Source organism: Ischnura elegans, chromosome 1 (assembly GCF_921293095.1).
Source record: "Ischnura elegans chromosome 1, ioIscEleg1.1, whole genome shotgun sequence".
Lineage (NCBI taxonomy): Eukaryota > Metazoa > Arthropoda > Insecta > Odonata > Coenagrionidae > Ischnura > Ischnura elegans.
This window is the reverse complement of record NC_060246.1, coordinates 71,563,989-71,708,167: the sequence shown is the minus strand read 5'-3', so window position 1 is coordinate 71,708,167 and position 144,179 is coordinate 71,563,989. Positions and strand designations below refer to the sequence as shown.

At 38.3% G+C, this 144,179-nt stretch overlaps 1 protein-coding gene across 1 annotated transcript; it reads left to right on the top strand.

Moving 5' to 3' along the window:
• Positions 1 to 85,437: 85,437 nt before the first annotated feature.
• Positions 85,438 to 143,894, top strand: LOC124163103 (leucine-rich repeat-containing G-protein coupled receptor 4-like). Its single transcript, XM_046539906.1, has 8 exons — positions 85,438 to 88,374; positions 135,770 to 135,938; positions 137,180 to 137,313; positions 140,460 to 140,721; positions 140,832 to 141,062; positions 141,631 to 141,858; positions 141,940 to 142,138; positions 142,246 to 143,894. The coding sequence occupies exons 1-8, from the start codon at positions 87,905 to 87,907 to the stop codon at positions 142,359 to 142,361; spliced, it is 1,809 nt and encodes a 602-aa protein (XP_046395862.1). The 5' UTR covers positions 85,438 to 87,904; the 3' UTR covers positions 142,362 to 143,894.
• The last annotated feature ends 285 nt before the right edge of the window (positions 143,895 to 144,179 follow it).

Here is a 144,179-nt window from a genome sequence, read left to right as displayed (position 1 = left end):
CACTATTGGCGAAGGATCAAAGTGGAGATTATCTCCAATACCATCTCTTTCCATCCAAAATACTTCATTTCATGCTCATATTTAGTAAATGTAGGCAATGAAAAAAATATTATATAAAAATTATACTCGCTAGGAGGCTATTATACTCGGAGATATTCGCTTAAATTCTCTTTCTCTCGCACGACCAACAACTGACGAACTTTTAAAGACAACATCCCTTGTAAAAATCAGATGTATTAGAAGGCAATACGTGCAGGTTTGAGTCGCCTACGCAATTAATTCGCTTTACAAAGAAAAATTTGTAACGAAGGAAAATTTGGATGATGCGTACAGATAATCCCAAAGCATTTATACCGAAATATCAAATCCCATTTTATACTCGGGTTCCAGAAATAAAAACGTTCGGAGCTGACGTAAGCCCAAGAGATTTGGAATGCCTTCTTTTCAGTTCGATAACCCCTATAAAAGGTGGCAATTTACGACATTGATTTACCTTAAAATGTAAAACAGTGAACTATTGCTATGTGCAAATCATTTCTCAATCAATATTACATTAATACTTGATATTGACACAAATTTAACATATTAGGCGTTTTATATCATCGATATATTTTAGTAAAATCCAGAACCTATAGCAAAAATCGAAAAAAAAATCGTGATCATTGGCATTATTCACGACAGTAGAAGTATGTTATAAGTTGAGCAAACGACTATACTTTCGTAATAATTAAAAACAAAATCCATGAAAAATTATATCTTATTGCAAAAGTATTTATTTTGACGAAATATTTCAGGTGAGTACGGCAGAAACAACTCAATATCACTCTGTTCCATGAAGACTACGGTTGTCAGCTTGATTTTCTCCGACCACCTTATGCTTTCTTTCCTTTCTGCTGCCTCGCGAGAAGCGAAGAGCATTCCCTCAGAGTGTTAAGCGTTTCCCATCCATCCTATTCAGAGATCCATTTTCATTTCTCGTTGCAGCGCCATATTAGATCAGAACACCAGCATGCACGGGATTCCTCGTAACGGAAAGACAAAATAAAAAAAAGTCAGTAGGAATGCATGTTGAGTTCGATTTCAGAAGCGAAGTCTCAGTGAGAGCAGCGGAAGATATCAAAACACGTACCCCTGCAGAGCTCTGCCAGTAATTAAAAGCATGAAAACGTGTTTTTTTTCCTCCTCCTATCGTCGAAAGTGCAACGCCCTACTCTTCCGCACATGGGAGTTCTAGATTTTAATTCCACATGTTCACGAGGAGGAAATGAAAGAATCATTTTCTACAATTCACGATATTGTAAAGAGCACGAGGCGACGAATGGACTTAGGAAAAGCTTAATATAGTCATATAACAGCCTAAAGCTCTCATGCTATTTTCCATTTTTAATATTTATTATTTCACGATACTCTCGATGAAGAAATAGGGCATGTAATTGGGATTAATGAATCGAAATAAACATGGGTGCAATTGATTTTTATGATTGATTTTAAAACGTTATCTAAACTCACTTGGTTGATTCTGCGATGAGAAATAGAGGCCGTCAATGCCAGAAAAACTGGAAACACAAACGCGGGTAGAGAAAACAGCGAGTAGACGTGCTTGTAACGAAAATCGACTTGAATTTTGGGAGGTTCTCATGAAAGAAATGCGATTTAGTACACAGAATACACAAACTGATCTAATGTAACCGAGTAAAATATTTTGAACCATCTGACGACAGTTCATAAATGATATATTAGCCATTATAATTTTCCGAAGCATTACTTCGTCAAAGCTATGAGTGACGGCGAAAAGAAAATTATGGTGAAGTAATAAATCAGATATGCACTTTAAAAGTTGAATAAATCGATACTATTGACTGTTATCAGTTCAATTTTCGTGAAAAAATTGTAGTCGGGGAAAAGAACAAATTCCTCTAAAATTACATGGTTTGCCGGATGATATTTAAGCGACAATCGTGCATATCTTTTAAATATAGGATGATTTCCATTTTTTTCCTAACTATCATAAGAGTTTTTAATCGTTATTCCTCCCTTCCTTCCTTAATTACGAGAATAACTGTGGATGCGTCAATTCAAAACAATTAGTCACGATATAGTGTACAGAATTCCTCGCCCAATGAACGTCATTAAAATAGCAATCACGAAGATGGATTATTGCCACTTACATTGCCGTAAGCCCTACGATTATGGAATATACCCTCGATATAATTGCAAAATCAATTAAATCCATCATTAAAAGCGTGAAAGCAACCCATAACCCCTTGTTTTTTATTTATTTGAACTTAAGTGCTTGAAAAAAGAAAATGAATAACCTCACATGAACTCATACCAATCATAACTCATACCATTCCAAGAGGCCAATGATCCATTGGAATGATAATACAACGGAGGAAAAAGTGTATGGGTAGCCAACAACAAACTTAGTCTCACTTATTTTTGTAGAACTATTTTTTCTATAGGGCATGTCCGAAAATCGAAAGCGTGCGTTAAAATAAAAAAATAAAACTTTCAGTAAATTTGAACAAGATGCCTTTCATGTAGTACTAAAAAATCTGAAACCTACGTTACTATGCCCTCCGATAACAAAAAAATAGAGGAGAGAATATGTCTTGGCGGAATTCCGCGAGAAGGAAAAATAAGATTTACTGATTCACCGAAGCCACGCTCAAACTTTGGACTTATGGACGATACAACACGTCTGCGTTCCCTCGCATATTTGATCAGCCCACTCCCTTACGCGTTAGTATGAATCATGCCAACCTAAGCCATGAATACGAAAGTCATTTCCTCGAGCTATAAATAAAGCCAAAAATAAACCTCCAGGCTCGGCTACTACGTGAGATTGTGAGCCAAGGCTAGTGATAAGCCACCTTCATGTTCACATAGCGCCTTATTCTCCATTATTTTTTTGCGGCAAGAAAGTTACATGTACTCCGGCCTTTTCATAGATAAAGCCAAAAATAAACCTCCAGGCCTTTCTTCTTTTCTCCATGTGCAATAAGTGCGGAGAAAGTTAACATTTTTAACACACCGTATTCTGACGGTGTCCACATGCATATGAGACCGGAAATGTCAGAATGCAAACTATGAGAAAAATGGAATTCACGGAGGATTAAGGTAAGGAAGACAATAAAATGCTGGAAAATAACTGCCTGGACTATGCTTGATTATCTCCTATTGCATTTTTCCACCACATTAAATCTGCTCACAACATAAAGTCAAAAATAAGGTTGTGGCAATCAACACCCTTTGGTCTCCCACGGGGAACATCAAAATGAAAGACTGACTAATGACTGGCAAATGATGACTACCTCAAAGAATCCCCTCTTTTAATTGCTTGCTTGACCGAGTTAGATATTGGTATGAAAAAATGCTACAAATAAAATCGTCCTTGCTCGGCTGCGAAACGATACTACGGGAGTGGGCGAAAGATAAGCCATCTTTGTATTCACATTATGGGCACTAAGCAGCGAACATTAAGTGGGACGGGATGGATAAAACCAGTTCCCACAATTTTAGGGCCCAATAATACTGGTTAACGGTCTATATAGCTGCATTTGAAATGAAATCGTAACGACCAGAACAATTGCGAGAATAAGCAGGAACTAGAACTACCAAATCTCGTAGATAGTACGTAGCTCTGAGAAGTTCAATTCATAAATATAACTCGGAACGATTTCACTGAAACGTTATTTAATACGGCAGTACTGGATGGTGAACTGCCGCCGTGACCAAAGTACCTTAAAGTTCTTCTCAACCGGGGTGAGTTCGGGCAAATGACTTGGCATTGAGAAGCAACGGCACGCGATATACGGCTATTTCCATATCTCTCCACTGTCGTCATCCTCGTTTCTCGTCCCATCTGCATACGCATTCCGTTCCTAGAGAGCAGCTCCCTTAGCGACCATTGAGTAAGACTCCGTGGGAATGGTGGGGTGGCAAATATTTCGACGGTTCCCACAGTACATAGAGGAGATATAGAGCGGTTGCAATCTTGGTAATGAGGGTCTATTTGTCATTTAAATTTTGATTATGTACGAATCTAAAACCTAAAAAAGCAGCCTTAATTTTAATCCAACTTCGAATGATGAATAATTCCGACACCTAGGTTATTAATTAAAGGCCTTAATGAGTTATTTTGATAGCTATTGCGACACTACTAGAGAAATTATGGACAATGCATAGATAATTAAAGCGAACATAAACAGCCGCATGCAGCTATTAAGCTGTTTCCGACAGGTAGAAACTTAACCTTAGAATTAGAACTTTGTCAAATTATTAGCATGGCACTGCTTTGTTGATCTCGTCCGAAGTCACTTTGATGATTACTCCTTAATCAAGAAATACATAATACACGCATATTCTCATTAGGACCAAAAATGACAGTAAGGTCCTTCTCAAACCAATGCAGCGACTTGATGGGGGTCAAGTACGCTGGCAAATTTTAGAGTGAATTGTGCAGTTTCTAAGCGCCATTAACTTTTATTTCATTACAACTTGCCTACCTTGTTGTGACTTTTATTCCCAAAGTTTGACCAGCCATTAGAGTTTAATCGTGATATATGTGGTTAAAATTGAAGGTGCTATTCAGAGGAATATTATGCGTAGAAAACATTGAAAAAATCTACATACCTTACATTTATTTTCCGGTGAAAAAATATTTTCCTTCCCTTTAAAAATTAAAGGTAACATTTCGTAGAAATTGAATCTAACAATAAGTATTTCTCTTATAACCCATCACATTCATTTTTTCATAGCTGCCGAGATAAACTCAGTATCTTCGAACTTTCGTTGTAGCTTGCATTTTAAACAATTAAAAAATTCGATCTTTTTCTATCAGTTGCTACTGGTATGCAGCCGTTTCTACAAATCAGCATAAGATTACCGCTTGGGTTCGCAGATTCCGCTTGAGTTCCAGAAATTTGTGTTTTAATTTTTCAACTTAACAAGAATGAATCACGATTCCGAACACGACCGTCTTTCCATGAAATCTTTATTTTTCAGAGGGAAGCGATCGCAACTGCGTTCTTTCCTCCAAACTCCTTCGCCACTTCTTCGCCTGCGACCACTTTCACTGACATCACCTCGGAGTAGGCGTCCTTCGACCCACGCGCCCGGATCTCCCCAATGGAGAGGCTGTGAGGGCAAGTTTGCACGCCCACACGTCTGCAGAGGTCCATTCAAGATGAGCCCGCATTCCTTCTCCCGCACACTTCCCTAATTGTTTCGGCTACGACCTCTCCTCTCTTCCGCAACATCCCTAAGAGAGCGACTCGCTTCGTTATTGCAGCCTACCCAAATGTCGCACCGGTGGCGCGCAACAGCGGAAACTCATAAACGATATCCACCTCAGAAATTAGCACACGTCGCAACAGATGGTAACGTTCTGAAGCTAAGATGCGAGCGTACTACAGAGCCCAAGTTCGGAAATATCTGTACCATGGCTTCTTGGAATAAAATGGATTTTTCATGAAAATTAAGAAAGATTCTTTGAAACAAAAGTAAGTACACTTTTGCTTCTAAGGATACGACTCTAATACTAAAGAAGAATAGTAAAAAATAATGGTTATGCTACTTATTAAAAGATTAACTCCAATTGATTGAACAATGTACTGACTAATTAATGAACAAAGTTCTATAATTAAATATAAAAGGAATGGAATTATTTTCGACAAGAGACATTTTGAATTGTCCTTAATCATGGACTTATATGTATAATCAAGTGAGGAGAACATATAAAGTCAAAAATGTCTCCGTATAGTTTGCGTGGTGTTCGAAGAGTGAGAATCATTCCAGACCAACCTCATAGGACAACTGATAATTTCTTACGATTACTATTGCAAGGCACTGCTGATGTCAAATACGCCTTTGGCAAACTATCCTTGGAAGATATTATCACATCTTCCAAAAATAAAACAAGAGTGAAAGGCGGAAATTTTTTTCCGAGTTTCACCTTCGACCTGAAGACGCTGACTGCAATGTCAGCGAAACCGTTGTCACTAAAACACAACAAACGCGGTGAAAACCCGAATAGAATGGAGAGATCATAAAACAAGAGTTTCCGGAAGCACATCTAGTCGGGAGAGACACGGAAACAATGGCAACAATAGAAGCTAGCGCACAGAAATTAAGACGCTTGTGTCGGATATAGAAACGGAAACTTACGCTGCAGAAATCAACGCCATTGCCGTTAGGTAATATTTTGAAGTGCGACGCGAAGTTGAATGACACAAAGTTTCTTTCTGAGACGACGCATGGAAGCTAAATAGCTAGATCAAACCATTAACATGCTGTTATTTTGCCATCTTAAAATGTAACAGAACAAATAAGTGCAGAAAAATACATGCACTACCAATGGATTAATTAAAATTTTCCCATTTTATGAATTAAATTTCCCTCAATGTTTTAGCTATCCTGGAGAGAAAATATTTTTTGAGGAATAAAGAAGAAAACAAATATAAATTCTTAAAAATATTCATAAACTTGGAATAACGAGGGAAAATTTTACCATAACGAAGAGAATAGAGGAGTTAAATAAAGGATAGAAGTAAAACAAAGCAAGGTATCACGGGAAAGTTAATAATTATTTTCTCAACTTATGAATACGCATCATATTTGTGCATGATTAATGTTCCGGTATCGTGGCACAGGATTGCTAGTAAAAATACATGTTATAAATGGTCAATATACTTTTGGATCAAACTGCATACGTGTACAAGGACAGCAGAAAGAACACAAGTACTTTTTTTATTGATCGGTATTATTGTAGGGTAGTATTTTTAGTGATTAAATTTAATAGTGAAAATTCAGAGCCAGCATCCATTCTAAGGTATTTTCAGCAAACATACTCCTTTTTAAATTGGAGTAAATGGAAATTTGAAATCAAAGAAGACGAAGAGAAGCTCCCGTAATTGACCCCACGGGCATGCAAAAGAAAAGTGCTTCATCATCTATACTATTGATTTTTCATTGACCCTGAAAGTACCAAAGCGAGGCTCGCAAGGCATTTGAATCGCATCTACCTTCATAAAATCCAGTTATACAAACCTGTACGGGTGATTTCATTCACCAACAATTCGTGACGTTGATGTGGACGAGGAGTGACGTGATTACTTGGAAACATTCACTATTCTATGAGACTTTACTGTTACGAAAGAATAGGCAATGAAATCATCATCAAAAGTGATCAGCAAGCTTCAAAAACCAGTATTTATAAATATTTATTATTAGCTGCTTCTCGCAACAAGGGCTGGGAGCAATAATCATCATAGTAGTAGTGGAGATTTAAAGAAAATTTATAAGAGCTCGAGACACAGACAATATGGAGAAAATACAACGAATAATTCACGATACTGAGATGAAGTAATTATTTAAAAAAAATTGGGATCACTAAAGACTGCAACTGAAGAGCATCAGCTTTTAGATGTAAGAATAAGAAACATTCTTTGGTATATCGCAAGATATTACTTTTAAAAGACTTATAAAAGAAGAAAAAACTTTGGTGGTTAGTAACTCTCTTGTTTATAATTTGAATTAATCAATTCATAACATTAACTCCCGACAATAATCAAAGAAAATAAACTAACCGTCAACGATATCACTGCCGAAAAATTTCCCCCTTCAAAAGTAACAAGGTAGCATACATATCGATAAAGCCTTAGCAACTAGTTCATAAATTGAAATATCATCACCTCCATCACACTTTTGGTTGCGCTAGAAATGGCTCCAAAAAGAAAGATAGGTCATGAAAATAAGCACTTATTCTCTAATCGGATACATCGACGTTTCGAAAAGTATTTAGTTTTGCACCGCGTTGAAGAATGTCAATCTAATTGGAACCTCAATAAACTACCACCAGGAATTCGTACACAGGAGATAACTGATCATAGTGCTCACGATGAAAATTTCCTCACTACAGTCGATCACAGATAATCTCCGCTTCCACGGACGTCAAATGATAGATTTCATTCGGAAAGCGAGACCCATTCAGGGAGACGGAGAGGGGAAGGCGACACGGACGCAAAACAGAACAATTTCCACGGAAGAGGGTTGCGATTACGAGTTTGGAGTCTCCATGCGAAGCCGGGATGACATCAGTGTTTTATGACGCAATGAAGGCATTCCGTGATAATGAGCATGAGGATGATGAGATGCGTGGATATTGGTAGGAATGCAATCGTAGTAGTTTAATAAAATCAAAGTTAGACTCGTCGGCAAGTCCTTCATGACTGTCGCCATTCACAGCTATTTTACTGTACTATTTTAATATATCACAAATATAAGACTAGCTTTGAATACGGGTTGACAGAATTAATCTCCAACCATTTTTGCTCTTACGAGGGAAAGGCTGATTCTTTTATATGGGCACTCTTTTTAAGATAAAGAGTGAAATACTTTTATCCTGAAAGTATCGAATATTAACGCCAGATGGAAAAGGGAAGGAGAGTAAAACTCTTAAAGGTCTACTAACTAGGCCGATTACGCACGCATTACCAGGATACCTCGCGGTAAGTCGGGAATGTATCGGCTCAAACGTAAGCACTAATACAATGAATTTTTTTAAATAAAAAAACTTTTAAAATTATTAGTGGTATTGCCGCCAGAACCGATTATTTATCTATTTATGAGGATTACATTATCGCCTTGTCATGGTTAAAAAAAGGGGAATCTAACAGTCGCAGCGGTATATACTGGAGGAGCATTGGCCAGTTGTGGCAGACAAGTGAGAAAAGAAGGTGTGCGAATTCGGAGTCTCTGGCGGATAGATAACGTCTTCAGGCGCTTTCCAATCCTTAATTAAGGCTCACAAGTTATCCATATAATTTTTATTTTCCATTCATTGTTCTTAGTCAAAATGGAAGGGGAAGTTCAGACACCCCCATCTTGGTAACGATGAGAATTTGTCATGCAACCGCAAAAAAACATGGAATTAGATGAGATAAATGTTTCATAACTATGACGTAGAAGACTTCATGAGAAGTTGACTACCAAAACGCTGTGCTTCCTTGGAGCTTTACAAAAACTTTCGAGTCCTCAATCAGGACCAAAACGTGCATTCATGCTCGAAGGAAAGAGAGGATGGGAATGAAAGAGGCAAAAAGGTGAGGCTGGTCGGTGCGTCACGTAGAAATGAGGTTGGTTGGTTGAATCACCCTTTCCGGGAGATCCGAGCCCGAGGGAAAGAGGAAGAACGGCTAAAAACGTGGAGAGTGAAAGCGAGTGAATACTCGCGGGCCTTACGGCCGACTGTAGGCAGTACCGCCGCCTCTCGATGCATCGGCCGGCGAAAAAACCCGATGAGCGAGTTGAAGCGTACGCGCGAGTGTCGCAATCTGCGGTGGTCTCGCTAATGCGGTTCGCGTTGGAGTTTCCAAGGTTTCGTTCGCGGCGAAGCGGAGAAGTAGGAAGGCGAGGAAACTCCAGAGGCGAGGATTCGTACACGCGAAAATAGAGAGAACATTCTGGGAGTGGTCAAAATCTTCAAACATGTACACAATGGATACGCCCTGATGGAATGATGTCTTCACAACAGCAAATGTGGTAAATAAAGGAGTAAAACTTTGTCAGGTTCACTATTATGTCAATATGGGCACGACCCGGGTTTCGTAACGTAGTTACATCTTCAGGTGACTGATCTTACATGCTAGCATGTAAGTCATTTAAGATTAGTCACCTAAAGATGTAACTACGTTACGAAACCCGGGTCGTGTCCATATTAATATAATAGTGAACCTGACAAATTTTACTCTTTCATTTCCAATATGGAGAGGTTTCGCAAAGTCAAGCCTGAAGGTCTCAGTTATAGCTAATGTGGGAATATTCATTGAGGGAATACTCATTTTTTTAAATTTAATTCTAACTTCCACGCATCGCACCACGCATGGATAGCAGCAAAGTCGTTCGTTAGTTCAAATCTATCTTTAATGGGACGGATTTCCCGATAAAATACAGCGCCGTTTGCAAATAATCGTTGCTTATTGTGTACTAATTCACCAATCTCGGTTATATAAAAAAAGGAATTAAGGGGATGCATCACACCTTCTCGTCCGATCTTATTTTGTCTTCTTTCCTGACACATTTCTTGTTTGAAATTTAAGTTTTCATCTTGAAATCTTGGTATCCAGAAAATACATTTTTTAAACATTTAATTGCATCTCAAGCATAAAACTTTTGCCCAGGGAAAATATTGAGTTGAAATTTTAGCATTGGAGGTCCAAGCAACGGTTGAAAAAAGTGTGATAAATAAACCCAGCATCTTTCAACGTGATAGAAAGGATTTGAAGTTTAAAAAAAGTGGTAGGTAAGGAAAAAAGACCGGTTACAGGGAAGTGACAAGTCCTCTTGAAACCTAGTAAGACCTGAAAAGTCCATTGAAATAAGTAAGTTCGCCGAGTGCAGTGAAAAGTTAGTAGAATTTTATATAATTTTTTCAAATAAGAGTACAATGAACCTTTACGGAGCAAAAGAGGTTGCTGTCAGTTGTGGCCTTTAAAAAATCAAGTATGGTGAGTTGGGGATCGGGTTGGTGTGGTGGCTAGTGTTGGCTTCCCACCCGGCGGGCTAGGGTTCAAATCCCGACGGTGGCAGAGAATTTTCAGAGATTGCCCGACCCCTACTTGAATGTTGTGTGGAGGACATTTCAAGGACAACACTCTGTCCGTCGGTTAAGCCGTGGTCTCTTGGCGCCTTTCGTTAAGAGAAAGCTAATGCCGACGCCGGGTTTCACTCCACCCTTCCTTACCTACCCTTCCCTCATGGCGCAAATGACCTAAGCTGTCGGTCGCCTCCTTCAAATACCATACCAATATGGTTGAGTAATAAAATTATTTGAGCATTGAAATTTCACGAGAGAATATAACTTTTAGAAATATCCAAAGCAACGGATATCATGAAAAAATGCAATCATAGTCTCTCGATGGAGAAAAAAGTGAAATAGATTACACCAACGCATCTGCTCCATGATAGGGCAACTACAAGGCCAAGAAACATGAAGCTTGTAATAAATTTCACCATAATAATGTTGCTCGCTTCATCGGACGGAATATCCCGTCTCTCTCTCCTCCTCGTTGGTTTGGGATTTTGGAGAGGCGACTGACCCGCAGCTGATGTCATTTGCGACGCCGAAAGTGGGCGTGCCGGACACTAAGAAAAATATTGCTCGTGAGAATAAGGGAGTGAAGCGGACGAGGAAAAAAAATACTTCGGCATCTGCTTGCCCATGGAGAAAAATACTATGGAGCATAATTTAGAGTCTTGTTCGATGGAAAAAGACCGGAAACCAAACCCAAAAGTGTAGATTCCTCTGAAATATCTAGGCCTCCATCGAGAGTTTATCCTCCACAACAAGCCTTTACAAGGTTATTTTATAATTAAACGAATTATGCTGGTTAAAGTAGGTTTAAAAGGAGAATATTTGCGAATAATATTGCCTGTATCCCATCCCCAAATTGAACTAACCTCTCCAAGCCAAAGGCGGTTCATTCCTTTTGCATTCTAGCTATATATCCTATTATCGTTCTTCCCCTCTCCGCTTATCCGAAATTCTTCCTTCTGACGCCACTGTATACAACAAAAAATAAGCTTAATCACTGACCGCACCAGGTATTTCTCTTCGACTAAATTCTGAATTACAGGGATGGGGATTATGGTGGGGTCAAGGCAAAATTCCTGGTAAACTATAAAATTGAAGTAATAAAAGTAGTTTTCCCGTGCGATTCTTTGATTCACCAAAATTCATATGGGCTTAACCCAATTCAATTCGTTTTTTTCAAGTCTAGCAATTTTTTAAAATTTATAAATTTCCTATTTGATCAGAGGAATTGCATACCCTTCGGTAGTACAGTGGGCTGATGTTGAAAAAAGGGGAACAATTACAAAATTACGTTTTCCGTGGTAGGTGCCTGAAACTTTGCATCAATATTAAAAATGATAGGAAATCAATAAAGGGATGTCAATTTTTATGTAAATTCGCCGTTGTCTAATTACAGACATGCAAACATGACAAAACTTTCAAAGGAACGGCTTTTTTTCAGTTTTATGGGAAAATTTTTCAGAATTAGCAGTATCTGAAATTACTGAAATAATCGAAGGGGGAGAAAAATAGTACCTATCATATATTGATGTGTTATATGTTTTCTTTAATTTGAATAAGTTTCAGATTTTTTTGAACAGAATTTGAGTACCCTTACGTTATGACATGAATGGCGCTAATTTTACGTGATTTTGACATAAATTGGTGAAAATCTAACAAACAAAAACTTACGTCAAAACTTCATTCCAGGCCAGGGGTGGGCTATGCGCACCGAGCGTTGGAAAACCGAGACTTCCTTAACTTTTACGATTGATGATGACGTTATTTTTTAAATAAAACGTTCGAAAGCGCTGCAATGATCTGGATATTGAGCCGAACCGATGGAAAATTATGCAATTTATGTTGTTTCTTTGCACATTTCCCTAAAAGACTTCACATTGACAAACTTTAACCCAGCATAAACTGCGTTATTTTAATAAGAGTATCTCGTGATAGAAGCTTAATGAGAATTATTCTGCATTATTTTAATACTTTTTTCGCACTCGGCGGTACAAGAGTCTCGCTGAACAGAGCATAGGGCATTTTAGAGTAGAGGTATTGACGATTTCAATTAACACTATTTTTCTTTCCAGTATTCCACTTCTACGCCCACACATAATTTTCTGCATAAAAATCATAAGGAGAATCATAACTGCAGCATCATTAGTATGTGATGCGTGTGAGGAATGAAGAAAAAACTATAAAAAAATGAAACATCCTCCTTTCCTCTAAATATTGTCAAAACCAATGAAATTAAATAAAGGTGATGGTGGTGAAATGCTATGATCATGGTTTTGACGCATTTTTCATTAATTTATATTTAAATAGATGATACATTTTTTTATCCCATTTAATTACTTCAACAGGCTCACCAGGTAGTAATTTGAAAGATTTTCCCTTAAAGCTGAAAAAAGCCGTTCCTGTGAAAATTTTGTCATGTTTGAATGACTGTAACTAGACTACGGACAATTTAAATGAAAATTAACATCCCGTTCATTGATTTCCGACCATTTTTGCATGTGTTGAAAAGTTTCAGGTGAGAAACCTACCGAGAAAAACGTCATATTCTATTTTTTCTCTTTTTTCGATTTAAGGCCAGATGTGGAGACCCACGAAAAGTAATGAAGTGTGCCCTCCCGAAAGAACGACTTGAATATATCCCTGAAATTACGAACGCCATTACGCATCCTTGCCAGCTTAATCTCAAACAAGAAAAGGTGAACCTTGATTTATTAACAACCTACAAAGAAGTTTCCAGAAGCGAAAAATCTACGAATCTACGTACGCCCTATAGAAATACAATAGATTTGCCGACCTCCCACCAAAGGGCAAGGAACCCCGTCCATTCATACGGATGGGGTTTTTCCCGTCTCGTCTCCGAGAGGCCTAGGCTGTTGACGTATTTCATGTGTTGCTTATTTTGGGTTTCCTCTTAAAAGTTTGAAAGAAACATGCCCCCTATCTCGTTTCCTTTGCGCATTTACGGGCAGAAAGATGAAGCATAAATTCTTATGGCGAATTACTTCGGGTTATAGTATCATTCCGAAGTTTCCGCGTTTCAAAGTGTTGCTATATATTATAACTAAATGCAGAGCAATTTTCCCATCAATCCGATGCTCCATAAGGATCAGGTAAAATCGGAAATACAGTAAGACTAACAGAAAACAAAAGAGCGATTCGCCGGGGCGTGAGACTCCGCCGTAGACGAAATATAGCTCGCATCGCATCGCTGGCCGCTCACCGGGCGGCTGGGTCGAGCCCGCCGAGGAGTGGGCCAATTGCCGGCATGCCTTCCCCCTGACGGGCGGCGAATTGACGAATCGGGCATCTTTGATCGCTGATATCTCGACTCACAGGTCACGAGGGCACGGGAAATTTCACACATTTCATTTTTTTGCATTAATCTACAAATGTGCAAAGTTTGAAGCAAAAGTGGGCGTTACACTCCGTTAATGTTCCTTGCTAGATGCGATGATAAAATGCCTCTAAATGCGTGATCAGCGTAGGTGGACATCTATATAGAGAAATATTGAATGAAAACGAAAATAATGGACATATTATCTCATTGCTGCAGCTAGTTTCCATCACATTATCTTCATTTACGATCGTTTCTGAATAGCTCAGGCTCGATATACCTCCATCGCGGTTATTTATACACCGAAATATTCAGCCCCGAACGATGAAATCAGATCAAAAGATTGATTTTCGAGTTTGGAAAAAGATAGAGACCGTACTTCGCCAAGAAACTAGGAATATCGTCCACAGATTATAGACTCCCACGTAAACGCCTCCGTAGTTCGTTACGACATGGCTCCGTCGCGTCGTTATGAAATCTAGGGATTGTTTGCGTTGCGGCCTCGACAACACGCCATCGTCCTTGACTTGCGCTCCGAGAATTTCGCCGTTCACAACAGAACGTTAGAGTTGCAGTTTCCTTTTGTACGTACAGAAATATGTGAGCTAAAAATTGTGTCACCCTTCACTTCCTACGGTTTTATGCTCCATTGCATTGCCGAGACTCGGCTCAAATTAAGCGCAAATCCGCACGCATACGAGGAATCGCTAGGCAAGCGCAGCTCGCATAGGTTCGCGACTATACTATCCAAAAAAATGATTTTTGAGTATCTTATGAAGGGAGGTGAAACTGCCAGGATACTTCCTAAATAATCCTTGGAAACCTGCCTTAATCAGGAGAATATTTTAATGAAAGATTAAAAATAATTTTTGCATAATAGACAATAACTGACGAGGTGAACAATCAAAATCAGGGAACAGAGAATGTGTATAATAAATTCCATGTATTTTTAAGGGCATAATCCCACAACTATTTCAGCCAACCAGATGGAGATTGATTAGATAAAAGGAGAAGAAGGAAAAGAAAATAATAAATTTTAAAGAGCGGAAGGGAGTGGTTACGAAAAAGCGGCACCATATTGTAGGCGATCAGGGAGTTTTAGTAAAGGTAAATCTGAAAAGTAATCGTTGGGTAATCGTTCCTCCTCAAAGACAAATGATGACTGGTTGACCTCTAACTTGATGATGTCCTTGGTCTTTTTGAATTCTCACCAAGGTCATGCAATAGGTGCGATAGCAGCATCTGGCACTGAGCTTCCACCTAGCGTCACCAAATCGAAAGTGGACCCTGCGAGAGATTTGCGACTAAAGGTGGCTTATCCACAGCTAAACATCTTCTTTAAGCAAACAAGCCAAAATGATGGAAACAGGGATCAACTGGTTTCAACAGGATTTTAAAGTGGAAGAAATATTAATCCGAAATGGCATTTGAAGATGTAATGGCCCGAACAGGGGTACCAATTCTAGAGAGATCCCAAACCAGCCGAATATTTCATTTTGATAATAATCTAAGGACCTCTTCGAGATCGTTTAATGAGAACAAATGTGAACGATATTTACAAAGAATTTTACGATAGAAAATTTGATTTTTCCCATACGATCCATGATTGTCACACAATTTTGGAAGAATAGGGATATTGGAGGGCAGGTTATATTTTCAAGAAGTGAGCAGCAACATGAAGTACTTGGAGGGGAAAATCATGAAGTCGTGGAGGGAAATGCAGAATATTAGCGTCGACAGAGAGAAATAGGGATCATAAGTTTAAACATCGATAATAAGTTGAATTAAAGAAAATGTGTGTCATATGTTGATAGCACCAATTATTTTGGAAAATTGTGTAATGGTAGCCACTGAAAAGGTTCATACGGATTATCTATGTATTCCAATGCTTTTGCAAAGGGCATGCTGTAATTGTGTATGAGTGGAGAAAAGTTATATTATTATTTTTACATTAAAATTATTATCAAGCAAACATACAAATGCAATAAGACAGACAAAATCAAAGTAGAACTAGTTTCTCTATTGAAGAAAAATTATGATAAACTTTAGTTTTTATTTCCTTGGAAGTGGATCCAAACATAACCTTGGCCTTGTACAGCAACCGCACTACAATTTTGACCCTGGAGTCGGTTGAAAGAAGCCTTATTTGGCGAGATGGAAGCTACAGGCAAAGAAGAAAGGACCAGCCGCTCCTGTTGCTCAAACTAGCTTCCGTTCGCTCCCACGTGGAGGAGGAAGAAGACAACGATCGATCGAGAAAGGGCTTGCCCACTCATCGGCGCGGTCCCGCATTCACACGCCCCGTCGACTCCTCACCAATTCCTAGATTGAGATTCGGGAGTCTGGGCGGGACGGCAGACACGAAGTGGCGGAAACTCTAAATCAACCTACCATCACAGCGATATCCCCGAAATTACTCGGCAAGATTTGTCCATATTAGAATTTCTTTAGAATCATGGTTAGCTAAGCAAAGGCAAAAAGTTAAGCCCCATCTATCACAGGCATCGCAGATGGAAGGGTTATATCATGAAAACATTTGAATTTATCGGTAATATCAATACACATTTTTATGTAAATTGGATAGCTATGTCCAATTAATTCGCGACTCGTACCAGAGGAAATGAACAAAAACTTTCATATCATACGTAAAAGTTTCGCTGCAACCTATACTTTCTTTGGCGAAAGGTAAGCTTAATCTCATTAACGATACTCTGGAAATAATATTAGTGTTAATTGGATTTTATTCTAGGTTAGACTGTACCGATTGTGAGTGGAATGAGGTGGGTAAAATGGTTGGCTGCTGATTCAAGGGTATCGGGTTCGTATCTCCTATGAAACCTTAGGAACTCCCTAAATAAATTCCTCGAAGTGCGAGGTGACTTCGAGGAGAGAGAGAGAGGAACTTCACTTCACTCTTCTCTGACTGCGAGAAATTCAAGCACCTGATGTTTAGTCTGGGTTGAACTCTGCTCTTATCTGTTAAAGCCAACTTTCGGGTTGAAGCACTGAGTCTGATGCTAACAACGACATCACTTTGCCTCCACTACGATACCCAGGCAATATTTGCATGCATTGAAATTTCTGTAGCTTTCGCCGTACCATTTCTTGTCAGTTAAGCATATTCAAAAAGGAAAGGATGCCTATCCAGTACAGAAATCGCTCTTGGAAGTAGTACGGCATCAGAAAATTTGACGACAATTCTTACACGTCAACTCTAACATGATTTGGTTAGAAGGAAGATTTGACACAAGAAAAATTAACCCCCTAGAAATCCTAGGAATAAATTATTTTTTCTAAATTTTCACTATGCCAACTACGGTCAACTAAATATGGAAGGGAAAAGGTTAGCGTACAACCAATATGGATATCACAAATGGAAGATCCCGTCTGACACGTGGGGGTGGGGATGAGACACCATCCATCACCCTGCCTCCATCACCCTGGCAATCACCGAGCACCACTCTGGGGGATGAAAGGAAAGGCACCAATCATCCCGATCCTACTGCCGAATCCCACGAAAAATAAAAACGCCCCTTCCGAGACGGGGAGGAGTTGTCTTCTCACGTGTCGGTGACCGAAGAACGCCCAATTCTCCCGACCACTTTCCCATCATTCTCCCTTTTCTCGCTCTCTTTCCATACACACGCACATCGCTCCTTCTCTCAATTCTTCTCTAGCACACACGTCCTCTCTCAGGCAGAAATGTTAAGTTTCCGTCGATAAAACCGCGCCGCCGCAGGCAGACCGACCTCTTTGAGTTTTTCAAACGCCTGCCGCCGTGGCAGGACGATACCGCAAGCCACTTTCACGAGGATTGGAGCCTTTTTCGGCCACTTAAAATAGGAATAGTGAGGAGAACCGTTTCCGGTGCACGCCGTCGTCTCACGAGATCAATATTGAAAACCAACAGCGGCGATGCGGACAGTATTATGGAAACTTGATCATATTCCTTTGAATTATTTTCGCATTTAGGCCTTTTGCAAGTTATTAACTCCGTTACCATCATTATCTGAAGTGAAATCCCATTTAAGAAAGGCTAATATATACATGTAATACTAGAATGTCACAGGTTTATATTTGATGACTTCCTTTTTCCTACTGCATTTTGATTATTTTGCGCTAATTTTTATAGTTTTCAATTTCAAGGCCATTTTCACATAAACATCCGTTAAAAATAATAAGTTTCCCAGAAAGGTATATACCTTTTCTATCTGTTATGCACCAGCGTATCATTATGTTACCAGTGCGGAGAATGCCACTTTTACGTTGCAATGACATTCTAAAAGTAAATTAAGCACTCAAAGAGATGTAAGACCATCGGAGCGATCATAATTTGTTTTAAGCGTCTATAAGTGTTTACACCGAAGAAAAGGTGACGAGAGTTTACATAGCCGCATGAAATTTCTTTGGCCACTCAAGGTTTTCACCGCGTAAAATATTTCACGCAACAACGATGAGAATACTGTGAAGTACTCCGATGAAATAAGTCGATGTTGAAAGGAAAAATTTGTCATGAAATTTGATATTATGGGCCAAGTGTATGACTAATGGCCCGGAAGGTGTTAATACGGCACTGGGAGTACGGAGTAGAGGGTTGATCATAATAAAAATATGAGATAATAATAATTCGATGATTCCGTTATCGTTATACCATATTGAACAGCATCATGTTAACGGCTAAATATCACTGGACGCAACCGGAAGTACACGCTAAATTGTGCCTCTGTTGAGGGCTTTTTAAGATGAGCCCTTGAAAAGGTACGATTTTGCAGAGGCCAGCGGAGGGTCTCAATTTTGAGCCCACAATCTTCCCCTGAGTAGCAAAATGCGACACGTAACAAGTTGAACATATGACAATTAAAATTGCCAAAGGAGTGCAATATTTACGTTGTTCTGTATCGAAAATTTCATGCTCACCCATTTTTTTTAATTTTGTAAGAATTGCCGTCGATAATACTTCCCGACCTGTAAGCTCATTGACACAATTATTCCTTTGCTGACCTAACAAGGAGTTGCGGGCCAATACGATAAAAATTACTTCCCAAAACAATCCAATAGAAATAATTAATTGATATCTGGCTACATTTTATCTCCCTCCAAATCAAGCCTTCCTCACTTAGACATAGGATATGCCGAGTTTAAAAAATGTTGTCGCCTGTAGTTGACTTCATTTCCTGACGGCATCGATTTACGCTGGTCCATTGCGCCACAACTGAGGACGATAGAGAGAAAACAGTCGAAAGTTGAATCAGTGGATTCACATGATTATAGCGATGCAAGAAATCAAAACTTTCCCTGTGTAGTTCGGAAATAAAAACCTCCGTAATTCACAACTGTATAGCTACATTAGAAGAGACTAATAAGCTGTTTACCGGGATATTCAGCCTTTGAAGTCAACCATGAACAATTTTCACCATTATTATATGAATTATAATACCGCTCTTGAAATAAACGATTTGCGCCACAAACATGAGAAATTATCGAAAAAAATAATGTAAGATGACATTATTTCACTTAAAGAAAATACCTGTAATAAAAAAGACGTATCCACATTCACCGATCAATCGCTCATGGAGGCGTTGGTTAGTAAAACAATAATCGAATGAAATCCATTAAATTCAGGTGTACATTTGCCATTACAAATGTGCATTTATATCATGTTAGAAAGGTTTTTCCTCAATTATTTTTATTTTTCATTTTTTTAGTAGTACTTTTAACTGACACGATTTATACAGATTTAGGGGCCAAAATTAAAAATAATAGTTCCAACTCTTGGCTTTGACAGCAATTTTGTGGCGTATTAACAAACGTGCAGAAGAGGCGATTGTATCGCGGAAAATCAGATTGTGAGAGGATTACCAACTGCACACACAGTATTAACATAAAAGGATATTTCATTTTAATTTTATATCAAAAATAAACTACCAAAGAAAACGGCAAAAATAACTACTCGTCACAGATCTAAATGACATAGCATTGAAAATTAAAAGAGAAAATACCCTTAGACAAAGGTACAATTCTCAGCATCAAGTCATGACAACGAGAGGTATGTCACGCAGACATAACTGAGAAAATTTTCCACGGAACATTTATGGGAATAAAATTGACTTCCAATTCCTAAATGAAAACCGTGAGAAATGTTCTTTAGGCATCGTTAAGTTTCTCCTCATTTGTTTTTTAGGAGGATGTTCCCGACTCTCGGGTGCGAACGTGCGTTTCATCTGTGCACGCCCAATGAATTATCACGGCCGATTTATAGCCGGCTTCTTTCCCAGCAGATGGGATGGCCGTGTCATCAATTTATTACTTTCAAATTACCGAAAATTAAGGGCTAGTGACACGGCACGATCGATCTTTCTCGTTGTTAAAAAATACCTTTTCAACGCTGGGCGACCTATCATGCCCTCTTGATCTTAGCTTTTCACTCATGGTGAGCATTCGTTTCCGCTATTTGCGAAGAAGATTCGACTGACCCCAGGAAAAGAAAGACTGCCTGAGAATCTCGTCCTAATATTCAACAGTGGAGGACACGTATAGGTTCGACGTCATGGGAATCAATGAAACCAATTTAGGAGACGATGTGGAGATAAGGCTGGAAGCTATCCGTATTCCAGCACAAATGCATATAAAATCAGGAAGATCAAAGTAATTGAAGATTTTTGATCCACAAGGAAAAGAGCGTGATGTGAAAAAAGTCGATAGCTTAACATAAATAATTCCATGGATTTCTTGAATTCCGTCAAAACCAAAAATGAAAAAGAAAATAAAAAACGTAATTTCCACGGCAGAATCATGAATATTTCCAATTAAATTAAGTTGAAATTCGTGGACTTCATATGCGACACGCTCACGAAAATTTCGAAGCTAAGCCACATCAAGGACTTACCGACTATGTTTCCGAATCAAATCGATTAAATGTCTAACCATACGCACAACCATAGATGATTCACCGTCTTCGCGGTGAGCTCCTCCGATTATCGCGGTCGCACTTCGCTCCTACCAATTACGTCGACGCGGTCAACTGAACCGCGACATCACTCGGCCGTCTCTCGTGGCTTTACTTTCACTCGGGGGGACTCGAGACGACGGACGAAGGGCAAACGATGGTGAATCAATCGACGGCAACAACTATCCTCTTCCTCCCTTTAAAAGGAAATCGTTCCGATTCTCAGACTTCGCGTCGAAGGAAGGAGTTTACAATAAAAAAAAACGGAGGAGGAAATCACCTTCTTCCATCCGTCCTCTGGGGGGCAGGAAACCATCATTCTCTTCCTTTTCACGCAAGACCACTCCAGCACGAATCCGACGCTTGAAGTTTCCATGACACTAAGCATTCTCTACGCGTAATCTAGGCCAAAATCTCCTTAAATGGCGAAAATCTTCATTTCCCTTTGCCTTGAACCTTTCACGCTTCCTCACTCGCAGACAATTAAGGAGGTATTGATTCATGCTTCCTCTTTCAATTACGGGGAATCCGCTAAAGGAAAAAAGGAGGGGAGGGCTCTTGAGTTGTGTACACTTTTATTTTCATATCCAAAATATTTTATTTAATTGGTATTACGTTCCAAGTCGCATGATTTCCTTGGATTTAAAGGCCCATCTTTATACTAAGCGTTTAATAGAACTTAATACAGGCGAAACAAGGAATATCTGAGGTTAAAAAAAGCGAAATAAGGATGAACAAGTAAAATACTGCCAAAGATTAAATGAACATAAATGCCAACATAGAGAAAAGATGAATACGTAAATTAACACTCATATTTAATTTTGTTCATTAGCCTGTGTGACATGAGAAATGCACACTATAGTCTCAGTGGTTAACCGCCACAGTTATGCCACTAAAATATTCCTTACCAGTTCGAATGATGTTATTCTACCCGCAATCTCTAAGAGAAATATCAAGCTATTGAAACAAAATGGAGAGACTGTTAAGTAGATTGATATTTTCGTGCATAATTCACATCTATGACCGAATAACTGCCGGCACCTACAATTTTGGATTTCATATATTTTATTGATTTAATATTAATTTATTAATAATTGTTCTGGATAACTTACTTGATAAAGTATCACACTTTTGTGATGTCTCGCCGCGAATGATGCGAATTTGACCGTACATAGCAACACAAATTGTTCCATCTGACAAGTTATTCTGACCTCCATATTTGTTCTGGAGTAAACTTGCAATACTTCATAATTCCTTCAAAGACAAATGCTTCATTATTCTCGAACATCGTATCATGGCAAAGATTGTGGCTATCTTATTCAACAATATAAAATTTAAAGATTTCATAAAGAACTGCCGCATTCGCTTGATATCAACTGCTCTATTTAGATTATAAGACAGCCTCCTGGTCTTTAGGAATATTTATCCGTTTTTGTTGCAAATTATCATTGAAATAAGCAGAAAAAATATGGATGTAACACACATATGTTTAATTGAAGAGGGAGCATAGCCTCTCGCATGCATTAATGCCGTGAAAGATTTTGAAACCTCAGCAGTGCGACGTACATGGAATTATATGCATCCTGGATTCAAAAGCAGTATTGCCCTAGGAATAAACGAAGCAGCATACCGCTGCTATTCGTATATTGGCTGTGGTAGGAGCTGAAGAAGCTGGATTTAGCCAGGAAAATTCAAATGAACTTCCCTTTCTAAGGCTGCGGTTTTATTGATTCATTAGGATATGTGGAAATTCAGAAATAGAGGATTTGATAATTTTAGGATTGATCTTAGACATTAGCAAGGCAATGCGTTTGAAAATAAAAATTATTTACTCCCAAACTGTGTTAATTTCATAAAAGTCTTATGCATGTTGACACATTGCAACGATAATATCAGTTTCCTGGCATAGAATATTATTAATTCAGGAATTACAATACTCACGGGGAAAATTTTGGATTTGCAATAGAAAGTAATAATATGCCGCAAAATACTTCCAGCGGACACGCCGAACCAGGTTTTTTTTTATGTCAACAGGTTTTATAAAAATACTGACCTCTAGAGAAACACGAATAGAGATACAAATGAGAGCCTAGATCGACCGTGAAAATATAATTAATGTACAGCGATAACTAATCAATTTATGCAAACTTTTCACGAAAACTTCACGAAATGACACGATAGATGTAACGGCTAACGGAAAAATTCAAATGTATTCCTTTCTCAGTGACGCTATCCACACTAATCACCATTCAACAGGTTGGACGGAAGAAGGTAAATGAAAAATGATGCTGTCAAGAGATACATCTTGGAAGGATTGACAGATTTCCTTCACCATTTTTAACAAATGGAAGCGAAATGAAAAATTGCTCCGTGTAAAAGTATGACGGCATGCCATCGAACTAAATACATACAGTTTATGACGCCGAACAATCAATTATATTCGTTACATTCTAAGAGCATTACCATAAAAATAAAAATCTTTAACGATTCCATTGTTTGAAAAAATTGAGTACTCTTGTCTAGTGCGACTGGGAGTAACGATAACCTCGAACCTAAAGTGGGGCACACATGGCACACATATAATAAATATTTGCGGTAATAAATATTTGCAGCCCTGAAGAAATTAGGACTCGTCAAGCGTATTGTGGGAAGACTTTCGGATATGAAGGTAAGTGCTATTATGTAAGGTGCTATTTCAGTGAAATAATTTCACACTCGTCCAACCGCACCTTGAATATGTAGCGAGCATATGGGATCCGGTGCAGAAAGACAATCCGCGAACTGAACAAAATACTAAGGAAGGCTGGGCATGGTTCGTAAAAAACCGCTACGGGCGTACTGACAGCGTTACCCAGATGTTAAGTGAATTAGGCTGGGAGCCGCTAGAGACCCGGAGGCTGCGCGCTAGGCTTAGATTGCTTGAGCAATTGAAAATGAATATCTTTAAGAGTGACACGGAGAACATAATATTTTAGCCGCACTATATTTCCAGGTCCAACAGAAGCGATAAATTAAGAGAGATATTTTGTCGAATGGATAGGTATGGGAATTCGTTTTCCCCATAAACCACAAAGGACTTTAATGCCGGTCATAATTTCGTTGGAGCGTTTCCTTTTTATATGCAAATGGCTGGTGTCCTAACTACCCCTGCCACACGCATTTTAGGCGGCTTGCGTGATATTATGTACATGGAGATGTAGACATCGAAAAGATGAGTGACGAAAATTCCATATTATTTGGAACATTTGTAGAAAAGACAGCATTTTTAAGGGTCATTAACCATGAAAATTAAGAGTAACAGGACCCAATTTGGGCAGAGACCGAAAGCAAAAAAATACTAAAACCAAGGATGAATGAAATTGTTGGCTGAAAACATTGGTGAGCTACATGAAACCAGGACTATGGTGAAGTGCTGGACATGGTGGATGACAAGGAGAAACTCCTAGATGGGATAAGAAAGATACAGAGGGTTCAGGTAAACCGAGTACTTAGCGGGGAGGGGTGGTTAAAATCCGTGTTAGAGGTAAGATTGCTGATGAGCGAAGTAGGGGAAGAATGGAAATAGAGTTTATGAATAGAATGAAAAGGAGTAGGGCTTGTTTTGAATTTTAGAGGTAACTCTAATTTGGGAGGGGAGGCAGGCCGAGGTAATTCCCAAAATTCTCCATGTAACTTCCACTTACCTTAACCGGTGGAATGATTTTAAAAACATGAGAGATCTTCTGATTTTTAGAAACAATTTTCTAATATTGGGTATGTTCTCATTTCTACTTTTTGGTACAAGCTTACTCTGTGAGTTGAATTTTGTGCACGACGTTTTCGTGCGGCGCGTACCAACATTTCCTCGTAAAAGTAATTTCGGCCAATGGACATCCGTCTTTCTCGAGCAAAGTTATGTCCGGCCACTTCAGTCACGAGAGGAGTGGCCGTGAAGGTATAGGAAGCCGCCCTTCGGGTGACGCATCGGAAAATAACGCACCCTGCAATGCGGGGGCAGAGAGACGGGCGAACCAATTCATCGATCCTCGTGAAAACGCCAACCCCCAAATTCTGCCCAGAACGAAGCGTGTTACGCACGACAGGAACAGACTTATAACCAGGGATGGCAAGTGAAACGAAACGAAAAGGTTTCGTTTCGACCCGGAGGGAAACGAAAATACGAGGCCTAGCGTAGCAAGGTTTTCCTGTTGACCTCCGCGTCGATTCATCTCCTCATGTCATGAAGATGAATCCACGCGGAAGTCAACCCGAAAAACCTTGCTACGCATGCTGCACCACTCCGCGAAAGTCTCCATCAACACACGGTGCCTCGGTTTAGTTTCGTTTTCAACCAGGGACGAAACTTTACTCCCAGGAACGAAAGTATATTAATCGAGACGCCGCTGCCTATTTTTTAGCTTCGATCCCAAAAGTTGAGTGAAGGGGGAAAGAGGGAATAGTTTCGACCCATTTCATGACAGAATATAGAGAGGTTGAAGTATCCACTTTCGTCATATTACGACTGAATACTGTGTAACACATTCTGATCGGAAAAGTGCCCCTTGCATCTTGAGGCGGTAGGGCGAACTTCCACTCCATTCATCCATGCTTCGCACTCGGTGTGAGGGTCTAAACTAAACTGTTCGAAGGTAGAACACGTGGTCCCTCCGGTGCGAAACAATCTGTGTTTCGTTTCGTCCCAGAGGTGTAGTTTAGTATCGATCCGAAGCAGTTTTGACTCCGATTTCGTTTCGACCCTGATGTTAGCTCCCCGGTTTTTATTCTTTTTCGTTTCTACATTACGCTCCCGTCGACGAAACTATTGAAATTTTTACTTGTTTTGACTTTCGTTTAGTTTCGATTGCCATCCCTGCTCATAGCAGCTCTTTCTGTATAAAAATCTCCGAGGAGGTTTCAACGCAGAAGAGGATTCTACGATATAAAGGAACATAATCAATGGAAAAGACCTGCACCAGATTCAAAAGAGCGTATTTGAAGGAAGTCATTCATTTTTTTGGAAATTCATTGAAAAAACGGAGCGTTAAAAAAAATCTCGCCTTGCACATTAGAGGGCTTCACCACAAATCACCGAGATTTATGCTTAGTCTCGTATTTACATTTCTCATAAGAAATGAGGAATATTTATTAGATTCCTCGTCCTAATATTTACAGTTAAAATAATCAGTAGAACCTAGCGACAGAGAGTATTGCAAAAAGGGGTGAATACATGCAGCTGCATTTGAACAGAAATACCATAAGGCGGTAAAATTATTACACCTTGGGTTAAAAATTGTCGTCGGACACTCATGGGTTGAAACTTAGTCGAATGCCTGGATATTTTGCTGGCGCAGTAGCTTCTGAAGCTACACTTTTTCTAGAGTAGGGCATGAGTGGGGAATAAACAGGTAAAACATCGTGTAAGTGGCTAACAAGATGCTACACCGACGAGGAATAGTTGTAACAAGGGGGTTATTGAAAGTATCTAGATATTTTTACTACCATTCATTTAAAAAAGTTGTATGAAGGGGAAATAGTGAATAGGATAGAATAATTGTTTAATAACTGATAATCTGGCGTCATTGAAGTACCAGATCATCATTTGGGTTAGATGAACTCGGGCAGTTCCCATTAAAAATAATCATAGATAATTTCCGTAAGAAACTATTTTTGGAAACTAATAACATAAATGGTGTTCCCGTAAAGGATTGTTCCCAGTAAAAAAAATCCTGAGGTGGCTAAGGCTTAAGGTTGACGGCATCTCATGTTAGCATGTCTAAATCCTAGCATGTTGATCGACCCTTCTGAATAGCCACTAATCCATCATTTTTCCGGGTAAAATATTCCACCCTGCTACGATGAGAAAGGAAATTGACGTTTTTGAACTTTCTCCGTTCAAGAATAAACGCCTTAAATTGGCGTGTTGAAGATTTCAGTAGGAACGATGGGGAGGAATCTAAACCTGAATCATCTTGCTCCAATACAAGTTTCTCATAAGTACCTAATTCATTCCATTCCATCAATTTCACTTGATGGAAGAGGTGGAGAATTTTTATATTTTCTCACCAAGCGATTTCCTTCACTAAAAATAATCCTCAGTTCTGAGTGTGGAAATTAGGTATTCCTTCCACTGCAAGAAAGTGATCCCATATCGCTCATAGACATGAAGTATCTCACGTGTACCTTTGAATTGATGAGTCTCATCAAATATTCCCGGGAGAGAATTTTGATGGACGCAAATCGGCAGAGATCTACAGCGCAAGAATTACTGATTTCGTCATTAAAAAAATGCGACTTCGTCGCAGAGGTAAGTTAAAAAAAAAGAAAACTCTCATAAATACTGAAATTTAATCACTGCTACTTATCGAAAGTAGGTAGTAGGTAGTAAAATCGAATATTAAACCTAGAAGAAAATTGACACGGAACTCGAAGGGATATAAAATTATTTTTAGAAGATAGCAAAGTCATTAGCGGAGAGTAGGGTGTGGGCTAAATTAAAGTTCTTAGGAAGATCTAGATCAAAGGAAACCCCAAGCGAGGTCTAAAAACTCCATTAAGGGGTTGAATCATTACGGAATGTTCCATTCACGATAAAAACATAAAAGAGATGCGGGCCTTGATGCTTAGTTACAGGTTCAAAATTACGAAAAGGAGGATTAAAAAATTAATACTGGGAAAAGGCTAATGAAGTTCACACTCAGGGAATACACATACCTAAAGTGTTAAGAGCAAAAATCGAGAATATAATGCACTTTGAAAAATAATTGTCGCCATAGTTAGCTAGAGGCTGGTACCTCAGCGGCATCACAAATCAGAACATCATGAAAGAATATATTAATAAATGTAAAAATTACATATCTCGGAGCAATATCCATATTTAACCTAATATGGGTAAAATACAGCTAAAAATATCAATAAACATTAAATAAGGAAATAGGGTCTTCATTTAAAATGGCCAACAAACTTAATTATATAAATTCATGTACATGGGTTATATCGAATTGGAAGGGGTTCACTCACGTTTTTGTAAGTTAGAAATCATGTTAGTAGCACAGAAGTTTAATACTTACACCTCCTAGTAGTCAATCTTGATAGTTTTCTTAACATTATATGGCAATACCGTCTTTCCTTCTCAAGTATTTATTATGGAAAATCTGTTAGGAAAACAAAATTAATATTTTAGGAGCTTCCATGGAGAAGTTTCAATTCATTTCTCATGAAACGTATCCGTGGGAAATAATTTTTACGGTTACCAGCAACCCATTTATTGAAATTCCAGCACCATTACGAGGTGGAAACTGGTTTGCAAAAATAGTTTATCTTAGTTCAGGAATATTTCACATTTTCACTGGGGAATCCAAATAATCAAGAAAAATATTCTACAACAACACTTTGATTATAAATAGATTCCTTAGGAAGTAAAATCAATAGATTATATTATCCTTTTTCACGTCTTCAATGATGTCTCTCATTTGGCGGTGAAACTTGAGATTGAGACATCAAAGCGTGCATGGGGTAAACTTTCAAACATCAATAATCTACACCAAAAGATGAGTGGATTTAGGGCACAGTCAAAATGGTTCCTACGTGAAATGCATTTACAGACAAAAACTGCAAGCACGCCGTTCATTTCTTGGTATTATAATCAATCGACAAAACCATTACTTGCCACGCGGGATGAAAATATCCTAAAATCGTAAAACGGGTTTAGAAAGATAGTTGCTCAACTAATTGCTAAAAAAATCCTGAATCTTATTTCGGAGCGTCAATTTTTTACTCCAAATGGCTTGAAAATTAGCTACAGTTAGCAGACAAACGAAGCTATTAGCGATTGCCTTCCGCTACGAGTGCTAATCGGGGTCTTCCAGGGCTTTCAGGTGTTATTTAGAGGGAGCGCTTTCGCTCGGATAATCACCTCGAATCTCAAGGAAGATGGGATGAAAATAAAAAGGGCAGAATTTCGAAACCTAGGTTTCTCACAGCCCAATTCGCTCGCTGTTATTCGCAGTGGTTCCCTCAGAGGTAATATAACTAAGAGTGCTCAAGTTGGCCGCTCAGTAACAAAAAACCCTGATGTATTTGATATTACTATGAGAAGTATAAAGAGTAAATGAAGTGCTAATAAATATATTTCATTGATATACTGATAACCTTCACTCTTACTGGAAGTTTAATGGAAATAAATTTCCAAATCTTTACAAACAACGTATCGACAAACGCTATCGTTGGAACCAGACCAATCACGTGATCCGTGGTCGTGGCTCGGCGCGGATAACTGACAACCGCTCGATTTCCTACTGATGGATCTGAAAAAGCATAGTTAATTCTTGGTACTGCGTGGTCACGCATTGCTTTCATCAAAGTCAGTGCACGGCTTCAAGTCCGTATGATGTACTATTTATCTTACATCACATTGCAAGAGTCGTAGTAAAAAGGAATGCAATCCGACGAACTTTATCTTTAAATGAATAAGTTCAAGAAATTCTGAAACAAAAAAATTGAGTATTGGATAATGAAAGCAATGAACTATACCGAACTATACCTAAGAAAATTCAGCTAAATTTTACCGGATTATGAAAAAGAGCGTGAAACATGATAAGCTGATTTCTTTATCCTCGACTGATTGCAATTGGAGCGATCAGAAATTGGTGTCGTCAATTAGGATAATAAGTATATATCGGCACACTGAAAAAAGAAGATTAGTTTAAAACAATATGTTTCGTCATTTACGATATAATTGCACGTACGCTTATTTATAAATCGATATATTTTTGTTCATAGTACCGCCCTAGTTTTTGATTTTGCCAAATCTGATCAAATCTTCAGCGGAGAAAATGTAACAAAAAAGCGTCCATAAAAGGCAAACTGCATGACTGAAATTAGTATGATTAAAAAAATGCATAGTTTCAGACCCTGAAAAAATTTATTTTCCAATTGATGAACAAACGAACGCTAACGCTATAGCGGATGTATGACCAAATCCATTCGCTGGGATATTGGTATGAACAGTTTTTATTACCATTTTTGAGGCTCTTGGATGTGTTACTTTGATTCTTTTCGGTGAATACTTATCTATTATTGGGGAAAAGTCGATGTGATGGCATTGATAGGTTTGAAGATGCACAAAGAAGACATTTACGTAGACGGAGAGGAATTTGAAAACGCAGACTCAAACAAATTCAATGAGGAAATGCAGGGGACAGGACCAAACTAAGCCTCTTTTGATTTAGTGTAGAGTTTAGCTACGGTATTGCATAATAGAAAGTAGATAAATGAAAAAAAACGAGGTATGAGGTCTATTTTTCATCATTATCATCACCGAACTGAACAACGCCTCGTGATGGCCACACAGCCATATCCTTCCCCAATAATGTGGTGAATACCATGAGTCCCCCGGCACCAACGTCAAGCAAGTAATTTGGAGACGGCGACGATCTACCGGGAAGCTTCTCGCCGAAGTAGTGAACCCCCTTAAGGGATGGAAGTGCAAGAAAAGAAGCGGAAATAAAAAGAGAGCTCGGCTCATTTTCTTCACCCGTGTCTATTTCTATCGTGCTGAAGCCGCGTGTTTTCAGTCGGGGCATATGTGAGAAGGGGGAAAGCGAAGCGACCAGCCCGAGAGCAACAGCAGTCGATAGCATTTGGAAGTCATCCAGCAGGGAAATAAAAAGAAACAGCGATCGGAGGGGGAAGCTTGAAGTTTTCCCGTAAGTCATAAATAAAGCGGGGGTGGTGTAAATCAATGGCCTCGGTGTAAACCATCGCCTGCGCCGCTTTCCGTGCGATTGCGAAGACCAGCCGGGGGATACCGAAACGACTGATGTCTGTAGTCTGGCGAGATCAGTAAAAGGGAAGATATGATTATTATTTTTTTAAGGATTCCGGCGCTTTGAGGGATGTCTAACAAAGGGATGAAACGCGCCGCTGGAATCCCGCCAAGGCATGTTTACACGAGGCAAACTACTGCGCATTCGAATGCACGAACAACCAAAACTAAACGGCAGGAACACAAAAAAATATGCGACGCAGAAAGAAAGGCAAGAAAAATGTTTTTATTCTTTTCGTATGAATGAATGATGTTTTCACCATCTCTGCATCAGTATTCAAAGTGGAGTAGCATTCTAAGTCATGCATCTCTCTCGTGAATCTGAATGTGTAATTTCTCGCCCTTAGGGTAGATGGTAGCTTGTTATACCTACGCACTCGCAGATAATTTCTTAGCTTCTAAGGATGTTGCTGGTGCTTCAACGTAAAAATCAGTAAAATTTCCACTCCTCCGTGATGTAAATATGTGAATAGAGCACAAGTCGTGTCTACAGATTGCCTCGAAGAATGTGGCAAAGCTTATCCACTCATCATAAATTCCCACCAACCTCTTAATGTGGAATCACCATAAGATTTGATTTTTCCAGTCGCGCACAAAAGAGTAGGAATTTCCTACTGCATTTTGAATAGTTTTTTGCTACTTCGAAGTAACAAATCATGAGAGTATTATGCGATGAATTTTATACGGAAAATTTGGGATAAATATAGTCGCTAATCACTCACAAGTCAATAAGTGAAATGCATTCCACCTTCAGGTACGAAAGCGATTCCTTACAAAACAATTGGCTTTTATTTGACAGGTGAAAGAATCAAGATTTATTCACACTAGAAATGGAGGACAGTATCCTGTTACATCATTGGGTGCACGCATATTTTCTGAATCGAGCTATTGCCCGACTGAGAGCTAAAGATACCTACGTCGTCCCCCGGAAGATATGAAGGAGCGAACCACGAAGACGAATAAGGCAAGAGTTATCTGCATTTTAGCACTACACAGAGAGTTGCCGCGAGAGGATGATTAACTTTAAAATGCTAACGCCATGAAAAAGGAGAGGTAGAAAAAAAGGGGTCGAGAAAAGCAAAATGTCATTTGGCAATTACCCATTCCATATTATTAGTAAATATGAATTTGCGAGAAGGTTTCCGAAAAGTAATTGAAATAAAAAGTTCCCGTGTTTTGCTCCGAACAATAATTTTTTTTGAAAGAGTCAAGGTTGTGCGCTCAAAGCCGATTTACACCCTCAATTCCAAAATTTGTAACTACACTCGGTCTTTCTGAAAAGCCACAGACCGAGTAATAATTCTTAACGAAACATTTCTTTAATAAATAAAGCAAAAGGACGGAATGAATTCTCTTTCTTAACCCCAAAAACAAACTAAATATCGACACGTCACTGCCTTTAAACGCCACTACCAGGAGAAAACCCAAGACGCTACAACTAGACAGATGATTAATTTAGTTCCTAACCGTGCGAAGGGTAGAATTTTATGATAGCTACATCTCTGTGGGTGCAGAGAAGATGATTCTGAATGGTGCATGCTTTTTTAACATCCAAACGCTTCTCTTAAACCCTTGAGGCATTTGAGATGGTCAACTCGTCAAAACTTTGACATTCCGCTTCATTAAAAGTTTCATCTTTGAGCGGATGAATGCGGCAGACTCGTCGACATGCGATCCAAACGACACGGCTCGGCGTCCCTTTCGCGGGTCGCTGGAGAAACACCAAGTGATATTAGTCGGAGACCAAGGCAGTCTGCCCTTTCTCTTCACCACTCGCTACCTCCGTCACGTCTCATTTTCGGCCCCGCATCACTGATTCCAATACTACTCATGAATCCCAGCGATAGTTTAAGCGCGCACGACGTGCAAAGGCATGCGAGGTAGCGAGATACGAGATGGAAATATTGCGCGTCTGCTGGGACGTCCACTTGCCCATCGCCTACTTCTGGGGAATGCTTACTCTATATGTACAATTACCTTGACTATAATTACCCCAGAGACTATAATTGACAAGAAATATCACTCTGGAGGTCCCGGATGACTTCCGATTTGGAATTATTCAAATCATTAGAAGGGAATATTTTCATATTCTAGGCTTGAGCAGCTTCAAGTAGAGAGAATGTCATTCATTCATGGGAAAGATGGACTGGATTGCAACTGTGTCAGGAGAAATGAGGTGGAATACCTTTTCAGTGATTTTAAATAAAATGACTTCGACCTACTGCTCATAGGTTACTTTTTAGAAAGCTTCTCTCTTATTCACCGTAAAAGTGTTCATAATGGAATCCATGCGCGACGAATGGACCTAATGGAGTAGTTGACAAGAGATATTACATCGTACAACAGTACCTGCAGCCAGTAAATACTAATTTTGGGATTAACAGAGGAATTTCTAACGGTTCAACTTTATGGAGTCACCCCCAAGCACAAAGTAAAAATTTAACGCAGGAAAATAATCCAGCTAAACCTTATTTATATCTTCAGCAAAATACAGGAACGCTTCAAAGGATTGCGTTACAAATATTAAAGAAACATCCTAAATTTGGAATGCTTTCGAAGACTTTAAATATAATTTTTTAGGTTCATATTAGGCATATTTGTCTAGACTGAATCAAAATTTTACAGGCACACGAAGTAGTGCAATAAAGGCTATGCAGGAGATTGAAAACCAATTCCTTACATGAAATTAAGAATTCAGCGGCTTATTTGACTTTGTTGCATATAATTAAGAAGGGATTTGTGACTCTTGCTACCATCAATCGCCATCTTAATCACATCACTTATTCTTTCTTTCTAAATTAAGCGTAATCAAAAACACTCGAACAAAGCTACGCATATAGAAAGACACAGGACAACCTATTTCCTACATAAAATGGGTACTAATGCGAGATATATCCAAACAAAATGTAAGTGGGAGAAGTGATTATATATTATCTATGCGCTAGTTCTCGAATCATTATAAGGCGCATCCGTGAACAGAAAAAAGTTGATCAATGCCAGCAATGTAAAAAGCAGGGACATACCTATCTCCAGCAGAAAATGGGAAATAATCTCATAGTCTCATTCAGACACAAAATATGGAGATAGATGATATTTACGACAGTTGATGCGCCAGCTCTATATAAATTCCCCAAATTCACGCGAAAGTGGACGATTCACGACACGACTCATTAACTGACAATTCCTCGGTGGAAGTGGAGCGCGGGACGGGGGATGTAGAGCAAGAAAAAAACACGCGTATCCACGCGAGCGCCGCCCGGCGAGGGAGGAGAGGAGGAGAACAGGGAGTGTTCGCACCCAACCCATCGCCACGGCCGCTCGCAAGTAGGTTACCTTCGCTATTCTCGTGCACCGATCTCGTCAACAAAGAGAGAAAGGGAGTTAATTCTATTATGGGGAGTCCGAGTGTGGGTACTCACGGCTGTAAAACTGCAGGAAGGAGTGCATGTCCACGTATCCCAGTTGCCCGCTGAGGATGAGGAGCGCGTCCCTACCCTGCGTCTCTCGACTGGCCATCTCCGCCGGGGTCCGGCCGCTTCTCCCCGCCGAGGAGGCCCCACACGAGTGCGGTCTAAAAGTAAGCGCGGCGATAGTTGTGGGCGCGGCCGAGTACTGGCGCCGGGGGAACCACGAAACTTGGGCCGGACTCCACGCCGTGCACGAAGCTCTCTTTCCCCCTTTGGCGTCGAGTGATTCCCTTATCGTCGCCACGGAGGATGTTTACTTTACGCACTTTGACCCACGCGCCGAGGGTAAAGAAAGAAACAAATCGGAAATAAAACACGACACGCCGTGCCATGGGCGAATCACTCGGTAATTAGATAGGAGAGGAGCTACCGCTTGTTGTAAATGTTCAAGGTATTACTTCAAAAGACAATGCATAGATGTCTTTCATTTATTTTTTGCCATTAGTTAAAATTTTTACTGCTAATTTGATAATGTAATTTGTTGCTAATAATGAGAATTATTTCTGTTAAATAAAAATTACGATGAGATATCATACAGGTGGCATTTTTTACTCTTGTACGCTTCAAATCAAGTTATCAAGACTTGACACATACTCATAGAGGCTTCCCATAGTTTTCTAGAAATAAAATTAATTTCATATCTTGAGTGAAACGATTAAAATTTGGTCTCTATATCTATGAGAGCAAAAAGAGCTCTAAATATGGTATAAGAGTTGAATGAAGGAAATTTTCTTACAAGTAATTCAGAATGGACGCAGAAAATAAAAAAGTATCTTTTTTAACGTATAGATAAATATATTGATGAGAAAAACCTCATCTGACAATGAGAGATACCCTTATATAATTCAATGTGTAATTTTAATAAAATCGAAACATTACCCTGCTTGGTCACAACATCCATAAGGCATTCCTAATTGGAATCTTCCACATGATTCTTGCAGTTATACAAATGGGATATAATCCATAAAGTCTGAATGTTTAATCGGTACAGTCACCAATACAACTTTAATATCGTCTCCCTTCCTTTTCTCTTCTCTCCTGATCCTGCTTTGGAGGTTGGGGGACGTAGCCTCGTGCGGGAAAGAAGTATTGCCTCGAAACATATCGATTGAAAATCAAAGAGTGAAATTTTTATAAAAGCGTTTCAATTGCAGGACTTAATTCCAGACGCTGAAATAAACATAATGAGCGGTATGGAGATCAGATCTCCCCACCTCCCGTATCCTTACCTGCACAATGTATTATTTTCTCCGTCTTCGGACAACGAGAATAAGGTAAAGAAGATTCAGGGCCCTGAAGAAATTTCCTGCCGCCCTCACTTACAGCTCTGCATTATCTACTTGCTTGCCCCATAAGTGAAAACACGTATTCGAGTAAGTGGCAATAAAATGAGGCAGTTCCATCTCAGCACAGCGCAAAAGTTGAGAAGAAAAAAGATAGGCGCTACACGAATTTCTCTAATTTTACGATGGAGTCAGATTAATAAATGGAAAAAAAATGATTACTGTAATTCCCAGTGTTGTCATAACTGCAAGAAATAAAGTGCTTCAATTTAAAATAAGATATGTTTTCAAATCAACTCAATAAAAATTAAAACACCGATAACATAAAAATACGAATTTTTCAAAAGGTAGGACACTAATGAGGTGCATTATTTTACTTCATGGTTTTACATCAATGCATCATAAACCTCTCCGCACCGCCAATATCACCATCAAAACACTAAGACTGGCAAATTATCACCGATTAAATACATCCACCTCCATCAAAACCTTTAAAGAAGGACTTAATTCAACTAAAAGTAAACCAACATATCATTAGACTCCGATACAGATAGAATTATGGAATTATTTCCAAACAAATTATAAAATGGCATCGAGTACGCTTATGCAACAAAATTATATACAACAAATCAATCACAACGTTATCTCACTTTTAGTGTTATTTGAAAGTGTTAATGATACCAACCCCTTGAATAATGGATAAATAAGAATTCATTTAACCTTTACAATCGTGGTAACAAAAAAATTTATTCCGAAAAACTTAACAGATGATTTTGACCATTTTTAAGCAAACGAACATGTGTGCTTCCGTATGCCCAGTCCTTCGAAACGAATCCTATCGAGAGCACAAATTCTGAGCCCCTATATTGGTTCCAAACTCATGGTCATTGAGGTGCCCCATTAGAATGTAATACATATCCATTTTTAAATTTCAGGAAATATAGGATGATCTCAAGATGTTACCACTCTCATATTTATCTATTTATTCCTATACCAACGAGAACAGCATCATTGGCCTTTTACATCGGAGTTATTAACTTAAATATCAAATGTACGAGAATATCCATTCCATGAAAAGAACCAACCTACCCAGGCGAGACTAGAACCCGCAGCCTATTGTGTGGCAGACCATAAGGATTTTACCCCGCCGACACAGAGGCCCGGAATATGAAAATGGTCTCTTAGGATCAAGCTGAAACTCTCATATAAAAATTGCAAATATTTATGACACATCCGTTTTAGCATTGAATTCAGCAGAATGTTACTTTGGCCTTTCCGAGAATTGTCTCCCAGGAGACCAGGCTCCAGCGCAGCGGTGGTAAGCGGCGTATTGGCATGGTCGCTTGCCGCCCATGGCCAGACGAGCGTGACATCCATTAAATCAATGGACTCGGCCTTGGTGGCAGCAAGATGCCAGGAGCGGAGGATACGCGGGTTTTAGAGCAGAGCATTTCCCGTCATTCGTAGCCACAGTTAGGAGAGACTGTAAAGGAAGCGGCAGGCGCGTTACTGAAAATGTCTCTCGCTCGCTGTAAATAGAAAAATTGCCATAAGGAAGTTTTCATACGCTGTTGGCATAGAGCCGTACCGCCTTGGCGGGTCGATTCACTCACGCTCGAGCGATCTTTTTTTTTCGCGACGGGTTGGGGTTTTAAGACTTGTGTTACCATCTTCAAATTTTCAGGGTACAGAGGGAGGAGAATATTCAACATTTTCTGTATCTTAAATTTGAAAAATTTAGCTCAGTGCTGTTTTAGATATGAAATGTTCATAAAAACAAGATACATATGCAATTAATTACAAGAATGTAGGATTTGTGGTCGTAACTAACGGCACACCACTTTCACTTCATCAAAATAATTGATTTAGAAACCTCTCCGATGCATGAGAATTTATTACTTATCATTTGCTATGGTTAGATAATGGTTTTCAAATTTTAACATATTTAGGGATAAAAATGATTGCGAACCAAGAGAATATTTTCTTTGGATGATGCCTAAATGGATTAATTTTTTTCCCAAACGTTTTGTATTACTTCAACGCATACTACTTTGATATTATATGGACATTTTAAGATGATGGCACAAATGATAAACAAGTAATTCGCAGCGAAAAAGACAAAATACGGCAAGTCGAGGGGGTGTGATGCGACCCGTTATGAGGAACGGCTCTATGCCAACAGAGTATGAAAACTTCCTCCCATGGCGAGAGGAAATGATCCGTCCTCTAAAAAGTAGGGTGAAGAAATTCAAGGGTTTGACCACTGAGTGCCGGAAAATTTTCAGTCAGAGAAATAAAGAATTTTATTTTCATCGGCGGACGTGAGTAAAACATTTCTCGGGGTTTATCTTTGATACATTCAGTGAATTCACGATTCATTAAAGAGGAAAAAAGTCTTAGATGGTCAATTTAAGATTTTAGAGCATATAATTTTAGTACGAATTAGTTATCTAGTTCAAAAATCTCCGTGGGTGGCGCAATTGCAGAGAGTGTACAAGGCAAAATTTCAGCTTTGATATGGGTATGATACATTTGGATCTGGGGTTCGCGAATAATAAGAAAAAGGAAAAGAACACAACATTGGATCTGACTGGGGCTTACAGAATGGGTAAATGAGTGCTACAAAGACGTTGCTGATATCTTTTACTATGTGAATTTATTTGAAGAAAAATACATTATTAAAAGCAATAAAGGAGTTATTTAGCTCATAAAATAAGATCGATGGATAGAAATTAAAAATAACATTATTGACTGAGAGAAAATGATAAACTTTTCTCGTGATACAATAAATAACATTAAAACTCTCAGGGAAATTATATGGAGGTTATCAAGGGCTGTAAACTAATTACTGCTCAACGTTTCTCTTTATTACGCTGGAACTTCGAACCATTTCATGCATTATTTTATTTTATATTTTAATACCACTATGTTGATTATATAGGAGAGGATTGATTACATGTATTCATTAATTACCAACGTTTATCAAGGCGGAAAATTAAAAAAAGCAAATTCTATTCAATATTAACCAAGTAAAAATTGATTAGATTAACTATATCTCCCATTAATCGTTATTTTATTTGCATTACACCTAGATTACCAAAGTTCAGATAATGAGGAAATTAGGACGATTAATAAAAACGAATACATTCGAATCTTACGTGCAATCATGATACTCCATCGTATGCGTTGAAGTAACGCAAAACGTTAGGGAAAAAGATAAATCCATTTCGACAATACCCAAAGAAAATATTCTCTTTGTTCACAATCATTTTAGCCCTGAAAATATTCAAATTCGGAAAGCATTTTCTAGCCAAAGCAAATAATAAAGAATACATTTTCATGAATTGCAGAGGTTTCTAAATCAATTATTGTAGTGTAGTAAAAGTGATGCGACGTTAGTTACGACCACAAATCTTACGTTCTTATAACTAGTAGTTTCTTTTAGGAGACAGACTTCCATCTCTCTCTACGACACAAAAATGATATAGAATCCGATCCCTTCCTTTGTTGTCAAAATCATCTTCTCATTTAAGAAAGAATTAAGCTTTTCTCTGCTTTTTATCATCCCTGACACAATGGCTCACGCCTGATTCTTCCATCTGAATCTAATTTCAGGAAGAATTGATATTTCGTCGGAAGACCATTTCGAAAAGAATTGAGAATTGTGGAGATTCACACATGAAACGAGAGAAAGAAATGATGGGTGTTGTGGGGCGATACATGTTACGGAAGCCCCTCTGTACCGAAGAGGTCATAAATCAGAGCAGCAGGTGAATGAAGGCGTAGGTATGCGGGGGATGGGACGTTGGTGGGTGGGCGACGGACCACCCAAGGCGAAGGGCCCGAGGCTGAGAACGGGAAAGAATAGAGAGGAAAAACCGAGCTAATATTTTAGGAAGCCATAGTCCCCTTCCATAAAACGACTTCATCTTTTACACGGAAATACTTATATATAGTTACACCGTATCATGGTCAACTTGATCGGATTCCTCCCGTGATGATACCGAGCAAGCAGTATGAATTACTCGTAACTACTTACGAACTATTCCTTCTACACTATTTTAAGAGTAATCATTACTCTACATCGACCGGCCATACTCTGACTTTTTCCACTCGTATTACTCATTTAAAGTTTAAGCAATAATCTTTTCTATTTGAGCTATTTCCTTCTACGTTATTTTATGAGTTGCCACCCGCCAAAAAATTTGTGTTGCTCAATGCAATTTAATTCTTCCTCTACTCGCACGCTGATACTTTCTAGAAATAAAAAAAGAATGCACCTAAAGGGAAATGCTGTTTTAATTACGAATAGTCGTACAGAAATAATAGTGCCAGTATCATTCGGGAAGAAAAAGACATCAAAGCGAACGAAGGGATTTACGTTCTGGCGATGTTCCCCTACCTTCCGCTCGACACTTGTCGGGCTTTTTGCGGCAAGGATCGTGTATTCATACCCTATGACCACCATCCCTCACTCCTATCCGATGAGCCTTCACGCCTCACCCTCTCTCTCTCACTACTATATTAAAGTTCCCTCGCAGACTTCCCGCATTGTTTTTGTCCAGCCATGCAGATCGATACCTCCAGACGTGGATCCACAAACGACTCGAGCATACGTACAAATACATTCCCTGCCACCATGATACGCGCCTCGGAATTACACTCAGTGCATTCCACCATCACGCCGGTCCCCACCCCCGAATGAGGGCTCTTTTCAAAACGATCGAGCCCGGACGTCCGTTGAGCGTGACATTCGGCGCTCAAAAGAAGGGGAGAAAAAAAGAAATTAAGAAAAACCCTCGCGTGGTTATAATGACGTCGGGAATATGGCTCGCGCGCGTGCTGCTCCCCCACGTTTTACGAGAGAGCGAATGCGAGGCACGGGTTCCTTTCCTCTTTACACGCGTTCCGCTGGCAGGGGTTGGGATATTTGCCGGCAAACAAACTGGCCCAACGAGTGGAAACTCGTGCCGATGCTGAATGATGCGACGACAGGCCAATGAAAAGGCATCGCAGTCAAGGAATAAACATTTTACACTACTGTAAAATAAATGGAATTTTATTTACTAAAATGCGGTACGAGCAAGAAACAAACTAACAACAGTCAGCAGGAAGAAGAGTGAACATTAAGGGAAGTTTATCCAGTGTTTTGTGGTGGATTACTAGCGGCAGAGACCGGTTTGAAGTGCCGGTGGCCTGATTGGAGAGAAATCATGGGCGTCGATAATTTGGAGATTTTAATTCCAATGGCAAGGACTACATGCACTATTTGCCGAAATTCTATAATTTAATTTAAACCATACCCACTTGCATTTTATAACCATAATAAAATTTTATAGCCACAGTAATATTTTTTATTATTACAGATGAGCACTGTATAAAATGATTACGCGGTACAATCGAGCAGAAGGAAATATTTACGCAAAATCTCAAGGAAAATTGGGGGCAAGGCCTAGTAATATAATGTTACCTCTATCCTATGTCAACTGAACTCGAAATTGAAGTTTATCTTTTTAATACGTATCGTGATTTCCACGAAAGAGAAATATGTCCACGCCCAACAATATACATTTTATTGTGAACGCAAAAAGCGACCTCAGAAAACAATAATTAATGTGTACATTTAAAAATTAAATAGCGAAGAAGGTAAAACGTATTTTTCAAGTCGAATTAATGTCTTCGGGCGTCATACGTAGGTACGGAAGATAAGTTAAGATTAGAGAAATACATTGGTAATGCGACGACTAAGAGATATGGACGAGCTACGGAGATTCACGCATGTAGTGGAAGGGGGCAATAAGGCCTCCAACACCCCCATTTTTAGTTGTTGACAATTACAATGAACTTAAACTCTTTGGTCATACTTTTGCCAATTAATGAGATATAATACATTGCAGGAAAAATATTTTTTTAAACATTTTGCTAAAACGCGGTACGAGCAAGAAACAAACTAGGAACGGTCAGGAGAAACTAGAAAGAATAGTCAACATGCAGGGAAGATAGTTCTGAATTTTGGTGCTGGATTTACAGCGTCAGCGACCAGTTTGAAAGGCCGGTGGCCCGAGTGGCGGGCTCTCAGGTCGTGATGGCTGTGGGCGGATAGGACCCTGGAATAAATATTCTACGATATATGTGCTAGTATCCACATGGATTTTCGAGGAGACATCGACAGTAGTGGTCGGCGCTCTGCTTCAGCGCAAAAAGCATACCTTTTCTTGAATTACGTGCCGAATTTCAACCTCCTTTCCACTTGAGCAACCTTAACAGCCCATTTCCCTCGAAAAGAACCTCCATCGCTAAGGTGCCCCTCAGTCGGAGAGTACAGCTCCCATAATTTTGCCTTTCTTTTGGTTTAATTTTGTACCCGTGCACCAAAAAATCCGTTGCCTTTACCTGAAGGGCGTCTTAAAATGAAAAAAAAACTTATTTTTTATCGCTAGGTAGCCAGCTCAGACACCAGGTTTCCCTTAAAGCATAACTTCAATTCCTGAATATATACCCGATATTTGATTTATTGCATAATTTTAGAGGTCATGGCTCGAGTCCATGTCGAGGTGTATGACCTTTTGCATGTGGAATCTTTACACTTTGGGTACACTTCATGCTGATTCCATCAGGGATCTCTCTGGCCAATCCGTTTATAAATCAAGATAAAATGTAGTGAATCAGTGGCACTAATTTTAATTAGCTCCATCGAATCACGGAAGAATTACTCAGAATTATATTTCTATCGATGAGATGAACACTTGCGACATGGCCGATATTTTCATTTATTATGGGCCAAAAACTAAATGGAAACGATAATACTGATAGAGATTCCATTTTTTCAGCGATTGTTTAACAATTGATAAGAAAAAAGAGGTATTCGTCTTCATACAAGCGTCGATTTGGGGAGAAATACAGGCCTCGTCGAATAATTTACACCAATGAGTCCATAATCGGTCTCTTTCCCAGGGGGTGGATAATTTAACTGTAATGATGAAGCAGAGTTTCGAAATTTCCTGAAAGTCCCGAAAAATCTATAAATTCTAAATGCGATCAACGCGATAATTTGGTGATTTCACGTCCAATGGCAGGGGCTGCATGCAGGGGCGGACCCAGCATTTTTTTCTGGGGGGGGGGGGACTAGGGTCTAACAGGCAAAAGATCTTCTCATGTTTGGGATTAAAAACAAGAGTCAATAATTACTGTGCGAAATGTTCTCCAAATTTTAATATGTGAGATATTAATATGAAATGAAATGATTGGTGCTCCGAAATAAACAAAACAAACGTAATGATACCCGAATCTAAAATCTTGTCTATTTTTTTGACGTGCTCCCGCGCCCCCCTAAAATGCCTACGGCTGCATGCACTTTCGCGAGAATAAATACTGTAATTAAAATATAGGTAACAGAGATGTGCCGTTGCATAGTGGTAAGAGAGCTTGGCTGCTAATTGAGGGGTTCCAGATTCAAATTCCGCATGAGGGCTTCAGACATTCCCAAAATCGAAGTTCGAGGTTGCCCAGGGGAAGGACTTGGACACCCTACCAAGTGTGTGATATTCACATGCCTGTGGCTTAGTGTGGGGGGTCATTTCTACCCCACTAATCCGAACCAACCTTCGGATTGAAACACTGAGTGTGAATAAGTCAGAATCAATATCAGCTAGATTTAAATATAGACCGCGTGAGAGGTAATTTATTAACTGCAGAGGTCTACTGATAAAAAGCAGATTTATTTCAATTTAATGAACAAAAGGGTGGGTTATTTGAAGGTAGTCAATTCGTATCGAGGAAAAATAAATTTGGTAGTCAGATCCGGTTAAATTTTGAATTCGATCCTATCAGCTAGTAGATTCGTCCCAGTATTAGACACAGATTTTCCTCGAAAATACGAGTCAGACAGCAGTAGCAATGCGTTTCCGCGCGCAAGTACACTCTCCTTGCACTTCCATCACGGTCACACATAGCGAGCACCCTCGGTGGGGTCATGCTCTGTGGCACATGACAACCCAGTTCATTAGCCGGATCGGAGGGAGAGACGCGCGCCCATCTACAAGACCACGGATCAAGACAAGGGAAACACCTCAAGGGATACTCTCCTCGGACTGTTTTGAAGCTTCTGCGCTTATTGTAGACAGCTCCGAGGACGAATCGCGATTGTTATTTCATTTCCTGTGCGCTATGATAAAAAACCATTACGAGAGAAAATAAGGTAGTCAGAGCTTCAAATACTAGATTCCACACTTTTGAATTACACGCAACGCTCAAAGAGAAAAATCAAGAAAAAATTTCAGGTTTAAATGTTTAAAACTAATCTTCACCATCAAGATTGAAAATAGAAAATAACAGAAAATAATGAAATTTTAATGATATTGGTAAAAAATCAAAGACTTAAAAGCATGACTGCGATAATAACAAAGCAAGTTTAACATGAAAAAGCTTATCACGCATAATTCAAATCCATTTTTTCATCCATCTCATTTACGGAAGGATACTGCTCGAAAGTAGCCCACAGCAAAAACATTTTCATCCAGAAATTAGTACGTGGTTACAATTATAAGAATATCCAGACTTCAATGAAGGAGATGGAAAATAAATATGCCAACCTAAATATTTACCAATATTAAAGAGCTTTTTATACTCCATTACTTTCAAGCAATTCGTTGTGGTACGTTCGACGTCAAAATCACGGATGTTCTTAGCGTTGGCTTAGAAGGAACTTGGAAATCGTAATGTTCAAGGGAAAAATTAATAATTTCTGTTCAAAACTACATGGTGTCAATCTAACCCAAATATTAGACACCTCGGTTACTGGTGGCAGGGCTTCTTTCGGCGCCAATCAGATGGGCGATGCCATCTCGCTACGTTTGGAACAGTTTCGGTGAGACTTCCTCGGAGAAATCTGCTTCACCTTCGGAGGGAAATGGCACAAGGCGGATTGGGTCGAAGCTCTTCAGGGTCGCATGACCGAAGAAAGGAGTGCCTAGTTTTGTCGCGGCGCGAGAGTTCGCGGTCAAGGTCTCGTTGCCACTAATGACCCCACATGGGCGTATGAATCTACGGAAAAGCTAGAGTCACACACGCCCTTCGCGATGCAGCGACGGAATAGAGGGCGCCACTTTGTGGATCACGACTCTCGTGATCTTGGTTGCCTTTCTTGGCATGGTACCTCAATGAAACGGATATATTAGACTGTTTCACAAATATCATAATAAAAAATGAGTTTTCAGACCCACCTCTGTGTACGTAAAATTACTCCGCGAATTTTATCGAAATAAAGTTTCTTTCCACAAATTAAAAGATTGAATACCCAAAGAATAAACATGAATATTAACAAATGTTGATATAGACTACAACAAAAAATGAATGAAACTTAAAATAACTATCATAATATAACTACTTTTAAGAATCAATTTCTCAGGAAACCATTGTGCGATTTCAAGTTTCCTAAATTTTTTCATAAATTTATATCACTCTTACAGATTAACTCATTTTCAAGTTGACATAAAATGCTAGTCGAGTACACGCAAAATATGATAAATTCCACAGTGTTTAATGCTTCGAATTATCATCAATATAATCAAATTTTTCTGAGCATTTTCCGCTGTAAAAATTGATCTTCCCTTTCTTCTGTTCTCCGAAGCTTCAAATAAAACAAAAAACCTCAAAAAGCATTTCATAAATTTAAAGAATTACGGAATATACCGTTGAGCTCACAAATCACGCCTCTCTGATTAACACCTTTCTGACTAATAAAGCTTTCGCAGAAAGCAATGATTCATTCAGCATCTTATATCTTCAAAAAAGGGAGCCGCACACAGTTGGAATGTATGCAATTTGCGTATACATCGATTATTTATAGAATTCATCTTCAAGAGAGAGTAATTTAATGCGACATCAAAAATTTTCTTTCAATTCGCTAAATAATTTGCTAACGGTGTACGAAGTTGGAGGAAGCTCTAAACAAAACATGCTGCTGCTTTTTACCTCGTCATCAGATTGGGAAGAAATAACGACGACGTTTCATTTTCACAAGGATTGATGATGTCATGTGATCAACACGCTTTCTACACACGAGATCATCTGATTGGGAAAGGATATTTTGCGTCTTCTCGCGGAACTTACATGGAGAATTTCTCGATGATGAGAACCTTCTAATTTTAGCCAATGAGATAAAATATTAAAGCAGTAAGTAGAACACATTTTTACCATCCATTTTACGGAATTTTAATGATGATATTTCAACAACAGAAAATGAGCACTAATTGGAATTGAAGGAGACCAAGATAACTCCGGAAATTTATATTAACTACAATTAATTTATATTGAATGTACCCCGGATATTTATATCACAGTAAATTTACCAAATAATTAATATCTATATTTATTAAGCAAACATTTTCTTCGGATTTACCTGAGTTTTCTTGGATTTCATTACACAGTTAATTTGAAGCGACTCAACTTTTGAAGCAGATAAAAGGTGATGTGGTAGACTGACTTCAATTAAAAAGTGATTAAAACGCTCCAATTCTCACACGTTTCATGGACACGGTGAAATTTCACCTGAAGAGCAATGAGAAAACACGGCGGCATTACGGAAAATTTCTTTAAAATCCCCCTCACATGGATCGATAAAGAAATACCGACACTTAATGACTTGATGATCGGCACTTCATGCACTCGGGAAAGGAAACGTATCAAAGAGGAGGTAAACATGACGCTATTGGAATAGCACTTTGGCGTGGGACTGGTAATCACAATATATGAGCGTGCTCAGCGGACGATGTACTGGCGTTGAAAGGACAGAAACGCTGGTGTGAAATTAATGAGATGAGGATACGGTGAATCGAAATGCTAGGGAAAAAACGAATTTTGGGACGCGCAACGGATTTTCAAAAAAACCTTCCGTTCATGTTACGTCAGGATTGTCCCACTTTCTCAAGCTAAATGTTTTTATCTCTTCGTGGACGGAAAAATCTCGGAATCATGGGAAAACTCCAGCGAACGGGAAGATTCAGGGCGATGATGGGACGAGGCGAAAGAAAAAGGTGTACGAGGACAATAGCAACATGCGCTCTTAATGTGATGCGGGAGTATACATATGAGAACCTTTTGCGTAGCAAATACGAGAGGCATTGACCCAAAGCAAATTATGGAGTCCTTCGGAAGGAATAACAGTTGGAATTAACCTCGTGCATTTTTACCCGGTGGGTTATGAAGAAAAATAAAAACACATGTTATAACTTTTAGCGTTTATACCGCTATTAATAAGCTGATATGCAAACAAATATCTGACGAACATATATGAATACATCAAGTAGCGATTAAGGTTCAATAACCGTATAAAAATGCTTTTTTATAAAAATTCAATCACACGTATCAAAAGATGGCTATCATCTTTCAACGTCTACAATATTTTACTTGAGCAACGGAAAAGTGGGATGTTGGTATTACACCAATTCGATCCAAAAAGATCAATATTGTTGAATTAAATAGAAATATGAATAAATGTGTATGTTTTAACGCAAAAAATACATTTCCCCACAAAATCATATCTAGAGAAGGATAATTAAAATCGCATCAACGATAAGAATTACCATCAATATCAATACCTCTATGATGAAGACGCAAAAAAATTGAGAAAAAGAGATATTTTTGGTTATCATATTACTTAAATGAGGTTATAAACACTCAAAACATTTAGTCTAATGTAAACATTCTGGTTTGATGAAAATCAGGATAACATTTCCCGTTGAGCTTGAAAGCATAAATATTTCCGTAGGTTTTTTTAAAAGAAATATAGAAAACTCAGGTTATTATTGAAAAAGGGAACGTTTTAGAGAAATATAAGAGACATTCTTCAAAAATATAATATAAAGGTACCGTTCATCCATTTTTATATTTCATCTTCACCTCTTACTATTAGTAGCGTGATTCTTGGAGAAAATCCATTAAATCTCGGCAAAATTGATGGTATGGATAATAAATATATATGAATAAAAGAGCGTTTATAAGCATAATATTTTATGCGACAAAATTTATGTTAGGGCACCAATACCTATAGTAACTTGAGTATCACACGATTTTCCTAGACGAGCAATTCATTTTTGAAGTTCAAAATATCCACCTTTAATGCGCGGGAAACTACACTCGTACCCCTGAGCTACTCAAGCAGACTCCCAGATGGCAGAGCAACGCAGATACACAAGCGCCTCTACTGGCCTTTGTCAGCACTAAGTGAATGAATAAGACTGGAGGGATCATAGAGGTTACTTCTATGGGAGGGATGCATGAAAGGTATTTTTCGGGTAGCCTCGAAGTACATATGAAAGCAATAAAAAACTTCGCCATTTTATCCAAATGATGTACAATTAATGTCATTTAATAATATATTTTTCGAACAATCAAGGAGCTTGGAAGCTTGGAATTCAGAATGGAAAGGTAAAATATCGGAAAAGAGAACCATGCCAAGGAATAATCGCAAGTACACATCAACATTAAAGGTTATTTTTCACGATTTATACTCAGAAATCTCAAATAAATAATTATCAACACACGCAAAAATATTTTTTAAAATTTTCATATTTCATCTTAGTTCAGACACTGAGAATTTTCTAGCACGGCTAAAAATTAGCCAGCCGTAATAATTTTGACATTCGTATAGCAATCGACACTTACGCTTAGTCCAATTGAAATTGAATTCCGGGATATACTGCGATAATTGAATGAATTAAGCTGTTTCCCTGAACTGGCTTGCTTTATAAAGTGTCTGAACAAGGCCACCTGAGGGTCGAAAATTAAGGAAAAAGTGGAATAAATGAGAAAAAGCCGGCGTCAGATGTATGCCTGATTTTAGGAAAAGGTGCATAAGGTTCCACAGTTCACGCGCCTTGTTATGGAATACACCTGAAGTGCTATTCACATTTAAAGAAATTAAAAAAATAGTGGTTTTAAAACATATACTGCCACCACTGCATCTTCAATCTGATATAAGAAAATATGAATCCATAAACAACTATCTAGTCAGTGCAAAGACCCCATATCATGCTTTTCTACCCATCTATTTATGCAAGAAAATACCAAAAAATTAAACAAAAATTTGTGACTGTGTGATTCACGTTGTTTTTTTTATATCAAAGTAGAAATTTACCAACCGTTACCAGAGACGCCGACTTACAAAAAATATTGGGGGGGCACAAACCGGGGATCTTGCCCCGGGAAATTTTATAAGTAGTGAGTTTTAAGTTTTTAAGCATTTTAAAAGAGTCATATGATCAAAATTAGAACCCTTATTACTCGAATCTCGATATCTGGACACTCCGGGAAAAATCGATATGCCTGGCACATTTTTTCTTCACACCCATAACGAATTTTTGAGGGGGCTCGGGCCCCCTCAGGCCCCATGGAGTCGGCGCCACTGACCGTTACACTTGATGGTACAAAACGTAATTTTCTTCCTGGTAGCTAACAATAAAGGCGATCACATCATTTTGGAGTTCGTATTAACTAAGTAAGTAAGTGTTCACTTAGTATTATCCCAGTTGAGCTAATTACTGCTGCTTATTCGATTCTTCAAATATTCTCATGCAATCGTTAAAGTAAGCATGTTGGGAAACAGTTTCGTATCAACGAATCTCACGAAACGAATCTCTATGCCCAATTTTAAATGAATTTGTTATATGAATAAACGTTTGTACAGTTTAAAAAAGGTAATCTCGAGGTTTTGCCGGTTAAAAATTTCTTAGTTCTTTTCAACGTATTGACAGTCAAATCGTCATCCTAAGTGCTTGGACGTCATTGGGAACATCGGGGATAGAAAACAAACATTTAGTAATTCGAAAATTATATGAATTTTGTTGAATTATATGAATTTTACTTCATCCAGCAATGTCCCAAGCCCTAGAGATGAAAATATGATGTTAGAAACAAAGGAAATAACTGAATACTATTCTACTGACCAATCCTCAAGGCAAAGTGAAGACCATTCTATACCATAAAACACTCTTAAACTCTCATTTCATTGAATCCTTGATTTTTCATTTATCCCCATACATATTCGAATTTTAAAAGTAGATTTGATAATTTTTAATTATTATGTTCGGTAATACGACGCAACTCTCTATTACCATCTTTTTATGGCGTTTGTTTTTCAAAGTACGCTCATTCTGCATTTTGTCGCCAGTGCGTCTAACCATAGAGTAAGTATATATAGAGGGCTCACCACACGTACAAAAATCGTATATGTTTTTGGTGTAGTTCTGGAACAATTAACCAGATGGCTAGGAACAATTTTTCGCGATTTTTTTAATTTGCTCGCTCCCCAAGTCTAAAAATATATTCTGAAGCAGAAAGGGTTGTTACGTTTAGTGGAGACATTAATTATTCGATTTTGTTTATAACAATTGTTATAAAAAATATTTTCTCAAATTTCGGCTAGTTTATTGACTATACTAACTCTATTATCTAACAAACGTAAAAAAATCTTACCGTGTTAATATCCTTAGATATTATTCACATAGGTTACCATCTACACGAAAAAGCCAATTGTCGCTTTTTGACACCGAAAGTTTGAGGATCAATAACTCACGCGGTACTTTTCACCGATGTATTTGCAACAATACCACTCCGGCCACATAGCCGCACAACACATCGATTCACTCATCCCAACCATGGATTTTTCAAGTCCCACCTGCACCACTTAGTCCACAACACCTGCCACAAAACAAGCAACACTCGAAATTCAATAATCCGCACGATGGAAGAGACTTGAAGTTGTAATATGAATATATTGCTTTGGTCTAAAAGAAAATATGGAGACAGCGGATAATAGATACAATGCGATTTAAAGATTTGCAGAGATATTTCCATTTTAGCAAATGCATGCTACCCACCACAGCCTTTACCCAGCTTAAGCGACAAAGAATATTATCACTTACACCGCAGCTCCAAGTATCAAGGAAGGCGAGTAAAATATTCAGATTTCATGGCACTGCTAGTGCAATCGTTTACCACTAACTTTCCTCGCCAAGTTTTCATTTAAAATGGAGGTACAGATGTTAAAAAATCGTTTGGTCATGCATAATTCAAACAAGAAATTGAAACTCGATGGAGAGAAGAAGAGTAGCACTTCCTCGAAGGGCGAGAGAAAGTACTCGATATTTAACACCAAGCAGGAGTAACTAGCTACAGTAAAGAGATGCGCGATGAATAGCAATATGACGGAGATATTAAACTGTACTCGAGTGGTTATACTAAACTTAATAAATGCTGAAAATTTTCAACTGCTTTCTTAGAGAAAATTTCATCTTTCAAGGGAAAGGAAAGGGAAATTTTCAAACCATTTTTTACTCACCTGTAAGGAGGTATGAAGTCAATCCACAATTCCACCTTTCTTTTTGAAAAAAGGAACTTACAAATGTCGAAGTGAGAAAAAGAATGAATGGAGAGCCTACTGAATCTCTACGATGATTGTAAATGCTGATCGATATTGAATCAGCATAGATAAAAAAAAAACGTTTCATTTGCGAGGCAAGAAATCGATTTTTGGCGTGCACAAGACATTTGAATGTAAGAACTTATTTAGATTCTTCTTTGAATCAACAATTAGAATATTTACGATGAGTTGCACCACGGGTTAGGTTTTAATTCAACTATGGAATTCCGCTGATAAATCTGTTCAACCATAACATTTTAAAGCAGATGAAATTACCAGATGCAAATATCATTATCATTTCTTAAAACCTGATACGAAATTTGTCAAGCGTTCACAGTAAGAATATTACCAAATGACATAATGCACATACCACCATTTGAAAGCGAAATTAATTGAGTGAAAGCGAAAGATGGGTGACCTCAGACAACGTTTAGGTGTCCAATTGCGCTTCCAATATCTGCGGTGAATATTAGTAGCTGGCAGAATGAAACGATTACCAAAGCCTAAACACCAACCTACCGTATACCGTATGCTCACACTCAGTCTGCGGAGCTGTATTGAAGGTGCAGAGATGGGTAATTTTCAAGATAACTTCCGTAAAGAAAATTTTAGTCCAGTATTTATGAAATATTCTCATTGAAATGTGGTATTGAGTTGATGTAGTGGTTGGCTTCCCGCCGCGAGGGCTGAAGAAATCAAATTGGACCAGGGCGAATTATATGAGGAATGGACACCAATCATCAGTGGTATCTCTATAAAACCGAGGTTCTAACTCACAAAAACAATATGTGATCTCTGTCAAAGAAAGAGAAAGTCCAAGCAGTAGTGATTTGGCGGATTTAGTATCTGCGGAGCGACGAAAATGTCATGGGTCATTCGCCCGAAGGTCGTATCTTCCGATGGCGTACCGCGGTTAGAGAATTACAATGGCTTTCCACAAAAGTTATCCATCATTGACCCTCATTAAATATTTATAGATTTTACGAAAATCAAACGAAAATTCGCTTTTTGATTTCCTCCTAAATGGCTAAAAATTCCACAAAGGTACGAAATGTGTAATGAAATGTATGGAAATGTTTTCGATTAATAGATTGGAAATTATCAGAAAATGAGGATATATTCCTATAATAATGGCCCAAGGATGCTTGAAACATGCAACGTTTCAATTGGTATCAGACAGAACATATTTGCATGACGTCTCACTAAGCATGACTAGCATGTGCAAATATTAAGCATCAAATCATTGTTATTTGACGATTTACACGGTTTTCGCACAATTTGCACAGTATTTCAAATTCATGAAACTGATTAATAATGAGAATAAAAATGTGTAAAAGGATAAAATTAAGAGTGAAAGTAAATTTAAAGATTTAGATAAATTGTAATGGTATTTATTATCCAAAAATATTTACGGAATATTATTGCATACGCTTAATTTGGTCCTCCTATTCTGATGCACCTTATTTACTTTCTCCATGAACGCACCAAATACGATATAGAATCATGTCTTTCCGGGGTGCCATTAGGGTCAATGGCTGAGTTGTTTGCAACCGTTCAGCATCGGTAATCGAATACACTCATGTTCCACACTTCCCCGTCACGAATACTTTTGAGAGCGTGGGGTAAAAGAGTAGGGGAGCGAATAAATACACCAATGGAAAAAATGAAAGCGATGGAAATCACGTGGCCGCGCGGAGAGGAAGCTTGGAACCGCCACTGGTCACTTTCAAAAGAAAAGACGAAAATGAGCGTAAATAATGTCGAGTAAATTCGTGGAGAGGAGGGCTGGATGCGTTTTTCAAGTGCCAATGCCCCGGGGTGGGAAAGGGGGGGGGGAGGGAATAGCCTTGAGTTCGCCCGATCTTACTTATCGCCTCAGATGTTGGTTTCGCTCATTCTCGGAAATCATGTTTCCCACAACCCCGGTACGAAGAGATAGCTTTTCCTTACTGAGGCATAGTCTCCGAGATTTATGCACAGCCCGGAACACTACCTCTCCCGCCTTTATTTTGACGGCCCACGCGAAGCGCTGGAAATGCTCTTACAATGATTTTCTTATGGCAGACTTCAATGAAGTTTAATTTACATATTTTTCAATCGAATTGCCATGAGAAAAAATTCTACTGGACCGGGAATGGAACCAAGAACTTCCGGGCTACTGCGCATACTACTACGCTACCTACGTTTTTCAAGAACCAAATCAATTTTACCGAAGCCTGTGCTAAAAGATTTCATTATTTAATTTTTATTATACTTTATTCATTTTATATTATTTACCATTTTTTGATATTTATATCTGGTCGCGCGTCACAGTTTCTACAGTTTTTACGCAAAATCAATTTAAAATATTTATGTACTAGGAAGAATACTAGTATTATTTATTAAGAAGTTTTATGGAATAATTACCAGAAAACAATGCAAATTTTCATCGTTTCTTACTTATACAGAGGAAAAAATAGCCACGAATGGCACATAAAAATCATTCCGATCAACGTGTTTCTGAGAACGACCAGTCAATATATTCGATCCAATCACATCAAAAGCTTAATGAAGCATCAGTTGCAAATGCATGAAAAAAATGATAATGATTATTCAGAAATTTACGGTACTAACCAAATGTTAGCAGCCCAAATAACGTAATATCAGAAAAATTGCATATTACCCCTAGAAGAATATACTAAAAAAACAGGCCAAATAATTTCAAACCGAAAGATGACAACCGAAATCCGAATGTCCCGACCAGCACGCGGCTACGCGATGATTACTACTACTAACAGCTTACATGTAATATTAACAGTAAATATTAATACATGTAATGTATTTTTCATAGGCTGCCACGCTCTAGGCCAACGGGTAACTGCACAGCTGGCAATATACCACGAGCAACGCAGTCGACTGTTCGTAATTCAGAGTATATATATATTCAGGAGCGCTCAAGGTGCGTAGAACCAAAAGCTGAGACCAACATTGAAACTTTCGCAATATTAGCTATTACTTTGGGAAATGAAAAATTTGTCAAACGAAATACTTATAAATAGATTTAATTAAAACCTGATGCTTCTTCTCCTTCTTGCGAATTAAATGTAATGGGAATGAATTTTGAAATATAAATAAATAATATAAAAAACCACTATCGTCGTTCCATGTTCCTATCCTTAACATTCTATCACTTTTGACCGATGTACCCTCTTGGGTAGTCCCCGCCTGGAGATCCGAATGGGGGACTAGTTTACCTCCGGAATATTTTACCCGAGAGGCGAAGATTTTAGGACCATAAGCCTAACTACACATGCGTCGAAGATACTGACAAGGATCATCTATAGAAGAATAGAACGAAGAGCAGAAGAGTTCTTGGATGAGGACCAATTTGGATTTAGAAAAAAACAGAGGCACAAGGGAAGCAATATTGGCCCTTAGACTTCTCATAGAGAAGAGAATGGAAAAGAACAAGCCAACATTCGTTGCGTTCGTGGACTTAGAGAAGGAATTTGACAACGTGGATTGGAGCAAAATGCTTGGAATCCTAAAGTAAATTGGGGTTCTTTACAATGATAGAAGAATCATTCACAGTTTACACAAAAACCAAATAGCGGTGATAAAATCAGGGCCCAGTTGTGAAGAAGCAAGAATTAGGAAAGGAGTGCGACAAGGCTGTACATTGTCACCCGTAATTTTCAACGTTTACATTGAGAAAGCCATTATTGAAATCAAAGAAAAGGCATTGGGAGTGAATATCCATGGAGAAAAAATTAGCATGCTAAGATTTGCCGATGACATAGCTGTTATAGCAGAAACAGAGAAGGATTTGAAAAATATTCTGATTAATATGGGTAGGGTAATGGGTAGATATCAACTGAAAATAAGCACTAAGAAAACCAAGATATTAGTATGCAGCAGAAGAGAAGTCAAGACTAACATTAAAATAGGGAAGCAAAAACTGATAGAGGTTGATGAATTCAGTTATTTGGGAAGCAAGATAACTAGGGACGGGAGAAGTAAGAAAGAAATTATCAGCAGAATAGCTCAGGCGAAGAGAGCATTCCACCAAAAGAGAGACCTGCTTACAGCGGGAAACTTAAATATGGAAGTAAAGAAACAATTTATAAGAACCTACATCTGGAGTATGCTCCTATACGGAAGTGAGGCATGGACAATGACCCAAGCAGAGAAAGCAAGGATAGAGGCCTTCGAAATGTGGTGCTACAGAAGAATGTTGAAGATCAAATGGATCGACCGAGTTAGTAACGAGGAAGTCCTAAGAAGAGTAGGAGAGAAGAGAAGCCTCATGAAAACCTTATCAAGAAGACGGAACAACCTTATAGGCCACATCTTGAGACATGATGACCTGATGAAGACGATCGTCGAAGGTTAAGTGGAAGGCAAGAACGGAAAAGGAAGACCTCGAACAAAATATATGGAACAAGAGAAGAAGGATGTGAAAAAGAAGAAATACGTAGGTGTGAAAAGATTAGCTGATAGGAGAACTGAGTGTAGAGCTGCGTCAAACCAATCCTAGGATTGTTGACCAGTGATGATGATTGTCGTTACCAGACAATAATATCCATCAGACCAATCATGTCACCTCGTATTTTACCAATTCAATCTTCCCATGCGTTGAAGTCGAAAAAGGCTTTGTTTATACTTACTTTATGAACAGCATGCTATTAAAGTTAATGCAACGGTAGGTAAACATAGTTTCAGTTGCACAATAGGCAGCTTGTGTTGGGTAATCCTCAGCGGAATGTTTACCCATAGACTCAGCATTTGATTACTTAGTCACTGAAGTTACCTAAACCTCGGGGAGTATTTTAAGTAATTTACAGAGGTCGTCGACACTAAAACTGCTTGAACTATCTCTACCGCTATGAACCTCAATGGAAATTACTAAACATACTGTCCTTTCCCTAAGTACGGCAAAATCACCAACTGTCACGGAACAACAAAATCTTGACAGCAGGTGACGTTGATGTCGGATACTTCGTATTTGGTTTTGTGGACTTTCATGTCTATTCAAAGGGGCATTAGGATATTGACCCTGCTAAGTGGATGGTCTCCTCCTTATCATAAGGTTTCAATGGAGCAGATCCAATTTTTTACATCATTATGCTTAACCCCTGGTGGTGTTTGGAGCGTACACAGAGTCTGTCAAATGGTTTTAGAGAGAGGTTGATACGATATTTCAATCAATCAATTTCGCCGAGCTACTTAAATAATTGCATGGAAATCATTATCTGACTGCCGATTCATACTTAACCTTTTTCGCACACTACAATGTAAGAAAATTGAAGCTTAAAAAAGTGTTCAGAAATACAACTGCCTACAATAGATTGTATGGTAATCACAACATGAAGGGAACATAGTCAAAAACGAAGAGGCTATAACTTCATTTTTTGCTCTTAAGACATGAAACTAGGACCTAATTCACGACGATTTAAAACCTAGGTCTAAGTTAGACAGCGAAGCTATCGATAGCGATCGTTTCCTCACAAACGGATACTCGTTAAATACGCCTTAAAATAATTACTTTTAGGTACGAATTGACTAAGAGTAAATTCCCGGAAAATTAAAGCAAAACCGCATGGTAATTGAAGCCGGAAAAAAATTAAATATTCCCAAAACTGATATTTCAATTTATTTGAAAATCACCTACAAGAAAGAGAATAAGTGAAAGAATAATAAATATCTAGGATTAGTTCTCAAGAATTTGGTCTCTACAGCATTCTTTCAACGGTAACAAATTTGTAAGTTTTCGTAATACGCGTCGTTTAATCATTCAGCCGCACTGCCATGGTCATAGAAACAATGTCGACAACAGAGACTTACATATCAAATTTCTCAATAGTATATTGACTGTAAAGTGGAGGAAGGGACGGCAAATTCCGATATCAGGATATTTACCACTAACCATGCTGAAAACACTCGTATATTTGTCACGTTTCCTTATTGCCTCACAACTGCAATGGTCTTTAATGAACACGAAGCTGCGCGGTCGTGTTCCAGGGGACTATTTAGTGCAAACCGCAGTTTTTTGTAGAGGCATATAGCCATGTCAAACATACCTTATGGCGGTTTTTGGAAAGAGTGGACAGGAAACCGGAATTTGAGAAACGGATGAGGAAGTTTATTTTTTCGCCAGAATGCGGCCTGTGAGCAAGGGGGAAGGAGTAAGCAGAGAGCGGAAATGAGAAAACAGTTGAAGACGAGCATGGGAGTCGGGAGGCGCAGTGTTGTTTTTCTTCCTCGCACACGTGATGGAAAAAGGTGAAGTCCCTAAGTGAATGAAACGCATACAGTGAAGTCCCCTGACAGCGCCGCGTCGTCACTTTGAGGAGGGTCCTGTTTCGCCGGAATCAGAGAACAACAAGGGGTGCTTGGGAGTGAAAAAAGGGTCGAACCTGAAATTGGTAAATGAGGCTCGGAGCCGCTTAGCGCCCTTTTACGTCAGTCTTATAAAAAAAACACGCAAAAAAGTTCATGTTTACCACAAAAGAACATCATAGCAGCGCTATCAATAATTTTTAGATTTATAACTGAAATAGTTCAACATGCACTTGATTTGCACTTATTCAGCTGCAGAAGAACTTATCAAGGAGGGAGATCTACCATGGGCTAATGGATGAGGTTGGGTTTTAGAGTTAGGTGACGATGAGCTTGGAGAGTTCAGGGGAATTGAAAGTTGCAAACAAAATTAAGTTCACAAACAAAAATGACATTATCTGTCCCAATGAAATGTATTTACTTCCGCAAAAAATCATTTTCTTGTTAAGTAATTTGGTAATTTTGTTGAAGAATTTTTTAAATGTCGCAGCTGCGTAAGAAACTAAGTAAATATCGACCATAAGGACCCCATGACTTTGACCGCGTACGGAGCTCCCACAAGAAATAGGCAACAGAAAATGTCCGATTTCAATAAATAACTTGGAGTGAACGCACCGCGATGGGGCCCTTTTCAGCAATAATGCATAAAATACACTCATCATTGAACTCCGAAATTCTTAGCACAAAAATAACGCATTTTAAGTCAATGCCAAACCGAGAAAGAATTCCGGAATCAGGAAAAAATATGGATTTTACTGATATTGGCTCAGAAGGTCTCCTAACTGTAAAAATATTTTTTTATTCTAAAATTTTGTAATATCAGGGTTTTTCTCTTTTATCTTTTCTTACCCAATAAGTCAGAATATGTGTTTGTTATATAGTGAAAAGCGTGTTAAGAATTTGTAAAGGGAATGTTTTTAATGTTTTATATGTATTTTAATATTTGAGATATGTATTTTTTTAATAAAAATAAATAAAAAAATAAATAAAAAATATCCCGCACTCATTCAGCTATCGCGTCTACTCGCAGCTGCAACGCTCCATATGGTCATCAAAATTATTATCAATTTAATAGTCTTGTTATTACGCTTACATCATATTCCTGTCCAAGAAAACCTTTACGGAGAATCATTGCCGCCTGTCAGCTGCGGATGAACGAGGCCATAAACCAATCAAAACGCCATCACGCCCATCAATGATGCAGTGCACATTATGCAAATTCGTACACTGTCTAGCGCAAACACGCATGCTATCCGGGAAATATCGGTCGTCTGGATCCAGCTATGGATTGCGAATGTCACAGATGCGAGATATATACGGTCTATCAATCACTGGTCGGAGTCAATGTCTGACATCGCAAACAGGTTTCGCAAACAGGAAAGACAGAATGCATTCGGATTGGCGCAAAATGAAATCGCGAAAAAGGAGGATGCAGATTTCACCAAAAGTAATGAAATTTTAGACTAACAATTAATTTAGATATGCCAGGGCCCGTGGAATCAATTTTATAGGGTTGCTAATTTGGAAGCACCTGAGATTCCTCCACCGCAAGCTTTGTAGCCAATAAGAAGCAAGATATAATCTACCATTAAAAATTATATCTTAATGGACGTGGGAGAGAGGAGGAATGCATTCTATGGGAGGATTAACTATTAGCAAATACAAAAAGAAAATTTTCTGGTGAGCCAATGAAAAATAATTCAACTTTAAGATCTGTCTCTCGCATTCCGAAGGGTTAAACGTGGTATGACCACTGGCGCGCCCGCGAGGGACCCATCCTCCCCTTAGCTCAATACAAAGCGAAATTTATCTACAATACACTTTCAGACGAAAGTAGCTAAGCCTCCATCGGTAAGATGGCAATCCTCTAAACAATTTCTGCATGAACCACTGCTTTGAACTGCTAAAATATAGACCTGTTACACCGTTAGACACTCAATGAACCTCGATTAAATCTCAGAGAGTCATTGTGGAAAAGAAATGGATATATTTACAATTATCAACTATCAGCAGTTCAAGATTGGTAAAGGGTTCGCACAGTTTCAGTTTAAAAAAAACGAATTTATCACAATTATATGTGATAATTTTGTGATAAAAAAGTTTAAAAATTGCAAATTATAGCCCATTCGATGCAAAAAATAATTGTTTTGAAGCGTCGGCAAGATGTTGATTTTTTTAAAGAAAATAGTGACCCCTTTCCGAAATAACAACAAGATGAAGGCCAGTATTTATTTTCATAATAATTTCATGAGTGATTTAGCAAAGGATTAGGTAAAAAATGGGCCCGCATAATATCACCATAGCCTCTCAAATAGAGGCACTTAATTAATAAAATGCTTCACGCATGCAAAGCGTTCCCAACTCCCGAAGCAGGTGCACGTGAACTCAAGACTGAAAACACACTCGCCGAGGGCTCACGACCCTCTTTCTCTCCGATTCCAGGAAACGACCATCATGTCGGTAAACACGACGAACGCCAAGCGGTCTGACCGTGTGGCGTCGCGAATTTTTGCACCAGAAGCCTCCAGCAGCTTCCTATCCATCAGCGCGCAGTGAGTCTCCGAGCAATCTGAATGGAGGATGAGGCGATAAAGCTCGCAGGAAAACGCTTAGCAGACGCCCTCGACGGTGGTATGCATGTAATTCTCGGCCATTGGGCGGGAGAAGATGAAAGAGGGAAGTAGAGGCAGGAAAGCGTCTCGTTTCCTTCATGACATTAAGCAGATGGCCGGGAGAGCTGGCCATTTAGCATCTCAAGGAAACTATTTAAACTTCAAGCAGGCACGATTCACGGCTTATGAAAGGTCGCGGGCAAGGAATGGGCGTGGTTGTCGAGGAGTGCCGGGGATGAGGAGGGCTGGGAGGAGGAGGTGAGGACCGTAAATCCCTTTCATGACAACGAAAATGAGCACAGCTTCGCCCACTTGGTGAGAACTATATTTTTCAAAACTTATTTTATTTCAATTCAAATAAATACAGTCACCTACTTCCAAGACCCCATTTTAAAGTGGCCAAGCAACTGCGCATGAATTTTAATAAATGCACAGGCAATTCAACGCTAAATAGAAACAATAATATTGAAAATAATAATAAAGTAAGAAGCATAGTTGTGAAGAAACACTATTTAGGCGACTTTTTCAAAAAGACAAGGGTTATATACCTACTTAGTGGAAGTACAAAGGAATCTATACGCGAGGGGAGAGAGTTCAGTCGGGCATATGACAATCTTCCTTTACGTGACAACCTTCCCAGCTAGCACATTATAAATAATTGAGATGAGGTGAAAGGAAGAAATAAGGAAGGCTATTAAGAAGTAAGGTTATTATGGGTTTCTTACGTCCAGGCCGACAAACATCCATAGTAATGACAAAATGGAGGCCAAACTTTCTGCACTTCAGTAGATGTTGTTTTAATTCCATCGTTTTAGAGTACTCCTTAAGGGATTTATGTATAAAAATAATTTTTCCATTCTTGGCGCTTTTATATTATGAGTTGAAATAACATCATACGGCCATAATTTGAAAATCATTCACATTTATGAAATGATGGCGAAACCACGGTCGTATGAAAGAAAAATGAATGGCGTAGTAGAATATAAAAATTCCGGACGGAAACTCTAATATAAATACGCATACGTATTGTATTCGTCGGGATATCAGCCCATACTTTAAAATTCTTAAATGTTAGGTTGTGTGGACCTTGAATAATTTCAGTTTTTTTCATGCACGCAGCAGTTAAGTTTTTCTATACAATTGGATTTTGAATGATACCTACGCCTCTCGATCTCGAGAAGTGTCGCGGTATAGTGGTTAGCATACTATGATGCGGATCTGTGTGTCACACGTTCGGTTGTCCCTGGTTGTTATTTTTTTTCTTTCCGCCACAAGGATGAAGTGCGGGTATTATGCTATGTATATTCGCCAGCCAGTCGCTTGCGGATATTAATTTTTTCTCTTTACAGGAAAATCTGTTATCAGTAGTTGAGCTCTAATAAAGACTCGCTGAAATTCACCGGTAGCCTTTAAATTCATGTCGAGATGAGCCGCGTAGCATGTGTAGTACGCTGTTCAGCCGCCTTTGGCGCTCCAACAGAAGCGACTTACGCTATCTGAGGATATTTGACGGTATTCTTTACCTATTCTTTCCTAAAAGCTTATCCTTGCCTTTGCCCCTTAGCTTACGATATTCTGCTTATCATTTTTTTCCGTATGAAAACCGTAACAAACGGATAACTCTCTCACTTTGTTCTATCTGGGTTTACATGTGATATCCTTCATATGTGATATTGTTGATGTCGAAAATCAACATTTTTCTGAAAAAATACTCTTGAACTCCATTATCAATGGCGGAAAATGGATAGAATGATTGGGAATACGCCCCAATGTGATTATCGAGGGGAAAGAGTGGGGAAGTAACAGACCGGGATGATTTGCAAAATGTACAACAAAATACAACAAAATTACAGCAACTTTAACCAGTATAATACTTAAAAAATTATAGAGACTGCTCTCTGTGTATACGCTTTTTCATTCGATAATAATCCCAAGAGTTTGAGTATTTATAATAACGTATTTTGGCTTCATTTTGAGCAAATATATGCAAGTAGCTCAGATGAAAGAATTAGGAGGTAACAGCATTTCATTTTTATCATGCTTTTTACATTCTGATGGACTTAACATTAAATTTTTGAGCAAACATTTATATTCTATTCCTATTCTATTTTTTCCTACACAAAATAAGCATACCTGTTAGGTGCAAACATACTTACTTATAGCAATATTAAAAATTTTTGAAACTGAAACTTTCGATTATTATCCATAGATATTTTATAACAGATAGGTTATAAATTTAAATTGATACGTAGCTGGATAAACAGTTTCTCCACGCATTATAACATTATGCAAAAAGCTTATGTTCACTAAATTTTTTTATTCGGAAACGGAGAAGGAATTATACGTAGGCGAGTGAAAAATTCGATTAAGGATGAAGGCCGGCTGAGGAAGAGAGGTACTCTTTAAGTACCGGAAGAAAATATGAACAGCGAGGAAAATCTATTTGGGACAAAAACTGAGGGAATTTGTCTCCAGCGCCAGCGAGCTTTACTCGGAAGAACTGATTCCCGCGAAAGCGTCCTTTCGGCTGGACGTGTCTTCAGAACATTCTCTCGGATTTGAACGAGAACCCGTTGGTCCGTACCATCACTCTCGTCTGTTTTACTAGTCTGTGCACTGTCAGAAGGGTCCATCGAAAAGAGTGGAGACTAGAGAACCGAAAACACTCATTCTCGAGGAAAGATCAGTCTAGGAAAATAATTGCGGGGCGCGGAACTAGGAAGAGAGCACGGGTTATCATGGAAATAGAGGAGATAATATTGCACAAGACAAGTATTGCACAATTCTTACCCAACTAGAGTGAAATGTAAAACAAACAGGAAGAGATAGAAAGAACAATTTTCTATGTTGTCGCCATCTTCAATTCCGATTTTTACCGAAAGAGGATTCGGACAACTCTAAAAGTTTTCCTACCAGAGTAAATAGAAATATTATTCTAGGGTATCGGGATGATGTGGTGGATACTTTGACATTCTATCCCGTCAACTTTACTTCAGAAAATACAAAAAAACTATAAAGCAAAGATAGCATATTTGAGAGTTATGTCTACAATCGAAACCACGGTCGGTGATAATATACGAAAATATTAAAAAGAGAATATAAGAATAATATACAAATAATACATTCAATGTGGAACATATAAAGTGAACTTTATTTCCCCAAATCGTGGCTCCACAAGGTTGAACCGGAAACCTTACCCAGAGCTCAAATGGCTTTGGCCTCGCATCCTCTAAATACCAAGCGTGGTAAGCCACCGCTATAAAAAATCGTATCACCCAGTAAATATCCTCTATTATTCCCTACTCACATCCAAACCCTTCAGTCTCTCTGAACCCTCGACCTAGGCGAACACGCGTTCCTTCCCGCCCGGGGTAATAATAAGGGCGGAAGACGCCACCCTTTGGCGGGTCGGATAGGAAGGGATAGGTCGCGGAGGAGCGGGTCGGTCATCCCTCTCCAGAGCGCATCGCATGATTGAGGCGGGCTGCCCTCCTCTCAACCGTTGGAATTGGGGCGGGGACCAGACGGCGCCTGTGTCTCTCCTCGCGCGACCCCTAAGGGAACTTCTCCACCCCATTGTGAGTATTCAACTCTAATCCCACCCCCTAACCACGTGGGAGACGTTGCTCGTAACCCTGGTTATCTAGAAGGCCCCGGAAGGGAGGTGGGGAGGCCGCCGCCCCTGCTATTGCACGGGAAATAGAAAAGAACGTGATTTTTAATTTACAGTTTAAATTTTTATCTTTCCAGCTTAACAAAAAGTGTACAAAAATAATTCATTAATACCTTAAAATCACATGTATTATACCTAACACGCATTATCGGTAAGAGGTATTACATATTTAAGACACCGCAGAAAGTTGTGAGAACCAGAACAAGGATCTTAATCCACCCTTGGTCATTAACATAAGATAAGTAATTCGTGACTCCCTCACAAATAATATTGCATCTTCTCATGACTATTAAATGCTAGCTGTAGCTAACCCATAGCGACAGAAGAACCAGAATCAATGCCTTCAAAACAGCAACTTCAATCCGCCCCTGAGAGAGTACCTTTTGACTAATAAAAAGGAAAATTTAAATCAAGCACATTTATGCTAATGAGTATCTCAGTATATCGGATTAAATAGACCCGTGTACCATCCATGCTGACACCTGATCCACGGCTCGTCGCCGTTCTGCCGAGTCACCGCCATATTCCAATTAAGATCGTAAATTACTCAGAAACCACTCCATTTTTTATATATTTTTCCGCTTCATATCACTTGGAGCAAGTTGTTCAGTCACCAGCGAAAAATCCGCGACGTAGACACATAGGACATGGATGCCGTAGAGTCAGGGCCCACTGCAAAAAATACGCTTACATGACACGCAGATCACGAACACAGGATAGGCGGCGCAATGATCTATCCATGTAAGCCATGAGGTGAAAAAATAACAGGGATCCACCGCAGCCTGAACGCATTCATGCATGCGGATGAATTACTCAGAGATTGTGACATAATTTATTGAAATTCTAGCGAGAGGAATAAAATATTAATAAATTTTTATTTAGTTTATTATACTTATTATTGAAATTAACATTAGTTACAACAAGACTTTTTGCTGGTATGAAAAATCTGTGGAGGTTAGGGAACGAATGAACTATAAATAAATAATAATGAAACATGTAACCTCATACTATTCCTGCGGCTCGGCCTCAAATACAAGAAGACTCCGTTTAAAATAAAAGTAAGAAATTATTGCATCATAACACCACGAATTCTAATTAAAATTCTTTAAAACTCAATTATCAACAATTATGATTTATATGACGCAATTATACTATCTGATACGGCCTAACTTGAGGTTCAGAAGATATGGAATTGAATTAGAAAATATTTCGAGAAAATTTAACTATGCATTTTTTTACACATTCATTTTAACATCCTCCACTCTTACGTAGATTTAATTACATTTTTGAAATAAGGGGCAGGTATCGGTGCTTAAATTTCATTTTATAGTTATAAAAACGATGCGAAACGAAATAAGGCAATTCAAACAGTGATCTTGATTGTGAACCACTAAATTACAAATTTTTAAAATTTAATTTTTTAACTAAAAAAGTAAATCGATATTTTATGTCATCTTTCACCTTCAGGTTCACAAGTTGCGCTTAAAAGAGAATTAGATTTCTTCTATGAATGCACAATCCCATCCCCTCAACTTTTCCATTCATTAATTCCTTATTTTCGAAATACACGGCTAGCCAAGACATTGCCTAATAGAGATTATGGTCTGGGCGCCAGACGTCCACGGCGCCAAGAGATGTCATCGAGGCGTCTGTCCGCTCGTTTAAGTTTTCATCCGTAAAAACAAGAAAGCTGAAAGCATTATGATGGCCTATTTTTACGTCAAAATTCATGCTCGATCGAGCTTAAAATGAAGGCTTGTGCCCGCATGTCAAACGGATAATTTGAGGCCGACAGAAGGAAAATCACTCCAGTATATCACTCACATATCCACCAGAAAACAATGAAAATAAAAGGAGAGGCAGTTTTGTTGTTTCCAGACAAAGCTATTAGAAAATTGGTTCATAAGGATTTTTTTTCTATATAGTAACACGTGAATGCATGTGCGAAGTGTTTAGGTCCAATAACAAGAGTATTCATTATGAAAAACTTATTGAAAATATGAAAAACCTGAAGAATCTGCTTTCATTGAAGAGGATTTATCATAAATAGTAAATCTCTTCGTGAGTTTTAGACCGGGCCTTGATAGAAACGTTGGCCTTTTGCAGCTAACCCTTCGAACAAACACCAAAATATATTATTAACGTAATTCGCCGGAAAAGTCTACGATATTTCATAAGATTAATTGTGACTTAATTGATACGGCTACTTGGAATTATGTGGAAAAAGAATTTAATTTTAGGGGCTAAATAATAATTAGGAAATACCCAACAGGTCCACTAAATTTTGATGGCCAACAGTGAGAAATGACCCTGGATTTTTAAGCAACAGCAAATTGACCATGAAAAATAAACAAGAGAAAAGTTCGTAGGCCGGGAAAAAGATTTCCTTGTATTATTGAATTTAATCGGAAGAGAACTATTACCCTCCCGGCTGCCCAGGCCGGAAATAACTTAGATTTAACCAGCACCACAAAAAAGAAGGAAGTACATTTTAATTTAATTGTTCAATAAATTCAATCTCACCAACACATCCACAGGGAACGATTCATTTTACCACTAAATATCCTGTCAACGAATGCATGAGTGATGCGTAGAGTGAAAATTTCATCCAAATTTATTAGTTACTAGATATAAAATAGGCTACAAGCTACGAAATGATTAGGCCAGATCAAATCATGCACAGTAGGGATATTTTATTTATTACACTATGGTTCTCTCTTAAATAAATAGCCACAACTAACAATAAGGTATGAATGCGTCTTTTCACATAGATACATCTGTCTAGGACGAAGGGAAATTATCGAGTTAATCCGATAAGGTTCTTGCATTATCATGCCTAGATAAATAAATAAATAACGTAAATATCACATGAGAGAGAATTGCATTTGTTTTTACTCATTTGCTCATTCAGAATGTAAAATTGAACCACTTGCGTATACTGAACGTGTGACATCTCGGGAAAAATATATTTGTAATTGTCATTGTAGTATTAGACGAAATGTGACAAAAATATTCCGCAAAGTTTTCTGTCGGTAATGTAAGTGCGCGAGGTTTAAAAAAGGTTATTGGGTTCATTGTGTAGTAAAGAAAATACTTCCTCGACGCCCAGTGACATGACGGGGCAAGTCAAGAAAACAGCGACCTGTTGGACTTTCAAAAAAAGCAGAAGATATTTTCTTTTGACACCATTCATCACACCCATAAGTTGACTCTGATAATAGAACGGAAATAGTCTAATAGTTTTAAAAAAAAGGTCTTCCATAGTCTGCCTCCACGACTATAATAGAACTCCCGATAAAGCACTGACATTCTTCAACTTCACATGCATTTTTACTTTAAAGTCCCTTAAGAACTATCCAAAACTTTACTCGATCAATTACACGCTGAATAGGTTTTGATTCAATTGCAAAATTCATTGTAGCAATGAATAATTCTGCTACTCCAATCTATTCTCATGAAAGGTGTTCTAATTTTACATATTAATAATTCATATTTAAAATATTCATTAGAATATTTTAAACAATTTGTATTTAATAATGAAGAGAATATATTTTTGTCGATCCCATTAATAAAATAGTTAAAATCGTTAGACAGGATCCTATAGTACAGTTTGCTTGCAGCAAAAGTCGTCATTCAGTTACCCTCATCAAAAACAAACAATGCCTAACTCATATTCCCTCCCCCATTCATTACTGCAAACACTGCATCGCCACAGGTATTTTAGAATTAACCTTAATTCTCCTCTCAATATTTTCCTACCGCAGGTTTTGCTTTCGCGTACGATTTTCTCGCGTTACTGCATATTTGTTTGAAAGCCGATCCCATTCTGAACTTAACACAACAACTTGATCTTACGCCGTAAATCTTTCACTAATGGCAATCTGAGTGTAGAACATTACGAAAAGCTAGAAAGAGGGCGAAAAGGATGACGTCGGTGGAGGCCTTTGACCTGACAAATTGATGCTTATATCCCAAATAGCTACACGTTTCCGAAGACTGGTTGCGGGAAAAACTGCAATATGGAAAATTTATCCGTGGCAACATCAACAACCGAGGGATTTTATAAGTAAAACTGGCGGAGAAGTCCGTTGATCCTCAATTTAGAAATGATAGTTTTGTTGTTTTATCAAAACAGAAAATAATAAGGCCTCTCGTTTTTAATCTCAATACACTGAACGAAAATGCCCTTTTATCAATCTCATACTCTTTCATTGCAATTGGTAGGCTATACATAATGCTTGATCACGGATCTTGATCTTGATATACGCTGAAGTCAAGGTAAAAAATTCAATCACTGGGTAAAACAGGATCCCAGGGCTCAAAACGTAAAATCAAAACTAAGGTAAATAATTTTTAATAGAATATTTTAATTCTCACTTCAATTTTCTGTATGAGAACATCGATATCAAAGGTTTTTTCGGCTTCAGTTTTTAACGTTTTGAAGACAGACGACCTCTGGCAAGAAACTATAGATAGCTTGTCACTTATGGATGCAAAAATTATCATCACTCATAGTCATTGCGTAATATTTTGGAGAATGAAGAACGTAAAATATTTGGGATAAAGAAGAACGACGCGAAAAAGCTATTAAACCCGAGGTAACCTTGTTAGCTAGAAATTAGAACTCAGGAGGGAAAGACGGCAGAATAACAGGAGTGTGAAAGTATAGCATTGAGGATGAAATAGTAGTATTTTCTATAAAATGCGTGATGAACGATTCAGGTGAAGTCACAATATTATGTGGTTATTTGCGATCCATTAATTAATCCCCCGATCGACTGACAAAACCGGACATATAGGGAGGAATGGACGAGTAAGTGTCAATTGCGCTGCCAGAGACACTATATACAAGCATAGAATTGCAATAAAAAATATAGAATTATATCAGAAGGAAACCTTGAAAATTTTTTGCTTAACAAAATCTCAAGGAATGTACGTATAGTACGATAAAATATGAAAATAATATTTTAGCTTTGTTTGCTGAGTTATGCCGCAGAAACATTTTACAAGAAAAAATTCCTTAATTTTCCTTCTTTTCTTTGAATCTTTCATTTATATGAAATCTTTTATATTTGATTGATATTCTCGGAGAAGAAAAATCCTTAGTATCCAAGGAAAGTAGATGAGATACGGAGAAGAGAGAAGGTATGGATGGAGCGAGTACTTAGTGGGGAGGGGATGTTAAAAACGTTATTGGAGGGTAGAATGTTAGTTAAACGAGGGAGAGGAAGGAAGGGAATAATATTTTTAGATAGAATGAAATGGAGTAGGCCAAACAGTGAATTGAAGAATGCTTGTAGTTGAATTGAAAAGTGCTTGTGGCCACGACAGACTCCCAGAATTCTTCTTAAGTACTCCATGAAAATCTACCTTAATCGGTAGAATACTATAATAATAATGTAAGGAAAGATCATTAGCCAGTAATCCATTGTTTTTTTGCAGTTCTTCGCGGTGGTTTTCCGAATCCAAGGAGTTCGGTCGCTGAGTGAGAGATATTATTGTGGGCTTATTCCACAGATAGCAGCGGAGTCAGAAGCAAGTGTTAACAGGAAGTTCTGTGTTCCACCAGACCGCCGCAGGGACGGCTTCTTTGTGGTCTGAGGCGACAATTCCTGTATCACATCCACGAATGTATCGGTCATTACAAACCCCACACCGTGATGAATGCGAAAGAAATCGGAAACTAGAGAAGATTAATTAAAATGCATTAAAACATTTAATAAAAAACTACAATTTAAATAAAAAATAACTACCCGTCTTAGATGCACGAAATAATGCAAGAGTAGAAGTACGTACGAAGACCACCGAGCCTGACTGAGGGATAGAATTTTTGGCACCATCTATGCTAAACAGTTTTACTAGATACATCGAGGTAAATACGTCATGGCTGGGAAAGTACTGTCACTAAAGAGGGAAAATTAACTTTAAGCGAGTTTACTCGATGGAATCACTCATGATGATAAATATATATTGAATATGTAGTGAAATACAAAAAGGTCGTTTCATTGTCAACGTGACTATACCTCTAGCCTTGCTAGGCTAAGCACCGCGTTCCGAATTCACATAGAGATGAATCCTTTCAGTCACCCTATTTGAATCTGCACGTTTATTCAATGTCAGACGATAGAAATTTTTACCTTGCAAGAGGCACGGCCGTACTCCAGACATTGACTCAAACTTGAGTCCTCATTGTACCTCGGTGGTTCAGATCTCAGACTCAAGTTGAGATTGAGCTAAGAGTTTTATTGTAAAGCTAGCTCAAAATTAGAACTCTGGAGAGCTATAGGGATTGTGGTGGCGCTCAACTGTAATTTACAAAATAATACATTTATCTTAATTCTTGTCACTCGTGGTTTCCGGCTAATTGAAAACTGACTCGGCTCGAGTATAATTCATACGTGGAATTATATTTAAGACGAATATTTCACTTGAAAAATGTGAGACGACGGCGGCGGACATCTTGGAATACGGCGATTCCATTTGATTTTGGACACAAATTATCAACTGAGGAATACAGTCTGAGCGAGCTCGAGAGAGTTCTGGAAGTACCGACGTGACAACTGAGTCAAGTTTGAGCCCGCATCAAGACTTAAGTAACGTTCTGGAATATGGCCCCTTAGCTTCCAGTGTGAGTACGCTCTCAGCGGAAGAGTGCTCCTGCTGTGATGTCTACCTCCTCTGGTGTCGTATTCCACAAGTGGCGACCTTTACGCACGGGAATAAGGAAGACAGATCTCATGGCGTATCGAAGAAAGAAATCAACTGGGAGAAATGGGCCACTTCAAGTCACATACCCATAACAACAAACCATCTTATTTTTGGCTCAAAGTTCGGTATTTATTTTTGGACTTTCCAACCAATATGGCCATTGGCCAGATGTTGGTCACGTACTTGAATTACAGCAAATAGTGCGTGTGCTCACAAAAGACCAGTCACTGCTTAGAGATGCTACCTTAACCTTATCCTCAAACACCGTCAAGTTTGTTTCCAAAAACACCGATCCTTTCCAAAAATGTAAATCTTGATTCTCTCTATTAGTAAGAATGACGAGCGTGCTGCGCCCGCTCCCAGCAGGCTTCCCTCGCTCTTTTCAATGCAGGTCCACAGAGGGATAGGCGCGTTTCTAATTTTAAAATGTAGAAAAAAAGGCAGGGTCTTATGTACTAATTTAATTGGAATGTTCATGTACAAATTGAGGTCAGAGGACCTCTTTAAACACAACATTTGAAGTAATTACACTATCCTCTGTTAAACGCACATGATGACTCATACTTACGCATCAACAGGAGACTTGAATGTGGAATCAGCCGCATTTTGATAAAAGTTATTTAAAGAATGCGAAATATTGTTGCAAATGAACAAATGTATCAGTTTGTGCGCCGTTAACGTCACTCGTATTTACCGGTTTTTTTTTTTTTTTTTTTTTTTATTATTTAAATACCAATTTTAGGAAACTATAGCAATATTTAGGAAGTAAGATATGCCTTCGCAGGTTCTCTGATAAATTCTTTGCATTTTGGTACCTCATTTGTAAACATTTATTTTTATGCTACAAGAAATGCAATAGCATGCATAATGTTATTAAAATAATAATTAAATAAATGAAATCTGCGATCTCTCTCATAAAACTACCAAAATTGTTCTCCTCGATCAATATATTTCGGATTAGAAAACGGAAATAATCTAATCCTGCAGATGAATTAGTTCGCCCACTTGCAAATTTATTTTACAAATGAGTGCTCACTATAATGAGTTGAGCCTGCCACTACCATAAAAAAGCAGTCCAAACAGTTTTTCGGAGGAAACAAACTAATTTCGACTAAAAACTAAAAAAAAATGAAACATTCAGAAATAGTAAAGAACAAGGACACCATTAGTGGCAGGACTAATGCAGAGAGTAATATCTCAGGAAAATGACCATTTAAGGCCAGTTCCGCAAGTAATAGCGAGATCGAAATCTATTGTGGGGGAGAATAGCATGATTGAGACATAGGAAAGAGACGTAGCGTAGCGTTGGAAACGGCCTGGCTCCTTTGGTTGCTATGGGTCTAGAATGTTCCACGAATTGTTTTCTTCAACTCGCATGTCGCTGCTTTGAACCGAGCCGAACACACCCGCGGAACGATTTTTCAATTCGGTGCACGGAGTCGGGGCAAGGAGGAAAATCACGGAGTTTATCCGGGATCCCTCGGATTCCAGAGCGCAGATTAGCAAGAGGGCCTCAACGGGTCGGAGGAAAATCAATCAGCGTGAAGAGTCAATGCAGAGGGAATCGGAATACATCGCATATTAATTGGACTTGTCTTCCCTCTTATTTATTATTCGCTAACATTTCCGATAATTCAGATCAGGCCGGATTCCTTTTCACCAACATTTTTCCTCTAGTGAGGCTGTTTTTCAAGATAAAGGGTAATCTTATGTGTGAAAATTCACAATAACGATCCAAAAACTATTTGGTCAACGACTTTTTGGCGCATGAAACAGTATGAACCGATTGGGGCACATTCTTTTGAACAACAGCAGTATATTAGCTGGCATAATTGATTCAAGACATTGAGAAAAATGAAATTTCAATAGTTTTCTTACTTTATTTCGAGTAATAGAAGTCCATATATTCACTTTGATCAAGGGCATCTAAAAATTCAAATGCACTATTCAATTGAACACGTAGTTCGGAGAAAGATTTACCTATCCCAACATTCTTGTTTGAAGGATTTGGTGAACCTGGAACCCAGATCAAATTACATTTACCTTCTTGAAAATAACTCATAATTTTTAATTAATAAGCTATGCAAGAATCCTGATAAATTTATCAGAAGTACTCGGATGTTATACCAGTTAAATAATGCCTTGACCAAGACCTTACTCTTTCCAAGTCCGAAAACAAATTGTGATTCCTCATTTCCTGTGAGTTCAACAGTGCAAATGATCATGTATCATTCTAACGCCGTTTCATGCAAAGCTTCGTATTTCTTTTTATTTGCAGTCACTAGTTGATGCGTTCCTACAGAGAACGTGTAATGATCCCTTCCAGTGGTATTTTAGAAGAATGCGGGATAGATCTTGTCAGTAATGCGGAAAATATAAGAGGAGAAGTGTTTTGAAAACCGTATGTAAAATACAGGACAATTTCCTTGGCCTCATCCTGAGACACGATGGTCTAGTGCAGGGGTCCTCAAACTTTTCAATATCTGCGCCACATTATACATATCCCACATTTATGTGGGCCGAAGGAATAAAAAATAAACAAATCAGTGCCAGTAATTTAATTTCCTCAAAAATTAGAGGATAACCATGGAAATATTAGGTACTTCTTGTTGAAAAAAATAAAGGAAAAATAAGTAGATTCCTGACATTAGTTTTATACAACCAAATTAGTGTGACGAATAAAACTGTCATTTTTACTTCAAATTTTCATTAAAATTAGGTTCCGGATTAGATGAGCCAATTGTAAGAATTGATTTCAAATGCTTATCAGACAAAATATGCTCGATAATTAGATTTCACATAGTTCTGAATTATTACCCAGCTTTGAATGATTCAGCGATTCCAGCCGTACGAGAATTATTTTTTCAAGGCCAACACATAGGGATTTATTTGACGGGCTGGTTGAAATTATGTGTCGGGCTTGATGTGGCCCATGGGCCACAGTTTGGAGACCCCTGGTCTAGTGAAAATTATCGTTCTTCCCTTACACATACCCTCGATCCATACACATATCCCTCGAAGAACGGCAGAAGTAGGCCACGGATGAGATACAAAGGTGATGACGAATGTAAACCAGGAGGATTACGCAGGTGTTAAAAGATTAGCCTTTTGGAGAATTAAGTGGAGAACTGCGTGAAACCAATCTTATGATTGATGATTACTGATGACGATCAACTCCATTCATCACCCAGCAAAAAATCGCACATTCTTCGCACTATCTCTAGATTTCTTAAAGGTAATATTTGCATTTGAGGGCAGCAATACGATTAGGCTCTCGACAGTATATAGTATTACTTAGAGTGAAACCTGTGTCACGGGGGTATCTAACGAGTAGTGTCCGCCAAGGAGGTGTTCGCCGAATAGAAAAAAGACATATATGGTTTTCAGGAATGAGTAATAGTTAAATGAGCCATAGTTAATTATACACCTAAAAATGAAATGATTATCTCACTAGAGTTTTAAATTTTTAATGTTACCCAAAAATGCCATTGTCAGGGGCATGAATGAAGAAGTAATACTGACAACAACAGGGGCAACAGAAGTGCGGCTCGATCACATGAATTCTAGTTCTTTAAAACTCTATTTAGATGTTCTTTAGATCGTACAGTTTCAAGATTAGAGGAAATCAAGACCCAAACAATATTCAAAAGCATTTTGTGGAAGACTAGGCCAGGAGTGGTCGCTCTAGGATTGATCGTGGACACAGAAAAATGCCGTCACCGTCCCTTCATGGAGGTTATATTGATTCAACGGGAAATATAGAAAATATTACAGATAGGAAAGATTAGCGAAATATAATCCGGAGAGTAGCGCTTTGCGGTGTGGAAACATGGGCACTTAAGAAGGACGACGAGAAAAGACTTCGAGACGTGAGTGTACAGGAGAAGTGAAATAGACGGACAGGAAGATGAAAGACGTAGTGTTGGATGTGGTGGGTGAGGAGAGGCAGCTTTTAGATAGGGGGTAGACAAGGTTTGGATGAAGGGAATGCTGAGCGGGGAGTGGATGTAAAACATCCGTGTTTAAAGGAAGAATGCTAAGTAAATGAGGGAGAAGAAAGAAGAGAATAGTATTTATTGATATAATGCAAGGGAGTAGGCCTCATTATAAATTGAAGGTCCAATATGTGTAGGCTGAGCAAAATAGCAAGACGCTCCATGCAGGCCAACCTTAAATACCAACCATAACCCAACGGTAGAAGACTTAAATAAAAAAATATTAGTATGGGAAAGGAAAAATCGGCCGTTTGGGCTGATTTCACAGTAATAAACAACCTCTCGCTGATCATGACGTATAGATAACCTTCTAAGCAGCATGTGACTTTGGCATGCCACTTCCTAACGAAAACAGTTCGTAGTATTCTCGAACCCAGCTTGTCTACAAGTACATCATTGAAACCCCTACCTAGAGGCTTGACCAGAACGAGGTTCCAACGGGAAAATATAAGGGAGATTTCACGCAAGCTGAGACAGCCGCGGAGAAATTAAGAGTTATCCGACGTCACTTGATGAATAGGGTCTTCTGGAGTCGACCTGCACTCCAGCGCACGGTCCAGAGGTCAGCAGTCGTCTAGGCTCGCCCTCGACATGTTCGTCCGATTGGAAGGAACGGCGCCTGTGACTGCGTGGAGGGGTGACGAGACGCCAGGCGGGAAACTAGCGGATAAAAGAATCGGGAGGGGGGGGGGGGGGGGGGGGGGGGGGGAGGGACAGCGGCCGCAGTAATCAAGCGAGCTCGAAAGACGGAGAAATCGTAGACAACCCTATTAAGTGATTTTCTTCCCACTTTCAAGAGGAAGTTCTGAAGTTACGACCGTTTCACCACACAAATTACCCCGTTGAAAACTTGTTTCATCCTTAAACAAAGCCAATTGATTGACATAACTTAAAGGATAGTATTCTGCGGTCAAAATGTTAAATGGCATTGTTAAATTACATAAATAAATAAACATATAAGGGGATTAATGGCTATATCTTTCTCTAAGGCAGTGAAACAGTTCTTAATTTTATATAAAAGGAGAAAAAATACTGTACCCTAAAAAAATCAAATACCTAAAGGTGTTCAATTATGAGATTAAAAGAAAGGAAAAGGAAAAAAATAATGCTAATAAGGAATTGAAAACAGTTGTACACTAATGGAAGTAAAGCATCTTCAGGCATCTCCTGAGTTAACCCAATGTAATAGTAGTTTGACATAGAACACATTTATATGCAAACTTTATATTACGACAGATTTCAACAAAATTTGCCAAATTTAATATTCATTTTTGAAATGATTTGTTATTTATTTTGGCCATGCATAATTGATAGAGTGAAGAGAAAACTATTTATAATGGCAGTATGTTTCAAAACTTTAATGTCATATCGTAATGCGTTTGAGCTTGAGGGGAATGTGGTAAGGTAGATTTAGAATGTGCACATACCTGTGAAAATTTTCTGTGGCGAAATCGACACACTGATCAGCAGAATTCTTAATAAAGGAGATGGGGACACTTAATAAGTCGCTGAGGATCTTCGAGAATATCATTCGATAAATCACTACAACGTACAACCCAATGCACGATGAGCCATAATCGGAAAAGTATTCGAAGAAGACATTTTAAGATTTAACTATCACCGAGCATTCAACAAGGCTAAACAAGTTTTTTTTGAGAACTAGTAACAACGATCAATTTGCAAATACAGTAGAGTAGTAAAAATGGAGAAGTGAAACTAACGCGGAGAAGAAAAAACTATATTTTGCATAAGTGTGTTGCTCTCTTTCACAGATTAAGGATATTAAAAAAGTCGAATGGCTTATACGCTTAAAACTAAGAATTTTCCAATGTTAAATGTAAACGATATCAAGGAACATTCTCCAAGAAAGTCGGGAGTCTCAGGAAAATGGTCGTACTTATGATACAGCAAAAAAGTGATGAGCGTAAGTAGAACAATGTGAATTTTAATATTACAACCATTTTGGAGGTTAATTAATGATATTAATGTCAGACTTTTAAACGACCAGATTGGTAAATAAAAACGGCGGTAAGGAAACCAATGAGCATGAAATATTATGGAATGCCTCAATTAGATTACACTGAAGAAACATCTTAAAATTGTATACCATCCACTGGTGGGCTACTGGCTTTCCAAAAAGAAACACACTGGCATTAACAAAATAAATACTAAAAAAATTCAGTTTTCCCTATCATTACATTGCTATCACTGGCGACCTATAATTATTCACCCGGAAACATAAAAAAATATTAATAATAAATGGTATGAAGGAAGGAAAAAAAGAAAGCGAAATTGAATTAAAGCTAAAACAAAAAGAAAACAAATTAAGTTTTGAAGGGAATAAGATAATTGATTGCACAAAGTATAACATACACTACCATCCACCGGCACCTAAGCTTTTTGCCTCCACATGAAAGAAGTGAAAAAGACGATTTGATGTTCATGCATATTCACGGTTCTCCTGTGCAATTTACCTGAACACAAAAGTTTGATTGTCGCTGCACAACTTCAGGCATAATATTCAATTTAATATTAAGTAATGGATATTTTTTTTGTTACACTAATTTATTTTTTGAATATACAAATGTATTAAACTCAGAATTTCACCCGAAGATGCCGAAAAGCAGGGAAATATTTGTACTGTAAATTATTAATTTTGTAGTTAAGTTGGTACAAGGTGTAATCATGAATACGAGATACTTCCACAAAGCGCTGCTGCTTCATTCGCTGTAAGAAACATATTTTTGCATGTTTTTTTATCAATGTATGCAGAAGCAAAAACATGGAGGCAGTCTATGCTCAGAAATGCTTGAGCACTCCCACTATCACGACAAACGTAGCCTTGAAATGAAAATGATGAAATCCATACGGGAGGGACAAATTTTCTGGAAACGAGCACAAAGATCCTTCTGGAAAATAAATAATTAGATTTCACGCCAATGTACCCGAGTAAAATAATTAATGAGTCAATCTGAAAGGCGATAATCTCGCTGGCCTCATGCCAATTGACGTCACAATTCAAGAGCACATCAAGATATTGCGGGGAATCCGCTAATCAACGCCGGGCACTTGCCGCGCCATTCCAAAGGTTTTCCTTTTGCTGATATCTCAGCCATAAATGCGCCCGGCACACTTCACTTACCGCCTAATATACCCAAATAAGTCATCGCACATGTCTCAGCCAAAATTAACAGAGAATCGTCATCTTTACATTGATGAGACAAATTAAATAGGAGCATAAGCCACAATATCCCATTACCGGAAATTATACCATCCAGGAACCAAAGTAATCTTTAGTAAAAGCACAGCGTTGAGGTTGGTTAGGATACCATGGTATTAGCAAAAGAATTCTACGAGTAGCATAATAACTGAGCATCTAAATATTTACAGAAACCACATTCACACATTTACAAAGCGAGGGAGATCGAGGAGCTTACCCGAGAAGATTTTACTGCCACCATTCGCCGGGAAAAAGTGAAGTCCTACATATCCTTTTATTTAGATTATTATTTAAACTGGTAGATGCCTTGAAAATTTAAAGCAAAAGCACATCTAGAAGTGAATTATTACCTTCAAATGGAAACTCATGTAAATAATCTCAGTCAAACGAATCCAATTCAAGAATAAATTATATTTTGAAAACTGAATAGCATGACGCCATCTCGAAAATATGAAAGTACTGCTTACTTGCGCAAACTAAAATCGCAAGCGCTATGGATGGGGACAAAATTAAATTGCAGAGGGTGGGATTTCAATCGATAGCTTAAAATGTCGAAAAACCTTTAATGGAATTGGAAATTCGCCCAATCGTGTTGTACGTATTCCACGAGAAGCACTAGAGAGTGTAAACAGGAGCAAAATGCACGGGTTAGTCAAAAGGCATAAACAGAAGCACCTACGAAATCTAAAAGTCCACAACCTATCACTATGAATCTTAGGTAATTATGCAGGAAAAATAGAAAATGTAGAAGAAATGGCAGCATTGTGTAAATAAAAGATAAAGACCAAGGCTTGCATACTGCCATTGAAAAACCAATTTTTAAGGCACAAAAGATATTGTGGATTTCGCCAGGGAGGGAACTGCTCGAAACGAAACACAAAGGAGTGCAGAAATATAGAGTACTGGATGATGATTTATGAAAGTATAAATGTAAACTAACCGCATAAATAAAAATACATAGAAGCAGTCTACTGCAGAGGAAAACTACTGAATAGAATATAGAAATTAATTTATACAATTGTAAACAATATACATTTAAAGACAATGATTATTAAGTTGAAGGATCAGATGAGAATCCATTTCCGCAAGTAAAAATCACAAAAGTAATTGTGATTCATGATAAATTAAACATTAGCGTTCCCTCCGGGGAAACTATAGTAGAAAGCAGTGTAGCGAAGAGAAAATAATACCAATATTTGGATGGGGAATGTTTGCTCCATGGACATTACTTCACGGAGAGATTAATAACTTAATTTCCATAAATATTCCTTTTCTATTTTAATTCAAATTCACAAAATTCAGCACTCGAAAAAAATAATTTTATTTAATTGATTTTTAAGTAGAATTGTGATCCAAAAAGATGACTGAGGTGCAGTTACTATTAATGATAAACTTATGAATACATCAACGAGGAAATCACCCCCGCTCATGAGGAGAAACTTCAATTTCTTCATCTCTAATGGATTGATGGAATCAAATGAGAATTGAATCGCCAAGTGCCGGTTGCTGTCTATATTGAAAGAAGGAAACGGAGGGAGTGTGGATCCTCATTTATCCTCTTTAAGTATTAGAAGAGTATTTTTTTAACGACTCCGCAAGCGAGGCACTTGGCATACCAGGGTGAATTCTTGGCATTGGTCAGATTCCATTCCAACCTTTTCAAACACTCCAGATCGCCCACATTCGAGTCCCAAAATATATTTGATGGGCGATATTGCACACGAGGAAAGAATAGTGCCCGTAAATCAAACACCTATTTCCACATGCCGCATAGGAAACTTTATGGAGTGTAATCTTTCATCCTCTAAAATTCGCTTTTCTGGAATATACTTATGCTTCATACCATCTCATTTTCCAAATATTACTTACAATTATTTCATGGGTGTAAAAATTTGCTACGTACTTATTACTACTATTATATTTAAATTAACTACACGAATTTAACGAGATTATATTTTTGAATTTTAGGCCCTCTAATATTTATCTGCACTTCTTGTGAACTGATTGAGGTTAAATACCAGATTATTTCTTGAATCCATCGTAATTTGAATCACGAATACAATTCGTCTCCCTAAAGATAGAGAAAAAGGTAATAAAATAGAGCACATCGTATAATTCAAATCATGACATAACCGATATAGTACTAATCCTCACGAGGAATAATTTTGTGCACCAAGAAAGAATATGATAACTAACTTTTTCATCCCAATCCATTGCAAATGGCGAATTAGCGTCAAATTACTACACAGAAAGTTATAAGTAATAAAAACGAGGAAAAACAGGGGGAAAAAAGTAACTCCGAAAATAAAGATTCGGTTGTGAATTAACAGCGTTTTCCCGGTAGACACTCGTGAAGAGAAAATGGATCTGATCTTAAGGTCAAGGTGAGGCAAAATATGGGGAAAATTTAGAAGAGATGCTTAAAGGAACGGAACATAAAGTAAATTCCAATGGAAGGACAAAAGCCACAACGAAGCGTATCGGGAGACTTTCGCATCCTCGTCTGGTAGTAAATATTAAAACCAGTAATGAGAAATAAACTATAACACCAGATTTCACCCATAGAAGTCCGTAATATTATTTAAATACAATATTGCACAAGCTTGCACTTGATACTTTTAAATAATACAGATAAACGCGTCGTGCGCTGATGAAATTAAGTAGAAATGCTGTGACATGTCTCATTTCAACAATTTTATGCCAGAAGTTGCTAGTGTACCTCCTCATTGTGTTCATTACCATACAACTAGCATGATGGGCAACAGAAAATTAAAATAATGCACGCCACTGCCGACAATGCGATTATAAGGAATATAACAAGAATCTCCTATGATATAACCACCAGACCACGATAAATTCCTCTCACACCGCGAATTAAAGGTAAATAAATAAACAACGAAATTCTTGAAGAGTTCGAGCGTAATGCTATTGGGTCCTTCTTCCGCCCACCGGGGAACCCACCCCAAGGAACGCAGGGAGCGAGGCGTAAGCCGAGGAACCCTGGCCATAAGGTCTACAAGATCCACAACACCCTTTGTCCCCCGGTTGGGGGGAAGGGCGGGGAATTATGGCCCAGCCACCCACGAAGCCCTCTCTCCCCTTGGCGGAAGCGACCAAGACCTCGCACTAAAAAAAGAAAGCACATCAGAAGGAAAAAAATCGACACGTTTTTAACGACTATCCTGGGGGGTCCCAACACTAAAATGCGCGCACCCACAAGAAAATGCAGCACAAACCTTTCTTTTTTTATTTTAATTGCCCAGATCCTCCGCCGATTGTTTACAATTCCGTGGACCTCACTGTTGGGAGTAAAAAGAGAAAACAAGGGGGAGTGAATGGCAGAGGTAAACGGCCGTCTATAGTGGGGAATGAGGTTGTTAAAAAGCGCGGGCCGCTGCGATTGGGATCGCAAGAAGGGAGGCAGCTGACGTTCACGCTGGGACGATCGTGCCCTACGACCCGCTAAAGAGGAGTAAAGTGTTCTTTCGAGCAGGATTCGAGTCAATTGCCTTTTTCTCGTTTCCAGCCCACGTTTTTTCTTGTAAGTCCAAGATGACAATACTATTGAGGTCGTCGTTATCAGGTGGCCGTTTTGGCTGTTCTCATTATTACTAGGTCCGTGGTGGCCTATTCCACGGTCTTAGGTTTGAATTCCGCCAGTAAGGTCATCCAACTGTATGAAAGCGAGGTATTGTGATTTCAGAAAGCATTTGAAGGCAAAAAGGACTAACATCTCCGAATGCCGCAAATCATTACAAAAAATCTGGTAGGCACTAATCTTTCAGGTTCTCTCCCAAGTTGCTTCGTCATAATTTTTCGATAACACTGCTGCATTCTTCTTCATGACCTGTTAGAGGAAGTCTAGTTTATAAGATATTGAACATTTATGTTAATGAACGACCAATCTCGTTAAACGAAAGATCGTGGGCTAGACTAGCATAAAATATAAAAGAATCTTAAAAATCAGTCCTTACTTTCACCGCAATGCGCGAATACGAATTTGAAGCGCTAACTCGAAATGGGGGGCGCCCTTTCAATAAAAAATGTCAATGAGTTACTCACTGCTGGCAATGCGAAAAGATTAAGTTGATTTTAATAATGTATTATAACATAACAGTAGCCAAATAAAAGAAGTTCAGACTATTGAGCTACTCTGAGAGTATATCCAATAGAGGAAGACGTACTTACTAGAAAAACTACAAGTTTTTCAGGGAAAAAATACCTCCTGGTCATTTTGCTACAAATACTAAACATCATTTAACGAAAGCAGTGCTCTAAAAAACAAATTCAATTTAATGAAAATCTGAAATGGAGTCGGCCAAAACATAAGAGTTTTGGTAAAATAACTAGGCACGTTGCCTAACCTAAAATTTTTGTGAAACCAACAATTTAATGCGCAATAGTTGGCGCCAAAGTATGTCAGTTGAATTAAAATGCTACCAAGCTCAACCGAAATAGCTTAAAAATTGTAAAACGCATTAATTAAAGACTAAAATTCAAATGTTAGTGTTTCAACATGCTCCACCTATAAAAATAGCATCATTGAGATCATACCTAAGGAAAATTAGAGGTAAAGTAGATTTTTTAATATGTAGTCACGAAGGAGCCTTCTTTAGATACGGAAGTTAAGAGAACACATAAATGCCGCTGAACCGGCTCATACTTCGTTCTTTTGTGCGCAAAGTATTGCCGATTTAAAAATTTCTAAACATTGAAAATTTCAGAGAACATACTTTGAACCCAGAAGAATATTTTTCAGGACCTAAAACACAAAAATTTTACACCTGAGAAATTAATGAGGTATATTTTTCGCGTTTTAGAACCAGGAAATCGCTGAATACACTGAACATTTCAAGACCACAATGTTAGCGTTGAGATTCTGAAACGTCACGAAAAAAAAGAGGACTGAAGAAAGAACGATGCTACCCCTAAAGGCGAGATTTCTCGTCCCCGACGCCATCCACACTCGTAAAAATGGAATGAAACGTTCGTATAATTTATTGGGGCTGCCGGGCATTTGACGCCGCGGACCTCACCAAGACCAAAACAAGTCTTCCCATTCCACCACCACGCGGGAGTCTTCGACAGAGGAAAGAAGCCCACTGTCTCCTTCTCACTCCTTCTTCCCGGTCTCATCTCCTCCAGCGGGCTTCCTTCGCTGCGGTTCCTTCCTTCATCAACCCCGCGAGGTCTCTTTCATTTTCTTCAATCGCGCCTTCCGATACGCGAGCGTTTCTCCACTCCGGAAAGGAGATCCACGGCTCGATACAATCTCCGATATCCCATTTTAACCGACTCTCGGGTCTACCCAAAATTAATTTCTCCAGGAGCCCGCCCATACAGAGCTCCGAATGATTAAAATCTCTCTCTCGAGAGAGAAAGAGAAGACACAATCCCAGATAGAGAATCTCTCCCAGCAAAATGCGTCAATATAAGGGCCCACATTTTAGACGTCGGGCCCTAGACAAGACTGCTGCGTAATTTTCAATCCAACATCGAGGGTCTAAGAGAAAAATTAATCAATGAGAATGGAGTTAAGAAGGAAAAAGGCTCTGTAGTTGGACCACGAAAAAACGCGAAGTAGATGAGGAAGGCTCTTCAGTGGATTAAAAAAACTAAAATTAGCTCTCGCAGATATTGGAAAATGTATAGCGAACAATCATGAGACTCCTATCCATTTTCTTTGCAGATTGAGTATTTACGTAGAGAGGGTGCTCGTAAAATGAAAGTTAGGAGAAGATAATTGGAAGATTTTTCTGTCTATGATAGTTCCCTGGAACTAAATTACTATTCACATTTTTTCATTTCTTTATTCAAGATACTTCATCACTGACTACTCTACTTGAATAGTACACTGGGATTTGGGACTATAACAATACTATACTCCTATAGATGTCCATTTCCCTACAACAGAACTGAAAATCCTAAGGCATTGCCTTCGTCCCTTCCTATCGACCTTCTCTATAGGGGTTTCCTCTTCCTTCTGCTTTACCTCTCCACCCCGCCCTGCCGTCAAGTCACCAACAAGTCAAAACAGAAAGAGCGAAAAAGGGTTCCACAGCCGGGACCTCCGCGGAGAAGATGCCCGCCTCAGCCGCTTGGCCCACACATGGGCGAGGGAATGCCGACACCTCTCAAAATTCCACTGACAGCACGTCACCGCTCCCTAATAGCCCATACGCGCATTCAACACGCTTTTTCCGCTCCTAAAAGTTTAAAACTCCCACCTCTCTATATCTTGAGCCTCCCCCTCCAGCTAGCTAACACCACCCCGACACCCCGTTTGCTTTCCCCAAAACATCGCCCTGTCTTCCTCAAACCAATGCTTACCCAAACGTATTTCGAACATTCGTCCAACCATCTATCCCTCTCTCCCCATAAACACATGAGCAGCCACCTTCACTGTACACAGACTATCTCCCATTCTCATTCATCAACAACCCGAGTAGCATATGAATGACTGTTTGAGCTAATAATAATGACCATTTTAGGTGTTTCACTAAACTATTTTGTGCATTTCCTGGGCATTGACTTTTTCTGGCCATACTTTTTACGGTGTTTCACTAAACTATGTTGTGCGATTACCGGGACCCCGCTCGTATTAGTGGTCTCTATCTCAAGATAGCGAAGAAATGAGCTTCTCTCGCTACTATGGTTAAATTATCTCCCATACAGTGGCTAATTCTGGCTATAGTAAACCTTGGCTACGTACCGAGGTAAACCTTAGCTACTAGTCTACGCCACCTTGGCTCCTTACGATCACATTAATATCCTGAACAGAAAAATATTAACGATAGTTTCTGTAAGAAAATCTATACACCAATAATTGAGAACGATTCTTGAAACAATATTCTGAGAGCCCTAGTAATATATTCCACCTTTACTGATAACATCTTCAGTTCAAAATAGACTGCTGAAGAATCTAAGATGGTATAAAATATAACTTAAGCGGGACCAGACCAAACAAGCATGAGGCAGTTATGACCACAACATGATCTTACATTTTTACGCTGATTTTGATTGTCGAATAACTGTTTAGGCATTTTTGATTTATTGAATTCTATTCATTAGTATCATATTTCAAAATGCAGTCGCACCATGCTGGTCTGATGTAGGCAATAATTCAATAGTAAGAGAACGAGAGGAATAGCTGAGGAAGACCTCGTTTCCGATATTCATTAAGAAATTAAGGATTTTAAGAAAGAGGAATGCGTGACGCACTAAGTTCTATTCAGAAATGAAGTAAAAAAATGGTAGTCAAGCTCCAATGATATCAAATTTTTCTATCATATTTTTTTCCGTGAAAATCAATGTAAACGACACCCTATCGTTATATTTTTCATAGGAAAAATACTGAAAGTGTTTATAAAAACGCGTCGCGACGTTTATTGTAACTACTTTTTATCTTTTATTACTGCCTACGAATACTGACTAATCAGATTTATGTATCATATTTATGACATTAAGGTGATAACTCGGTGTTAAAAATCACAGATATTGGAAAAAGCAGCTTATCAGGCTTACCAAGAGCTTGGTAACCAGTAAGCTCTTTGAAACCCGGAATTAACCTTAATTAAGGTAATAAAAACTTTAGGACTATGTCTGCGTCAATACCATGGTTATCTCTACGTTTCCCGACTAATATTAGTGACTCTGTTACGGAAAATGGTCATTCAGGTTGTCGAAAAAGGTTTGGATGACCTTAAAATTGACGCGGCGACATAGCTGAAAAGTTTTTATTTCAATTATGAAAACCAGCGAAAGCTTCAAATACGGGTTTCTTTAAATATCACCCTTTTCATTCAACATATCGAGCAACCAGTTGATGGCGCACTCTAGAGAAAAAAGAAAAATATTGGATATCTCTCCCGTTTTGATTGGCGCCGTCTCCCAAGCGAGCATCCTTATACTGGTTTATTATGAAGGAGGGAGCAAACGTCCACGGTTCCCATTTTGGCCGCGGAGAGGGACGGGTGAGTGCGGGGGAATGGGAGATATTGAAGGGAACCCAGAGGAACGAAACCGCACTATACTCCGGAGGTGCAGCCGAGGCGGAAGGCGGACAGAGACGCACGCTCCAACGCCTCCATTCGCATTGCTTCGCGGAAACGATCACGGAGGTGACGCAGCGAGCGGCGACACGACCGCGGCCTACGAGGACAAGCGGCAACAGTTGTTGCAGCTTCCCGCACGCGGTTGCGTCCTGCCCCGAAGCGACGCCAGACATCATTCCGGAAGGAGTGAGCGTTCTTCTATCGGCAGCGGACTGACCGGCCATGTTTTGTAAGAGTGCGGATGAGAAAGAGGAAAAGGAGCATTTGAGCAGCTTGTTTGACACCCGTGCTTCCCTCTCGACCGCAGATTGTCCGTCGGCACCTCGGCGTTGACCGCAGTTAAGGGACCGCAGTCTTTCGAGATTTTGCTTCGGGTCGGCGCACGAGGAAGGAAACAAGTAAATAAGCTACCCCAAACGTATCTGCTCTTTTCTCGAAGGGATTCCCGCGGTTCTGGAGCATAGCATAATTTTGGGTAAATTAGGGTTAGTTTAGAAACGAATGCCGGGAAGATATTAGGTAATAGATCCTAATTGTTAATATATTTGGATATCTTGATTGGAGTCACTGAGGAAGACAGTTCATTTTTCTCCGGACAAAGGACGGGAGGAAAGTGCTGCTTTAAATTTGCATGTAATTAGGATATTTTCATAGAATCCATACAGTTCCCAACAGATTTCATTAGTCGTATTCGTCATTATTTATTCAAGGAATTTCTTGAATTCCCCATGACTAATGCCTGGGTCGCATCAGCTCTCGTCAGACCCCATTATTTCTTTTAGAGATAGTAATAATTAAGTTTCCCTTCACTAATTCCGGAGGCTGGAGAGGGCATTTCCCTAAAATTTGTTCAAATTTTAAATCCATAAACATTTTCGTCACCTATGCCAGATAAATCCGTAAGAAGGCAAAAAATCCCCTGAGGAATATCACATAGTTCACTTTCGACAGAAAAGTTTTGTGGCTAAAACGGTGCGAGGAAGACACATACATTTTTGACGCACTTAATAAGGATATCTTCCTTCTATCTAGTAAAATTGACGACAATCTCCCGAAGTGAATTTTAGTTTGGAATTTCGGGAAGAAAAAAATCGAAAATATAATATTTTTCCTTCGAAAAAAATAATTCCAATAACCTCACGCAAAATCTTTCGGCAGTACCATGGACCCGTAATTTCTTTTCACTAAGCCTTCTCTACCATTGCATTCTACAAGTGTACGGAAATAACGGGGATATCCACATTCCTTGAAGAAAAACGGATACGGGGCTAAGATGGCGGACGTTACACCCTAAGGAAACCCCGAACATACCCCCTTCCCAAGAGTAAATCCCCTCCACAGTTAGGCGAGCACTGTGGAACAGGATAAGGAAAGAAAGGCAGTTTTGCAGACGTCCCTTCCTGCCTTCGGCCACAATTTTCACCACCACCCCCACCAAACACTTCGTTCGCGAATACGTACGCTTGCGTTCTTCTCGTCGACGCCTCCCCTCCACACCGCTCTCCAACCCCGTACACTCCCCCTTCCACCAGAGCTCCCATCCCCACTCCCTCCCAAACCAAACAGGCGCCTTGGGAAGAGGGAGGGGCAGAGAGAGGCCCACACGTCACGCCAGGAGGCAAAAACCGCGGGTCGACACCGCGGCACTCGTATCGTACTTGCCACCGCCGAGAAACGAGGACTTGCCACGAGCGTTTTGTGAATCCAGAGGGAGAAGAGGGATAGAAGTGAGACATCGGAGAAGTACCCAAGAAGGAGGGATATTGTCCGAGAGAGAAGAGCCGGGCACAGCGGAAGGAAGCCGAGAATAGAGATCTACCCGAGAGGCCGAGGGTCACGGCTCCGGAGAGGAATATTTCGGACGCGTCCCCATTCTGTTGTCCTCAACTCCCGAGCAGGAAGAGAAGTGAGTCGCGTTAAAAGTTTCCCCCATTTTTCGCCACGCTCGAGGACAAAAAAAAGTAGCAAACGCGAGGAAAAAATACAAGTCCATCCTAATTCCGCGGAATTCTAGCGGAACACGTGGGTGACATTGTTGTGGACTAGACAAAAAAGTTATCGAGGAGGCAGATTAAAGCCACCAGTGTTTCCAAACTAGCGAGAAGATTAGGTCCAGCGTTTTAGTGCAAAGGGTACTGGTGCTCAGGGGTATACAGACTTCTACTTCTTTGGAATTTTTCTTGGGAAGAAAAACCAAGTTTCGTCCCCAACAAGCAGTGACTCCAAGCCTATCGTGTCACGTTACCCTGTTCTGCTTCCCGAACTACTTAAATCTCTCGGAGCTCGTTTGGATTTGAGCGGTAGATAGGGAGAGAGGGGGTTAAGTAGAGAAAAAGTGGGAGTGGGGAGGGATAGAGAGGGAGGAGACCGCGATAAGAGGTGGTGACCAACAGCGAAAGAGGCGGGAGGGTTGGTGGGGCAGCGAAGGGGAAGAGGGGAGGCCGCCGAGGACCCCCGCACGACTAAGGGACGGCCCCGCGATGACCGCCTCACAAACTCCCGCGACACTAGGGCGAAGACACGGCGCGAACCTGCTCTTCACCATGTCGGCCATCCTATACACGATCCTCGGCCTCACCGTGGGCACCCTGCACTGCTCCGTGCGGCGCGAGATCTCCCCCTGCACGTGCACCCTCTCTAGCCCCTCGACCGTGCGCATCGAGTGCGAGAAGGTGGCGTCGTTCGCCCAGGTGGTGGAGGCTCTGAAGGGACGCTTCACCAGCAGCAGCACGCCCGGCCTCGAGGTGACGGCGGACGGAAGGATTGGGTCATCGCCGCCCGACGCCGCCGCGGTCTCCCCTGGGGCCGTGGTCTCCACGCCCCGGCAGGCGCTGCCCTCCACACTGAGCCTCAAGATCGCATACTCGAACCTGGAGGACCTGGGCGATCGCTCCTTCAAAGAGTTCCAGTTCGGTCTGCAGGACCTGAGGCTCAACAACAATAACCTCACGTAAGTGCTGACTAAATCTGAATATTTACGAGGCCATAGTGGTAATTGTAGAATAGTTGGTTGAATAGTGTGACATGGAAAAATAAATGAATGAGTTTCCATTTTCAAAATATTTACGAGGCATCTTAAACCGGGGGGAAATCCAAATCCCATTTTTCCTATCCCAACAATCATCACCCAAACGCGTGAAAATGTGCGCTCAAATATTATTAAACCACCTATAGTAATGTAAATCTACGCATAAGTGTTTCTTTGTCCGATGATGCCACTAGTTACCTAGGAAGCGAGGTGTTTAGAGGGATGATACGAGAAACTAATGAAGAGAGTTCGGGAAATCAGTGACACGCCAGTAATTATGCTTTTTCCTGCAGATTGCAACTCAAAATGCATCATAAAACTGAATTCAGGTATAATTTTACTAACTAAAATAATAACATAAAGTGATAATTTCCATTTTATTACAATTGAAACTGTATATCAGGTTATAAATACGCCGCAAGTCACTTACTGGGATTGGGAACTTCCCTTTTTACTTGATTAAATGTAAATATGCTTTTTCTTATGTTGGTCAGACAAACCAAGTCTTGAATATCCAAAATTAAAACTAGCTTAATCTATTAGACACTGCACCAAGATCACCAACTTTTCAGACTTCGCACGAAAAGATCCCCAAATCTATGATTTTCCTTACTCGTGCAACGATATCTTCCTAAAATGATTCCAATACTTACACCTGGTACGAGTCTGACACAATTTCATCAAAAGATGTTCAAAACCAAAAGATAGAGATAAATTCACTACATTATTTTGTTTGCCATTATTAACGAAAGCCAACTGGTGGCATAGCTATTTGTAGTGAGAGATTTTCCCTTGATCGGTTGTTTAAAAAAATAATCCATAGAGTTGCTTTCAGATTTTTGTCTAGCCGTAAACAGATATAAAACGTTACACTAGAAAGAAATAGCGATTTTCAACTACATTTAGGAGAGGGGCAAATGTTGTTTCCTACCTGCTCCAAAAGCTTGCTTCCTTTCATTTAAACATTTTGAGATATTTGATTTTGGTGAAAACTTTTAACTACGCACGTACCTCAGGGATAAACGAATATTTCTCACCACTCGATAAAAAAAATTCACACGAACGCATAGGTTGTTTCAAGTATTCTCAACGAAACAACTGATATTGATTTCGCACGACTATTTCAAAGCAAACAGTCAATATTGTGATAAGTGTGCTCCCTTTGGTATTTTTTTTGAAAGAAATAATGAAACTCTTCAAAAAATAATTTTAAAATTATTACGGAGACTTCTGTTGATGATTATTTTCGGAGTTAATTCCGCGTCGACTCATTTTTGGCGGAAAAAAATGAGTCGACGTGGAATTAACTCGGAAAATAATCATCAAGAATACGAAGTAGTTAGCTCTACAGCCTTGACAGGTATATCTTAAATAAAATACTCCAAAAGCCGTAACAAGTGGAGAAATCGGATGTTCACAGCAATTAAAGCGATCTTAGTTTTCAGTTGGATGAATTTGTTAAGCTCTTTTGGCTGGAAAGCCACAATCACATAATATGAAGTAGTTAGCTCTACGGCCTAGGCAGGTAAATTTTAAAACAAATTCTCCAAAAGCCGTAACAAGTAATTTTATAATCATCAATATTTAAAAAAAACTGGGGGCTGCAATAGCCTGTCAATCTCAATTCAAAACATAAAGTAACTATGCTTTTTCCGTAGGTGTATTGATGAAATTTCAAAATTTAGAAGTACTTTATTACTTAACTTAAAGATGACAGCACTCTGTATGGTTTGCGTGTGAATGTAACGGGCCCATCTCAAAGCATAGCCGGAAGGAAGTGACTAAAGCTGCAGAATATCCACACAAAAAACCGCCGCAGATACCAAAAGCATGTTTATTTACATACGATTATCTGCTGGGACAATGCCGCGTCATACCTCTAAGAAATGGCAAAACAGAATGGTTTACCTACAATCAATGATCTAATTGATGACCATATTGATGATGACCATAAACTGCATGAAAATGGTTATAAGACCATTTTTATAGAGGATTTCTGAGATAAATTTGCGGATTTATCACAAAAGTATTAATTCAAGGCTAAGAAAATTTTTAAATACCACTCACAGTAGGTTTCTAGAGAGAATTTAAATCACCCAGAAGCCTAAATACTCTCGGTAACTATTTGATTGATTTAATCAATACTTCAACTTCCCATTCTTTGCTGGATATGCCGCTAAGCTTCCACGTTAAAGAAGTGGAAGTTTATTACACGAAAAAAATCGACCTTTTCCAAGTAGTTACAAATATTTCAAAACATTTCCTAGGCGCAATTGACGTAAATATTAAGTCACACAAGAGGAAACACTTTTGGGCAGTTGGACATTTCCCATTCACAAGCCAAGCAGAGCAACCGGTAGACTTTGACGCGCACAGCTGTTCGTGCAAAAATCATGACTCAGGCACACAAGCCGCTTTTATATGGTAGCACTAAGGTCGAATTTAGAGCCAAACAGCCACTTTGCAACACCTTATCTGACGGGTCATGTGACAAGGTTACGCAGTTGAGCCAAGCGACGGCTACGTATCAAAAGAACAACTCCAATCTTATTTCTATCGCCACTCTGAAGGCTTTGATGCAAACAAACACGTTCTCGGAAATTAATGTTTCTGAAGAAACTAATGCCTTCGCACATTCAAGCATGAGTCTTGCATGGAAACAGACACCATGTTGGTCGGCACTCGGAAAGAATCGGCGATAATCGCTCATTCTGTCAATTATTCACAAACATTCCACTTAGATACGAGGCAATAAATCCTCTGAATAACTTTATCGGAGAAAAAAAAGGAAAAAAAATCCTTCCGTAGCATGAACTTCAATATCATTTATGAGGTCTTAGTGTGACGTTTCAATGGTCCATCGTGTAGTGCCTGGCGCGTCAGTGGAGATGAACGCTTCTTAATCTGAAGTAAATAGAAAGATAGGTTCAATTTCATTCGCTACGCTAGCAAGTGTACCTTCAGAGTTTTTTGGGTCACCTGGTGGAGCCTTTCGCGAGGACAAGTCACCGCGTGATCGTAAAATAAGTACTTAGATATCTGCATTATAAAACCCACAACATAAAATAAAAATGTGCAGGAAACAATACGAATTCTACGCATTCAATTTAGCGTAGGCTAAGATTTTTTCGGGCTAAAAACTTGAGTAAAACTTAAAAGCTTGGTAATCGGAAAACTTTGAGGAGGACCTGTGAACAAGAGGTGGGCGTCTCCGCGCCTCCGACACTGAAAACTAGTCCACGCCGTGGAGCCGGAGCCGAGCCTGCAGATAATAGGATATTGAATCTCCCATGGCATTCTCCGTACTGGAATGCATACACGTCATTTTATCTTACACTTAGCAATTCTTAATTCTTGTCACTCAATTTTTTATCGTTAGTGACCTATTCGCACGGTAGAGACCATCGTTGGGGACGCCGCACCTCAAAATATACCTTAGGACGAGAGGCGGATCCAGAATTTTTTTCTGGAAGGGTCACAAGGGTCTGACAGATCTTCTCATATTTGAGATTAAAAACAAAAAGTACAACAATTACTGTAGAAAATATTCTCTTTTTTTATATGAAAGTTTTTAATATTAAATTAGTTGGTCGAGACTCCGTAATGCACAAAATAAAACGAACTTAATGATAACCGGTTTAAATATCTTGCCTATTTGTTAAGCGTCTGGGGGAGGGGGGGGGGCACGTGCCTTTATCCACCTATGGCTAGGACGCTACCGCCAACGAATTTTTAGTGTCGCCGTACACGTCTGATATGAAATTAAATCGGTAAAGAACGAATTTCTTTACCACAGCCCCACGGTGTGGCAGAGTGAGCCCCTGCACATCATACTTTTCCTGAATATTTTACACGACTAGCAATGAATAGCAAGAAAAGCATACGGGATCGGGTTTCATGGGAGGCTAGTGTTTGGTCTTCCCATCCCGTGGGCTCGGGTTCAAATCCCGGCGGTGGCAGAGAATTTTCAGAGACTGCCCTGCGATTCCTGCTTGAAAGTTGTGATGAGAAACGCAGAACTCCGTCCGTCAGATGGGACGAGAAGCCGTAGTCCCCTTGGCGTCTTTCAACAACACCAGGCTATCGCCTATGCCGGGTTTCTCTCCACCCTTCCCTCATGGTGCAAATGACCTCAGCTGTCGGTCGCCTCCTCCAAATACCAAGTAGCGTATAATCAGTCCCAGTGATACCTATCATTCCAGGGTTCCAAATCACGCCTCTACCCCACGAGTGAGGTACTTGAACGATATATCATCCAGTACCTGTTGATGATGCCAGAGCAAATGAATGGAATTTGTTCCGCGTGACCCCGTTGTTTCAGTTTCATCGGAAGTGCGGAGGCGACGCTGTACTCCAAAACAGTAAAAAAATGCAAATGCAATACGCTGAGACCTGCAGAATATACCGATAACATCGGCCGTGACACAAGGGCGACAAAAAAATGCTTTTAAAAGGAGTCAAGGGGATTTAAAATTCAGATCCCGCTGGCTTTGAGTGATTGTCGATCAGGAGGATTGCTGAGCGAGGCCGGAAGCTCCGCCGGCCATTGTCACCGGCAAATACATGCATAAAATACTACGCTGCCCCGAAGAATGGAGCCTTCCACCGAAATCAATCACTATTCGGACCCATGATGGCCGCTCGAAGTCAAGCAACAACGTGACTCTCACTATCTTAGCATTAAGAAATCAGTGGTAGGGCACCTAGTAAGGAATACGACTTTTTTTGCTTGAACTGGTACTTTTTTTAGTGTACAAAATCAGTGAAGTACCCAAGCTTACGTATAGTGTCATAAGATGCATTGGAATCAAACGAAATGGACGGAAACAGCCACATGGCATTGATATTCAGTCTCAGCAGAATTTTTCCACATAATCTATTGCTAATACGACGGGTAGAGGTCATCATCTCCCTCATCAATAAACTACCATAATCATAAGGCATGAGAGCCTATATTATAGTGACGTGCATTCGTGGAAAAAAAGGTGGTGTCTTATTGACGAATGAACTTTTTGGCAACATGCAACAGAGACTCGTTTACTTGCATGAATGTAAAACACATTTTCTCAACAAAATTGCTTTCAAAGATAGGTTAATATGCGCAATTGATTAACTTAAGATTATGCTTAGGTATAAAAACCCTTGGATCGGTTGCGAGAATTGTTGTTCTATGGAAATCGCATTTTCATCACAATAAAAAAATGGCAACTAATTTTAGGTCAGAAAAACATTTTATGCCAGGAGTATGCTCTCAATCGTTCAAAACTTCATATAAGTTTCTCATTTATATGAAAAATTGAATATTTTATACACTTGCAATCGTGATTTGTACTATTTAGCAGGAAGTTTTCCAAAAAAACAGACAAATCTCTGCGGATTTTTCCCGGTAATTTGGCAACTGCGGAAAAAGTGCATGTAAAGGTGCTTGCTTATACTCATTTCTAATTGAGAATAAGGGTTGAAATCCGAAGATAGGACATATTGCCGGCCTCGGTGGCGGCGGGGTAACGTCCTCGCCTGCCATACAAGAGGTCGCGGGTTCGAGTCCTGGGTAGGTTTCCCCTGTCAGGGATATTTGGCATAATTGTACGTTTGTTAAAATTTGTTGAATACCCCGTTGTAAAATGGCCAAAATGAGCTGTAGTCGGTGGTTTGAGAATAAAAAATATTGGAAACGGAAACAAGAGAGGGTTAAAGTGATAGTAAGATAGTGGCTGCGAAAAGGTAAATGTACAGAGACTGAAACTCCGGCGAATGGAATTTATCTTACTGATATTACCAAGATGACTCTTTAAAACGTACCTAATCAGATAATCTCCACTATGAATATAAGTAATCGTTAGATAATATAAAAAAACTAGATACAGGGAAAATTTAAGGTATGGTAAGTCCATTTGGTTGGCCAAAGGAATTCCTATAAAAAAGAATTAGTATATGTTCCACTAAATTAGGCGTCACTTCGCGGAAGTATCTCATATTCATGATTAATCTTGTGCTTCTCCGTAGAAAAATCAATCGCTTTAATGTAAAAATTATCAATATGCTTAAGGGCATTAAGTTCTAATTTCGGCTGCAAGAATTATTTTCCATATAAAGATACTTTTATACATTAAAATAATGATACAAATGTATAAATAAGAAAAAAGTTTATGTATGAGATGCACCGCTTTGCAGCGTCATCAGGTCCACCTTGGTTTAATTCCATATGGTACCATAAGCGTATAAGAAAAACCAGTTTGTTTAACGAAGGCTCCATTCGATGAATGATGGTTATTTCAATGCTACTTCCCTGAGTACAACCGATTTTTGTGTTTACATGTGAAGATCCGTTGGCCGCCATGCTAGGAGGCCATTATGTCGTCACATCGGTTGATACGGGAGGCGAGGGAGGGAGAGAGGGCGGGAGGGTCAGAGCCGCGGGGCAGGGAGGATTCCCGATGAATAAATATCCTCCCCGACCGATCGTCCTCCGCGATTTGCACTGTTTCGCACTCAAACAAGTGTAGTACGAGCACAATACCATATATATTGGATACTTAAAATAATACCTATTACTACCAACGAGATCTGATTCGTGCACTGGCAATATTTGTGTTTACATGCAGAGATGCTTTGTCCGTCATGCCTGGAGGTCATTACGTATCCTATTAGCACAAAACCTTCACACCGATATTTGAGTTCAAACTCGAGATGGCCAATATATCGCCGCCTACACCGAAAACTAGTACACGCCGAGTATGCTGAAAATAAGCTCGCGAATTTTCCATAAATTATTCTTTTATAGGATAAGTGTTCGATATTTAATCTTAGATATACAATCCTTAATTCTGGAAACTCAAATTTTCCTCGTTAGCGATCAAGTTGCACTGTCGGCGTGGATACCGGCGCACGCCGCCAAAATTACGTCCGCAGACCGCCGAAATATAATTTTCAATGTCGGTCTACACCTCTAGTTCATACCTAAAATTCTCAAATTATTTCATTTATTTACTCATTCCGCATTTTCTAACACCTCTTTTCGTATTATCCGCAAACACCTCCCCCAACTGTTAACTTAGAAGCCCTTGTGTCGACACGATTTTACGAACCCACGGGCCCAGAGCCATCGGCACATGCACACATTTCATCCACATTCTCTGTATCCTCTATATCTCCTCTAGTTATTTCCTCTCCAAATCCAACCTGCCTCAAACTTCCTCATTTCTGTCCGTCACTGGCAATCTCACCTTCCCGTTCCTACTCGCACTCTTCCCCACAAACGCTTACAGCCTATTCTCATCCTCTTCCCGAAGGCCCAAGTTTACAACGTCAATCTTCCAAACAGACGATTCGTTTCTTTGCTATATCTGCCTTGCAAGAACATTTCTTATGCTATCACCTTTTTCCTCTTGGCGTAAAACCAAGCCAGGGCTAATCTCTTTCTATCATGACGACATCTTCTATGAATATTTCACATGACGACAATGATTAACTGAAGTTCACACACGCAACCCACTTACCGCCTTCAATAAAATAGGGGTGTCTGTGAGCTCGTCAAGATGTATCAATCACATAGAAGAAAATTCCGTGAAATTTTCACACACATCCAAAACCCTGGGTTCTGCGAACAATAGAATGAGCTCTATTGTACCACCGAAGGAAAACATTTAGTTTACTAAAAAGACGATGGTATGAAACGATATTTCTTTATATGAAATATAAAATTACCTTTTTCAAAAATCTTGTTCCTAATTTTAGCATGATCCGCTTATAGACATAAATGAAGTGAAGAGCATCAAGGCTAACACATACACGTTGTGTTTGTCACTTAGCAGTCGATTTTGTGTTAATATTACACTGCCGCATATTCCATACGGTAGGTATTCGTTTTCGTACGTCGGCCTGCCAATGTTATTTTACCTTTCTCCTCTACTTTTACGGCAATAAATGACAAATTGTTATTATCAACCAGCATTGAATGACTAAATGCTATTTTTAAATCGTTGTGTACAAAAATATTCAAGAAGCTAACCTAATAAAAGGAGTATCTGGAATAATTCTCCAATAGAGTGAAACGGCTGATTTTGTTGGGGAAAACACAATAATCCTCCCAACTCTGGACACTGAGCCATCTTGATTTCTGTTACAGACCTCCACCAATTAGGTAGTTGAGTAAATTTACATCCTACAATCTCTTAATAGAGCGAGATTGAAGTTTTATTATACGCAAACATTTGCGGCGACTAATAATTCAGGAGTTTTAAAGACGGGAAATCTGAGAGAAACGTGAAAATCGAAAGGTTTTAGCGCTGCAAATGCCGAAGACTATTCCGATTGCAGTGCGTAAGAGTGACGATTTTAGCAAGCAGAGCGAGAAAAGAGATTTGGACCCAAATCCCATTCAACTTCAGCCCAATAGTTCTTTGGGGAATGCTTTGTTCCTCCCACGATTGATAGATGGAGTCGGCCGCTCAGTAAATGTAACGCTGTCAGAAATTGACGCGAGCGAGTGGGAAGGTTATCGAAAGGCGTTTGAAATGAAAACAAGACAGAATTTCATCTTCGGACCTAAAAGGACGGGGGAGTTTATCACGTGGGAGGGTGCGATAACCTGTGACGGAGTTATGCCTCGAGCAGTCTTTTGAGGAAAGCAGAATGAGATTTATGCAATGGGATGAGCATCCCAGTGGAACGTCAGCTGGCGTACGCTCTTAAAGGGATTTCTTGATTACGCGTTGGAACCGTTTTGGCACGCGAATGTTCACATAAAATCGAATATACCTTTATTTTCAGGCAAATTTCTTCCTTAAAAGCGCAAAACAAGTTTAATTTGACCGATGGTAAACTTATCAGTGGGAGTAGTTTTCCCAAATTCCTTATAATTACCTATCATTATATTACCTATTTTAAGTATCGAAGATATCGTTAACTAAGTTCACTTTATTTCCGAAGGATCAAAGCGCATCATGGTTTCAAACAATTATGACATAATACTATATCAATTAATACAACATCACATAATACTATATCCGTAAAAATAACAGTTTTTGAATTCTGGGTAAACACCTAGTAAATATACTAATATCAACCTTAAAAATATACGAATAGATCAAATCACATCATGATTTCGAACACTTATCATATCCTGCTATATTATATTAGAATTTGAAAAAATAACAGCTTTTTAATTCTGGAAAAACACCTTTCAAGGGCTCGAGTAACAAACCAATGACACATGAAATCAAATATGGTTATCATATATAATGAATTTCGAACCAGCTTGTCTATCATAGAAATGTTGGTCTTTTACTTTGCCCTACACTCAAATACTCATTCTGCATGGAAGGAATAATACGTATATTAAACCAAAAACAAAGGAAAGAAGAACCTATTGAAGAATTCTTAGATCATACGATTAATTTGTGAAATTAAAAAATTAGTTTTGGAGCTCATTCACTACAAACAGGTACAGAAATTTCACCATGGTGTGGCTACGTTTATGCCCTATACTTGAAGTTACGTTCGTAATTATGAACTTTAAAGCGAAGCGAACGCCATGCGGAGAGACACGCGCAGCGAAATCAGCATTTGCATTGTTAACCTGTTTTTGCGTGCACGCTTTGTAATGTTAGCGACCTTTGACATACCTCACCTTTCCGGTCGCTGCTCTCTCGACTTCCGCAAACTGATTGTAAGACCACTTCGATTCTCCAATGCGGATGGTATATATGCCTGTGCTTTGCCTTGTCTTGGCAGAGAGGGCCGTGATGGTCTTAATTTAACGAAACGTAGGGACTTGAGGTACCGCTGATATGACCACGAGAGAGAATTAAATGAATAATCTAATTCATTAGTGGACAAAATGGAACGGAAATGAAAATATTTTCAATTGGCACTATAAGATGTAAGTGATTGAGAAAATAACCTAGCAGAACAAAATATTTGACGTGATCATTCCTATTTCATTATTTTAAATGAATTCTGGTTCGGTGTAATGAAATATGCGCCTGGTAGGCGAAATAATGTTTCGAGTCCGCGATAAGGGGAAGGATATTAGGTCAGAGAGGTTCACGATGAAAGGGAATAGGGTTGCATAAACTGGCGAGATAGGACATATTCGATTATGAAGAAGGAAATAGTGTTAGGAGATGCCTATACCTGCTCTTGTACAAACCAACGTTAAGCGATAGAAAATTACTAATAAAAGCCCATATAAAGTTGTGAAATAAAACTGATGATTTTCATAGTTTTAGCAATTATAATACAATAAAATAATAACTTAATTTAATGACGAGCCACCCTTTCTTCAGCTTTTAGTAGAAACAGCATTTAACACTAGGTGACTAGATCATAAAAAATAGGCCAATGGAATAAATCCAGAATAGGCAATCTCTCACCACGGCTAATAGAATTTAATGACGCACCATAAATACGTATTTGCCTCATCAAACAACAACGAAATTGGATTTGCATGTCATATTCAATCAACTATGGTTGGAAGTGACAAGGTGAAAACGGCCAACAGTGAAATAATATTTATATTCATGAAAATAATAAATTAATTCGAATTCTCTTTTCTCATTCGCGTGGGACTTACATAAAATTGAATCAGTGCTAAATATCAAACGCTCATTACAATAGTAACTCTATTGATAACATGATAACTTGACTCAATTTAATAACATGATTCCGTAAGTATTACTTGTTCTTAATTTTTTGATTTAATCCAATCTCCGTTGCGGCTTTTAGAGTAAAAGAGCAATATTACCATAGATGATAATTTACTTTCTATCCAAGTTGCGTATTCAAAACAGAATCTTTATTGAGGTGGCAACTTCCAAAAAAAATTTTTCTCAAAGAGGATGTACTACTTAATGGAACGTTACCGTTGAGGCGTTTGTCGCATTAAAACCGCATGTGAAAGATTGTACAGCATTTTGGGTAGTCGCGCAGGTACCTAGTTCAAAATTCGTAAAGGGAAGCTACCCCTGTGTACGATAGTAAACCACCGAGTCTGTGAGCGGAAAATCTCGGAAACAAGAAGAAAAGAGACGCGAAACAATTTTTTTAGTTCGACTATCCACAATCATCCTCTGCTTGCACTCCAAAATTTTAGAGGCTTCAAAGGAAACTGTACGGAGGCAAGGGACTTAAAATCATTAACACGTTGCGGCTTTAGTAAAGATCATAATGGTAGCGAGATTTTTTAAATCACAAAAACGGTCTCCTATCACAATCGAGGACATTTTTTTCCAAGATGACATAGCGAAAACATATCACATTATTAGCAGTAGTCTCATGGAGCAATGTATATGAAAAGATTTATCTAATTATAAAAAGATACATTCGCTAAAGTTTTTCATTATTCATTGATAATCCATAAATTGCCATCTTCATTTTTTCAGTGCAATGCTCACGCACTTTGCAGAGATCTTCATTTCACATTAAAAAAAAAAACTACGGGCTCTCAGTCCCCAGTTGGGAGTTGGGCGTGGGTCTTTCCAGCAGCAATCCGAGTTTCGTGACTTGGGATGGAGAAAATAGTTCATTTTAATAAAGGATAAAATATTAAACGGTCAATTAAGTTCCAGCTCCGCTGGTTGAAATCGGATATTCTTATTTTCAAACTGAATTGTGCCACATAATAAAAGCATTCTCATTAAGGTCACCACGCACTCCGATGACGATTAAATTGTTTAAATTCAATATAAAGGCATAGAATAATGAAATACAAGTCGGAATGACCAGGAAAGTGAGTAAAAAATTAGCTTCGTTTTAATGCTATCACAGAGAGGGGAAGAGAGAAAAATATGAGCAAATAATGACCCCTATCATGATGACCTCTGGTAATCGATAGAACGAAGGCACTTCTGATGTACGATTCATTTGAATTTAGTTTTACAACGTGTACGTTCAAGGTGAGAAATGAGAGAAAGGTGAACCCCACCACGCAATGAAAGCTTTCCTTAGAATGACGATACATTTTTTAAATTCGTGTTTTGGAAAGTATCCACCCCTAAAATTCGGAGTAAGATAATATTATTGAGTGATTTTATTTAAAAAATAATATAAATGATCAATAGGACTTTAATTTTCACGTTGAAATAAATGAACGCTATAGAAACGAATTATATAAATTTCACGAAATAATTATTTCCTTTAAGGCTGGTTTAGTATATTAGGGGTATTAAACCAAATTGAATCCTCAATAACATGAAATAAAATAATCATGCGCTCTAAAACCCAAAACACCTATCCGCAGGAATTAATAAACTGGTTCGGCCATGAACTTTCATATGTTTACCCATTAGCACGCGACCCAAAAAGCCGCGTTTTAACGCATGGCAGACGACACCAAAACGACAGGAATGGTTCACAACATTACGTAAGAAAGTGATAATCTAAAAAGGCCTGCGGTTGAATATAAGGCAAACTCATAATTGGCACAGCCTATATGAATGTTTATCCATATAGTGGCACGCGATCCACCACAACACGTCTCGCTCAAACGCACGGCACCGTTGGATGAGCGCGTCCACTCTACGCTGCCTGGTGCGAATCGGCGTCGGCGAGTGGGCTGGGGAGGCGGGAGCGCCCTCGATCTCGCCCGGGGCGTGACCCATGGGGAGTAGGGGATGCCATGCAAACGCCTCCCTCCCTCCCTCCCGGCCACATCTTCGAACACGTCACACCACGGGAGCCGCGGCAATAAATAATAAAAACGTGCCCGGAATCGGCTAGTTGCCCGCGACTGGGAAACAAGTTCTCCTCCTTCGACATCTTCCTTCGACAGTCTTCCCTCCGCTTCCCACCCACATGCCCCTCCGCAGGGAGCGCCAATAAGTGTCGTTGGAGGCCGTTGGCGGGTCGCGACCCCTCGCGCTTTATCTCGCTCGCCCTGGGACGTGGGACTTGATGCGCCTTGGCTCCCGGCCGCCCCTCGCCCTTCCTCCCTCATCCCGAGGTGGCCGATCGACAGAGGCCGAGAGAGGCATACTTTCAAAACGCAATCCATCAAATGAGCAGATACCTACATGCCATCCTGCAATCCGACTCCATGGGCGCGTGGTAGGGTGCTCGGAAGCAGTGGCGCAGCGAGGGGGGAGGGGTGTTTGGGGGTTAAACCCCCCCCCCAAAACTCACAGAAATTTTAAAGTTTAATCCATTTTATTTAACTGTATTGATATTACTAATAGAGTAAAGATTAATGAAATATCCCTGAGAAAGCCGTGAAAACTCACCATTTTGAACCATTTATCTTAAAATTCCGCAAGTTATTAATCTCTCACCTACCGCTTATCCTGATGGGTATTCCATACCCCCGCACACCACGGTATTTGTTGCACCTAAACCCTCCTGCCCCCCCCCCCCAGCCTTAATTCCTAGCTGCGCCCCTGCTCGGAAGCGTTATCGTGCGGAAACTGAACGACACCAATTAACAATAAATGTAAAACTTGCCAATTCCTTAACATAAAAAAATTGAATTACGGCGCAGGTATCGCTTTTTACAGCATCTTCTGTTCTTCAGCATGTTATGGCATCTTCACCTGACGTTTTTCCCCCGAAACATAAAGGTCTTTAATAAATGCTAGTCGTAATCTGGTTTGAGCTTTTGCTTTTTATGCGTAGATGGCTTGTGTCCTAAAACCCCCTGTCACACGCCTTTTCAGTCAGCTTAAGAGGTAGTATGTATATGTAGGTGATAAGCAAAAACCGGGTCGTAATTTCACCTTTATATTCTGGGGAAAATGGCAATCTTTTTATGTCTTATTGATGGTGGCGGGAGGATTTGGACATTAGTCGTTTTCCATAAAAATTAGCAAGGTTTACAGTAAAATGATGGGTGAGAGACGCGCATCTTATCCATGAAATCGCAGCTGAAAATTAAAATGGGCCTCTTACGAGAAATCTCTTCCCGCCTGATTTCCTGGAAAGTTCGTGGGATATGTAGAAGGGTGACCTTGGTTCTTAGTGAGCTTCCCCGCCCGTAGAACATGCATGCGTCAGTGCTGAGGTTAAAAAGACTCATACAGTTCAGCAAGTTCCTAAGATCCGCAATACCGCGCGATAGGTTTGAAAAAATTCCGAATTTTTCAAAATTATTTAGAAGCTTAAAAGAACCTTTTACATGAGCTTACACGGCATGAAAAAATATTTTGTTCCGTTTTTGTATTATTAGAGAACTCGACCTGTTTCAGCCCACCTCTGGCAAACCAAAAGTCTTCGTGCTGGACTTATTCCAATTAATTGATTAATAATAACGAGAGTCGTTTTAAAATAAATTGTGGAAGAGAGCAAGGTTAATTTTTCATAGCCACGTCTTACTCTCACAAAGTGAATTAGTCAAATGTTACTTTCAGAATAGTACATTGTACCAGGTAATTACTGTGAGCCCCCATTCTTTGAACAACGCAGTGGGTAAAAGCCTTCATCCTGGGATTGCGAGTAGTAGTCCCGTTTTAGTGTTTGTTCCTCTACTAAGGGAACGGTCGTATGTTAAGTCTGTTGAGCCGGTTCCTGGAAAAATGATAACAGGCTTCGCCAATTCGGATTTCGGGGACATACGGTCCTTACAGAATCGACCGAGAATACAGATACAGAATCGTAATATAAAATAAATGACCCCGCATGGGTTTTTATATTAAGGGGTATTTTTACCACGGTCCTCTATTATTAGAGGCGAAAAATTATTACTGTACCAATCCTTTCAACAAATTATCTGTCTTATTTCATAGCTTCCATCAGAACTTTTCTTTAAATCTTGGACTTTCTTTTAGAACTTTTCTTTTCTTTCTATCTGAACGTTTCGGATCTACGCAGTGCGATTCGAAAATAATAACCTATGGGTCACACTGAGAGATTTTAATTATCTATTTCTCTTACAACCCATCTACTGCGTCCTCCTCCTATCGAGTCACAAGGGGTTCCTTCGCTAATACATGTAATACTGTGAAATATTCTCTCTTTGAACAAAGAAGTTTTTCATGAGTCAAACCGATTTACTTAGAATTGTTTTTGCGAATTAAATATAAGACATGAGGAGGAGGAATTTAAGGAAAATTTCAATCTGACGAAGATTCCCTCAGTCAAAGGCGGCTGATAAATCAATCATAACCCGAAAGACTGTAAAATCATACTGATATTAAAATCTCTCTCAAGATCTCACTTTCGGATAATAACTTTGAAAAGGGGACGCAATGAGAGCTTTCTCCGTCCAATAGAGCATCATCATCATCATCACTGGTCAGCAATCCTAGGATTGGTTTGACGCAGCTCTCCACTCAGTTCTCCTTTCAGCTAATCTTTTCACTTCTACGTATTTCTTCTCTTTCACATCCTTCTTTACTTGTTCCATATATTTTGCTCGAGGTCTTCCTTTTCCGTTCTTGCCTTCCACTTGTCCCTCGACGATTGTCTTCATCAGGCCATCATGTCTCAAGATGTGGCCTATAAGGTTGTTCCGTCTTCTTGTTAAGGTTTTTATGAGGCTTCTCTTCTTAGGACTTCCTCGTTACTAACTCGGTCGATCCATTTGATTTTCATCATTTTTCTGTAGCACCACATTTCGAAGGCCTCTATCCTTGCTTTCTCCGCTGCGGTCACTGTCCATGCCTCACCTCCGTATAGGAGCATACTCCAAATGTAGGTTCTTATAAATTGTTTCTCTACTTCCATATTTAAGTTTCCCGCTGTAAGCAGGTCTCTCTTTAGATAGAGCATATATTTACGAATTTCCATTCGATGAAATGTTTGGAGAGAAGCTCGAGAGCGCATTTTTACGATTTGGGGATTTTATGGCAGGCATAGGCTAACAAAAAAACATTAGAGTTGTAGCCGCAGGTGCACAAACATGACTTTTCGATTTTAAGATAACCCTCAAAAAAATTGAAATTGGTAATTTGAGACATACTAGCGATCCGAAAAATCGGAAACCAGACTGCTATTAATAAGCGTCAACATGAGCGCAGACTGGAAGAAATTCGCCGTAAATTATTTCTGCGGCAGAATGAGCCAGAAGTGTCTTCAAGTTTCCCACCTTGCCATAGCCTCCGTGTCTACCAACGAACTCATGCGCAACTCAGGCATATAACCAGGGTAGATGCGTATCAATGTTTGTGAATTAATTGAAAGTTTGACGAAAATGGAGCCGTAACCCCAGTGCGTAGCGAGTGAAAACTATAGTTAATCATAATGACACCGTTCTTTGCACAAGAAAATCAATTACGCCATGGCAATAGCTTAATGGCATAAATAACTATGATATAGTACTCCATATTTAGAAATTAAAGCAAACAATGAAAATTTTTTGCTCTTCGTCCTCCAAATCTGTCGATTCTTTCCATTTCTACGATCGTACTTCTCTCGTCTGAAAACCTCTACTAAAATCCTTGCAGTGGCTCACAGGGTTAGCGGTAGTAACACAGTTCCCCTCCTATGGTATTATATGTGTAGTGTTACATATGCTATAAATCACTTTCATTCGGAAGTATTTAAGAAAAAAATAAATAACTTTGAATGATAACGACTGCAGCGAGTAGCCTATTCATAGCCCTATTCAACAAGATTCTCTGGTCAGGTGAATGCTTCCCCTGCCCATCAGGATTTTAACCAGTTATTTACATTTACCACAAATTTCTGTCCAATTCGCATAAAGGGAAGATTGATACCAATATAAGATTGGTATGAAGTACCACGCGTCTCTAAAGGGAAGATTATGAAAAATAGTTGTCTTCCGACACCCGTGACGTCAACAATAAACAATTGATCAGTATCAACTCTGGTATCCTTGCTCTAATTTTCTCATAAGTTTTTTTTTGGCAAATTATTAAATAGATTCCAAAGCACAAGTTACACATCACTAAGAAAAAAACGCATTTAATATTTTATTCCAGGATATATTAGTGGCTAATAGATACCGACAATTTTCACCAATCAAATTTAAAAAATATGTAAACAGGATTCCATCCGCCTGAATACTATTTGGAAATAATATTTAGCTATTCAGCATTATCCTTAGATTTCAGATAGGATAGAATGCCGAAAACTGTTAGGATAAAAAATGTGGAGAGCACGTCATTAAATATATTGAGCAGCCGAAAAGGCACTTACATAAGAAATAAAGATGCACAAAAAATAATTACCGAGTCCATTTATAAGAACGTTCTAAAAACGTAAAAAAAGATAATTCCTCGTCTATTTTCATATGATTCGTGGTCTCAAAAGTATATTTCATTAAATGTAATGAACGATTCTATCACGTTTATATTCCATATTTTTGATTAGTTTTTCGTCATTTGCTATAAAGCTTTTAGTCACAATTAAACCTATGCATGAAGAAATTTGGGCGATATAATTTCATAAGAAAAATATAAATTGATATGTTAATGGCAGCTAAAGCCAGTCACATACGACATAACATAACATATTTTTTATAGGAAGTGCTTTTTTAAAATATGACTTCGTTAAAACACTAACTAATAAAGGAAATAAAAATTTCTTTGGGGACCGGTGAAGGAAAAGAGCTTTTCCTGATGGCCCCACAAGATACAGAGGCTACTCAGGTCAAAGGTGGAAAGAATTTTTAAAAACGAGATACGGAGTTGACCTTGTTGGAATGCTGTCGCCCTTGGCCTTTGAAAAAAAATAGAGAACAGGTGTAAATTTGAAAAAATACACTTGTCCATGGCCTTCAATATTTGTGATGCCCAAGTTTGCCATTGAGAATCTTATCAAAGGCCGTTTCTGTCGAGGAATGCCGCTGTTTAGGACCATATATCCCCGAAAGGGTAGTAGCATAGCCACCTAGAATACAAGGCCTGTTCACTAGCCTCTCAAATTGTGATGACGTCACGTACGGAAGTGCTATCGTTGCTACCACGCCATTGCGAGTTTGTTTGGTTTGTTGAGACGCCCACAGGCAGAAAACGTGTGTGTTTGGTTGTGTTGGTGGAGTTTTTGCATAATTATAGTGACGATATTGGTTTGTGGATTATTTTATTCATCTTATAAACCAATATTCTACGATAAAATGCCTAATACTTGCGTCGTGCCTGGATGCAAGGGCAATTATCGGAGTGGACCAAAAGTGCAAGTGTTCAGCTTTCCGAAAGACTCTGAGCTACACAGAAAGTGGCTGCATGCAATAAGAAGAAAGGGTTTCACACCTACCAAAAATAATAAGGTGTGTATTATTTATTCCTAGTTTTCTCCTAACGTAATTATGAATGATATTTTCCACTGAAAAGCTACACATGGACTCATTAACAAGTTATTCCTAATGGGTATCATTTTTGCGACGGTATTGCTATATTTACCTTCAATTGCCGTAATTAATATAATTACTAGGCTTATTTCTGAGCAAATCTCATTTCCGAGTGGACATTACAAAATGTTTTTTAAATCTAAGTTTTAATTACACCACTTCTAGTTATAACGTTACATTCAGTATCTATATATATGCAATAGAAAGTCAAAAATCGTGTTAGTTAAAACACTTATAACTCGAAAACGGCTGCTCCGATTTTAATGCTATTAGATTCTTTGGTCTCGTCTCAGTCCCGGATAACATATAGAACATTAAAAATAGGAAAAGTTCGCTAAAGAATTTCATCAATTCATCATTCGTTCAATTCACAGCAACAATTGATAAGTCGGTCAAAAGTACAAATTAAATTATTTGTTTTGTTTCTACCATTTTAATAGCTGAACTTCGTAAGTGTTTGTAAACAAATATCCGAGCAATTGTTGACAATCGGTAATTTCCGTGTTCCTGACTAGGAATCGAGCAGTTTCATATCACTTCCTCGTAATTTTTGCAAATTAGTCTCATCGGAAGGTGAGCTCATAAATATTTAAAGCCCTTGGATGTACCTGGCTTACCAAGGCACGTTTTACAGCCAAATGTAGGTTCTTTGTTCATGATCTTTCGAAACCTAAACCAACAAAAACTATCCAGTGGAACGCGTTTGGTGATTAGAAAAATTGAAAATGAATATGATTCACGCGACTTTGCTCAAAGGAAAACTCAAAGATGAGGAAGTTGTCATTCCGAATATTCCATAATTCTAAGTTATATGCCCTTTTGAGATTAAGCGTATTCAATTTCCAATTCGTGTTGCATTCGTGATAACGATTTACAAATCGTAAGGCCAGTCTTTCAGTTTTTATGATGTTTGTTCTCATGTGTTAATGAAAACCCATGATTTTCTCATGGTCAATTATATGTGGTATGTTTACGAGTCGGTAAACCATCCGCTGTATTTCTTCCTTCGCCTCAAGGGCGCAGTTGGGAATTAAGGATAGGGGGGTTTTAGGCGCAGCTAATACTGGGGGTCTGTAGGGTACAGAAAACCCGCCAAGGTAAGAGAGAAGTGTGAGGGCCCTCCCTCAGGCATTTTTTAAGATAAATGGTTCAAAATTGTGCGTTTTGCGGCCGTGTGAATAGTTAAATATGTTTCCTTTGTCACTCATCCGTCCCCCTAATATTGGTAACAAAATTTTTTATAAAAAATTCTCTGAGCTCTTGGGGAGGTTTTATCCCCAAAAACCCTCTCGCTGCGTCACAGCTTTTCTTCGCTATATTTCTTTAGCTTTATCCGTTTTATCTTACGCCTGATAATAAAACAAAAACTGTTGTTTATCAGAAGGTGCTTGACGCAAGACATTAAACCCGAATGTGTAGGGCACACCGTGGTCCGTTTACGCATGCAAAACGTTTACGCAGTGCATTTTTTCCAAACTGAGATACAATAACTGGCGCGCCTAAAGTCATTTGATACGAATGCTGCTTCCTAGGGGCTTTTCTTACACGATTTTGTGCATAAGTAAAGCGTCGGTCTATCGTTGAGTTAACCTGCCCCGTGAACGGGCCAAGTTTATGCAACATACTTAAGCCTAAAAACATTTTTTACGGTTAATAACACAAATAGCTAACAACTAAATGCGTGTAATTTTTATTTCATTAACTGCTTTATAAAACCACAATTCCCAAAATTTCTTCAATTAAAACGTTAGAAATTCATTGAAAATAATCCGCGTAAACGTGCTCAGATTCACCCTATGTAGATTCAATAAAGAAAATGTCTTTTTGACAAGCAATTTTGATACTCATTTAGGTGGTTTTGTTGAAATTGTATTCTTCTTTTATTGTAATAAATCAAATATGATTAAAATAGCTCAGCCGCTCTTGGTTTATAAATGGTGTAACTGAACTGTAAGTTCATTGATTGTTAGACAGTACGAAGTACGCCGGGTCAGTTAGTTTAATATTTTGTGCTAAATAGCTCTTACGATTCCCAAAAGCATTGAAAGTTATGCGGGAAATACTTTGAAATGTACTTGTGTTTTTCAATCATCAACTTGGGAATTGTTTTAAAGGAAGTCTTTGCTTTGATTTCAAGTGCATTGTCATTAACTTTTCCAGCGAAAGAATCAGAGGAATTTTATTTCGATAAAACACTATTTTACCCTTTTTGTTAGTGAATGTAATAAAAATTAATGATTACTCAAAAATTCCTTTAAAATTCCGAGAGCCAATGCAAGTTTATTTTGTCTAGTTAGTTGTGACAATTTTATAAATATAATGCCTGAATTTCCTTATATATTCTTTTAATATCCTATATTTGCTTGAGATCGGTTTCTCTTTAATCTCTCTCTTTTTAAAATATGTTTACTATGGTGAAACATTCGACAATGTTATTGTGTTCAAGTGGTGTCACGATAAAATATTTTTAGTCATCAATCAAAATTACCTCCTACTGTGAATGATGTACATAAATGTAAATGCTCTGCTTGTTTGAAATCTTGAGGACAACTGTATGTTTTCTTGTTTTATATTTTTCCTCTTTTATTTACCCTGATTTATTTATTGATAAGATTTGAATATTGAGCACAATGGTGATTTAGATAAATAAAATACAGTGGAACCTCGAACTATCGTTTTTCAGGGGAATGGACGAAAAAAACGATGAATGCGTGAAAACGATCGATGCGGGAATGTTTGGCTAGGTTGCCTTTGTCCCAGGAAACCTAGGAATTTGGCGAGTAATTGTGATATTCGTTATAGGATTCATAACAAGATTTCAGCCAATTACAGGAATACTAGTATTTCATCGAGGCACTTAGATCATATTGTTGATTCTCTTTTAAATATCCTAGAGGATCACGCAACCTCGCTAAAAATGTTTGCTCTCCACTCGATATTCACCCTGCTATTACTGATGTCTCTCTGATGTATAAATTCTTATCCATGAAACGCCATTTTCAGTACACGTATTCACGAGAGTAATGTTCTTTAATGCCTAAAACAAACGCTTTCGCTGGCGCCGTGATTGGTTGTGAGATGGATCACATAGGCCTAAAATCGGCAATTATTTGTAATTTTCCTGTCTAATAATATATTTTTCATGTAATCTAGGCAATGTGTAAAGCGTGAACAATGTTGCGTTAATCGTCAGCGGCACGCCCACCTGAGCCTCGGCTTCATCCCACTTATTGTTTTCACCAGGTAGCTCGCTTTAACGCCACCCCTACCGTCATGTGCTTGCTGACAGCCCGAGACGTTCTCCAATATTCACGCTCATCATTCCCAGATGCTTTTCTTCATATTAAATTATTTTCAGACAATCTTTTAAAGTACTCACTTGTTTCTTCGGAAGGTCCTTGGTCCGAAGACGGATAAAAGTAAAACCAATGAAAATGAAACCTGGCTTTATTAAACCCACACGGAAAACACTAGCTAATTTTAATTCAACCCCCCCTGGAAAGTACGGAACCAGTCGTGCGAGGTGAAGTTAGGAACTGATGCTATCGCGTGCGTCTTCCGCAAAACATACTGTACATGGTAAAGCATAAACATATGTCTGTCCTAAAGAGAAGACAACTAACAAATTCTTTTCTAATTTGTGTAGCCAAATGGGTAAATGACTTCGGAGTGTTAGTAGAGAGAAACAAAATATCCTGAGAAGATATGCCTTGCTCAGTAACTCTGACAAGTGAGACTCATAGTATAACATAGTAAATATGACACAACACTATGAAGCCTCGGCAGAATTTTATAAAAATGCTCAAGTTCAACGTTCTACCTTTTTTGCGCCGATAGTAGTTGGTTTCAGTTCCCATCGCTAAAGATTCACTCTTGTAATTTATTTTATGTGATTCAAATACGCCAATTAACTGGACGGCTATATAATTATTACACTATTCACGGCAAAGGCAAGTTCATGAGTAATAATTTAGGTAAAAGTTGGCGTTCTATTGGCTGGAGACAGCTGAATGCCCAGCGAAAGACGACTTCCCGTCCGAGTACCGTAGCAACTTCCCTGGCACTTCTCTGAGTGACGTCACAAAGCAGTGAACAGGCCTTGTATTCTAGGTGGCTATGGTAGTAGTGAATCGTGAGTAGTGCAACACGCGAGCCTAATTTTAAAACGCGGAATTTTGGTTTAGTGAAAGGCATGGAAATTCCAAAAGTAATACCACTGATAAAACATTTTTAATCGTTGAACTAGAAAAATAATTCGTTTCAATTCTGATCAATTGATAAATAGTTGCAAATCAACGTGAGCGACATGAGTATTTATCAATTTAAATTTCAAGTAATTCGTTTTGAGACGGCGGAAACTAGCGATTATTTATAGAAAAATGAAGGGTATTTTAATTTTTATCGGAAATTTAATAGAGGTGGCATAAATATAGTAAATTTATGAACTTATCGGAACAAATGGGCTAAAACTATATTCAATAAAACGATCAGGTAGATGGTTTCGTATTACTCCTCCACGCCAAGGCCACAAAACTTAAACATATTCTACAAGACAGGAATTTTCACCGATATTTAAACCATTGGGTTTTCAAATGACTAGAGTAAAGAATATTCTCCATGAATAATATTTGAATGATAATTATTAGATAAATTATTTAGAAAATAACCACTTTAAAGCAAAATTTTGCGGAATACCAAAGACTGCCTGCATGTTAACAGCTGGTGTCCTGCAGCACCATGCCTATTTTGGAGGCTTGCAGTATGATGTAAATATAAATGTATAGTGGTATTGTATTAAATTTATTTAAACAAATATTTTCTAGTTCCGTGTTATTTAACGTTATAAATAAACCACTATACCCAACAAAATTAAAGCTAAATAATGTTCAATATTATTGAATATAATATTTTCATAACAATATCGCAAATATTCTGGGAATTAAGTCACCCGAAGTTTCAATAGAAGTAATAAATCCTAATCCCTGTTTCATAGAGCTTTAAAAGAATTACAAAAAGTGCCATTCATATTAAAAATACGAAGAATGAATGCAAATACGACGAGCAGAGATAGGTGTCTAAGCTCAAGAGCAAGAATATTTCAGAGTAAAGAAAATATTAAATTAGATTTAAGCATATTTAAAACTACATAGCTTTTGAAAAATTCAAATTATAGAGCAATCAAATATTAAAACTTAAGATATTCCTCGAACATCGTTCTATTAAGCATATAAAATAACAGTAAACGCTTGAGAAGTTACACATTTCAGTATTATTTTTAATTGACATTAATTGCCCCCAAATATTCGATTACTACATCAAAAAATGCGCTCATTCGCGCTTCTTTTGCCGCATTTCTTTTATGAGCAATCCTATGCCAACTAAAAAACATTCTACAAGCGAATTAATCCAAAAAATATATAAGAGATTTCTTCAGAATAATAATAATATATAATTTATTCCATTTACAATCAAATATTACATTTTAGAACATACTTAAATAATTTTGGAATATATAGGTACCCCTTTGAGTAGTTTTGGGGCTACCATCTTAAACTTTTTACATAGGTCTGGTGCTAGCACACATGAGAAGTAAAATTTCTTTGTATTCAGTCATTTGTTCTATTGCCGATTGCATTCATTATTACAAAACGTATTTCAAATATTTGGACAAGGATAACTATTTTTCTTATTTTTCTTATATAAACGTATAATTACATACATAGAATATACAATATACCTTTTATTGTAAACTTTTTAACCCACCTTTCTTAGTAGAAACTCTATCCCACGTAACCCTTTGTACCACGACCGCTTGACCGGTGACGCATCATTTGTTTAAAACCTACCCTATCACCTTGAAAATGTAATGAGTTTTAAGAGTAGATCCTTGTCAAAATTTGCCAGTATGAATATTTTACCTAAGATTTTCGCTGAGGCACAATATTCATATTTGAGGTAGAAGCACTATGCTAAGGATTTACTACAAATTTTGTGAAATTTTTTAGATGCTAAAGTTAGTTTTTAATACGCAAAAGAAATAAAAACAAAATACGACCAGTAGATCGGAAGTTATCCTTCCTCTTAATTATGAGGACGAATTATACACCGCCAAATTTTCCAGCATCGTCGGAGAGCTGGATCGGACTGGTGAGATGGCATTCGGGGAATCTCCGACGGCGTGAAATTGCGACACAAAAAAGTAAATACCCCATGGCGTCACGGCGGAATCGGAGCACGGTCCTTTCTCCTCCCAGCCCACCAATCGAACCGGATAATGTATCGGAGAGGACGAATCTATGAGAGGTCTCCACGCACATTTCGCTCATCTCACATTCAAATCTCGTACTTACGCCGATGATGAAATTAAACGACGATTTGATCTCGACCAAGATGGCGGACGTTTGACAAGGACAAGGAACGTGAAGGAAAAGCACGTAATCCATCCGCACGGAGGGACGCGGTTCGCCAGCACCAAGCCGTGTCACGTTTTCCGCCAACGTGACGAGCGCACGCGTTCGGGGCAATTGCGGTCTCGTGTGAACCCGACGGGTTTTAATATCAATGGCCGCCGCACGGCGACTCTCGCGTCCTCCCGGTCATTAATTCGCAAAGGATAATTTGTCTTCCGATCGGCCGCGTATCGGAATTTTGGCAGAATATCGTTTCTAAATCGTTTTATAGAAAATTTAGAAGTTTCTATAGCGTACAGTAAATACCCGGCCTCGGTGGCCGGGTATTTACTGTACGCTATTCTACGGTTGTACGTAGGCTGTACGTACGTACGGCTGTAGTACTGTAAGGTTCTCGCCTGCTAAACAAGAGGTCGTGGGTTCGAGTCCCGCCTGGGTAGGTTTTCCCCGGTCCAGGGCATGGTTGTTTGTGTACGTTTACTTGTTACATTTGTTGAACACCCCGGTGTAAAATGGCCAATAAGAGCTGTATCCGGTGGTTTGAAAATAAAATGAAAAATAAAAATAAAATAAATAAAAAATACACGAGGATTACGACTAGGAGATGGCCTAGCGGGTAAAGCATTCAGCTACTGGTTAAAGGGTGCTACATTCCAATCACGTTTGAAGCCTTAGGACAAAGTATACCTCGTTGTACGACGCGGCTCAGGGAAAATAACTCTCTCTTACTCTGAATGGTTTAAATGCACACATCTGTGGCTTACTCTAGGATGATCACCTCGCACAGCATACTTACGACTAGGAGATGGCCTAGCGGGTAAAGCATTCAGCTACTGGTTAAAGGGTGCTATATTCCAATCACGTTTGAAGCCTTAGGACAAAGCATACCTCGTTGTACGACGCGGCTCAGGGAAAATAACTCTCTCTTACTCTGAATGGTTTAAATGCACACATCTGAGGCTTAATCTAGGATGATCACCTCGCTAAGCATACTTATCCCTCCGCTATTCAAAACAAACTTCGGATTGAAGCAGTACGTGTGGGAGACATACTAGGAAATGAGGTAGCTAACTGGGAAGGAAGTTTCACTACAGATCAAGAGTTTTTGGGCTCTAATTCAGGTAAAGGCTTTGAAAACCCACTAAATAGAGCCTTACAGATGCTACCCGCTAAAATTCTTGCTTCAGCGAGCTGAGCGGGCTTGACTGATTTTTGCTCGAGCCTAGGAGATGCTCACTATACGATAGCTCGAGCCTCCTTCGCCAAAATCTCGCAAAGCTCAATCCACCTGCATGTTAAGTCTTTAGTGAAGTCCTTGGGTTTTCTGACAGTTACAGGATTTTAGGCCATCAAAAAATAAGGCAATAAAGAGAACGAAAAGATCAAAATGGCGTATTTCACTAGGAACGTTCGCTTTATACTAGAAGCCTGCATCAATCCATTCCCAAAGATTTGTTTGTTCCTCTGCACTAAAGTCCTTGGTTTGAACCATAAATCTACCAAGTAGACAATCTACGACTCAGCAAAAAATCTTTAGAGAGTTATAGTACAACCATTAATCTATCTTCCTACTGAGAAATAAAGTTAACAGCAGGGTAAAATTCAATCACTTAATCTCACGAAGGCCAGATTTGGAGAAGCAATATTAACTCGGGCGCTTGAGTTAGCAGGGAAAATATAAAAAGCTGAATAGAGCCCCAAATTCGATAAAACTATGGAAAATGAACATTCTTTTCATTGAAAAACTTTAAAATAGATTTTATTTAGATCATGGCATCTTTATTTGCTAATATCATATTTAATGGAAATATAACATTCTAAATTAACAGCACGCAAAAAAAAACGCCATCGTCAGAATTAACCAATGAGAACCATCAAGGATCACGTGATCTGGGATATATTCTGGTAGAATGCGCAGGAGCCAAATTCGTTCTTGTTTATCTTTACTTTGAGGTTTGAAAGGGACGTTAGTGAAAATTCGGATTCAAGCTCGCTGTGCTCGACCATAAATAATATTACTACCAGGAGTGCAAGTGAAAAGAACCGATCCCCTTAACATGAATGTGTGTCATTTGCACGCCTGTAGATTTCTCCGTGATGAGCTCTCCCCCCACTTTCTAAAGTTTCCAAGTAGGTTTCCGCGGAGATGACGATAGGCAGCGATTCTTCCGGGTTTCCTTCCGCGTTTATCCATTTTGCTGAACAATATTTCGCCAAAGTTCCAGTTGGCTTCCTCAGGTCCATTGAAGTGTCGATGCAGATTTTTTCCTCTTTATATACACCCCGTTTGGCGCCTATTTTGTGAGAAATATTGTCCAGCAAAATGGATAAACGCGGAAGAAAACCCGGAAGAATAGCTGCCTCTCCCCCCACTTGTCCAAATCAACCTACGGGTGAAACATGTACTATCGATTGCGCGAGAGGAGATAAATATTTATATTTTCGACCTCTCTAACATAGCGCAATGCTATTCGGCGATCACCATATCACGTTTCGATGCGGGAAGCGTCTGAGGGAGTGTCTGACGACCCCCGTTGGTCTCCTGCCGCCGCGGAGAATGAATCATGCATGACCGATTACTGTGGGAACCAAAGGCCGATTTCTCACCCACAACCAGAGGGATGAGGCCTCCGAGACATAAGACAGGGATAGAGGCAAAACGAAGTGGCAGAAGTAACAAAAAATTAGCTATTTCCTTGTTTTATATAGATGTAACTCCAGGAGTTAACCTCGACTAGACTGGTGGGTCATCAGCGTATACTATCCATGACTCAGAGAAGAAATATTTCGAGAGTTAAATCATAACCATTGAACAAACTTCCTATTGAGATATAAACTTAAGAGCGGGAAAAAATCACTCACATAGACCCACAAAAGCCAGAAAGTGTATATGTGGAATTTAAATATTTCTATCAGATAGAATGTATTCACTATCGCTGAGATGAAATGACTTTTTTTTACATTTTATGATTCAAATGAAAATAGTATGAGGAGTTATTAAAATAGGTAATTAATTCTAATTTAAGTTAATGCATCAGAACCAGCATAATATGCGAAAAAATTACTTTATTAACTCATTACTGCCATCAGGAAATTTTACGAGCATGTTATTATAATAAAAAAAAGTATTTTTAATATTTCAGAGATAATTTATAGACTTTTTCGAGTTCGATTCCATTCATTAAAAAATAAAATAAGTTTTAACAGGTTATTTGTTAAAGATAAATAGTCGATGTACGATTGGAAGGAGCTGTTAAAAATTAGCAAAACAATATGACCATTAAAAATAAGATAAAATGACTGATGAAACACTGACATCTTATGACGCCCGGAGGGAAGTTTTTTCAAATGATAACATCTCCATTTTTACCTGACCAAAAATAGTACGCAGGCGGAACAAATTAAATTTACTTCCAATTCTTTTACAAAGACCGAGCTAATAGGTTTTGCACAAATGAGACTATTTATTCAATTATAAAAGAAGTTTATGAGAAACGCAATAATTATTATGCCCACCGAAAGAGGGTTGTAATGGGCTACTTTTGTCTCATTTTTTGGTGACACACTGGGATTTCCCATCTCCATATGCCCAATTGGTGACTGAAATTGAAGGGAGAAGACCTCAATACATCTCTGGAGATGCTCCATCATTCTCGACCCAGCCGTCAACCCCATCCGGAATTTCCACATGTCCCCAATGGAAACTGATTTCATTTTCCACCGCTCGATTCATTCATGAACTCGGCACTGTTAAGTATGCCATGGTGCTCCTTCACAGAAGATCGTCACATTATCTGACTGTGTAACGAAGTGTAGGGTATTAAAGGATGCAATAATTAAAACCCAGCAAAACTACGTTCATTACATGATAAGCAAGGTATATTACTTTTACGATAAACAATTACGACAGAAAATTTTTCCCGTGAGAGAGTAAGAAGTACGCTCTCGTTCAATAAATATATTCAATCACAGTTTTCAATTCAATACTTCAGTTTGAATCAGCAAAAATCTAAAGATTATTAAATCAAAGGTAATTTTCAAGAAAGGATTAAATTGAATAATAACAATTAACGAATGTACCTCATTATACTTGTTGGAATTATATTTGGCACATGATAAGAACATGAGAGCTATCAACCCAGTTGTAAGAATCTATGGATAATTATTTATACCAATTGATTTTGAAAAGACCGCGCCGACATTTTTCCTTGAAGGGACACTACATTTTATGAGTGATATTTTGTCTGATTCCTACGTCATAGTTACAATTCAACAGAAAAAGGATGCTGGCTCTAACTTGATTTACGGTTAAAGATACATCAAACATGGTAGCAGAGATACGGTATTACAAGGGATAAATTGATCTTGAGAGGCCAAACAAGATCAACGGCAAGATGAAGAAACATTGTCTTCTGATACTGCTGGAAGGTTACAACGTATCCAGAAAAAAAACCCTGCGAGAAATATCGACTACTGGACACAGACTCAGGTTACACTACCGATCTTCAAAAATACCCCACCAAGATTTATCTCAGGAACGCTCTTACCCTCAGTCGATGACACGCTATAGTTCATTGACGAGGCTGACGAATTATAATGAAATGGATAATACCGAGAAATTGAGACAAATAAAAAGGTGGAAAGTTTTCATGGTATCAACATAACCACTCACTCAATCATTCAACCTTAAGGTTGGTCTGAATAGGTTAGGACTCACCCCGGACTCGTGCGTACGATTATCACACATTAAGGTTGGGGGCCACCTCGCAATTCAAGATATTGATATAAATAAACGGAGTGAATTGGTACGGGATTTAAATTTGGTGCCCTAGATGATCAGCCAATATCTCTTCCCATGACTACGGTACCACGCCCCCTTCATGATGCTAAGAGGTTAAATTAAAATCATGAAAAAGTTGCAATTAAGAATTAGGTCAAAAACAAACAATGCTCCTTTAATAAGCTATAAAAATGGCCTCTTGGGAGTTATCAAAGTTTTTTCTACCGAGTCAAATAAGCCTCTCTAAAATCTCTTCAAAAACAAACATTCTCTCACTTAGAGGCCACGAGGTTCAAAGCCGTTGACTTTTGCAGACCTAAATTCATGCCCATCTCAGCGTTTGCAGCTAGATATATCTACGATTATGACTGCATTTCAAATATTTTGCTCGGTCAATATATTCCGTCGATGAAAGCGCATTTATAATACGGAAAAACCGAACATTCTCAAAGATGACTAATTCGATTCTGTATCGTTACATTTTAAGTTTATTCCCCCAAATACATTATGAATTCTCAAGACATCGATGAAGCACTGATAGGAAGGGATATTGTTACTTTTGCCCACACTTAGATATGGGCCAATATTTGCTGAGGAATAAATATTCTCCATAAATATTCTAATAAACATTATTCTGATAAATATTCTATAATAGGAATTAATGAGGAATAAAGTTTCTCTCTTTTAGTCAGATTGAAATGTCTAAAAAAAAGATCATCATCATGATCATCAACAGTCATCAATCCTAAGACTGGTTTCACGCAGCTCATCATTCCGCTCTCTCATGAGCTAGCCATTTCATAGCGACGTTTTTATTCTCTTTTACATCATTAGATCAATAACAATACCTCTCGGCAGAATACACAAAGGCTCCAAAAGGCATTCCAAGCAATTTCGAAGAGGCTAAATTAACGATCTAGAGGGACGAAGATTGGAAATGTGCGCGGTTGGACGTTTGAATTCTGCCTCAGGGGCGAAAGAAAAAAACTCCTCGAGCGGGAACAAAAAAATATTGACGAAGGTTGCGACCAGTCAACCTCTGTCGGAACTCCGTGGCTCGGATAATTCCTTCTGCGCTTTATCCCGGCACAATTGGTCGGGGAGCCGATGGCGTCGGTTATTAGAGGCCAATCGCCGATGATATTCCGTTCGTCTCGCGCTGGTGCCGACATCCGTGGGGGAAGGGAGTGGAGGGCGCCCCGAGGGTCAAGTGCGCGAGGCCTCCACCACCACCTCCAAGGGCGGTGTTATGCATCCGAAAACACCGGTGCGGTGGCTGGTGATGCCTATGCTCCAGGATGCGAGGCGACAACCTGAGCGGGCGGCGGCGATGGCACGTAATTGGCGCGAAGCATGACCAGATAGCTCCGGTATCGCGAGGAGGATCTCAAAATAACTAGTTGGAATGAGCAAATATTGCCATTTTTTTATTGTTTCATTCATTAAATTTTTAAAATGTTTTTTTTTTTTGTTTTGGTACTTAGATCTGAGTAGTAGCCGGTGGTATTTTTGTTTTTAATTTGTTTTGAAAGATAACCAAGTTTTTTGTTTAGACCACATTGCCACTGACCAGCCGTTGTCAAAATATCCGTCGTTGCTACGAGTTTTGTCTATATAAATTATTTGCAACTGGAGTTCCACATTTGAATACAACTATTCTGCTTCACAGTTTGAAAAGACCTTTAAATAATTTCGCTAATTCACTGCGCCTCACTGATATTAATATCACCCCTGTTATTCACATTTGGTTTCACAACCTCGTTGTGAAACCAAAACGTTAACTCCTTAAAACCACTCTCTTACCTTCCCTTCTCTATTCCCCTTAGTTAACCTTCCTAATTTGCTATGACTAGGACAAAACAAATAATAAGCAAAACAAATAATAGACAACCTAAGGGTGGGAACTACTGAAATAATGAAAAAGAAATAAGTTGCGTGCGTGCGAGGAAAGGTTCGAAAAATTGTGGACTCACCATAAAATTTGAGGACTTATGTTCCCCATAAGTGATAAAACAGCCAATGCTTGCACCAGTATGGGTCATGGCAATTTTATTCCCCCTCAATTTAGGACAATTAAGTACCTGATATGCTTCTGTGTTAATGAAAGCGGCTGCCAATTCTCATTTTCCTTCGACATAGCACATTGCACTTTTTTCCTCAACGCAACCTAGAGATGTTCTAATTTCGCTTTTTCCCCGCTTTTATAAAATATTTCGCCAGGCTTACATGCATAAACGATTCTTTCCAGTTGATGAGCGTTTCATTTTTTAAGGAATTTTTCTCGTTTAAATTTGAGTTTAAGTTAAGTTAAGGAATTTTTCTCGTTTAAACGTCTTACTGAAATTATCTTTTGACCCCAGTGCACCACTCAAGGAGCATAATAAGCCAATCACTCGGCGACGTTTTCCGATGCTGTCCACCCTCGTTCCCTTGTTCAACACAAACCTGAGGGTTTGATTTCTTGGGTTTGATTTTTTTTCTGTATTTCCTCGAGTTCGAGCTTGTTATCTTCCTATCATTCAAATTCATTTCAACTATGCTAAATTCTGATGCCTATAATCTGTCTATAATTATTATTGTAAATTATTGATGAGTAGAAGACAGTTGGCCAGCAAAATCAACCAAATTTGACATACCATATCCCTGCAGGAAACTTTTCGTGACGTACAAAATAATGTACAAGAAAGAAAAAATTCATTAGCTCGTAGTAAGATTAAAGATGAATCAATCTATACAAGCTAAAATTTTCATATTTTTTCTGCATTCAAGAAATTTTTTCTTAATGAAAGTAACAGAAGAAGGCGAGATATAGTGGAATGACATCCTGTAGCATTAAAAGAATAGAGAGATGGCACTTTTCCACAGGTTTATTGAGAGTGCGACGCGTTTCGACCATTAGGTCATTATCAAGTACAATGACATTTATGCCACACATTTTTTTTAAAATTTTGATGACCCTGGCTATTGTGCTTGATAATGATATAACGGTCGAAAAGCGTCGTACTCTCAATAAACCTGTGGAGAAGTGCCATCTCTCTCTTCTTTTAGTACTAAATTTTTTCTTGCTGATACGTCAAGACTTATGCATTGAAAATGCAAAAGAGTTGAAAATTCAACATATGAAATAAAAATAAAGAAATTCATTCAGCTTCTTCATCTGTCTTCTGTTTTGAGGTTGATTGTAATAAAGGAGGATACTGGAATGAGTTCGATTGAGGAATACCTTTTTGTGCTGTGTATTTATCTTTTATACTTACTTTCAAGACGAAGTTGGTTTCATTGTGCGACAAAATTCTTTCCGTTGAGGTAATATGCATAAAGGTCACATCCAGATATACATTACGCAACAAAAGAAATGGAATTAGCATCCAAAATAAGTGACAGATAATTTACTTTACTTAAATTAGATAAAACTATTTTAAAAAACAAAACAATGGGAAAGATTCAGAAATTAATGAAGTTAAGGAGGAACACCGTGGTAAATCAAGGATCACGATAAGGTAGGAGTCAGACAATTTTCTCCACCAGTTCTAATGGAGTCTCCTAAATTTTCAAAGCCACCTCAAATTACATGAATTTTCGAGTGCCACCGACATCATATAAGCGCCATGTGCTAAGTCTCCGAGAGAACGGAAGTAGGGCATTCAACGATCGGAGTTCCTGCGACATCTCAAGTTTTCCCAAGCGATATGGATAAGGTTTGAAATGACGCAGTTGGCCTAGTTCCGCTCTGTTTTCCGTGAGCTAGGATGAACTTTGTTGCAATCCCTTCGGAGGCAATTCCATTGATGTCAGCTGAGAACTGAGAGAGGGCCATGTGCTTAAATTTTTACGAGTTTCCCACCGTCTAATTTGCTGCAATAGCAATCTATTTTCCACGAAAAGGCCAAACGCCGCGAAGAATCCTTCGCCAAAATCGTAAGACGCAGAGTTCCCCACTTACGTGACATGTCCACCAACTTCACTCCTATCTTCTCTATCAACGACTCATCTCTCCCAACAAAGGATTAAAACAGACTTAAAAATTATTTACAATATTCTAAATTCACACATTGATTGTCCTGATTTGCTTTCATCCATTAATTTCAGAGTGCCTTGCCGACCCGCTCGTACACATTCCTTACTCCATACGCCTGTCCCTAGACTATCCCTCGTTTGGCGTTCACTCCAACACCGCCTTTGCTCCCTGCTCAATTCATTATCAGACAATATTGATCCGCTTTTTCTGCCATTAAACTCATTTGTCAAACTCGCCATGTCCCATTCCTCGGCTAATAAATGAACATCCCTCTCCACCTCCCTTTCCTCGTGCCTTCTATTTTGTACTTTACTATCTTTTGCCGGTACCCTTTGTTGAGTTTTTTTTGTAAAAATTTCATGTTTGTTACTGCGTCACTATAAATTGGCAGAAATGCTGTATGTGAGCAACTCCTTAAATAAATAAAAAGAGGAGAGGTAAGAGGAAAGAACCATGAATATGTTTCCCTATCTTGGAAGAAAAAGGGAATAATAGGTTTTTGCAGGATAATTTCTCTCGAGCTACGTCAATTTAAATTTCTATCAAGGAAAATTAACAGTGTTTAACACGAAGAGAAACTATTGCTACGGATTAACACCCGGAAAGTAAAAAAATAGTAAAGGGTTATTCAATGAGAGTAACAGATAAGATTGAATAATTCCATTTGAAGGTGCATTCCCACTGACTGAAAAAAATGTTATTAATAGGAAAGAAATACCACAGAGAACAAATTTATTCTTAGCCATCAATCTACTGGAGAAAACCCTACGATACTTTACACGGTGCAACAAAATGAAGTTAAACGGAAAATTAGAACAGCATGATACAAAAATTTGGCTTACAAGCAGGCAAGTAATCAATAAAAATATCAATCACTTTTATCATATTATAAAAAGGAAATTTCTCCACTCTCCCATTTCCACTTTATAGGCACCTTATAGAACATCCTAGGTATTAAGAACATGACTTTCTGGCAAGAAAACTACGTATGAAAATGTAACACGAAATATAACGCGTTTTATTGTTTACATTAATGTATATACGAATTTATCCTCATTGCGTGGTTTCGTTGGTTAAGTACCGATCAATGTGCAAAATACAGGCACAATTTCATGACTATTGACGCTATTAAAAAAAACTAAGGACTGTGCTTGCTGTAGAATGGCATATGGTCTTAAAAAGTTACTTAGGCTTTTTTATTTGGATATTATATTAGGATATTATTTCGATGATAGTATATTGATATTAAAAATAATCGCATATTGGTGACACAAACAATATAAAAAATAATGGAATACCATTTATCACGCAACCAAATGATTTATCGAAACTGAAATTCAATTTATTATCACTTTCAGCGTAAATTTACCGAGACCAGTAGTTACATCACACTAAAATCAGGCTTGTCACCGATGAACGAGCAAGAAAAATGCATCTCTACGATCTGGAATTTCATTCCCGAAAATAAGCAAGATCACGGGCCGATGATCTGATACCTAACAATCAAAAAATTATGCATGCGCATGAAAACGTTCGTCTCTCATGTTTATGAAAATTACAAACCGATGCGAAGCGACGTGTGAATAGCCGGTGGTGGGCGTAAGGTTAATGGGATGCCGGAAAATCAAACAAACGAAAAGCCAATCACACAGCCTTGTTTTCCTAAACAGTGAGTAGACATCTCGATATAAAAACATTATTCCGCTGAGACCAACTGTCTGGCCAGCTTACCTGATCGTGATGCGGATGCCATCCCTAAAGAGAGCAGACACGTCACTCGCCACAAGGCCAATGTTAGGGCGGACATTCACAACCTTCGCGAGCGAATGTCATTTCCTTTCCGCAAAAAACGGGGATTCACATTCCGGAGGTTCCATCCCCTAACGCCACCATCTGATAAACAAAATAACAGTTTCACCACTAGTACCAAAACACACTCCTTGTAATATTAGAAAAAAAACATCTACATATCGATCACTCGTGGTCGCGAAGTGGTATTCCAAAAAAATCATTCCATCCAGGCGTATGTTGAATTTGTAGTCCACAAAATCGTTTGTGCAAAAATTAAGCCATATAGATGATCGTATCTGAAATTTCGTCCACAAAATCGTGGGTCAGAATATCATTCAACAAAGCCGTATCCAATAAATTCCAATATTTCAATTTTCGAATATCCGAATATTTCAATTTTTGCTTTGCGAACTCGATTTTCATTAATTTTTATTAAATTATAATTTCTAACCAAAATCCGCAAAAGAATGTCAAAAATAACAAATATCCCTATCCTATATATCAGGGCGTGAAAACAGTAAAAAACGTTTTTTGAGATAAGGCACGAAAATGCTGCTATTTCATAAAATGTATGAAAATAAAAAATCCAAAACGAAAATTTAACAATTGATCGAGTTACTTACGTCTATCTGGACTGATTTTTCGAGATACAGCTTTGTGCACTGATATTCTGGCATATAATTTTATGGACAAAATTCCAAATACGATTAGACGGCTCAAATTTTTCACATACGATATTCTGGACCAGAAATTCAATATACGCCTTAATGGGGTGATTTTTTGAGATACTAACAACTTCGCGACTAGGAGCAGTCCATATTTACTTATGTTGTTGGACAAAAGCACCGAACAACAATGGATGAATACTTATTACGTTTACAACAGTGATAAATTACAAATAAGATAGTAATTAATTACAGGAAAAATTATTTACATGCAAGGATTTGCCGCCTTCTGTCTATTTAAAAAAATTTATTGACATGACAGATTGACGAATGGATAAAAAGTTACCATTGTAGAAATTATGATATAGCGTCAACCGGAATTAATATATTTGTCGATGTGTAAAAGACAAGGATTTTTATTTTTAGAAATGGATGCAAAAAAATCGAATCAAAAGTATATGATAAAATTTTCATAAATTATGATATGAAAAAATAATTTAGGAAGCGGGATCTTACAGAAATATGAAATTAATTTAACGAGGAAAACCATTTACTTTTGAAAGTCATCCAATACCATCCTCCTCGTCACCAAAATATTAATCGCCGTTTTAAATAAGAAATGGGAGAAATGTTTAGAAATGGGAATAATACATAAGTAGCCCGCATAGGATAACCTAGATTTTAGGGCAGATTGTAATTAAAATCCTTATACCTTCAAAATAGCCGGGGTACGCAATTGATCTTCCTCGATATTGTTCACAAAAACGAAAATAAGACAATGCTACGCCGCATAAAAATATACTTTATGAACACATACAACCTATGTACTGTGTATAATAAGATAAATATACTACATGAGAGGGTGAGAAGCCAAGGGATCCAAGTTATTTTTTAAAAGAGAGTTAGGTTTAGAAATTAGGGAAAGAAAACAAACAAAATCATCCAGATATTTAGTAGTGCATTTGATTTTCCAATCGATATCAGCACAAAATAGGAACTCACTCATATCCCTTGGCAACCAAGTTTTTGTAGATTTCTACCATCAATTTCTATAGCTAACTCTGTTAAAAAAATCACTTGTACTCCTTGGTTTCTCAATCTGTCAACTGTCTTCAGAAGAAAAATGGTTGGAGTTTAATTACGCCTATATTCGGTAAAATAGGATATGGTGGTGAAATGCTATCTTGACCCAATCTTACAATAATGAGACTGACCACAATCTCAAGTAATTAACAAAAATGACATGGCAAAATATAAACAACAAATTTCATGTTGGTTTATAGAATCCCCACTGAAATCTAAAGCTACACGAAGCTAACAGCCAGAGCTAAAACAGAAGTTAAACCAGCAGTATCAAAAGAGTTGACTTTAAAAAAAAGGGTTTTGGCAGGAAAAGGTGCGACCCCATTTGTGTAATTGAAAAAAAATAGAGGAAAAGTTAAATTGATCGTTCAGAATGCTTCGCTTTTAGGCCAGTTAGAACATTCGTCGTTTACCCTTCAAGGTATAAAGTAAACTGGAAAAAAAGATGATAATCAGGCGAATTATTGCACGTATCGGTCAAAAAATCTATTCCATTATCATTTTATCGTTCCTGCGGTGCTCATGAATAGCGTGGATGCCGATGAGTAGGTACAAGTCAGTATTTTTCCATAAAACTGGTGGATCCTCCCTGAGCGGGTTAACCTCGCCCACAGATAAAAGACGTTGGAGCCATACCCTCTTTTAGAAGAAAAACCGTCTTCCTCTGGTGATCAATACCAAGTTATATAGATAGCTACTATCGATGTCTTCATTCTCAATGCCTTTCCGGCTTACTCTTCTTTTTTGCGTTCAGTTTCAGAGACTAACCTACAGCAGTTTTGGTATTTAAATAGCAACAGCTATCTATGGGCCTTTAAGCGCTCACTTGCCCAACCCAAATTTTTACTAATACCAACTTGAATGCCGTTAAAGTAGAGTGCCGTCCTTCTTTCAATGATAAATTTCCAAATTTGTTTTTCCTCATTAACTCAATTTAATACTTCTTTATTAGAATATCCCAGCAGTTCAACTATAGTTCTACACTACAACTCAAATACAGTTCAACTAACGTCACAGGCATCAATCACGCCATTGTTCGTATGCATTCAATCTCTTACCTTCCTCTTAGCCCAAAACCATAAAAACATACAACTCCCACAACGTAACTAAGCTTGGAAATAATCCTATTTCCAGGCAAAAATGTCAATATTAGTAAAATAGATGAACGTAGCACTAAAATACCAGGTTATGTCAACACATCTCGCCATTGTTTAAAAAAATTAACGCAACCGACAAGGGATCAATGCGTGCTGCATCTTTCACCACTAGTTGACAACCTTTGATCCGTCCCCAAAGGGGTCACAGATAAAGATAGAAAACATGTTTCAGCATGCAATTAAAACTTGCGCGAGCGACAAACGTGCTATGAGCGTGGTTTCTCACGCATGCATGAGGCTTTGGCGCAGCGCGACAACGACAGTGGAGGGCAGGCTTCCTCAGGTTTTTCGAATTACGACCATAAACCATAGGAAGCGAATTAATAAAAACTATGGTATATCAATTTTTATTCACTGGCGAAATTTTTATGCAAACAAACCATTGGTGCTCGAACGGTCACATGCAGAAAAATGATGGTATTTTTTGTAACACAAGTTGTAAAGAATACATGCAATCATCTTTAAATTTTAAGGTGCATAGAGTTGACTGAGTTGTCATAACAACAATTTTCCCCATTTAAAATATGAAAATTTTACCTCAGTTCAAAATTAAAATTTCACCAGCAAAGTTAAAATATGAGTTGCAAGTAAAACTGAGAACAATGCCAGAGATACAAGTAAATGTTGGTAAGAGTCTACTCCACGTATCCTGAAAGTTAAAATAGCTCGTTTTTTAACAAAGTAATGCGCCGGGACATCAGACCGGCCGCGCTGGAGTGACATGCCCTCTTAAAATTTACTTTACTTTATTTTAAATAAATGAAATTTAAGACTTGAATTCGAGCGTTACTATTGTTTAAATGTTGATATAGGTGTCGCACGGATCGATTCACTGTGATTCGGATGTCAGGGGAGGGATTTGATAGCTCTTGATTGGATACCTTTATAACGCCTTGAACTTCACATAAGTTGCATATAATGAGCACTCACAAGGTCCAAAAGATAAGGCAATTATATCTTTAATTGATGTTAGGGTACATGGGTCGTATAACTAACCCGAACTGGAGGCTGTAAGTCAACTATCAAAAATGATAGCGAATTTAAAATTCAAGGCGACTTTTAGGGTCGAAAACTTAGTCAAACTGTAAGGGAAATAGATGGATAACTGGAGTCTCTGACAGTAAACAAATATGCCTCTCACTACAGCGTCAACATGTATACATGAACACTGGAATACATAAGAGTCACCAACTTAAGAAAAAAACGATGAATGAATGACTCGCCCTCTAATAGCCTATAGATAGTCGAAGAAAAGGCTTTATCCGAAGAAGACTGCGGAATTTCTGTTGAAAATGCTAAAATAAAAGAATGGATTTCAATTTTGATTCTTCCTATGAAATGCGATACTGTTGCCAACAAATATCCAGGGATGATAGCATGGCATATATCTAACTTCGTCTGTAGAAACCTGACCCAATGCAGCGGAAGGAAATCGTAAACTCACATTCAGCTGCATAACGATACATTGTGCATCACGGTTTATTACTGTTGACAAATTCGGAATGCTCGTTTGATTGGCCACTTAGAGGAATGCCTGCCGGCGGATCATTACCACCACGAAATGAAGACTTAGAGGGGAAAATACGGCGCAATCCGTATTTCAAATTACAATTCAACATAGTCAGCCAAATTGTCATCATTGTAATTGAGTATATCTTGCCTCGGAAGGATTTAAAGCAGCATATGAAATTTCTGGTCTTGCTCTGCTGCTAAGTAACAGCGACGTGACTTTAGGAGATAAATTAAAGGCCACAGGAATGAATAGAATTCTGTGAAAATTTAGTGAAAACAGGACTCATGCATGACATTAATTTTTTATGTACGGTTTTAGGATGTCAATTTATTCATTCGGTCGATGAGCCAATTCTTACAGATCTTTGCCCGCATTTTGCTGCCCGAGATGACTCCAAATTCTGGTCTGATTGAGTCGGATAGACTAAATTGTTGCTTGGTTTCCTGCAACATCAAATTTTAGTTGTTTTGAGAGGGTTATTCTTCTTTTGCAAAGATTTTTACAGTATGATCAGTAATATAAAGTTGTCTTTACTATATTTTCCAGTAGTTTAATCTTACCATCACTTTTTTTACTGCCCATTCTTCTACACGAAGGCGGTGAACCAATCCAATCGCTAGAAATATTGCCACATATAAAGAAGCGTGAGAGTGAAAAATGATATCGGACTTCTCTTCGGATAACCTCGGAGGTCATTTCTGGTTTTCTTCGGTCTCAATCTCTCCTCATAATGGCCTTGCGTACACCAATACACTGGCAATCATGCCACTCCATTCTCAGTCAACTATGAAATATGCCTCGGCCCAAGTGACGTATCTCGGAATCGGCTTGGGCGGAATTACTTTACACCAAATAATATAAATGTAAAAAAAATACTTTCATCAATGACATCCTGAAATTCTAAAAAAAGTTAGGTTGTAAATTATGCAGAGTAGTCGATGAAAATATTTTAATTGACACCACTTTCAACAGCTTGAAGTGACTGTACGTATTTTCATTCAGCTCACTCAGGGGCCCGCCCATTTACCCATAAAATGAGGAAAATAAATAAATGAATACATCCGGTGCTAATATCTGTCGTACTATTTAGGTACTACTCATTAACCAGTAGTTTCCTTTTTTTGTTTTACATTAACTTTTAACCTAAAATATCACAAGGTTTCTTAAGTTAAAATTACTCAACGTAACCTTTGATTGATTTTGATCCCCCTAACTAACTCATTTTGACTTCGGTTACACGAAAAGTTGTGAGCTCATTTGACCTGTTTTTTTATCATGGCGCCTCCTTATGCCCATTTCTTGGCAAAAACTTGTATTTTTTATTCGCTGTGATTACATTCGTTTGTGGGTTATATAAGAAAAATTGTGAATTTCAAAATTTTATTTCACAACAAAATAGGATAGAAAGCCCTAACTTAAAACCAAGGTAGATTAAACAGAATTAGAATACATGGGGCAATATTCACAAAAATGACATGAATTTCATTTTTTAGGGGAACATCACTGTTTTTGCTGATAAGAGTGTTTTACGGTATTTTTACACGGTCGAATTCATATTCTCATTTAAGTTTAAGTGACTTAACAATTCTAATGTAGTATAATTTTTTACACTAAATAAATAGATCGATCCAGATTATATTTTCACCCCACTTGTCTATTCATATTTCAAGGGAGATAAAGATGAGCGCTTCACATATGCTGCGAGATGAAGAAAGCACGGTAGTCGATCGAAACTAAAAATTAATTCTCCGATCTAAAAATGAGATCCATTGAAATTAAATTTCAAAATTTTCTTGTCATCATCACCGCGGTGAACAATCCTAATATTAGTTTGACTCAGCTCTTCACTCAACTCTCCGATCATCTGATCTTTTTATACCTTTACATTGCTTATCTATCACATCCTTCTCTACACATACCAAACATCATGTTCGAACCTCTCGCAAATAACGAGAACTTCATAATTTTATCAGAACCCTTTCCAAATTCGGCTAAAAGCGAAAGATGAAGAATTGTGTATATACTTGCTATACACACAATTCATAGCGACTAAAATTTACAGATACAGCATGAACAAAGAGATAATTCCCCTGATACGTAGGTACATACTGAATTAGTTTAGCTGTAGCTGTGTATGGGGTTATCAAATAAAAATAACAAATAAAATCAAATTCATATATATACGCTCAGTTTTTATCACTCAAAGTCTGATATAAATTATCTCTGCTGTTTTATTTTTTCAAGGGAGTCCTTGAAACGCTTTAAATCGCCTAATGTTGTAATGAAAGCCTTACTATGGCATTAAAATTGACAATTCAGCATATTACTGATTTAAAGTGCGACGTACAAAACTGAGAAGTAGTGAATATTTGATCAATATTTTCGCATAGCCTAAAGGAAATTAACCAGAAAAAATATTTTAAAGTATCAATTGAGTATTACAATTTTCCTTAAATTAATGATAAATATGTGCAAAAGTAAGCTCTGATGAAGGTTTTAAATATACTGAAACGCTGGCTAACAACTTTTTTGCATTATATATATGAACTATACCCGAAGAATTATTTTATCATTATTACAATTTTATAACACGACCACTCAACCGTAAAATCACATAGTAAAATAACTCTAGAATAGTTGAAAACAAATAAACTCGTTCACGATCATTAAACTTTTTTAATTCCTGCGTGACGGACTGAACTGGGAATCATTACCCTCATTGCATAGGAAACTAAATTATTCTAGGATCTGATGCTTTCCCGGTGAATGCTGGTAAGGAAGGCTGCTCAGGTGATCCACCTCGGAGTATCTCCTCCATGGAAGATATGGTGGTCCCTCCTCCCGTCCCGATAGCCATCCTTCATTGAATCTACTCTTTAATGAGACAACAGCTTGACGATATTTGCGACTTTCAGATAAATTTTAATAAAAAAAACAAACAAATATATCTACCGTACCTCGAAATGACAACCGCAGCTCATAACAAGGAAACAAACAGCACGAAGAAAGAAGAAAATTTTATGTTGAAAAAAACTGCGTCTTTAACAAAATTAATGCCTCAATCCAAGGAGCTAAATGGACTGAACAAACAATAATTAAAATGAAAACTTCAAGCATCCAAAAAAACCGAATCATTAGTTCTCTATCTAACGCACAGGGGAAGGACATATTTATGACGCGATCATTCAATTTGGAATGAGAGGAAATCAATCCCAGATAATCCACGACAATAAATCCAAGAAAACACTGTATATTTAAAGAGCGATAATACCTAGAAACTCCAGGAAAAAGAGTTAGAAAAAGTGACAAGAAAAGTGTTCACCACATTGGTATCAGTAACATGTCCCAAAGCGGAAGGGGCCTCCAAGGGTTCGAGGAGATATTTATTATATAATTGGGAGATATGGCTCCTATCAGTCCCTCCTCCAAAAACCCTCTATAAATGGATGCCCTCTTCGACTAAACCTTAACCCGTCTAATTATTTTTTCGCATTTCAATATTATAACGAATTTAACAAAACCTGTAACCTAAAATCAACATTAATACTGATTGTAATGTCCGTCTAAACGAAGTTAGGAAGTAAAAAATATCGATTTCAGACTAAATAAGAATTTATCAAAATGCTAATGCGGAAGAATAAGATAACTGATCAATGATTCTGACAGATTGACTTTCAAACGGGAAGTCATTCAATCACGAACTTGTCCCTTGGCGGTAGGAAGAAGAATATTTCAGAAACCTCAATATCCTCTTTGATAGGGCGCTCAAGGCAAAAAATATATTCAACGCGAGTGTCGGAATTCTTGTCCACACATAGTAGAAAACAATCACTATTATGAGCTAATTCTGTCGTTTTTAATTTATAAACATGGAAAAGATTTTAATGGACATTTTTTGAAATCGAGAAAATTAAAAGGGCAAAATTCCAACCTATACATTTTTGCTTGCGCAACTATCTGGATTGAGAATGGTTGGATAAAAAGTTACATCTCGCACGTATTTCCCAGTTATTATAGACAGTGGCGCCGACTCCATGGGGGCCTGAGGGGGCCCGAGCCCCCTCAAAAATTCGTAGCGGGTGTGAGGAAAAAATGTGTCAGGCTTGTCAATTTTCCCCGGAGTGTCCAGATATCGAGATTCGAGTTATCAGGGTTCTAATGTTGATCAAATGACTCTTCGAAAATGCTTATAAAACTTAAACCTAACTAATTATAAAATTTCCTGGGGCAAGAACCCCGTTTAGGGCCCCACCAATATTTTTTGCAAGTCGGCGTCCCTGATTATAGATGAAACTAGTAAATATTCCAAGTCCGTTTCGAATAAATATTTGTCGGTTGGATAATAAGAAAACGAGCACTGTCCAATAGAATAATCTTAATACTACCACCGGAGTCCAAAAAAACGTCTTAAATACCCACGAGATCACTTAGGAGTAGGATTCATAAATGGCATCCCATGACAATGACCCTAAAATTCAATCAAACCATAGACCGCGAATATCTTTCTGAGGGGGCGGCGCTTTCCTTCGGGCATAGTGGAAAAATGTCTCCACAAGTTTGAAGAGGCGACAACGCCATCAATATTTCACACATCGATTGGAAATGCGTATAGCTTTCGCGAGTCATGCGAACTTTTGACAGGCTGTCTCCGAGTCCACTGCCGTTCGCTCCAGAGCGACAGTTCACCCATGGCTTATCGCGCCGTTTCAAGTTTTCCCACTACTCCGCAATTGATAAGGGGGGCGATGAGTGCGTGCGCAATACGATTCGGGGTCATTTACATAGTGGCCGACGAAATGACTCTCCCGCGATGTATCAACGTCTATTTTTTTTTAATTTTATATGCTGAGCGAATTAAATGCTAACTTTGAAATCCTGACAGCATATAATTTAATCTGTATGAATATTTGTTTGCCTCTAAGTTTTATCATTTTATTTCTCCAGCAATTGCTATCTTAAGCATATTTTAGATTTACATGTTATTTTAAGTATAAAAAAGATTCCATTTATTTATTTTATATTCTGATGGGGCGGGGTCAAGATCAATGAAAGGTTAGGCTATTCAATTTTAAACGAGAACACCAAAGTACTTGTAGAATTTAAGTTTTTCCCGGCGTATGCTCTGCAGGAATAGTTCTCGGGTTTCCCACCGGGTTTAGATTTGGGTCACAGGTCCCAACGTTTTGATGACTAAGTCTGCCATCGTCTTCAGGGGTTATATGTCGAGCCAAGTTCTTGCTGATATTTATACCCTTGAGAGCCGTTTAACAGTGCCCTGATTGGTCTGTTCTCGATCGGTGTGGTTTATAGTGGTTGATGACACCCTTCCAGGAATGCCGACTTCCAAAAAAATATCGGGAAAGAGGGGGGGGGGGGGACAAACCGGGGTTCTTGCCCCGGGAAATTTTAAAAGTAGTGAGTTTTAAGTTTTATAAGCATTTTAGAAGTCATTATGATCAACATTAGAACTCTGATAACTCGCATCTCGATATCTGGACACTCAGGGGAAAATCGACAAGGCCGACATATTTTTTCCTCATACCCATAACAAATTTTTGAGGGGGCTTGGAGTCGGCGCCACCTTTCCACGTAATTCAGAGAAATTTCAGTGTTATAGGGCCATGAAAATACTCCAATGTTAGGGATACAATGTAAAAGTTAGGTGACATCGTATTTAAATTTCATTAGGGCTAAAAAAAACCGTATTGATGACAGTAGTCACTGACCATTGAAATGTTATATGATTTTTTTTTTAATCTTTGATTTTGTTAAGGAGATTTTCTTCTTCTCCATGGTTTCACAATAGAGATACTATGCCATTTCATACCAATATTTTTTCCTTCAAGTCATGTGGAGAACTAAGAGGTTCCCTTTTCCGGAGTACATTTTACATTTAAATTTTAGAGATGAGCATGAAATCTGTCTATTTCACCTTAAACACTCTCCTCCTCACTCAAATTGCGAAAGTATTCCGCCAATTTCCATTCTTTTTTTTATTTTCCACCCTTCCTCATTTGGATGAAATTTGAACTAAGTTAATGTTAAACAAAGTTAAGTTCCTAGTTTCTTGGTATTTTACTTATAAGGGAGCCTCCTTTGTCATTCAAGTTAAGTGAGTGTTTACCACCTCAATACTCCAGAATTCTCAAAACAATTCCTCTAGGTGATAAAAAGAGACTTCATCTAAACGATGATACCTTGATGTACAAACTGTATCATTGTTGCAATTGAACAATATGTGATTGAAGAAATATTTTATAAGCCTCATTAATATCAATTTTATGTATCACTCTTAATTTTAGCGATTAGGCATCAGCAAAGCATCCTTAATTGATGCCAACTTGAAGGAAGCGAATCTTTCATAATAATCACTATTACCTAATTTGAAGGACTGAAAAAATCTCATAACCACATATTGGAGGCATAGGTGACTGATTCGTAATCTGTATACAGCCCAGATTGTGCAAGTGAGGGTAGGGGACAGAGAATCTGGGTGGGCAAGCATTGGCTGGGGAGTGAGACAAGGTTGTCTTTTACCGCTGCTGCTTTTTAACGGATATGCTGAGGAGATGGTAAGGGAAGGGTGGGACGACCTGGAAGCTGTAGTGGAAGTGGGAGGAATGATGTTTAAATAGGTAAGGTTCGCGGATGATCAGGCACTCATCAGCCAGTCAGAAAGGGGACTGCAGGCTCTAGTGGATGCGTTAGACAAGCAGTGCGAGGAGTATGGGATGAGGATTAATCACAAGAATACCAAGGTAATGGGGTTTTGTAAACCTTTTGTGAGCGAGGAATGTGAGACTTAAGATAAAAGTAGGTGGGGAGAAGTTTGAGCAGGTATAGCAATTCAACTATTAGGGTAGCACATTAGAGGAAAACAGATACAGTAGTAAGGACATCACGAAGAGAATTGCACTAGCAAAGGAGGCGTTCATGAACAGTAAGGAGCTTCTGAGAGGATTGTTATGTAAGAGTTCAAAGAAAAGGTTGGTGAAGAGTTTGATCTGGAGTGTAGCTCTCTACGTTGCGGAAACGTGGAAACTGAGGGAAGAAGACGAGATAAGATTGGAGGCATTCGAGATGTGGGTATGGAGAAGAATGGAGAGGGTGAAATGGACGGAGAGGAAAAGGAACGACGAAGTGCTGGACATGGTGGATGAGGAGAGGCAACTTTAGATGAGGTACGGAGGAGACAGAAGGTTTGGATGGAGGGAGTACTTAGCAAGGAGGGGATGTTGGAAACGGTGTTCTAGGGTAGAATGTTAGGTAAACGAAGGGGGGGAAGGAAGAGAATAGGATTGAAAGGGAGTAGGCCTTACAGTGAATTGAAGAGGGCAGTGCTGGAATGAAATGGAGGCTCTCACATCACTTCTTTAGCACTCCATGGAAACCTCCTCCAATCGGTAGAACACTATAATAATAATCCCATTTTCTAAAACAATACAGAATCTAGCTATCTTCAATTTTTGCTTCCACAAATGCACCATTTTTAAAAACATATTTCAGTCTTTACTGATAGTTATTATTTCAGAGTTGAGATATTGCTTTAAAAAAACTGTAAGTTACAGATATTAATGAATGAGATATTACTCTACTTTCCTTAAGTCATTTCAATTTCCAATATTATCAGTGTTTTTACAGTTTTCATTCTTTTCCCAGGAGGATAGGTGATGATACGTTTGCTGGAATGTCAGGATTAAGGTTTCTCAGCTTGGCTGACAACCAGCTCACAGAGGTCCCAAAGAAGGCTTTGAACTACATGCCACATCTTGTGACCCTTGACCTTGGGTGGTGTCGACTGACTTCTATATCACAAACAGATTTTGAGGTATGAAAATTGCAAGACAATTCACAAAATAAATTAAAAATTATTACCAGAAAGTCAGTTTCGTGCACAAGAATTCCAGTTCTCATGCTAACTTAAAATTCCAAGGGCTAATAGCATAAGAAAAATTTTTATAGGAAGCCCAACAAAAAATTAAAATTACCTTCGGTTTACCAGCAGGTTCCATGTACCATTGTTATTGAAATGACACATCAAAAGATTATGCATAACTACCATAACATGCTAACTACCAAAACAAGGTTAAATAATCTTAGTTATTAAATCAAAATAATGGGACAATAGAGATCATATTATGGTCACCATATTTTCCCAATAATAAGATTCATGAGTATATTATCGAAGGTTTTTATTTGCTTCACTTTTGGCCACAAAAGGCATTCCAAGTCAATGGCTTACTAATGAAGATAATAATCACCAAGAACAGTTGGAAAATCTAATATAAAAATGACAAATATTTTAAAAAAATTGTGACAATTTCAATATAAAGTTTTCAAGAACTCAAGGGACACAACATTGTCAAAAATTAATTTTCAGTTGCCTTATAGAGTGAATGGGAATGTGTATATTATATAAAAAAATTAACAAGTGTACTTCATATCATAAAAATTATAATTAAAAATACGGAATGATTTTATAGTAATTTCTTACTAAAGAAGGTCTTATAGCCCTGAAAATACAGTTGTCAAGTTAAATATATAAAAAAAACATTAAGTAATTGAAAGTACATTTCTATAACTTATCTGAAAGACTTCATTGTTAAGCCAGCAATGTAAGCCATAGTATGTATTCATTTGATTGCCATCAAGGGCAGAAATCTTGCAGTTTTCTGGTAAACTTGTCTCTGCAACAAGGAAAGGCATATTTGAGAGAAATATTCTTAATTTTTGAAATATATAACTTTCTGCTTCAGCCATTACGAATTTCAGTTTAATGTTAATAGATGAGAGAAAAATCAGATTAGCAAAATTAATTCAGTTTGTATGATACCTTCTTGAATATTAAACCTAAAATTTTTTATTATTGTGTCTACATATATACGCTTTCATATTCTTTATACGGAAAGCACTTGGCTGACAATTAAATTTATTGCATGATAATGTTCTTTGAATTTGGAATTCATGGTCAAGGGGAAGTTTAATTTCAATCTGTAAATAGCATTTTCAGTGTTTAAAGTTAATGTTAAAAGACAGTGCTTCATTTTAACTTACATTAACATTCTTCAGGGTCTACCAGAACTCCAATTCTTATTTCTTGGAGGAAACTCTATATCAAGCATAGAGCAAGGATCGCTACCAAGAGGTCTGCAAACTCTGTACATTGGCAAAAATCAGATATCAGACTTAAATGGATCCATTAGGTAAGTTGTAAAAAGGTACCTCATGACAATCAAATTGCTTTATTGTGCTTAACTCAGCGACAAAGCCTCTAATACAAATATTTAGTAAACAATTAGTCATTATGACAAACATAATATGTAGTCATTATGACAAACAAAATTACTTTAAAGACAAATGGGATGTATACTTTCACCCCCATAAAAATAACATCAAATTATTACGATACCATTACTTCAAAGAATTAACTTCATCTATAAGTGGTCCACCCAAATCCCTTGGACATCAGCATAGCATGCCTAAATTTTAGTCATTCGTGATTTTGAAATGTGAATGGTAGGGACACGAATATTACGAAAGAGGTTCCTCAATTCGGGCTCTAAATGTGTTGTCACACAATGTGCATTTAAGTGGGTTTAAAAAAGTCGCCACTCCAAAATCCGATTAAAATATGGTAACAGAAATCAGCCTTCTATAGGATGGAATTGGGCCTCCTCTATGCTGTCCCCTTGGATAGAGACTGAAAATATTGCTTTAGCCATATAAATATTAAGAAGTACATACTCCAAGTCTTTAACTATACTAGTATTTGAATGATTTGACTTCTCAATGCCTTTCATTGTGATGAATGACTAAAGGGTATAAAGGGTAACATGAAATTTAGATGCAGATTGAAATTGGCACATTTTTTGGAATTTCTCAGACAGTGGAACAAACACCATCCGGATTAATAGAATCAGAGGGAAAAAAATAAGATTTAAGGAACAAATTTTAGACAAACTATAGCAATATAAAGCTGTAACTAATAATTACTGACAATTCTGATATGAAATTAGTCACGTAAATAAAAAATAATTACAAAGTTTTTACCAAGACAAATTTACCTTCCCCAGATAACTTACATAGGATACCTACAACTCAAATAAATTGAATGAAGAACTCAAATTATACTCATGGTGCTACTTTTAAGAAAAAAATCCATTTAAATCATTCTACAATAACTCTACCTATGCACCACGATGATGATTGGAAGTACAGCTCAATGACAATCATGATCATTATGATTCAATGGAAGAAACAATAAAAATATGCAGTATAATCATTACAAAACTAAATGAAAGGGTGATATGATGAAGTCAGCTAAATTACTGACCAAGGGAAGGCTCAACAGAGCAAAACTTGTTTTATTCATGCCTTCACTGCCCACCACCTCAACTCTAATCTCTCTCTATTATGCAAAAATATACCCTCACCAAACCTATGACATCATCTTTTGGAGTACTGCTACCTGCTGTCACAAAGTTTTCTCTAAGCGGAAACATGCAGTGAAAGCTATGGCCAGATTTTCCATGAAAACACCTGGCTTATCTCTACGTAATGACCTGAAGATTCTAACATTCCTAATACTGTACATGCTTAAGTAATTAATTAATTGTGCCTCCAAACCAAAAAATAGTTCTCTTCCTAATCAAGCAAGCAGAACGACTGATAATGTTCACCTGAAATTAGGAATGGCGATAGAAACTAAACGAAAGTCAAAACCAGTAAAATTTCAATACTTTCGTTCCTGGGAGTGTAATGTAGATATGAAATGAAATGGATTTAAACCCGAGGAGCTAAACTCCGGGTCAAAACGAAATTGGAGTCAAAACTACTTTGGGTCAAAACTAAAATAAAGCTCTACGACCCAGATAATGTTTTGCACTGAAGGGACCATGGGCTTCACCTTTGACCAGTTTAGTTTCCACCTGTATCATTTAAGAATACTTTGAAAAAATATTTACTGAGCAACAACTACTATAGCCTGAAGGTTGCTTCACAATCTCACACACCGAGTACGAAGTGTGGTTGAATCAAATAGAGGTTCGGCCTATCACCATTAGATGTATGGGGAACTCATATTTTTACCGCTAACAGGGGAGCGGTGAACGCAAACTGGCCATTCGATTTTTAAGCTCAATGTTTTAACCTCTCTACTTTCCGTCATGAAATGGGTCCAAACCATTCCCTCTTTTCCCCTCCAGTCAACTTCTGGGATAAAACTGAACTATGAGCAGCCGAGTTTCGATTAATTTCGTTTCTTACCCGGGAGTAAAGTTTCATCCCAGGTTGAAATTAAACTCTTTGGTGATTTTAATTTTGCGAAGGAACGAAACTAAACCTAGGCCTTGTATTTTCATTTCCCTCAGGGTCAAAATGAAATATTTTCATTTCGTTTCACTTGCCATCCCTGCCTGAAACACTACCACTGCACTTTCTGCCAAAAAGGACCCTTAATCTCCCTACCCAAAATCTACAACAAATTACCACATAATATCAAATGTCTTCCACCTGTATCATTTAAGAATACTTTGAAAAAATATTTACTAAGCAACAACTACTATAGCCTGAAGGTTTGATGTTGGGCTCTGAGTAATGCTAGTCCATCAGCTACTAAAAATTGTAACTATTCCTGAGCTTCATTTATTACAATTATCATTGTTTATTTTTATTTTTTTCACGACTTCCATTGTCACCTGTACATGTGATCTCTTGGAACAATAAATATTATTATTTTTACCCAACATGACATTTTCAACTTCAATAACATTATCATATAAATATTCAAGTTACATTCTCAATAGCCTGTTCCTATTAAGACTTTCAATGCCAAACCTTTAGGATAGCCATTTACTGGCAGACTCGGTGGTTTGGCTTATTTTCAAAAGTTTTAACATCAATTTTTTTATGCTTCGGACATTTTTCTAGCATCATTGGTAGATAGGTTAAGTCATTACCTACCACAACAAGGTTTATGGGCTCGAGTCCTATCATGGAAGGTAGTTTTCATCCATTTTAGTCATCACTCATCGTTATCTATTGCAATCTCAACCAACTTCATGTAGTCTAATGGGAAACAAAGATAGAACAAAGCAATTTCAAAAGTCGTTATTACATAAATAGACATGCTTTTAGGGAATTATAGACAGGGAAATATGTTTCAGACCTAGTATTTACCATAATCAGGTTTTAACTAATGGTCCATCAACAATAACTGACCAAAGCTCAGGCCTAGTATGGGAAGTGCTAGTGAGGATTTGATTAAAAAATTTCTAAAACAAATTATACCTGTAAAACATATTAAGTTAAAATGCACAGATAAAATTATGGAATATTAATTACTTTCCAGATCCCTTACCAATTTAAGGTGGCTCTTCATGAATGAAAACAATCTAACAACACTTGAAAACCAAATGCCACCAGAAGGACCGTATCTCTTTTTACTTCACATGAGTGGTAATCAGCTGACTAAGCTGCCAGTGGAACTAAACTCATACCCTGGACTACAGTCACTCTTCCTACAGAACAACAAGTTAAAATCACTTGATGGTACAATCAAGCACCTAAAAAAATTACAGCGTCTGCATCTTACGGACAACCTACTTGAAACTGTAAGGATTTTCAAAAGCATACTTGATGCTAAAATGCATTTTCAACATTCTTGCCCTTATTGATAAACATAACTTGTAAAATGCATAGCTGATAATATCATTTTTTGCAGATTTCCAGCGATAACTTTGCAGAGTTGGAATCTCTGCAGCATCTTGAAGCAGGATTCAATCGACTGACATCCCTCAATAGTTCATTGCAATCGTTGCACTCGCTGTCCACACTGAATCTAACCCACAATCTACTGACTGAATTTTCACTGCAAGAAATCAAGGGGCTAAAAAAACTTCATACAGTTGACTTATCACACAATTTAATCAAGAAACTTGATGGTAAAATTGAGGTAAGGAATCTAAAAATTGGTGCCTTCATCAAAAAAAGTTGAAATTAAGGTTAAATAGTTATATTGACAACTCCTTAAATATAGCAACAATTGAACCATAGGAAATTTATTTAACTTGAGCATGAAGTAAGTTCAAGAAAAGCCAGAACCGTGTGTAAATGAACACACTAACAGCTTTAGAACCATTAATCACCACCACTTCAGTATGTACCAACCAATTTAACCGATTAAAAGTTTCACAGAAGAATTACTTAGAAATGTATTTACTGGAAAAAAACAATCATTTGATGACAAGCAAAACAATTTTCATTGGTCTACGTATTGCCAATAACAATTTAACTTGACATACACGCCAATTGATCGGCCATTAAAAACAGTAACTATGAAAACCTAGTATTGACAGGAGTAAATTCAGAGTATGAGCAAATTCTCCATAACATTGCTAGCAAAATGTAAATGAGTTAAGGATAGATTTTAATGGCATTTCCTCAAGTAAATATCAATATAACCCTACATCATTGAGCAGAACAAGTGAAAAAATAAATTATCTCCTTTCCTTCCATAAAAGTTTCAAAATCATGTGGAAACACACACCAGAGTTCTGGAACTACGCTTGGAATATAATCAGCTGGAGGAATTAGGGGGAGTTCTTGGTGGTCTTTCAACGCTTCAAAAACTGAATCTTTCACATAATCTCCTCCAAAAGATTGCACCAGATGACCTCATAAATCTAGATGATTTGAAGATCCTAGACATTTCTCACAATAAACTAACAACCCTTGAAGAAACTTCCAAGGTGAGATAACCACTGAAAGTATACATGATTTGCAAAATTTTTGATGCCTCATGTTTTTCACTATAAATATTCCTTTATTAGACGGAACTTCCAAAATTAGAAGAACTCATTGCAAACAATAACCTTTTGACAACGGTTGGTCCAGATTTCTATGGCCTTCCACGCATTTGCAAAGCTAACTTGCAGTACAACTTAATTACCACCATTGGGATTGAGCTGACAGCAAAAACTCGATGTAAACTACATGATGTTGCTGGAATACTTAGGGTTCATTTTGAAGGTAAGTACCCACTTAAGCACACATCTCTCTCACCCTGAGCAATTACTTCTCAGTGATGCCAGTACCTGATTATTCATCAATAGTAACATATACTTATTTATTTACAGGAAATCCATTGGTCTGCACAGACGAGTTAATGTCAGCGGTGACTGCAATTGAAGAAAACCACACAAAACTCTATGGTGTTCCGAGGTGCTTCAATAGTACAATTTCACCTGAGTAGTTAGAAGGGAAGAATCTTCAGTGACACTGATTAGCTAGCAACCAACTTGTGATGGTGTCTCTCTTATGCTGGATTGTCAAACAAATGATGCATTGTTTCACAATACAGCAAAAAGAATGACTATGAATTTAGTTTACTCAAGTGACTCCCTGATGCAACCACACCAAATTGCTTAGGAGATAAAAGCCATCATCTCGTTACTAAGGCAAGAGCATCGAACAGCAAATGAGAGTAAAGGTGTGAAAAATGCTTATTTTCATTGGGATAGAAATTGGTAGCAAAGTATACCAACCACACCATTGAAATGACAGTGCTAATGAGATCATAGAAGTATGATACGATCCAGCAAAAACTTGGAAGATGACAGGTGACAGTGAAAGTTCAAGGATGGAGGATTGGATATTTCTTACCATTTTATCTGAACTGTCAAAATGAATACAGGGTAATTTACCAAAAACATGAGATACCGTGTGTAAAATTTGATAATTAATAATAAGGGAATCAGATTCCTTCCTTGTATTAGACTAAAACGCCACCAGCCACTCAGTATTTCCACTCAGGGCCTTCTACAGTGGTTTGAGATTATGGTGGCTCATGCAAAATATTTATGATTCTATGGATTGATAACCCCCAAGACAGTAAAAGAGCAAATCATTATTAAACACTTTCATGCAATTAATTAATACTTACAAAAAATACCAACAATAATGGAAATATAAATGCTGGGAAAAGTCATTGACAAATTAACCAAGCTGATTTTATTCTTAGCTTTAAAATAGAATACTTTCTTATATGATGCTTGTTTTTTATTTAATCTTTGAGTTTATACTAAAAAAAAAGAGGTAGATAATTTTGCCATATTAGGAAAGGAGCTTGGAGCCATAATATACTGTAAATAGTTTTTTAGTGTAGCAGATAAGACATTGTTTCATAATTTTTTTGGCACTGTTTCATATTGAAAATGTCACATATTTAGCTGAAAGATGTCCCTTTTTTTCCACTGGAAAACAATAAGAAATTCCAAATTGACTCAATATTTAGAGCTGTACTTTGAAAAAGTTGTGGGAAAAATAATCCCAGATATTAGCTCTTAAGTTAATATATTTGTTATGTAATGTATTTGTACTAGAATTGTTAAGTTACTTATTGCAGGTATTTTAACACTGTGCATGTATCAAGAACTGAAACAGATAACTTAATACATTAAGCTAGAGATTCATATATTTATGTACATAGATAATTCACTTCCCATTACTATTTAAATTTAAAATTATTATAGGTTTTTTTTTATAGAAAACATAGAGAAATTTTATAAAGATCATGTGAAAATATTCTCAGAGATTTGAGTTTCTTCATTAGTGATAATGTCAAAGATGAGACTTGTTAAATATTTACTTTGAAGATGAATTCTGAGTGTAAAATTCCTTGTATGTAATTCCACAGAGGACTGCAACCTTACAGTTCAGTTTTGATTACCTATATTTATTTAAAAATGATAAAGTCAAATAAATATAAGGAATCTTTTCATAAAAAGAACCACTGTCCAGTGGGAGGCTATTATTACTATTTTAAGAGAATGGAGGAGATTACAATTTGATCAATAAAATATGCAAATTACAAAAATAAAGATGTACACATTTAAGTAAATGTTATACAGAATTTGGAGTAATTTACCAATACAAGTACAGCAGACTCCCGATTATCCGGCTGCGGTTTCTCCAGGTTGCGGATTATCCGTGCTTGATTTTCACTCTTGCTGAAATTTTTCCGCGATCCTTATTAAAAATAAAATAGGACGCAAAATCATCGGAATTACTG

What these genes read in the sequence shown, in the direction of transcription:
- LOC124163103 (XM_046539906.1), top strand. Translation starts at nt 87,905, where the DNA reads ATGACCGCCTCACAAACTCCCGCGACACTAGGGCGAAGACACGGCGCG. An exon ending in CTCAACAACAATAACCTCAC is followed by an intron (nt 88,375 to 135,769) that starts GTAAGTGCTGAC and finishes TTCTTTTCCCAG; the next exon opens with GAGGATAGGTGATGATACGT. An exon ending in CGGACAACCTACTTGAAACT is followed by an intron (nt 140,722 to 140,831) that starts GTAAGGATTTTC and finishes CATTTTTTGCAG; the next exon opens with ATTTCCAGCGATAACTTTGC.